Genomic DNA, 137,594 nt, shown 5'->3' with positions numbered 1-137,594 from the left:
ACGTCCCTATCTAACCTTAAAGAATTCCAAAGTTTGAGAGTTGAAAAGGAACTAAGTAGCCATGTTATCCAACCCATAGGAACCACACCACTCCACCCTGCTGCTAACTGACTTTCTTTTGATCCTGACTGACCAAGTCCACAGGACATCTTCTCCCTATACTTTTGCCTATCTGCCTCCAGTTACCCTGACTGGCAACCTAAAACTGTTGATTCCCTGGTCAGCCCAACTAGGGAGCCTAGCCCTGGACTCGTCATTACTTTTCCTGTTGAACACTGCAAGGAAAATAGAACAGCTTTCACATATCATTACAAGTGGCTTTGCTATTTGGAGAAAATAGTTACATCTTAAAATATGGAAATATGACTCCTTTAGAATTTGAAAACCTTGCTTTCAGTCAAATTTCACTGCTACAACAATAACTTCGTTGTGTCACCTTTGCTGTTTTATATTTTCTATTTTAAATGCTTGTCATTTTTAAGAGTTGGCCATGGTAAAAGGATGCTTTAATGAGTAAAATGGGACTGGCTTCCCACATGCCTCTTTCAATGCTGTTAGAAGCACTTCTGTAGAGTATTTCTTCTGACATACAATTAACAATTGTTCTGAAGAGGGGAAAAAATGTGTTCAGCTATTTCTGTTTCAGTCTCTTGAATTCTTGAACACTTATAAACTATATAAAATGAGGAGGCTGGACTAAATCTTTTAAGTTTGCTTCTAGCTCTAATTCCTGTGACCTCTGCAAGACTTGTTCTCTTTGTGATTCAGGTTCCATGTAAATAGTATCTATACACTAAAAACATACCCAAAGAAGTTGTTGGGGGAGAAAAAAGCTAATCTTCTCTATATTTACTTTAATGGACAGAAATAAGATTCAGTCTAACATTATCTGAATGGCATAAGGCAGTGAGGAAGAACTTTCTATCAAAGACTACTGAATCACAGTTTATATGTGACAGACCCAAAATAAGTAAATATTTATGTGTGTATATGTGTATGTATGTGTGTGTCTGTGTGTCTGTGTCCCTAGAGAGAGGTAGAAACTTGCCCTTGGAGCCAGCATTCTAGTTGGCTGTATGACTCTGGGAAGTATGTAATCCATATCTGTTGACTTAAAAAAAATTTTTTTTTGCCTTTTTTTTTTTTGGAGGGCAATTGGGGTTAAGATACTTGCCAAAGGTCACATGGCTAGTTTTGTGTGTGTTGTGTATGAGGTCACATTTGAACTCAGGTCCGCCAGATTCCAGGGCCGGTGCTCTATTCACTGTGCTACCTAGCCGCCCCATATGTTGACTTCTTACCTTGACTCAATGTTCTCAAATAAGCTGCAGAGTTGGGGCTTATCTAAATTAGTTCTAGATTTCTTTGTTTCCTCATCTGGAAGTTCCCTACACCAATGTGGTAACAGGTCCAGGTGTGTACGCACACATACATGTGCATGTATGTGTATCTGTATGTTTGTGCGTATATGATATCATATGTGTTGTACATATACATGTATATGTGGAGAGGGGGGGCACATGCAGGTTCAGGCCTATCTATACATGTGTATGTATATTTATACACACCACATGTTCCATGTGTACATGCACATATACATATTTACACATGATTGTATAATATATTATCTCTGGTATATCATATATTTCATGCATGTTGTATGTTGCTAGGAGTTAAGTATGTGGATAGGACCTGGACCTATTATTGCACTGCTATAGGGAAGTTCCAGATGAGGAAATCTGGAATCAATTCCCTCCATATCCATATATCTATATTTATTTGTGTGCCTATATAAATACATATATGCATATTTAAATTGGAGATATTTATATCTATATATAAACATGTGGATATAAATACATGTGTATATCCCAAAAGGTTGTAGTTTTATGTGTGTGTATGTGTTGGTGTAAGTATATATCACAGAGGCAAAAAAACTTAGCTATTTACATTACAGATAAATAACAGTTACTGTATGTATGTCTACATATGTTTGTGTGTACATATACACATATGTGTGTGTCTCAGAGCAATAACTAGCAAATGTAGTAGCAATTTGGCAACTGGGGCAAACAGCATGCCAGTGGCAAACACCCCCAGGGAGTCTAACCACTTATGTATTTCCTAATAATACATGATATGAAAATAATACAAGTGAAAATAATACAAGATATGAAGACAAATTCAATTGAAATAAAGGATTAGTTACTATAGTAACTATACTTCAAGCCCTATGCATTTTAGTTTCACCATTATAATTGCTGTTGGCTCCAGGGGCCCTCAAGTGTTTACCCTCTCCCTCTCCAGTAGGCAGCCCCATGCATTCGCAGGTAGGATCAATTCAGTCCTAGAGTCCTAGTCCTTAAAGAAACATCAGACTTCTTTTCCCACACCCTACAATCCAAAGCCCCAGGAAAAATTACTTAAAACTTACATTTGGCTAATATCTATGATCTTCCCAAAACTGGGGAGTAGAAATATGCTCAGTGTAATTCGGGTATAGGGTAACTATTTCTTACCTCTACACAAAAAATACTAAATATTAAAAACTCACAAGCACAACACAAGCACACATTGTTAAAATGCCTTCAGGAAGCAGCAGTGATTATTTATAAACCTTAAAACCATAGAAACACACAGCCATTTGTGGGGACTACTGAAATAGAACTTGACATTTCACCTCACCTCTGCATAATCCAAATCATTCCTATTAGGTCCCTACCTTTAGGCAAGCTAAATGCAGGGTTGGGCTCATTCTCATGCTACCTCTTCCAATGTGTACCATAATGGATGTAGAAAGGATACACGCTTCAGTGCAGCCATCACCAGATGAGGACCCAGGACTGCAGCCTCTCAGAGTCACAAAGCTGCCTTTAAGCCTGGACACATCCATTTTAGAATTACTGTTCAGTCAAGTCAAAAAAGTCACAAAAATGACTTGGAGTACTTTTGTTATCACTCTGAATCCTGGCCTGTCCAGGTCCCAGTGAAGACCCTGTCACAAAAATCTAGTGAGAAGAGAGTCAATAAGAAGAGGTCGATTGATTGTATAGTCAAGAGGAATGAGAATTGAGAAAAGGCCATTAGATTTGGCAATTAAAAGATCACTGTTAACTTTGAAGTTACCAATATCAGTTGAATGACAAAGTCAGAAGCCAGACTGCAAAAGGACTCCATTAATTAGGCAAAGAAACACAAAGGGGCATCCAAAGGCCCAGGCTTAAGTTTACCTTGGCTCCCCCTTCAAGCTACCTTGTAGAAGCAGTAGAGATGTTGTAAATGTGGAGAAGGCTACTTTTACAAGAATTACAATGACACTGAGGATGGGTTGTTCAGTCGTGTCTAACTCTTCATTACCCCATTTGGGATTTTCTTGGCAAAAACCACTAGAGTGATTTGCCATTTCCTTCTCCAGTTCAATTCACAGAGAAGAAACTGAGGCAGACAGGGTTGAGGGACTTGCCCAGATCACACAGCTAGTAAGTGTCTGAGGTCAGATTGGAACTTGTCTTCCCAACTGCAAGCCCACTGCTCTATCCACTGTGCCACCTAGCTAGGAATAGGTAGTCTAAGAAAAGACTAATGGAGGACATAGTAGCTTATTCACATATTTGAAGGGCTGTTCTTTGGGAGAGGAATTAAACTCATTCTTCTTAAATCCAGAATAAATAACTAGGAACAGTGGGTAGAAATAGCAGCGAGGTACTCCTCTCTCACTCAAAAGGGAAAAAATTGTAACAATTATAGCTGTCCAAGAATAGCATGGTCTTCCTCATGGAATATTGAGTTTCCTATTAAAGGAATCCTCAAATGGAATCTGGGATGTTGTAGGCAAGGATGTCATGGGCAGGATTCATATTATGAGTTCCTGCCTCACTGTTTTTCTGGAGACAGATCACACTTCTCAAAGAAAATTGTGGCCTTATTTGTAAGCTGGCCTATTCTACAGAGGTCTATTCCACTTTTTCCATTTGTTTGATCAGTGCTGAATGAATGTCACACAACTCACAGCAGCAGTAACTAATGAAGGGTTGGAGGAGATAAAATATATGAGATCCCTGACTCCTAGTTAGCTGAGTAGAGAGAAATGAGGTAAAAAAAAAAATAATAGTGCCTGAAGCAATCACCAGCACCAGAGGAAAGACCTTCTCACAGGGAAAAAGGATGTGGTCCAAGCCATGATTTAAGAGAGGATAAACAAAAGGACATATGAAATCACTGGAAATGCCTAATCTAATGGATAAGCCAAAAGGTAAGAAATAGGGCATAAAGCAATAGTCTAAAGCTGGGGGAGTTAATATGAAATCAATAGGTGTTGGTGAAATAATGCTTTGTCTGGTACAACCTCCTTCCCCAAGGCAGTGTCCTTTTAACAGGTTTGTGGCTGTAAGCCAGCATGCTTACCACACCCTTTCCTTGCTCTGCCACATGAGTAATGCTGTGAGATCAGACATGGTACTTTGGAAGAACTATCGTTCACCAAAGGGAGGTAAATGGAGAAGGGGAGCTATGAAGGGAATATGAGGAATATTATGTAAATTTCTGAGAGACCAGTCATCCTGCCTACATCTTCAGGAAGCTTGAGCATCTGATTTACTCTCTCCATCTGTCTGCTCACTTGTGGTTGGTACATTTTGGATAAATACATACATAGATATATACATACGTGTGTGTGTGTATATATATATATACAAATATGTATATGTATATACACATATATAGATGGATAGATCTCTATCTATCTATCTATCTATAAAATACCTATTCCAGAAGCACCAACTAAATGTGGGCTTTGATTGGAAAGGGTATCTTGTGAGGACCCATGCAAGCAAAAACCATATACAGCAATACATGTGCTGGGTCCTTTGGAGTTTCTGTATTGTGATAAATGGTGCCACTTTGGTGAAGAGATCACTGATTTAAGATCACTGGAGTGGTGAGAGATCCATAATGGAAATGAGTGAAATATTATCTCAGATGAATGGTCAGTGGTTGTAGTAAGGTTTGGAAACACTGATTCAAGACCTTCATTATTAAGGAAGTTTTGTAGTATGTCATACAGCTTTCAATGTCCCATTAGTTTGTGGTTCAACTGGAGGCTCAATGTATGAGCTCCAGAATTTTGTGGAGGCACTTGTCTGGTAGGAAGGAAAGAATGAATGAGCATTTATTAAGTGTTTATTCTGTACAAAGCATTGTGCTAAGTGCTGGACATACCGATAGAAAAGCAAGACAATTAATCCCTACGCTTAAGGAGTTCACATTCTAATAGGAGAAAACAACACATATAGAAGGTTTCAGCTACAAACCAGATGGAAAGGTGTCCTTAGCATGTAGCAGCAAAGCAGATCATAATGTGTCTTCTTTAGTATTACCTCCATTAATAAAACCATATTGGTTTCAGATATTAAAGCATTTGACAGTGCCACAGACTTTGGTGGTGAGAACTTTCTGGGTTGCGTGGACTTCTAACTGTTGAGAAGGAAAGCACAATAGAACATGAACAGGCATGCACCAAGTTATGTGTCTACAAGGGTTACAACCATTTATAATAGTTGTAGAAACTAGGCTGGAAGTAGGAATGGGGACTGATCTGGGGGACATTGCTAGTCCCGGGTTTCTTGGGTTTTGTATCCTGAGCTGTCTCAACAGGAGTCTGAGGGGATGGTTGTGGTCAAGGTGATGTAATATAATGCCAAGGAAAGACAACTTCCCAGGTTCAAAATACCAGCTTAGGTGCTCTCCATTTTATTCAGTGACCAACCAAGAACAGAGAAGATCAAAACATGACATTATTCCAAATACAGCATTTACTAAATGTGATTAAATAATCTCCAAGGACTACCCCACCCCAGGACCTTCCAATCATTCAATCAATTACAAAGTTCCTGGTCTAAATACTTCTCCACCCCTAGGCTATAACTTCATTTAGTCCACCACAAAGCCCCTCTTCTCAAATGGAGATTAGTTTCCAAACATAAGTAAAGTACCTTCATTTGTCAATCACAGAGCACCAAAAGGTCAAAAGTTCCCCACCCCTGGATCTCAATTGAATCTACCCCAGAGTTACATCAAGTTTAAACACAGCACTTAATACCCAAATGGAGGTCTTTTCTTCATCTTGACACGAGGCAAGTTCTCAGCAATCTTAGTTCCTGGGAAGACAAGGCTTAGCAAGGCCACAAGATACGTTGCCAGTCCCTTCATTAATTCATCCTCTGTCTGTAGAACAGTCCTAGAACCCCTGAAAACATTAGCAAAGCTCTCTCCCGGGATTTCTGTAAACATACAACAAGAAAATCCTTCTTCAGGGCTTCTTAACCAACAGAAAGGTTCCCAGACCCCTGCAACAACAGCACTGTCCTTCACCAGTGGACAGTATTCATTCTGTCTGCAGGACAGTCTCCAGACCCCTGCAACAACAGCACTGTCCTTCACCAGTGGACAGTATTCACTCTCTGTCTGCAGGACAGTCTCAGGGCTTCTTAGCCAACAGCCAGGTTCCAGGACTTCTTCAAAAGGACTGTCTTTCACCAGTGGACAAATCTGGCAAAACAACATCAAAACAGACAGACAAAGTACCAGCAAAACAGCCATGTCTCCTCAGTCCTTGGCAGCTCAGGGGGCAGGTCTCAAAAGTCCAGGGCAATTCAAAGCGGCCACCAGCAATTCTCTTAGTCTCTCTCTCTCCACGAGGTGCTGCTTCCAAAAAAAAGTTCTTCTGCCTCTCTCTGGTGTCTCCAAATCTACGTCACCAGCTCCTCCCAGTTCAGGACTCTCTCTTCACATCAACAAGTCCATCCCACAGGTGGGATTAACAAGCTCTGGGTTTTAACACAATCAATTTGAAAAACCAAGCCAATACAGGGGAATCTTTAAATGCCATTACTATCACAGGTGATGCCAGTGATTTTTACCTACCTGGTATATGCCTCCCTCTGTCTTTCCTTTAAGATGCCTTGCAGCTTCAGCTAAGATGGTTTGCCTACTCTATTGGCTGCAATTGGTCAGCAGTTTTCAGTGGTGGTGGTGGCAATGGTGAGGATGATGGGGACCCTTCTCAACCAATTTTGCTCCCTTGAAAGATGGTCATGGGGCCAGGATAGAAATAGAGCTAGTAGTCCAGAGGGTGCTACCATCTCCACATTTCTTTAGCTTACATGTCGATAAGTAGTAATTGGTTGGCAGTTGATAGTGTAGTAGATAGAACATTGAACTTAGAGTCAGGAAAACCTAGGTTCAGATCCTTCCTAAGGCACTCACTACTGTGTGACCCTGGACAAGTCACTTAGCCACTCTAAGTCTCAATCTCTTCATTTACACAAGAAAGGGATTAGAATAAAGGATCTCTAATATCCTTTTCTATGATCTAGACCCTGCTGGAGGACCTGCAATTAGAACAGTCCTGGATAAAAGGAAATTCTGGTGTTCACAATGGGATTCCTTTTTGTAGACATTATAGACATAGAGGAGATCTTGGTGGATCTAGGTGATATCAATACTCCAAGGCAGGGGTGGCAGGGAGCCCTAGAAGGATGTTGAATAGAGTCACAAATGGCATAAACACAGGGTGTGTAGTATCTACTGGGTCCCAAGCATTGTTTTAGAATGCATCCATCTTGCATTGTCCTGTGTCCTAGGGAAATGTTACCATAAAATGGGCAAAGAATAGAGCCAACCACATAAGTTACATATTAATAACAGGAACAAAGTCAACACTGTTTAGGCAGGGAAGCAAATACCACGCAAGTTTCACTTACCTGGTGGTCCTGTACCTGTCAGGAGAGGATCCAAGAAATAGGCTAGGGTATACTTGAGGATGGGACATAGGTGCTGCTGCTGCAGAGGAGACTGAGAAAAATCAGTGAGGCAGGTAAGAAGAGAACCATGACAAAACAGTGTCACAAAAACATTGGGACGAGAGAATGTAGAAGGAGGGGTTGGTCAGCAACATCAAACATTACAGAAGGGTTATGATGAGGACAGAGAAAAAGCCACTGGATTTAGCAAGATAGACATCAATGGGGACCTTGGAAAGGAAAGGGAGATTGTAAGGACCTGGGAAATGAATGGGAGGTGAGATAGTAAAAGCAACAATTGCAAATAGCTTTTTTTTTTCTCTTAGGAGTTTAGCCATGAAGGGAGGAAAGAGATGGAATGGTAGAACACAATGAATATTTTTTAAGGATGGGAAAAATCTGAAAATATTTGAAGGCAGCAGAGATGTCAGTAAACAGGAGGTTAAAAATGAGAGAAAGTAGGGGCGGCTAGTGCAGTGAGTAAAGTGCTGGCCCCAGAATCAGGAGGACCCGAGTTTGGTTCTGGCCTCAGACACTTAACACCCACACAAAAAACTAGCCATGTAACCTTGGGCAAGTTACTTAACCCCAATTGCCCTCCAAAAGGGAAAATAGATAAAATGAGAGAGAGAGAGAGAGAGAGAGAGAGAGAGAGAGAACAAAGGAGAGGAAAAGAGTTTGGAATGACTGCTATGGGGAGTGCAACAGAGAGCCAACCAGGGAAGAGTAAAAGGTGTGCCAGGCAATGAAGGTCCAGTTGAGATTGGATAAAATAAACTTGAAATTATCTCCCCCTTTCCCCAACTTCCTCTTCCTCCTTGTCCTCCTCCAAACTTTTCTATTTCTATTGAGGACATCATAACCTTCCCAACTACCCAGATTCCTAACCTTGGAGTCATCCCCCATTCTTCCATTTTCTTTATCACCCACATCAAATTGGTTACCAAATCTTGTTAATTCTATCTCCATATCTTTCATATTCCAATCTTTTACTGTAGTCATATAGCCACCATTCTAGCTTAGACTGATATCAACATTCACCTAACTATTGTAATAGATTCCTTGTTTGTCTCCCACACTGGAACAATCTTCTAGTTTCTTCCATTTCCAATCATCCATCTCAATTTGCTGCCAATATAATCTTCCTAAGTCATCCTCCTGATCACAAAACTTTATAAGTTCCTAATTTCCTCTAGTATATAAAATGCAAACATCCTAGTCCAGAATTTAAATCTCAGGCAAAAAGGAGATCTGAGTTTCTGGACTCCTCCAGGCAGTGGATCTTCCATTATTTGGTTCCCACTTACCTTTAGAGCTTTATTTCATAGTATTCCCCCTTCATGAACTCTAGATTCCAGCCAAACTGGCCTGCTTATTGTTCCTCAATTTCATTTCTTGTCTTTATGCATTCATAGAAGCCACACTTTGTGCCTAAAATGACTTTCTTTCTCATCTCTCTCCCAAAATCTGCTTTCCTTCAAGGCTTAGCTCAAGAACCACCTCCTCCATGATCCTCCCAGTTAGTATTTTCTCCCTCAACTTTTCTTTTCCTATGTAGCACAGACATACCTCATATGTAGCACAAACAGGAGGAAGGAGAGAAAAGAACCCAGGAGACAGTCTACATGACAAAACCTTTCTCCTCTCCCTCTTCATTATTAGCTTCTGGTTTTAAACAACAATGGTCTAGGCCACAAGGGTGGGAAACCTGAAGCCTTGAGGCCACATGTGGCCTCCTAGTTCCTTAGGTATAGCCTTTTGACTGAATCCAAACTTCACAGAATAAATCCCCTTAATAAAACGATTTGTTCTGTAAAAGTTGAATTCAGTCAAAAAGCTGCATCCAAGGACCTAGAAGGCCACATGTGGCCTTTAGACCACAGTTTTCCCATTCCTGGAGGGGAAATTTATGGCTTTAGATTATAAATCTCTTTCTCTGCTTTCATTTCTCCCACTTATCACCTTAGGTTGGCTTAGAAAACTGTTGCAAGAAAGCACTAGAGGCTGCCACCCAACTAGTACCAAACATACTAAATTTAGCACACTATTTGTTTTCTTTCTAATCTAGTTATGGGATAATCTATAGTTTAAAAAAAAGGGGGAGAGAAGGAGAAAGAAAGTGAATAAAATAGCAAAAGGATGGCCAGCACCATCCATTGGAAATATACCTACCAAGAAGTAAAAGGGATAATTTTTATTACATAAAATTAAAAAGATTTTGCACAAACAAAACCAATGCAGATAATATTAGAAGAAAAGCAAGTAAATAGGAGGGGGAAAATCTTTGAAGCAAAATTCTCTTATAAAAGTCTTATTTCTAAGATATGTAGGGAACAGATTTAAATTTATGACAATAAGAGCTATTTCCCAATGGATAAATGGTCAAAGGATATGAACAAGTGGTTTTTAGAGGAAGAAACCCAAGTTTTCAGTAGCAAATTGATGAAAAAATTCTCTAAATCATTATTAATTAGAGTAATTAAGATTAAAACAATTCTGAGGATTCATTTCACATCTATCATATGGGGAAAGCTGACAAAAAAATTATCTTACATTAATGCAACAATGGTGGAGCTATGAACTGGTCCAGTCATTCTAGAAAGCAATTTAGAACTATCCCTAAAAGCTGTAAAACTAAGCATCCCCTTTGACCCAGTGAGAGTAATACTAGGTCTGAAAGATGAAAGAAAGAGGGAAGTATAACTGCTCTTTTCATGGTGGCAAAGAACTGGAAACTGAGGGGATGACCATGAATTGGGGAATGGCTAAAAAAGTTATGGCATTTGAACATGATGTAAATACTATTATGCTGTGAAAAATAATAAAGGGGATGGTTTTAGAGGCATCTGGAAAAATCTGTATGAACTATATGAACCTGCTCTCCTAGATTTCAAGATCTCTAGAAATTCCTCATTTTTTAAGATTGAAATCAACAGCTCCTTAGCACTCTCTGTCCCTGGGGTCCCTCCCTCCTTCTGGTTGGAGAAGGCAGGTGTGGTGGCTATCTGCGAACTCCTCTCAGACTCTCTGTCTGAGGAGGGCAGTCAAGGAATCTGCCTCATTATTTCCCACCATGCTGACATGGATTTCATGATCTCTAGAAACTCATCATTCTGCAAAATGGCTTCTTTTTAATGTGTTTTCCTCCCCCAAGAGATTGTGAACTTGAGAGATAGATTTAAACCTGTCTTTCTATCCTCCGTGTTTAGCACAATGCCAGGCACATAGCAGGCACTTAATAAATATTTGGTGATTGTTAATGTTAATTGACTGACTGATGAAGAGTGAAGTGAGCTGAACTAGGAGAATATTTTTTATAATAACTTTATCATAAGGACAATCAATTTTGAGTCTTAGGAAATCCAGTCAATACAATAATCTACCATCTCCTGAGAGAGAAATAAAGGACTCAGCATACAGAATATGTATATGGAGTAGGAGGTAAGGGGAGGAAATAAGCATTTATATAGTACCTACTATGTGCAAGAAGAACTAGGTGGCTCAGTGGATAGAGCACTGGGCCTGGAATAAGGAAGACCTGAGTTCAAATCCTGCCTCAGACACTCACTAGCTGAATGACCCTGGACAAATCATTTAACTTCTGTTTGCCTTAGTCCACTGGAGAAAGAAATGGAAAGCCACTCCAATATCTTTGCCAAGAAAATCCCATGGACTCCCATGGACACTACAATCCACAGAGTGATGAAGAGTAAGATGTGACTGAACAACAACTCCTTTCTTTCTTTCTCTCTCTGTCTTTCTCTGTCTCAGTCCATATACATAATTGCTTTATAAATATTATCTCATTTGATCCACACAACCACTCTGTTAGGTGCTGTTATTATCCTTATTTTACAGTTGAGGAAACTCAAGCAAACAGAAGTTAGATGACATGCCCAAGTTCACACGGCTAGTCAGTGTTTGAAGTCTTATTTGAACTCATCTTCCTTACTCTAGTCTAGGCCCACCATCTGTCCACTGTACCACCAAGCAGCAAACATGGCTAAGGCAGGAGTATATTTTGCTTTGATTATATATGTTTATAGTGGAAGATTTTGTTTTTCCTTTTTTCTCAGTGAAGATGTAGAAGGGGGGGAAAAGGCATATATTCATTTGAAAAAAAATTATTAAAAAAAATACAGAAGTCAGAACTAAGCTTCTGACTAAATAGGAAGGAAATACATTTCCTGCTTAAAAGGGGACAGTTAAAGTAATGGCTTCCTCTATGGCTTAGAGTAATAGAAGGGGGGAAAATGTCTTTGCAGAGTTAGTCTCACCAAATTGGGTATGCCGACTGCTATAGCATTTCACCATCCTCACCCCAGGACCAGCCAGTCTGCAGGGGAAGTCAGCGCATTATCATAATTAGTTGAATGAAAGAACCGGGGCCATTAAGCCTGTTTGCCAACATCTTTCCACATATTCCCTTCTTCCTTGTCCCTCTCCTTCAGGCGCCTCTGTCACAGAACTCTCTAGGAAAAATTCCAAAAGCCTTCACAAAGTTTTTGGCCTTAGAAGCCCATGGAATCCTGAGGGAGCATCTCCTGCTTCATGGCCACCCTCAAATAGGACCAGATTTTGTCACAGGTTTACACTTGTACTTATTTGTAAACATCTATTCCTCCAGTAGAATTTAAGCTTCTTAAGAGCAGGGAATTTCTTTTTTGTTTGCTTTTTTATTCCTGGCATCTAACACAGGCTTATGCACAGTAACTGCTTGATAAATGTTTGTCAAATTGTATGAAATTAAGGAATTTCTTTCTGAACCCAAGGTTTCTACTTCAGTTTCCTCATCTGTAAAATAGGGATAATGACAGGATCTACCTGTCAGGATTTTGTGAGGATCAAATGAGATAATAATTAAGTGCTTAGTACAGTGCTGGCTATGTGGTAAGTGCCATATCAATATGATTATTGTTACTATTATAGTTATTTTCCTTTTCATTACCAAACAGAAAGAATAGAGAAAGATTATGTTATATAACTTTGCCTGGGTCTGTGTGAAGTCCAATCAGGAGAAGGTTACTCTGGCAACCATCCTTCTAAGTCAAATAGCTCATGTTTCATCAAAGCTTAATTTATAGTGAGAATAATTTCTTTAATAAGCTTTGCCATTTTATAAACTAGACCTTGCCAGAGATCTGCTTCTAATTTTAACGCTTATCACATGAACATAAAACCATAAAATTATAGGTAAAATGTACATTAGAAATAATTTAATCCAACCCCCTCATTTTATAGATATGGAAACTGAGGCCCATGCTTAAAAAAGATCTTGTCTTTGATTTCTCTCTGAACATTTTAAGTCTATTTGAACAGAATGGAGTTTTTGCAGAACACAGTTCTGAACAGACTTGAGCAGAAAAGAGACAGTTTTCTTCACAAGACTCATCACACTTTTTGATTACCTATAACTAATGGCTACTCAGTGAAATCTCTTACAACAGGCTCTTTATGATGGAATGTAATATGTTCTTCAAGGCAGCTAAGTGGCTCAATGGATAGAGTATTGAGCCTAGAGTCAGGAAGACCTGAGTTCAATCCCACCTCGGACACTTCCTAGCTGTGTTACCCTGGGCAAGTCACTTAACCCTGTTTGCCTCAGTTTCCTCATCTGTAAAATGAGCTGGAGAAGGAAATGGCAAACCACTCCAGTATCTTTGCCAAGAAAATCCCATGCACAACATGGTCTACGGGATCATGAAGAATTGGTCATGACTCAGCAACAAAAAATACGTCACTGATTGTAGCAATTGTTTCATTTTTGTCTTTGTCTTCCCTGTGCCTGGTACACAGTAAGTACAACAAATACTCATTGGTTGGTTGCTTTATTTATTCTACTAGGATAAGGAAACCTTGTAGTTGAATAAGGTCCATGGTACTTCCTAGGCTAGGGAATAGAGTTCTTTTGTTGTGGCTATGGCAGAAGCATGTAGTTAATACTTAAAAAAAAAAAAAACAGTTAAGACACAGAACTTGCCCTCAGCTCAAATTAACAAGCAATTAAGAGTCTGTTACATGCCAGGGACAATGCTAAGTGTTGAGGGTACAAAGAAAGGCAAAACACTCCCTGCTCTCAAGGAGCTCATAATCTAACAGAGGGAGAAGGCATTGATATGAAGGGGGACCGAGACAGGTTTCTTGAAGGAGGGATTTTAGCTAAAACTTGAAGGAAGTCAAGGAAACAAGGAGAAGATGAGGTGGAGAAAATTCTAGGCATGAGGGACAGCCAATGAAAATACAGGAAGTAAGGAGATTGGGGTGGCATGTGGGAGGGAACAGCAAGGACATCAGTATCATTGGATCATAGAGTATGTGGAGAGGAGTAAGGTAAGAGAAGACTAGAAGGGTAGGAAGAGGTCAGATTAGAAAGGGCTTTAAGAACCAAACAAAGGATTTTTAAATTGATATTTGAGGTTATAGGGGGGCTACTGGAGTTTATTGAATGGGTGACATGGCCAGACCTGTGCTTTAGGAAGATCATTTTGATAGATGAATGGAAGAGAGACTGTGGTGGAGAGAGACTTGAGGCAGGGAGAACAACCAAAAGGAAATTACTGTCTTGTTGAGGAGACAAGAATTATACAGATGAAACGATAATACTACAACATGAGATATACATATAATAAATTGCTAAACTGTGGTACAGATTATACATAATACTTTCTCTTATACAGTAAAGTAAAAAAGAATTTTGGTTCTGGAGTCAGAAAGCCTGGGTTCAAATTCTGTGACCTTCAGTTTCCTCATCTATAAAATTAGTGGGGGATGAACTAGAAGGAGTCTGAGATCCTTCCTAGCTCTAGAGCTATAATCCTTCCTTTTATTAACTTGTCAGAATGATTGTAGACCATTCTTTGTAAGAAAACAAAGAAACAATTTCACTACTAGTGGTGAAGATTTATGAGAATACAAACTATGTACAGGTGGGCAACAGATTTATGGATCAAATAGGAAATACCATTTTATACAGCTGAAAGAATGTTTTACTGTGAACCCTCAGGCTATGTTCTGTCTGACAACCCCAGTCCACTGCTCAAAGATCCATGATGACTTTCTATTACCTAGCAGATTAAGTCCAAACTCTTCTTCCTGACATTCTGGTCCTATTATTCCTCCATATAATCCTTTGTTCCTGTAGCAAATTTCCTCACCAACCACATTAATTTTTGTTCATGAAATACCTTCTATAAAAATCCTTACCTATAATCCAAGATATAATTTACTCCTCTTTAAGCTCTGCTCCTGACTCTGCGGACTTCCCCTCCACATCTGAACAGCTCTCACCTTGGAATATGCTTCTACTCTGTAAGCTCCTCCCTCTGGAAGATCCCTCCAATCCTGTGCTCTCCTTCTCTGGTGAGTTTCTCCCAGGAAGACCTCCATTTTGAGGAAATGCCCAAGTCAATCATGCTTATTCCACTCTTCTCCCAGTTCTAATGTTGACTCACTCCAGACTTCTCTATTCCTCCACAAGGTACCTTTGCTCCTACCATCACCACCCTTGCTTTTCAGCTCCCTTTTATGTGTTATCTTCATTAGAATGCAAGCTCCTATTTATAGGCAGGGATGATATATTTGCTTGTGTTTGTATCTTAGTACAGTGCCTAGCACATAGCACTTAATAAATCGTTGTTGACTCAAAGTCTAAATGAAATCCTTTCTCTTAAATTAAACCTTTTCTGACTACTCTGGCCTGCACCAATCACTTCTTTTTTTCTGAATTTTTTATAGAACACTTAATCAGAACCCTACAATTTAGTAACATATATACCATGTTGTATCTAATGGGTGATTCTTATCTCCTCAACAATGCAGAAAGAACTTTGTCTTGCTGTTCTTTTGTATTAATTACAGTACATAATACTATAAAAAAAAAAGGATCTGATTCATATAAAAAAGATCAAGAGTTTTTGGTTGATATGCCCAAAGGATTATAAAATGGGCTAGTACTATTGTACTAGCCTTTGATCCAGCAATACCACTTCTAGGTCTGTATCCCAAGGAGATCATAAAAAAGGAAAAGAACCCACAAGTACAAAAATATATTTAGAGCAGTTCTTTTTGTTGTGGCAAAGAATTAGAAATTGAGGGAATGCCCATTAATTGGGAATTGACTGAACAAGTTGTGGTATATGAACGTAAGGAAATACTATGGTGCTATAAGAAATGATGAGCAGGCAGATTTCAGAAAACCTGGAAAGACTTAAATGGACTGATGCTGAGTGAAGTAAGCAGAACCAAGAGAACATTGTACACAGTAACAGCAATATTGTGTGATGATCAACTATGAGAGACTTAACTCTTCTCAGCAATAGAATGATCCAAGACAATTCCAAAAGACTCATGATGGAAAATGCTGTCCACATCCAGAGAAAGAAAGAGTCAGAATGCATATCAAAGTATACTATTTTAGCTTTTATTTCTTTCTAATGACTTTTCCCTTTTATTCTGATTCTTCTTTCACAACATGACTAATGTGGAAATATGTTAACATGATTGTACACGTATAATCTATATCAGACTGCTTGCTGTCTTGGGGAAGGGAGAGGAGAAAAATCTGAAACTCAAAATCATAAAAAATGAATGTTGAAAACTATCTTTACATGTGATTGGAAAAAATGAAATACTATATAAAAAAGAGTTTTTGGTTGAATTTTATAAACTTCATATGAGTTAATTTTATGAATTACCTGCTTTAAAGGTTAACAAAATAGTGGAATACATATTGTCCAGATATCAAGAAAATTATAGTAGTCTCACTATATTCTGCATTGATCATACCATTTCTGGGGAATTGTGTTCAATTATATTTAATTTGGGGGAGCGACATTCTAAGAGAGACATTAATAAACTATAATGCAAACAAGTATGTAAAGGCAGTAAGGCGTCTAGAAACCATCATCTATGAAGAATGGTTGAAAGAATTGGAATTGTTTAGCCTGAAGGAGACTAAGGGAAAATGTGATATTTCTTCACATAGAAGAGGGGATAGGTTTGTTCTCAGTTGGTTCCAGTTATCCGAACAGTGCTTCTGAGTGAAAGTTACAAGGAAGATTTCAGCATAATGTAAGAAAGAATTTTCTAACTACAGCTATTCAACAATGGAAAGGGTTACTTCTTTAGAAAGCTCTCACTGAATAGAGTTACTTAAGCAGAGGTTAGTTAAACATTTGTGAGGGATACTACAGAAGGGATTTTTGTATTTGGTTTAAGGTTGGATTTGTTGTTGTTTAGTCATTTTCAGTCATGTCTGACTGAACTCCCATTTGGGTTTTCTTAGCAAAGATACTTGGAGTGGTTTGCCATTTCCTTTTCCAGCTCATTTTACAGATAAAGAAACTGAGGCAAACAGGGTTTAGTGAATTGCTTAGGGACACACAACTAGTAAGGGTCTAAGACCAGATTTGAGATGAGTCTTCCTAACTCTGGGTCCTATCTAGGTACGCTATGCATTGTACCTTAAGCTGCCCTTAAGTTGGATTAAATGACCTAGATGAATTCTTTCAACTTTAAGATACTGTAGTTCAGGGCAAAGTGGTAGGAAGTGGTTTAGTGAGCTCTCATACACAAACTTCTCCAAAGAGATCTAGAAAATATACCAGAACAAATCCTGATGAGGAAATCCAGAAAAAGTCACAGTAAGTCATTTATCTAGCCCAGTTTGTCATAAGGAAACAGAGAAGGAGGTCTGAAGGCAAAGTGGGCTAGGAGCATTCTGCAAGAGCACTCCAGCACCTAGAGTCTGTGCACCAAGACAAAGAGAGGTTTCAGACTTCTAGACCCATACTTAGCACTGAGATGGGGAAAGGTGCAAACTTGCAGTTTTATCACTCATTGCCCATTTCTGGGTTACTAAGAAACCCATAGTGGACCGAGAAGGGGACCTGCACAGGGGAATGGCATTTTTGGGTAAGGAGGCCTTTGTAGTGTACTGAGGAAGAAGAAAGTTCAGAAGCCAACAACAGCAACAGCAGGAGCATGGTAGGGTCCTCAGACTAAGAGTAGGGTCTGATTTCACTTTCAGCATCTAGTCCAGCCTGGGAAAGAATAACCAAGGCAGGAATCCCAGACCAAAGAGAAATCTACAATTTTGCCACTAGGAACCAACAAAAGTTTCCAGCTGGCTAATAAGGGCAGAGTTCAATAGCAATCTCCTTTTGCACAGACCCAAATCTCTCTCAGAACTTGCAGAGCTTAGACCAAGGAGAAAGGAAACAGTTTTTGTCCTGGATCAGACTACTTTGGGAGAACTGAAAACTTGCAGAGTCCCAACCTGTCCATGAGACCCTGGAAAAACACAATACTTAAGATCCCAAGAAAGCAGCCCAGACCATCTCTCCAGAAGTGGGGCATAGCCCTACCCTAATATCAACTCTGAAGTCGGGAAGTGGGTTGGAAGAATGTGCAAACAAACAAAAAACAAAAGAATTCCAACATAATGAATGAACTATTATGATGGCAGGGATGTTTGAGACACAAACATAGAAGAGAATGAATTCAAAGCATCTATAAGCAATGCCTCAGAGAAAAACACAACTTGGGCATAAACTCAACTAGAATTCCTGGAAGAGATGAAACAACAGTTTTTAAAAAATGCTTTTATAAATGGAATAAGAGCACTTGAGGGGGGAAAATTGGAGGGAAATGAGAGCTATAAAAGAAATGGAAAACTAATTAACATCTTGGCACAAGAGATTAAAAAAATTCTTACCCAAGCAACAAACTCCCCCCAAATTCAAATGGACCAAAAAGAAGCCCATGATTACATGAGGCAACAAGAAATCAGAAGACTAAAACAAAAGTTGAAACTAAAACAAAGTCAAAAGACTGAAAAAATAAAGAAAATATAAGGTAGCTCATAGCAAAAACCTGGAAAACAAATCCAGGAGAAAAAAATTAAGAATCATTGGATGATCTGAATGCTATTGACTGAAAAAAAAAAAAAAGAACCTAGATATCATGTTTCAGTAAATCTTAAAAGAAAACTACCCAGATCTCTTACACCAGAGGGCAAAGTAGAAATAGAAAGAATCTACCAGTTACCTCCTGAAACACCAAAATGAAAATTCCCAGGAATATGATAGCCCAAACCCAGAGCTTCCAGGTCAATGGAAAAAATATTTCAAACAACCAGAAAGAAAGTATTCAAGTTCTGAGGAGCCACAGTCAGGATGACACATAATTTATCAGCCACCACTATAAAGGAGTGGAGAACTTGAAATATGATATACCAGATGGCAAAGGATATGAACTTACAGTCAAAAATAACCTACCCAGCAAAACTGAGTATGATGCTACAGGGAGGAAAGAGGATTTTTAATGAAACAGAAGACTTCCAAGCATTTCTGAAGAAAAGAACAGAGCTGTGGAAAAACTTTGTAGTTCAAATATAGGAGTAAAGAGAAACATAAAAAGTTAAGTTTAATGAACAATGATAAGGGTTAAACAAGCGAAAAATGCTTACATTCAGATATGGGGAGATGATACATTTGTATTCTGCTCCCCATTATCATCAGGATTCATACATGGAGTCCAATTAGACATAGCCTGGAAGTGGTTATATTGCATCTTCTCAACACAAGAATAAAAAGAGAGGGGAAGAGAAATACACTGGGGTGGGGGAGAAGGGAAAGGAAAATTAGGGAAAATTATCTCACATAATCAAGGAGCACACATAGATATCTATATGAGCAAGTGGGGGAGGTGGCTGAGACTTGAACTTCACCCTTCATCTGAACTGATCAAAAGAAGGAAGAATATACACACACAGCACAGGGTTGGGGACAGAATGCATTTCACTAAACAAGAAAATAAGAGTGAGGGGCGGCCAGGTAGCACAGCGAGTAAGAGTACTGGCTCCAGTGTCGGGATGACCTGGGGATCGAATCCAGGCTCAGACACTTAGCACCCACCCAGAAACACCTGGACATGTTACCTTGAGCAAGTTATTTAACCCAGATTGCTTTAAAAAAGAAGAAGAAGAAAATAAGAGTAAAAGGGGAAAGGAAGGTAAGGAAATTAAAAGGAGAGTAAATTAAGGGAGAGCTTCATCCTAAGCAAAGTGAACTCTAGAGATATATGAAAATATATCTTTTTTGAGGTGGGAAAGAATGGAAATCTGAGAGGGTGTCCATAAATTGTGGAATGAATAAACAAGTTGTGTATTTAAATATAAAGGAATACTATTGTGCTAAACTCTTAGCAATCTAATAACCAATCAAGATTCCAGAGGCCTAATAAGAAACATGCTACTTGCCTCCCCATAGAGAGATGAAGGACTGAGAACATGAGAATTTTTTTTTTTACATAGCCAATGCGGAAACTTGTTTTGACTATACATATTTGTAATAACTTTTATTTTTCTTATGTTCTTAGTAGTAGAGGAGATGGGGTTAAGAGGATGAGAAGAGAGATCTTGGTTGATTAAAACAAATAAAATATTTTTTTTAAAGTTAACCTAAAAGAGACTATGGTTCTATAACTGACTGACCTAGTAGTTTAAAAATAATTTACTAAATAAAAATGCATTGTCCTCAATTTGACTGCTGCTTAGAATCTTGGGTCCTTGACGTGTCAGTAATAGCTAGAATTTATATAGCAATTTAAGGTTGCAAAATGTTTGCAAGTATTAGCTCACGTTAATCTTATAACCACTGTAAGAGGTAGGTACTATTATTATTCCAATTCTACATATGAGGAAGCTGAGATTGAAGAAGGTTAAGGGATTGCTCTGTGTCACAATGTCAGTAAGTGTCTGAGGCAATATTTGAACTCAGGTCTTCCTGACTCCAGGTCAAGTGCTCTATCCACAGTATCACCTCTCCGAGTGAATTTGCAATGGGGAACATTAGAAGTTAAACGGGACATATCCCTCCCTAAGTCACAGGGGTTCAGTCTAGGAAACTGACTCCTCTTTTCCAAGTCTGACCCTTTAGTAGCTAGGCAGATCAAAAATATCACAGAATCCTAGAAGAGACCCGAAAGATAGTTCTGTCAAACCCCTTTATAGTGAACACAGTTTGCGAAGGAATTATGCTAGCCTACAACAAGAAACGTTCCCCTTCCTTACTTCTTTCCTTCTCTCTCTCATTACCCCCCCCCCTTTCCTTACTATGCCCTTGGGTTCAAATATTTGTTAAATGAGTGAATCAATAACTTTTTAGCCCCTGGTTAGGGTGTGTTTAACAAAGGTATTTGAGAAACCGGAGGGTATGATTTCCCCAGGAATAAATTAAAAGGAACTATGTTGAAACGTGAACGGAGGCACTCTCGGAAACACCCAGAAAGACTATTACAGAAAATACTTTCCAGGTAAAGCTTAGCTCGGAGAGGTAAATGCTCTTCGATCTCCACGTTCTCTACCATTCAGGACCATCCCTACAGGGTTCTGCTCTCGCCAGGTCCACCTCTGGGGTTTACCTGGGACCTTGACATCCTGGGTGCGCGCAGCAGCCTCCAGGACCTTGGCGCAGGTGAGCCTGAGGCCACGCGGCTGCGGGAGGAGGAGGGTGTGGACCCGCTTCTCGCCTCTCTGGGGCGGCCCCCCGCAGTCCGCGCTCGGTGCCCCTCCCCCCCCAGCGGCGGGGGACGGGCCGCGCGAGCCAGGCGGGGGGCGGGGCAGGGGCGGAGCGCGGCGGGCGCAGGGGCTTTGGTGGCGCCGGGGGCGGCGGCGGCGGCGGTGTGACGGCTGGGGCTGCGGGTCGGGGAGTGCTGTGGGCCTGCTTCGCAGTCGCGGACCACCATGGCCACTTCTCCCGGCGGAGGCGGGGGCTTGGGGGTTTCCTCGCTAAACTTCCCGGGCTTGGGCTTTGACTCGGGACTGGAGATCAAAACTCGTTCGGTGGAGCAGACCCTTCTTCCGCTGGTGTCGCAGGTAAGATCGCGCCCTTCGCGAGCCCAGACTCCCTGACCCCCTGACCCACGCGCGGCCTCGGGGCCCCCTCCCCGCCACCCCGGGCCGGGGGCTGCGGGCCTGGGCGCCGGAGGCGGAGGAAGCGGGCCGGCGATGGCGGCCGGCCGCGGGAGCGCGGGGGCGCCTGATTCCTCCCCAAACTCCGGAGGAGCTGAGCCGAGTGGGAGGACGGCGTGACTTTTGTCCGTCCCGCCCCTGTCTCGGCTCCTTAACGGTCTCCGAGAACCCGACGCAGTGTGTGTGTGTGTGGGGGGGGGGGGGGAGGAATGGGGGGGCGTCCCTCCTGGGGCGAGGGGCCGCGGAGCGCTAAAGTTTCCTGCGGGTCTCCGGAGTGCGCGAGACTGGGAGGCAGGCAGCCCGGGAGCCGCGGCCGGCCCGGGGCCGCAGGCAGCGGCGGAAGGGAGGCAAGGTGGAGGCGGGGAGCCCGGGGGTACGGGATCTGCTGCGGAGACTTAGTGAAAGTGGTGAAATCTTCCTCTTAGTTCTGTCTTTCTCTTTGTGTGCCCAGAGGGCAGGCTGCAAACCGCCAGCCAGAGATGGTAATCACTCTGAAAGGTACCCTACCTCAGCGAGAAATAAATGTATATCCCTTGGAGGGGGTGTGTGTGCGTGCGTGCTTAAGGTGCCATCTTAAAGTGGAAATACATTTTGGGGGCACTGCGCAGGTTGACCAAATAAATGTGCAGCCCTTGGAGGTGTGTGTGTGTGTGTGTGTGTGTGTGTGTGTGTATGTGTGTATGTATGTATGTGTCCGAGAGCGTGTGTCTGTGTGTACGCGCGCGCGTGTGTGCTTAATTTGCTGTCTTAAAGTGGAAATACATTTTGGGGGCACCGCGCAAGTTGACCAAGTTTTGAAAAGGAAATCTAGATAATAGATAAAAGGGCACATAGAGTGTGGAGTGGCATGGGCTGGAAGCAAACGCACTTTGTGTACCTCTTTGGTATTTGGGTAAATATGTTTAAAAATTCAGATTTTAAAATTCTGACTGCACTTTATTGCTTATTACAAAAAATACCCTTCGGTATTGTCTTGGAGGTTATACTTACGGGTTCTGATTAATCAGAATAATTCAATTCTGTAGGAGTCCAAAAATATTTATCATACATGGTTTTAAAAGTTTTAGTACATTTTGTAAACATTACCAAAGAAGGTACTATCAACTCATTTCTCTTAGTCTCTAAACTTCTCAGACGAATAATCTACATTTTGTTTTCTACTTATTCGGTTTTTTTTCCTTTAAGTTTCTGAATTTGGCTACCATCCTCCCTATGTCTCTGAAACTTCTGCTTCTAGTCATTAATGACTTCTTTCTTCCTGGCTAGATCCCATACATAATCAGCTGTCTTGACCTCACTACTGCCTTTGCTAGTGTTAACATTCCTCGTTTTTACTGAAAATCTTTAGACTTTTAGCTTTCTAGCGGTTATACTGCTGTCTTCATTTTTCTCAGATTTCCCTAACCTCTTCCCCCGATCCCCGCCCCCACCCCCCACCCCCCATGTCTTTGAACTGCCGAGGCTTAAAGGTCTTGGGTCCCTTTCTCCTCTGCTCCCACACTCCGGGCCTTGGGGAATTTAACACAAATGTAGCTGTTTACTTAGTAGACACTAAATACTTTGCTCCTTAGTTTACATCTTCAGCCTAGCCCTATCTTTTTAGTCGACTCGGATGTCCCTTTGACATTTTAAGTTTACTGTAGGTGGTATCTATCCTCTTCCCTTGCTTACTTACTTGATACCAAATACCTTTGTTGCTCCTTAATTCACATCTTCAGCTCAGACCTTTCACACTTGTCTTTTCAGTCTACTTGGATGTCCCATTCACAGTTTTAAATGCTGTCCTTGGCATCCCCATCCTTTCACCATCTTTTAGCACTAACTCCAGTCTTGAAACCTTAACATTGCTGTTTGTTAGTTCTTACTCTTCTCTCTACTCTTCCTCCCGCCTCTCCCCACCCCCTTAAACCTTTTCTGTTCATAAACTATGACTTAACATTTGCCTTAGTTTGAAATGGAAAGGAGGGCTTGTTGGTTGAGAGTCTCGAAGACCAAGTTTAGGTGTTTGTATTTGAGAGAGTAATAGTAGCTACTGTAGTTTTATTAGTAGGGAGGTGATTTGATAAAAACAGTATCTGAAAAAAAAGTTTAATATAGCATCCCATATAAGAAAAATGATAGCCTGGAGGTGATAGAAGCAAGAGCGGCATTACTGTTAGAGAAACAAGACTTAGAACAAGTTGGTACAGGCACACCCCACCCAGTGACATGAATTGATTCCATGAAAATATGACCTAGGCAAAACATTACAGGATGCAGTTAGTGCTACAGCCACAGTGTTATAAAATGGAGATATGTTCCAGGGCAGCCAAAATTTAAACTTGAAATAAGTCTTTACAGAGACTTGAGACTAATGAGGAATTGAAACATTGATGCAGAACTAAGAGAAGTAGAGCTTGTAGGAGATGGATAATACTGGAGCTGACTAAACTTGGCAGGGAGAGAGAGGTAGCTGTGGCATGAAAAAAGAGGTAAAGATGAGAGCTGGTGCTATTGTGGCCAGAGTCATTGTAGGCCCAGCTCATCAGTGGAAAAAAAATGGAACTTCAAATTAGAAGGGTTTTTGTTCTCCCTTTTCCTTTGTCTTGGCAGAAAAATGAGCTCTGCAATGGCAGGGAACAGAATTGCAAGATCAGTAGAACCAAGCACCTTTGCAATATTCCCCTTTCCTTCCCTAACTCCTCACCCCTAAGTTGGAGCATTATTATTATTTGATGGAACTAGAGTGCCTCAGAGAAACCACACTACTAGGTATAGGAAGTAGTCAAGTAACCATGGCATATATGACTTAGGATGTTAGGACTTAGAACTGGAAATGGCATTAGAAATATAAGTTCAATCCCCTTATTTTACAAATAGCAGACAACTAGGAAGTGACAGTCAAATTTGAACCCAGGTCTTCTTATTCCAAATCTAGTACTCTTTTCCCTATACCATGTCGAATATTTTGGGAATGCTGAATGTATACAAAGTTTTGACATTGTCATGGTATGCCATCAGGTTCAAAATATAGTGAAATCTTTTTATTAATAGACTATTTTTTTTTTTTTGCTTTTTGGAGGGCAATTGGGGTTAAGTGACTTGCCCAAGGTCACATGGCTAGTTTTTGTGTTGTGTCTGAGATTGGATTTGAACTCAGGTCCTCCTGACTCCAGGGCCGGTGCTCTACTCACTGCGCCACCTAGCCACCCCTATTAATAAACTTTTCACTGTTTACAGGTGATTTATAAAGCAAGAAAGTAATGATCCAGTTTGAGTATTAAGTGCTCAGTCAAATATTTCAACTGGATTTTCTGACATTGCAGTGGATTTTGGTTAGCACATCTGCATGTATTATTGTTATCATTATTGTTATTATTTTGAGACTGAATCTTCCTATCTTACTTCTGCTAGAAGTGCAGCAGCCACTTACAAACCAATACTTAATGGTGCAGAAGCTTTAACTTGCTCCATTTTTCCAACTTGGTCTGGATTGCTTCTCCTTCAACAGCTTGGTAGCCCTTAGTTCCAAAGAATTCACCATATTAATGCCAGGCTTAACGTGGACATTAGTTGGTTTTTAGCACTGTTGCAGCTCAGAAGTCCTGAATTCAAGGTGTCCAGCACCCTCTCCACCCCTGCTTTCCTTATCAGGGATTATACACCTGGCTGGTTAGTATACGTTATTGTTTCTGTTATTATATATACTGTTATTATTGTTAGAAGTAACAGTATATAAGGTTTACAAATTTAACTGATTTTGGTTGGGTCAACATTTTGCAAGTGTATCCATAGAAGGCTTTGAAAGCATAGAAAATTTTAGAATGTAGACACTTAAAGCTGGAGGGTTCCACAGAGGTTATATGATCCAACACTCCTTCTAAAGTAGGAAACTGTTCTGTAACATTCCTAACAGTTGGTCATCCAGCATTTACTTCAGCATTTCCATCATTAGTAAGTTCACTAAGTATTTGTTGTTGTTCCTCAGTCATTCAATTGTGTCCAACTCTTTGTGACCCCATAGATCATACTGTTTATAAAGTTTTTTTTTTTCTTGGCAGAGATACTGTAGTGATTTACTGCTAATTATTTGGGAAGCTATTTTCATTATGGGGCAGCTCTAATTGTTAGAAAAGTCTTATCCTACCTTCCTGTAACTCTCCCCCTTGATACTAATTTTACCCTTTGGAGTTAACCCTGAATAAATCTTCCCTTCTCCATGACAGTCCTTCAGATATTTGAAGGTAGCTCTTCATTCAACAGGTACTTACTGAATATCTAGCATGTGAGAAGCAGTATGGCATAATGGATAGAGGGTCCATCAATGAATCAGGAAGACTTGGATTCAAATTCTTCTTCTGATAGTGGGCAAATAAATTACTTAACCCCAGAGCTTTAGTTTCCCTAACTGTAAATTATAGACAGAATTTTTGAGCCTCAAAGGCTCAAAAGAAATAATGTATGCAAAGTGCTTTGCAAACTTTAAAGATATATATAGATATGCATGCATGTATCGATATATGTGTGTGTGCATGTGCCAGTTGTTTTTGTTTTATTTTTATTTTTTGCACAGAATTGTGATTTCAAGAATTTCTGATATAGAAGCTGTCTTCATCTGTACAGATCATTAGCAACTTCTCTAGCTTATAATTACAGAGAATTGCATGTGGCACTGAGAGACTAAACTATTTGCTCATGATTACTAGTATATATCAGAGGAAGGAGCTGAATCTAAGTCTTCTCGGCTCCATGACCATGATATAAAACCATGCTGCTTTTCATAAGTGCCATTTCTCATAATAATCATAATATTACCTGTGCAGGAAGACACTATGCTAGGTGCTATAGTTATTGTCTCCCTTTTTTTTTTGGTGTTACTTCCTCAAGCCAAATATTCTTGTTCTTTCAACAGTTCCTTTCATATCACCCTTTCAGAATGAATTTTAGTTTGTCAGTTTTTCCTCTTAAAATGTAGTATCTACCACCAGAGAAAGAACTGATGAATTCTGAATGCAGATCAAAGCATACTATTTTTCACTTTCTATATTTTTTTCATGTTTTTTTCCCCCTTTGGGTCTGTGTCTTTTTTTGCAACATGACTAATATGGTAATATGTTTTACATGATTAAATATGTATAACTTATAACAAATTGCTTACTGTCTCCGGGAGAGAGAGATTTGGAACTCAAAATTTAAAAAAAAATGAGGGCAGCTAGGTGGTGAAGTGAATAGAGCACTGGGGCCTTGGAGTCAGGAGGACCTGAGTTCAAATCCAGCCTCAGACACTTAACACTGACTAGCCGTGTGACCTTGGGCAAGCCAATTAACCCCAATTGCCCTGTCTTGTCCCTCCAAAAAAAAGCAAAAAGAAAATTTAATGTTAAAAGTTATCTTTACATGTAACTGGGGAAAAATAAAAATATTTTTTAAAATGTAGTGTCCATAATTAAACATAGTATTTTACTTGTTGCTTGATCAGTGCAGAGTATGGTGAGTATATTTCTTCCTGTGCTCTGAACACTAAGATGACTTTAATTTTAAGTAGCAACATCTTACTGTTGGCTAATACTGAGCTTGTGGTCAACTAAATAGCCCAGATAAATTTAGCATGGACTACTGCCAAGCAGATATTCTCTTCTAGATACCCTGTATTTTTTCAAGTGATTTTTGAATCTCTTTTTTAGCCTCTGATACATTTAATCTTTTTAGTTTTGACTCAGTTTTGAACATTTTTGAAATCATTTTGAAGATACAGGATTTAAAGTCGGAGAACCTTGATTCTCTCAGTCTCTGCTGCTTAGTAATTGTTTGATTTGAGACCACTTACTTTACTTCTCTGGGTCTCAGTTTCCTCCTCTGCAAATAAGAGGGTTGTACTACATCAGGGGTTGGGTACTTTCTGTAGGGTCATAAAGCAAGAATGGTTTTTACAATTTTAAACAAGGTATTATTGTGTTTAAAAATGTAAAAACCGGGGTGGCTAGGTGGCACAGTGAATAGAGCACTGGCCCTGGAGTCAGGAGGACCTGAGTTCAAATCTGGCCTTGGACATTTGACACACTAGCCGTGTGACTTTGGGCAAGTCACTTAATCCCAATTGCTCTCAAAAAAAATTAAAAAAATAAAAATGTAAAAACCACTGGCAGGCTATACTGAATAGCCTATGGGCCAGATATCATCCTCAGGCCATAGTTTGCCAACCCTTAAACTAGATAATCTATAAGATCCCTTCCAACTCTATGTTCCTATGAATGCTGATTTTTGTCATCTGTTATATTAACAGCAATTCGTGTGAGAAAAGAGCCAAGGGTTTTTTTTTCTACTTTGTACAAGTTTAATATGAGTCAAAAGTTTGAGTAGTTACTATAACAATTACACAAGTAATTGCTTACTAAAAACTAATGCTATCTTGGGCTATATCAACTCAATTCAACATTTATTAGATGTTTACCAAGTGCGTAGTAAGATGTCTGTGATAAAAGTGGTAATAGTCCTGTAGTACTCTGTACTACTCAGGCTACATTCAAAATATTGCATCCATTTCTGGGTTTTCATACTTTCAGATGGGACATCAACAAACTAGACTGCATTTGGAATGCAACCAAGATAGTGAGGGATGTAGAAACTGTGTCATCAGGGAAAAGTTAAGAGAAGTGGACTAAATGTGAAGTGTCATGTAGAAGAAGGAATGGTCCTTTTTCCTATTTATTTCAGAAGACAAAACTAGGACCAGTATGTAGAAGTTGCAGAAAGGCAGAGAGAGAGAGAGTGGCAGAGAGAGAGACAGAGAGAGACAGAGACAGAGACAGAGAAGAGAGAAAACATATTTTTAACAATTGGAGCTGTCCAACAATGAATTGTGCTGCCTCATTCACTAGTGAGTTTTTCAGTATTGGAAATATTCAACCAGATACTGATTGACTATTGTGGGTTGTTCCTTCCTTGAAAGAGTACCCCCACATTGTTAAAGAAGCTGAACTAGATAATCTCTACATTTCCTTTTAATTTTATTTTCTATGATTCTGTGATAATCAGTTGAACAAAATTAACATGGTTTTTGAAAGGAAAAATAATACCACTTTAATTTTTAAAGTGCTTTGAAAATGATGAATAAATATGTGGACAAGAACTAATGACTTTATTCGGACTTTCAAAGATCTTTTGATAAGAATTCATGCTAAAAATGGTTTTAAAGAAAAACAATATTTTGATCAAAGGGTACGAACAGGCAGTTTTCAGGTGAAGAAATTAAAGCTATCTATAGTAATATAAGAATGTTACAAGTAACTGTTGATTAGAGAAATGCACATGAAACAACTTTGAGGTACCACATCACACCTATCAGACTGACTAACATGACAAAATAGAAAACTGATAAATGTTGGAGATGTGGGAAAATTGGAACACTAATGCATTGTTGGTGGAGTTGTGAACTGATCCACCCATTCTGGAGAGCAATTTGGAACTATGCCCAAAGGGCTATAAAACCATGCATACCCTTTGACCCAGCAATACCACTTCTAGGTCTGTATCCCAGAGAGATCATAAAAAATGGGAAAAGGATCCACATGTACAAAAATGTTTATAGCAGCTCTTTTTGTGGTAGTCAAGAGTTAGAAATTGAGGGGATGCCCATCAATTGGGGAATGGCTGAACATATGGTATATGAATGTAATGGAATACTATTGTTCCATAAGAAATGATGAGCAGGTAGACTTCAGAAAAAACCTGGAAAGACTTCCATGAGCTGTTGCTGAGTGAAGTGAGCAGAAGCAGGAAAACATTGTACACAGTAATGGTAACATTGTGTGATGACTAACTTTGATAGACTTAACTCTTCTCAGCAGTGCAGTGAACGAAGTTCCAAAAGACTCATGATGGAAAATGCTATCCACATCCAGAGAAAGAACTATGGGGTCTGAATGCAGATTGCAGCATACTGCTTTCTCTTTTTTTTTCCCTGGATTTTTTTCTTTCTCATGGTTTTTCCCTTTGGTTCTAATTTTTCTTTACAACTTGACCAATGTGGAAATATGTTTAATATGATTATACATGTATTGCCTATATCAAATTGCATGCTATCTTGCGGAAGCATAAGGGAAGGAGGGGGAGGAAATTTAAAACTCAAAAAAAATTTTTTGGAGGGGGGAAGGCAAGGCATTTGGGGTTAAGTGACTTGCCCAATGTCACACGACTAGTAAGTGTTAAGTGTCTGAGGCCATATTTGAACTCAGGTCCTCCTGACTCCAGTGCCAGTGCTCTATTCACTGTACCACCTAGCCGCCCCTAAAATTCAAAATCTTACAAAAGTGAATGTTGAAAACTAAAACTAAATAAATATTTTTTCAAAACCAGTTAAAAAACTGAATAACCATGGTTTGCCTTGAGTAAACAATATGCTAGTATACATAGTTGGGATGGAGAGAAAGAGACAGATGTGAGACACGTATCAAAAAAAGACTTAGCAGGACTTGGTGATTGGTGAATGGAGTCAAATATGAATCTATGATGCCAGATTAAAACATATCAAGTATTTATATTGCATTTTAGGTTTGCAACGAACTTAATATATGTTGTCTCATATGATCCATGTTTTAAGTCTGGAAACGACTAACAGAAAAAGGAAAGTTTACTGTGGGAACTAGTTTTGGTGGATCAGAGTTCATTCATCAGATATTTATTGTGTACCTTCTTTTGTACAAAAGGGGTGGGGGAGAGTGCTGCGGTGCAACTGCTGATCAAGGAAAATATGTTCATTTGTACTTCTGCATATGCCTTAAAATTAGCAATATACTAAAGGGAAGGAAGAGGGGGAGGAATTGCTGGTGGCTGGGGAGATATTAAATATGCTAGGGAGAAGGGGAGAAGACCCTAGAACAGGCAGAAAAGGCTGTTTCTCTACAATATCCCATATGTGCAGTAGGTGGTTAATAAAGTTTGAAAACTCAAATTGAGATTAAGAACTAGTTTGGGAAAGGAGAAGTCTAGATACTTTTTTTTCTCTGTAATAGGTGAAAAGATGAGAGAGCTTGAGCCTATTGGCCTCTCTCTTCTGTCTTATTTTCAGAATTTCATAACTACAAGTACCATTAGAAAAAGAAATTAATGGGCCTTTTATGTTTTCAGAGAGAAGCTTAGACCAGTAAAAGCAATTTCCCTAAGCAGTTCAACAGCCCTCTTTTTTCCTTCTTTTCATTTCTGGACCTGGTTCATTGCTCATTCACATATCCAAGATGTATATTATATACTGAAGGAACTCTGTGGGTTGACCATTCAGCTATGTATCACTGACTGGGAAATAAACATTCTTTATTCACTTGGTTTTTTCCTTTGTGGAAAATTAGAGTGAATGCTTTCAAATGATTATGGTTCTCATTTGGGAGATTCTGGAGGATTCCTGAGCTTGGTACTAGTTGATCCCTTTTCATTTTCAAGCCTTCTCATATTGCTATATGGCTATGAGACATGAGATACCACAGTGTCCAGGGAATTCAAATTGATGATTACCTATATGGCAGTAAAGGGATAAATGGTGGGCATTAACAGGCATTGCCAATTGCAAAGGGAAAGCAGCAAGAAGAATGTCATTAGAAATCTGTATAACCAGAAAAGAAGATGACCTGATCAGGTAGATAAAGTAAAGGATAACTAGTAGAAAATCTTTGTGCTCCATTGGTATCTACAGAATGTCAGAAAACCTTGAGGAAAGACTCTACCATGTTGGGTAAACGCACTGTCAATGGTTTAAAGGAACAAAAGGCACAAATATGAAGGACTTGTTGGGTTGATTGACATCTGTGTCCAGATAATGACAACAGGTCCATTGAAATACTTATTTAGGGGTGACTAAGTGGCGCAGTGAGTAGAGCACCAGCCCTGGAGTCAGAAGGACCTGAGTTCAAATTTGACCTCAGACATTTGATACACTTACTAGCCGTGTGACTTTGGGCAAGTCACTTAACCCCAATTGCCCTCCAAAAAGAAAAAAAAAAACAACTTATTTAGGCTTTGTATCCCACTTTCAAAAGGATTTGAAATTTGAATTTTATGAGATTAAATATAATGCAGAATGGGACAGTTAGAAATAAAGAATAACTTTATCTAAAAAGGACAACTGACTACTACTTCTGGACAATAAATGATGCTCTTGATTTTCTTGATAGCTAAGGCAAAGAGGAAACCTGCTAGATTATGTAGTTTTAATTTTCTGACTAAAGAGGGCACATAAAAACTGCTGAGATAGGGATTTCTATGGAACTACACTCAAGGAAAAAATTATCACGTGGATCCTGTATGAGGGACCTTGGGCAACACAGGCAATTTCCTCAGTTAGTTTTACTTCTTCCCTTCAAGATCTATTTAAATTCATAAACATTTTATTGACCCTGTGAAAGGTAAATGATATGACATTAACTTTATCTCAGTGAAGAGATATATAAAACATTTTCTGTGGCTAGTATATGAGATAATATGTCTGGGGTGCTTCACTCTCTGGGGATCTAATAGTACTAGGTTAGAATGAAAACATCTACATAAATGGATAGTTACCATGATTCTTAGACTAGTTTAAATATCAGAACCTTCGATTGCAGTCATTTCATGATTAAACTTCCTTAAGTTCCTATAAAGCAAATATTCTCTGTTGTTTGTTAAAGTGTAAGCTTTGTATCTTAGCTACCAGTCATGATGTTACTGTTGTCATTCCATGACTATTCACCTTTGTCATGTCACTTAAGTAGTTGATTAAAAAGGTTTTAAAAAATGAAATCACTGGTAAAAGTTTCAGAACTAAACTTGTATTCTCACACGTATGGGCCGACCTATTTTCAGCTGGGGTCATTTCCTGCAGCTCTGGAACTTTTATTTTTTCACAGAAGAAAAAACCTTGTATCTTTTCAAACATTTGTAATAAGTATACCCCCATAATGTTGCAATAACCAGGGTCATTTTTTTTTCCAGTGGCATCATCAGTACACTATAAATAAAGCCCATTCTAACATTGTAAAGCCTTGACTGTAACCTTGAGCCAGTTCTCAGAGATTCAGATCAGTTAGTGATGATGTAAGTTAGCACTCCATGGTATTAGCTTTTCTGCCAGTCTACTAATTGTCATACTACTTAGAGTTTGTTCATAAAACATTTTTTTCCTGTAGAAATAACTGTGGTGATTTCATGGTTTTATATAGAGATTCAGAATTTCATGTAGAGAGTATCCTAAAAGTCTTAGTGCAGTTTTAAACTATTAAAGGGAAAAACTATTAAAAAGTAAAACTGTACTGAGACTTTAGGGACAGCCTATATAATCTTTTTATTTTCTGCTGTGTATGTGAAAATGTTTTCTTCTTTTGTTTAAGATCGAAATTTAAAAATGAAACTGCTTATCACAGTGACATTGTCTTGCCTAATGTATTTTTTTAGAATCAATTAATCATGTCAGGTTGTACCTCTGCTTGGTTGGAACCCTGGAGTTCTGCACCATTAGCATAGAAGAACTCTCTTTAGCCTAAATAATTCTTAGGATAAGAGTTACCAGTTAACCATATTTACCCTTGAAAAACTATATATCTTCTAGAGAACATCTAATTTTAAGCAAAACTATAATATCATATCATCAAGGATGTTTGCTGTGAAATGCATTCACAAATAGTTAATGAGTTAACCTGATGGATAGAGTTAATTAAATGTTGGTGAATGCCTACAAAATACAATCAGCTTTACTTTGATGTAGTTGTTGTAATTCACTTTCTTTTTCTGGCAATAACCAAACTACAGTTCCACCTATCCTGTCCAGAATGGCGTAGGTCAAGTTTGAGGTTAGCTAATAGGACTAGTTGTTACTTAATAAGTGAGGTAGAGCCAAAGTGGGAAGAGACTAAACTGTGAGGTTTGGTAATACATGAAGGCCTGGCAAAACACCAGGAAGACTAGAACAGGGAGCAGAAGGCCAAATGTTGTAGCTCTGGTTCAGACTGAAAAAGCCGTTCAGGGCACTAAGTGATGTGCCTTTGGTGTCCCAATAGGAGGGCCCTTTTTACAAATGCAGGCAATGTCTCTCCCCTCCTAGGCCTTGAAGACCTAGCTGCCAACCATCACTGTACCTGAGCTTCAGGATGTGTTACGGGATGTGTACTGAATGTTGACATTTAGAGGTTTCGTTGGACTCTGAGGCATGGTCCTCCTATCTGTAGCTTACATTTAATCGAATTCTGGAATTCTGGAATCTCTCCTTCATCAACAACTTTCAAGCACAGTAGGATGATCAAGGAATTAATGAATGAAAATCAGATTGAGATGGACTAATGAAATGTGGGATGTGCTAGCAGCAAGCCAGGCTGTGGGACTATAGAGACACAGAGCTAATGGAGCAAGAAGAGAGAGAACATTGAGGAATAAGCAAATTGACTAGGTCTTGGTGGGAGAAATAACACAGTGGGCTGTTTTGGTTAACGAATGCAATACCACCAGCATAGTATCCTGGACAGGGGCAGGTTTGTGACAAGGTCTAGTGATGCTGAGTACTACAGTACCTAAGAACTGAGTAGGAACCATAGATATCCCATAGTTTTTCCTCCCAAGTCCCTCACTCAGGGCAGGTCTCATACTTGTGTATATAGAGTGATATGACATCAAATCCGTGGCTGCTAGAAATTTAAAATGACCAAATGAAATGTCCTGAATATCTTAACATATGTTGTCTAGAGTTCATCCTGGCATAAATAGAAGACCTCCCCATGGTTATGTATATGAGTTCTTCCATTTATAATCCTATGCTAAGTGTGGAAATGAGTTGGTTTTCAGAGTAAACAGTTGGATCTGAGTACAGGAATCCTGCAGTTGCAGTTGTCATACAAAGCCTGTTCTGTTTAACTGGGAAGATTTTGACATGCAGAGTAGTCTTGCTTGTGGCAAAGAATTTTCCTCTAGACTTGAAAATCCTAATTATTAACTCAGTCCATTGGCACATTAGGACTTATGTTTTGGGATACAAGAGATTCTGAAAAGGCTAGCTAAAAAGAAATAGAATTTACCAGAACTAACTCTAGTTTTCAGTGTTAGGCTTTCAAGATTCTGATCATCTCTTTGTGTGATGGTGGACTTTCCTGAAATAATGTTCTGGGAGAGGCAGTCACCGGTTGGGAGAGTGGGGTCCCAGAGCAGAAAGGCAGTTAGTGAGATGTCTGTTGAGTAGCATTTATTGAGTATCTGCTATATATCAAGCATTGTGAGAAGTACTGGGGCTTCAAAACAACCAAACAGGAAACATATACAAAGGTAACAAAATATGTATGTAGTAAATAGAAAGAAATTTTAGGGTAGGGGAAGAATACAGTTGCTAAGTGGAGGAGCCAAGGAAAACTGTGTAAGAGATGGTACCTACCTACCTACCTTTGTACACAGCTGTGCTTGAAAGGAAACGTAGAGATTCTCTTAGGTAGAGGTGAGGAAGGAGAGTGTTCTAGGCATTGGAGGCAGCTTGTACACAGTTATGGAAGTGGAAGATGGCACATCATGGGTAGAACATAGAGTGTGTGAGGGGAAATAATAGTCATAGCTAGCATTTACATAGTGCTTAAAGTTTTGCAAAAGTCCATAATGAATAATCTCATTGGATTCATTTGATTTTTATAACAACCCTGTAAGATAGTTACTACCATTATTCCATTTTGCAGATGAGACTGAGAGAGTGACTTGTCCAGTGTCATGCGGCTGTTAAATGTTTGAGGAAGAATTCAAACCCAGGTCTTCTTGACTCTTTCTAGAAAGATATAATGGAGTCAGATTGTGAAGGGCTTTCGATACCAAACAGAAGAGAATGTCCAGTTAAAGACAATAAAATCATGCCATCAGTATAAAGGAAAGTGTTTGCCTACCTGTTTAATGCAGGAAGATATGCATCATGTTTATATAATTTGGATCAAGCTTTTAGATATAGATGGAAGAGAAGTAATAATGCATGGTCCTGTTGCTGCCATTTAAGAGCAGGTTAGATCTGCTGTGAGACCATTCCTGCTTATTTTTATTTTAGCAGTTGTTTTTGATGTGGATTCCTAAAAAGTATCAGTTACTCAATGACTATTAAAACTGAACAATTTGGTTCACGGTCATTAAACCAAAGACTACAGCTAGTCTGCAAATATCTTGAAGTTGTTAACTCTTCAGTGAGGTCTAACAGAAAGAATTGAGTGTTGGACTTAGAGTCAGGAAGACCTTCAGTCTCTAGCTGTGTGACCATGGGCAAGTCACTTCACTTCTCTTAGGCTCTAAAATGGGGATGATAATAGAATCTACCTCACAAAGTTGTAGTGAGGATCAAATGAGTTAATGTTTATAATATGCTTTGTAAATCTAGAAGTCCTATATAAATTCCATCTTTATTGTTGAACAGCACTGGGAAGTGCTATTTCTGCTTTTTATTGAAGAGAAAAGCTGGCATGGGGCTTATTATTATTTCTTATTTAAGAATTATTGATACATTTCATTTTTATTACACATTATTTTCTGAATATACTTCCTGCTCCCTTATGCAGTGATCCATACCCATAATTTTCTACCTCTTCAAGGAAGGGAAGGAGGTGCATATCTCCTTTCTGGGGCCAGATTTGGTCATTACAATTCCATGATACTCAGTTTCATTATTTTTGGTTCTTTCCATTTACTTTGTTGCAGTTGTATATGTTGTTTTCTTAGTTCGTTCAATTCACGTAAGTCTTCCCATGCTTCTGTGAATTCTTCATATTTGTCATTTCTTACATTATATTAATATTTCGTTACATTTATGTCCCACAGTTTGTTTAACCGTTCCTCAGTTAATTAGCATCTACTTTGCTTCTAGTTCTTTGCTGCCACAAAAAAAGTGCTGCTATGAGTGTTTTGGTATTTGTGGGACACTTCTTTTTGTCCTTTACCTCCTTGGGGTATAAGGCATGGATTCTGAAAAGGATCAAAAAGGTGGTTAGTTGGTAATTTTGAGATAATGGAAGATTTTTCTTTTTGAAGATGGAATAGATAGTATTTTGTGTCTATCCTGAGGGAACTATATTAATACAATTCATTAAGATTAGTTGTTTGGAAACTCTAGTTTTTTGCACTTGGGACAGATTAAAAAGACTCTTATGGCAAAAAAAAAGTCTTCTTAGGACCTCTTTAGTTTGATTAGTCCACAAACATTTCAAGTTACTAAATATTTATTAAGCACCTGTGATGTGCAAGTTACTGCACAGTATCTGGAATTACTGACTTCCACCTATGTAGGTCCTACAGTCAGTTTTGTATCTTGTTTATCTTTTATGGTTTCCAGACAGAATACATTGCATTGCATATCTGGTGTTCATTGAATTACATCAAAGAAATAAATGGGGGCATCCATTATTAGCTCTCTTTTCTCTCCAATTCTACACCTCATATCCCATCAGAATTATCCTCTTTCTCTCTAATTTTGTGCCAGTCTTGGAGGAAATTGTAGTCCTTTTCTTTATTAGGTTCATCCTTCTTGTACCCTTGATTTCATCTCCTTTTCTCCTTCAAGAGCTTTCTCATAGGATGATAGAGTAAGACTGAAAGGGACTATAGATCCCCTCTCTTTATAATCTTCAATCTCTATTCATTGGCTCCTTCCCTAAAAACAGACATGCTCAGATTTCCCCCATCTTCTAAAAGCTCCACTTGACCCTCCTATCCCCTCAGGATATCATCATTTATCGTTCCTCTGTTTTATAGCCAAACTCCTAGGAAAAAGGTTTCTGTGTTTGTTGCCTTTACTTCAGTACATTCCTGTCTCCTTTTCAACACCTTATAGTCTGATTTTTAGCACTGCCATTGCACTGAAACTGATTATCTCCAAGGTTACTGATCTCTTAATTGCTAAATCCAGTCACCTTTTCTTAGCCCTTATCCTTCTTAGTTATGCTGAAGCATTTGACACTGATCTCCTCTTATTCCTGGATATTCTTTCCTGCCTACTTTTTTTGTGACATTGCTCTCTTGGTACTCTTTTCATTTGTCTAACGCTCTTAATCTCTTATTCTGTATCAGCATCCATGACCCAACTCCTGTGTGGGAATGTATGCCAGGATTCTGTCCAGAAACCTCTTCCCTCTCTACCTTCTCTTGGTACATCCTATGTGTTATAACTGGCGTTTACATAGTGCTTTGAAGTATGGAAACATTTTCTAGGAATTTTCTCAATTGATCCTAACAATAATTCTATGAAATTACTGCTGTTGTTGATCTCTTCTTATAAATAAGGAAACTGAGACTCAGGTTGAATCACTCAACTAGTCTATGGATGAGTCTGGATTCAAATGTAGGCTGTCCTGAGTCCAGGTCTAACAGTCTAGCCACTGTGCAGTATTCCCAGATCTATAATCCACATATCCAGCCCTAATTCCTTCCAAACTCCAGTTCCATATCACCAAATGCTTACTGGATATTTACACTTGAATATTCCATAGACATTTCAGATTTCAAAAGTGAGCTCATTATCATCCTCCTAAGCCTTCCATCTAACCTTCCTGTTTCTGTTGAGGGCAATAGTGTTCTTACAGTCACCCAGGCTGAAACCTTCAGTAGTATGTAAATTCCTTGAAAACAGGGGATGTTTTGATTTGTTTTTGTCTTTGTAATGTCTAGAAAATGCCTGGCACATTGTTGTTGCCTAATAATTACTGATCAAATTGAACAAAATACAAAGAGAAACTTGTAGGACTATATCACTCTCATTTTTTTGTGGAACAGTGTCCTAAAATATGTTCCCTGGAAGTTGAACCCCAAACCTTCCACTGTGATCTGTAGAAATCTAGTTTCTTCTTAGAAAGATATATTTAAGATTAGTCCAAATATAGGCTACCTGAAAGAATTACCATCATTCCTAAAGTGACGTTTCTTGGAAAGGGACAATGTATTTTCAAGTACATACTGAAACACATAGACCACACTTGTGTTTTATGCAAACCAAATTTATATAACCAGCATTAAACAAATAAAGATCAACATATATTTGGACCAATATAATTTCATTTTTTTCAATTTGTAGTGTTGTCTTGATGAAGAATAATATGGGCAAAGTTTTGTTTCCATTTTGCTTCCTGGCATTTGTTTTTCCAAAAAAACAGAATTGCTAGCTCTGTTTTCCCTTCCCCCCAGGCAATGGGCAAACACTGACTTTAAAAATTTTTGGTTTTTTCTTCTGGCAAATAGTTCTACATGAAGTTTCTTGCAAAAGAAAGTGTTAGTAAAGTGCTATCAGATTTTTAGGTCTTCTGACTTAGAAAATGAATTCTCATATCTTTTGTAGACAGATGATATTAAAGTCAGGCAAGAAGGTTAGATCAGGAATTTTATTAAAAGCCGTTTCCAAGTAGATAAGTGGTCAAAGGATATGAACAAACAGTTCTCAAAAGAAGAAATGCCAGCTATCAATAACCATCTAACAAGTGCTCAAAATTACTACTAATAAAAGAAGTATAAACTAAAATGACCCTGAGGTTGGCACCTGTGAAATGTGCAAAGATGAGAGGAACATTCTGTGTTGGTGGTATATATATGCACATTAAAATTCACTGGTAATGGCAAAGGAAATTGGCCCAACCAATTTGAAAAGCAAGCTATAATGTATGCAATTTTTAAAAAAATTTAAAAAACCAAGTACAATAGACTTTTTGGCAATTATCAAATAGCAATTATATAGAATATAGTAATTTTTAAAAGAAATAGGATACCATTACAAAATTCATCATATGTTGCATCAAAAGGTGCTCATAACTAAATGTAGAAAGACAGGACTATTAAATAAGTCTTTTACAGACTATGAAAGGCAGTATGACACAGTTGATGAAGAATCAGCCTTGAAGCCTGAAAGAATTATGTTCAAGTACTTCTCTTATTGCACTCAGCAACTCTAAAACTCTTAAGCTGCAGAGGAGCTTCCTCACACAGAAATTCCCACACTAATAAAATAACATGTCTTTTCCCTATCCTTTTATAGACCATAATACATGAAAACTGTAATAAAGAGGGGAAATAACATACAAAGAACTTAGACCTAAATGGAGACTAAATAATGCCATCCCAGCTAACAAGTGAAGATGAATAATGTTCAAAAGAATTGAAAACTATCAGTAACTATGTAAGATTGCCCCAAATCAGTAATAATAAGGGAAATGCAAATCAAAATAACTGAGGTTTCACCTCTCAATAAAAGGTAGAAATCAGGGGAGGCCAGGTAGCACAGCGCGTAAGAGCACCAGCTCTAGTGTTGGGATGACCTGGGGATCGAATCCGGACTCAGACACTTAGCACCCACCCAGAAACACCTGGCCATGTAACCTTAAGCAAGCTACTTAACCCTGATTGCTTTAGGAAAAAAAAGGTAGAAATCAGAAAGGACAGACATGGTTATTAATAGGTTATTATATTAGTGGAACTGGGAATTGAACCAGTCATTCTAAAGAGCAATTTAGCATTATACTTTTAAAAAATTATTAAAACGTTCTTACTCTTTGATCCAGAGATTTCAGTGCTAAACATATATGCCAAAGTTTTAAAAGACAGAAGGATCTTATGTATGCCAAAACATTTTTAGCAGCACCTTTTGTACTTGTAAAGAGCTGAAAGCAAAGTAATTTACCCATCAATTAGGGAATAGCTAAACAAACTGTGATACATGAATATAATATTGACTGGTCTGGAAGAAGCTGTGAATTAGAAGAATTCAGAAGAGCATGTGTAGATTTATGTTAGTTGATACAGAATGAAGTAAGAAGAACCAGGAAAATGGTATAGACAGAGATTACAACACTTTGAATGGAAAAGACCAAAAAAAAATGAAATAATGACCAAGTTTGTTCTTGGAGAAGAATTGAAAAATGTACCTTCTTTCTCTTTTTTGTAGAGGTAGGGGACTAAAAGTGTAGAGTATTCATATAGTAGCAGGCATGATTGATGTATTAGTTTTGTTGAACTGCCTTTACATTTGTTTTTAATTCTTTGCTATAAGTAATGGCTCACTGGGTAGTGATGGGGGGATGATATTAAAAAATAAATTAGATGTTAAAAAAAATCAGTCAAAATAAGTGAAATATAATAATAATTATAAATGGGACAAATGTGCTGATTTGTTTTTCTTGACTATATTTTTTTGTTACAAGGGTTTTATGGGGTGGAGAAAGTCAGTGAGAAATTATAGTATTATAAAAAAAGAAAGTATAATAAAACTTTTTTTTAAATGAGTCAAAGAAGGGCGGCTAGGTGGCGCAGTGAATAGAGCACTGGCCCTGGAGTCAAGAGGACCTGAGTTCAAATTTGGCTTCAGACACTTAACACACTTACTAGCCATGTGACTTTGGCCAAGTCACTTAATCCCAATTGACCTCCAAAAAAGCTAAATAAATAAATAAACGAGTCAAAGAACAAATCATAGAAGCAATAAACAAATTAATGAGACAACATATCAGAATGGAATATTTATATCTCCCAACACTTATGCTAACAAAATAGAAAAAGAAAATACAATGAATTGAGTATATGACTAAAATAAAAACCCTAGAAAATTAAGAAATTAGTAATCATTATATAAACGCAAAAATAAAAATTCTAAAATTAAAAAAGAGGCGAACAAAAAGACTGTGGATGAATAAAACTAAATTCTAACTTTTGGGGGAAAAAAACACCCAACATTCAAATAGATGAACTATTAGATAAAACAACTATTTGCATACCTCAAAATTTTGTTCCTCTCTTTAATGTATGTTTTTTTCAGTTAAAAACAGTATATACAGACTGATTATTTTTAATTTTCCACTTAACATTGTTTCATGTATACGTTTTTCTAAGACCTTTTCAACCAGTTATGTCTTTGAAGGAACTAAACTTTTGTTTGTTTTTATTTCCTTATTCCTTATAGGATCATAGATATAGAGCTGCAAGGAACCTCAGAGGCTATCTAGTCCAATTCCTTATTTTACAGATGAGGAAACTAAGGCTCAGGGAGGTTAAATGACTTGTCTCTTTGCTTCGGGTACAATAAAATGAAACATATAAATGGAGAAAATATAAAAGTATGCTTAAAACCATTAGCTCTGTCATAGAGCTGGAATTTGAGTTTCAAGGAAAACAGAAACTGGGAGTTAAGGACAGCATTTGGTGATGACAGTTGTGGGTTCTATGAAGGTAACAAGACAGATTTTCTCCACTGAGATCCACCTCCCACCTAACACTTGTTATTGCTGTTTGATAAAGCGGCAAGAGGGAGAATAGAACTCATTGTTCCAAACAGTTGTTGGAGGATGGGGATGATGTCTACAGAATAAACTTTAAGTTTGATTTTGGTAGTGTAGTAGTCCTGAAGTGTGATATGGGGTGATGTTACGGGTAATGACCCGATGCTTAACTTAATTCATTAAAAAAAAAAAACTTGTGCTACATAATAACCATAATTAGCCATTATTATAATTAGGTAAATAGCTTTAAGTTTTAAAAGTAATTGTTATATAATTCTAACATGGTTTTTCTCTTCTGTTTATAGATAACTACACTTATTAATCATAAAGATAAAACAAAACGGTCAGATAAGACTTTGCAAGCAATTCAACGAGTGGGGCAAGCAGTCAACTTGGCAGTTGGAAGATTTGTTACAGTAGGGGAAGCTATAGCCAATGAAAATTGGGATTTGAAAGAGGAAATAAATATTGCTTGCTTGGAAGCAAAACAAGCAGGTATGTGAATATTTACATTTTTAGATGTCTAATACTAATGTTATTGCCACACAGAAAATTCTTTGTTGTTAATATATATGTAGTACAAATATATATTTAACATATATGTATAAGTATTTTATACATATGTGTATATTACTTGTATGTCAGAGATGCTCCTGTCATGAAGTTTTGGATTACTTTTAAAGGATATTCTGTTGATTTAAGCCATACCTAGAAACCTAGGGGGAAAAAAAATCTCTTTACTGAGAAAATAAAAGCCATTCATCTCAAGCTTCTTCTTCTGTATTCACCATCCCTTATTCTCTCATCCTTTGCTCTAGTCTTTGACAAAAAAGTGATCCTTTAACTTGTCATTTGTTCCATTGAAACTATCCCCTCCTGTCTCCTTTGGGAAGTGGAACCTTCAATGATCTCTTTTTCCCTCTACTATCATCACTTTCAATCACACATCACACTCAACACTCTAATGCTTACAAATATGTTTTGTTAAACCTTTAAAAAAAATCTTCACTTCTCCCAGTTACCCCCTCAAGTTGTAATCCTATATCTTTCCCTTCTACAAACAAAATTCTAGTAAAAGCAATTAGTACTCATTTCCTGACCGTCCTAACAGCTTGGCTTCAACTTATCTCTCCAATGTTACCAATGAACTTTTGATTTCTAAATTCATTGGCCTTCTTTTAGTCTTCATCTTGATCTCTCTGCAACTTTTGACATTGTTGAACACTTTTTCCTCTTTGAAACCCATCTTCCCTTGACTTTCATGATACTGCTTTCTTTTGGTTCTCCTTTTACCTGTAAAATCATTCCTATTCAGTCTTTTTTTTCTAGATTATCATTCATCATCCCCTCTTAGTGTCACTGAAAGCTCTTTGGGCCCTCTTATCTTCTTGGTATATACTCTTTCTTTTGGTGAATTCTTCAGCTACTAAAGGTTTAGTGATACCTATGCAAAGAGTGTGTGCACATTATACACATGTATGCATTACACAGTACACATGAGAATCTGTAATGATCTCTCTGTAGATTACGTATGTGTACACACACATATCTATACATGTATGTATTGATACATATTATATCCATAATTTCTCTCCTGAGTTCCAATCTGTAATCATCAACTGAAAAACATCTTCACTTTGATGTCCTGTAGGCTTGTCACATTCAATATATCAAAAATGGAACTTATAAAAAAAATGGAACTCATGAATTTATTTCCATTCTGGCTCCTTTTGTACCCTTTCTATCCCAAGAAGCCATGAACCAGAGAAATAAGACCCAAAACACAATCTTCCTCTTTATTACCCCCTCCACATTATCTGCCATATCCTCATACAGCCAGAATGAGCAATCAGGTGATCCAGAAACACCATCTGTGGATACGCATAATATGCACTTCTGGTTAAGTTGGCAAGATGAAAAGTTGTAGAAATGCCCAGCTCTCCCACACACACTCCAACAAAACAAAGAGAAACAGAAAAAAGTTCTTCCATTCAGTCCAGAACAACGGGAAAAAAAGACAGCCAGCAGAGACTGGGAGAAGGATAACAAAAGGGTAGCCAGCTTAATCCTCTATAAAAAGGTCCTGAAGCCTATAAGTGTTTATAGAAGGGCCAAACTGGGGAAAATAAGACTTAATCAGAAGATAACACCAAACACAAGGAAAAAATACCTTAGGTTAAAAGAAGCCCAAGACAAAAAAGAATAACTTCAGGACAAATAAAAGCAACGTCTTAGGTTAAGAAGTGGCCTGGATACAAGAATTATAAGGATAGCTGGAGGAAGAGATGTAAATAATTGGAGAAATATTCATTGGTAATGGGTAGGCCAAGCCAATGTAATAAAAATGACAATGCTGCCTAAATTAATTTGCTTATTCAGTGCCATACCAAACAAACTATCAAAGGATTACTTTATAGAGCTAGAAAAATAATAAAATTCATCTCAAGGAATAAAAGGTTAGGAATCTTAAGGGAATTAATAGGAAAAAAAAGTGATAAGGAAGAAGGCAGTACCAGATCTCAAATTATGCTGCAAAATGGTAAGCATCAAAACAATTTGGTGCTGGTTAAGAAATAGGTTGGTCAGTGGAGGCAGATTAGGTACACCACATACAGAAGCAATGGAATACAGCTTTAGCCTGAATGTTTGATAAACCCCCAAATCCCAGTCTTTGGAGTAAGAACTCATTATTTGACAAAAACCGTTATGAAAATTAGAAAGTCGTCTGAGAAATTAGGTATAGACCAACATCTCATACTGTATACCAAGATAAGCTCCAAATAGATACATGACTTAGATAAAAAGGGTAATGCTATAAATAAATTAGACAAAGAATGAAGAAATTACTTGTCAGATCTATGGATAAGAGAAGAGTTCATGACCTAATAAGACATAGGGAGGACCACAGAAGGAGAAATCGACAATTTTCATTATATAAAATTGAAAAATTTTTGCAGAAGCAAAATCCAACTAAATTTAGAAAGGAAGCAGATAATGGGGGTGGGGAGAATCTTTGCAGCAAATCTCTCTGATAAAATTCTAATTTTTAAGCTATAAGGAACTGATTCAAATTTGTGAGAATTGATAGATAGCTAAAGGATATGCACAGACAATATTCAGATGAAAAAATCTAAGTTATTAATAACTTTAAAATGCTACAAATCACTACTAATAAGAGAAATATGGAGTAAAACAACTCTGAATATATACCTCATACCCATCAGACTGACATTTGATCAAAAAAAATGAAAATGACAAATGCTAGAAGGACTGGGGGAAAACAGGCATATTAATACACTGTTGATGGAGCTGCGAACTGGTCTAGCCATTAAACTGTTGCAAAGCCTTTGACCCAGCTTTACCCCTATTGAGTCTCCCTGAAAAATCAAACAAAGAGAAAAAGGACCCATATGTACAATCTATAGAACAAGAAAATGATCTATACAATTGCAACAATATTTTAAGAACAAAGAATTTTGAAAGATTTCAGAACTCTGATCAATACATTGAATAACCATGATTCCAGAAGATTCATGATAAAACATGCTACCTGCTTTCTGACAGAGAAGTAAGAATGCAAATTAAAACTTTTTGGGGGTGGGGGTGGGGCAGTTTCAGGGGAATGGCCAATTCAGGAATTTGCCTTAGAAATTTTATATTTCTTGTTTTCTTGGTTGGTGGGGGAACTGGAGGAGAGAGGCATATCTTTATTTGAAAAAAAAATTTATAGAATGGAAGAAATAAAGCATAAATGCTGTAAGGAAGATAATAGAGGTGTTGACCATATTTTCAGACTCAGAATTGGGACGTCAGAGGCCATCTGGTGATTCTCATTCAACCTACACCTGAAAAAGAATTCCCTTCCACATCCTCTCTGGCAAGTCATCATCTAGCCTCTGCTTTCAGACCCCCTCCTGATGCTCCCTCCTGAGGCAGCTTGTTCTATTTTTGCATATTTCTAATTCTTAGAAATTTGCCTCTTTGAAACACCTACCTATTTGCCCTCTGGAACCAGCAGCACAAGTGTAATTCCTTTTCTACATCTTAGCCTTTCCTATACATAAACTTTTCCTAGTTCTCCAGATCTCTTCTCCAGCATAGCATGGTAGAACTCTCACTACTAATGAGGAAACGAAGACACAGAATGATTTATCTAAAGTCATATAACTAATAAGAGGAACTAATGAGGAAATTAATAAGCCCTAAATGCTGAAGATTCTTCATACTGTGTTCTTTTATTGGCTTGAATCACTTCTATAAAGTCTGTAGCCCAGACAGACTTTAACAGCAAACTATAACAGGCATTTTTAAGAACATCTCTTATGTGAAGTAAATAGCATGCTAAGTACTAGAGAGGATACAAAGATTAAATCAGACATAGTTCTTGCTTTCATGGAGGTCACAATCATATTAATATGAGGGTTGTGGTGTTCAGTCACTCAGTTGTGTCCAGCTCTTCATGACCCCATGGACCATAGAATGCCAATGCTGTCCATTAGCTTTTCTTGCAAAGATATTAGAGTGATTTTACATTTCCTTCTCTGGTGCCATTTATTTCAATGAGGGTATAACACATATTAATATATATTATCAGTACTGTAATGCAAAACAATACATGACAATTCATAAGAATAGCGCAAAGCAGGGACTACTTAAGTTCCCCATGGGAAAGTAGTCTAGTTTGTCTGGAATGTGGAAGAAAGAGTAATTTGAAATAAAACTTCCAATTTAGAGTGAAATTATATTTTAGTGTGCCTTGAATGTCAGGAATTTGAACTTTATTCAGTAGTAGTCATTGAGAAGTTTTGAGTAAAGGAGTGATACAAGCAGATCTTTTGTCAAAAGAAGGATAGAAGGATTGAGAGACTGGAAATGGGAAGCTAAGTCAAATGAATATTTTAGTAGTCCTCATGGATAACAATGAGGGCATGTACTAGAAGGTTAGTAATGGGACTAGAAAGGAAAAAGTAGATACTAGGGATATTGAAGAGATAGAATCCACCACACTTGACAACTGATTAAATGTGAGAAGTTAGAGAGGGAAAAGAGACAAATTTACTACAAGCTTTTGAACATGGAAGATTGTAAATATTGGCACTACAGAAATATGGAAGTCAGAAATTAAGATGAATTTTAGGGAAAAGATAATTTTGGTTTTGAACATGTTAAGCCGGAGGTTCTGGTGGGATAATCTTATCAGTATTAGTTCTTATACTTTCCTGAATATGTAGGAGATACGATATTTGAGACTAAATAGTTAATGAAATTAGGAACTACCTGGAAACTTGCTTTCTTTAAGAAGTCTCTCTTAAAGGAAAATGATGAATATTAGAAGAGATTTGGGATAATTGGGACACTAATGCACTATTGGTGGAGTTGCGGACTGGTCCAAACATTCTTAAGAAATTTGGAACTGTGGCCAAAGGACTATAAAATTTTGCAGACTCTTTGATCTAGCAATATCATTACTAGGTCTGTATCTCAAAGAGATCCACAAAAAGAGAAAAGTACCCATTTGTACAAAAATATTTATAGCAGCTTTTTTTGTAGTAGCAAAGAATTGGAAATTGAGGGATGCCAATCAATTAGAGAAAGGCTGAACAAGTTGTGGTATATGATTTTTTTTTGGAGGGGGGGAGGCAGGGCAATTGGGATTAAGAGACTTGCCCAAGGTCACACAGCTGGTTAAGTATCAAGTGTCTGAGGTCATATTTGAACTCAGGTACTCCTGACTTCAGGGTCAGTAACTCTATTCACTGCACCACCTAGCTGCCCCTGTGGTATTGCATTGTGGCATTGCGGTAAGCACCAATATGGCAAAGTTCTAAATTGGCAGTGCCAAAGAAAATGAGTCCTGAACTGCTAGTGCTAGGTAAAGCAGTGCACACTGCACCTGATTGTGACACAATGCTGTCGTACTACAAGAGATGAGCAGGATGATTTCAGAAAAACCTGTAAAGACTTACATGAACTGATGAAAAGTGAAGTGAGCAGAACTAGGAAAACATTGTACATGGTAACAGCAATATTGTATGATGATATGAATGACTTAGCTATTCCCAGCAATACAATGGATGGACTAAGACAATTCCAAAGGACTCATGATAAAAAGTGCTATCCACCTCCAGAGAAAGAATTAATGGATTCTGAATGTAGATTGAAAAATACTATTTTGCATTTTATTTTTATCATGTTTTTTTTTGTTTTCCTTTGGGTCTGTGTCTTCTTTCACAGCATGATTAATATGGGAATATGTTTTGCATGATTGCACATGTATAACCTATATCAAATTGTTTGCCATCTCAAGGAGGGGCAAAGGGAGGCAGGAAGAAAATTTGGAACTCAACATTTTTTTAAAAAGTGAATATTAAAAATTGCCTTTACATCAAATAGGGAAAAAAATCAAATATTATTTTTAAAAATATTATTTTTAAAAGTCTCTTTTAAAAACATCTTTTGCTGCTTACTTTTTAATCATCTTCCTCATAAATGTAGATTAAAAGATGTACAGCTCCATGATGCCTAGGACAGTATAATATGACTGTAACTCTGATTTAAATATGTTAAATATATGCTTACCTTTTAAAAATAGTTTTCTTTTTATTTGGGTTTTCTTGACAGGAGAAACAATTGCAGAACTTACAGATGCAACCAGCTTGAATAATACAGAATCTGATGGGCAAATAACAATTTTTACAGACAAAACAGGAGTCATAAAAGCTGCAAGGTTACTTCTTTCTTCTGTGACAAAAGTACTGTTACTGGCAGACAGAATAGTCATTAAACAAATAATAACTTCAAGAAACAAGGTATTTGACTTTTCTACTCTTTTTTTTTTTACAAAAAGGTTTTTAAGGTTAGTGTATAGTATAGCATAATATATAGTAAATTAATTTTCTACTAGCTTAATATTTTCTTTGGCATGAATAATAACCAAGTGAAGTAGGTCAATCATAACAATGATTCAGTGTACCTTTCATTAAACAATAGTTACTCTCCTTCATTATATGTGTTTTCCTAAAAAAAATGTGTACTGGGATCAGGAGTGTGCTGGTAAATTAAAAATTTCATTGCATACTGGGCTATCATTAATATCTTTGGGATATTCTACTTGGTTGTATCAAATGGTGTGAATACATTTTCATTTCTTTTCAGGCTAGGTTTGCAAAGTTGTTCCACAGCTCCAAGAATGTTGCTGGCACAAATACATCTGTGCTGCTCTATGCTATTTGCAAACTGCCCCAGTAAAGATCAGCATCACATTATTTTCACATTATTAGTATCACTTTATTTTCTCTGCCACTTGTTATCAGATACTTTTGGAAGGTGGGTTTTTGAAGCCTTCAGGAGCAAGCCTTGATTCATAAACACAGCATACAAATGTGTGTGTGTGTGTGTGTGTGTATATGTGTGTGTGTGTGAGAGAGAGTGTTAAAATCACTCATTACCAACTCTGATTTTAAGCAGCTTTCCTTGAAAAACAAATCTCCACTTGACACGGACAACTGTAAGAGTTTGGTATAAAAGAAACACACACAGGGTGGCCATGTGGCTCAGTGAGTAAGAGTACCGGCTCCAGTGTTGGGATGACCTGGGGATTGAATCTGGACTCAAACACTTAGCACCCACGCAGAAACACCTGGCCATGTAACCTTGAGCAAGTTACGTAACCCCAATTGCTTAGGGGCGGCCAGGTGGCTCAGCGAGTAAGAGCACCGGCTCCAGTGTCAGGATGACCTGGGGATCAAATCTGGGCTCAGATACTTAGAAATAACACCAGAAATAACTGGCCGTGTAACCTTGAGCAAGTTACTTAACCCCGATTGCTTTAAAAAAGAAAAGAAACACACACACTCAAAGACAAAGTGCCATAGCTACATTGAGTATCCAGGCTGTGACCAGAACATTTCATTTCCCTATCAGTAAGATGAGGAGACTGGACTAGATGATCTCTAAGGTCCCCCCTAACTCTTACGCTTTGTGACGGAGTGAATGTAGGTATTTCCTATAATGCCAACAATGAACTCTTTTTAAAAAAAGTGTGCATGATACATTTTTTCATTTTAATCTGTATTACTAACATTTTTCTCTGTCACCTTAAGTCTAAACAACCTATAGTACTTGCTGATTTACAAAGTATAAGTATCCACAATAAAAATGTAGCAAGTATCAGTTCAGGCCTCAGATACTCAGCACCCACACAAAAATAACTGGCCATTTAACCTTGAGCAACTTAACCCCGATTGCTTTGAAAAAAAAAATTTAGCAAGTAGATCTCATTTGAACTAGTTTTAACATACCCCTTGATTGAAATAAAATTTTTGAACACACAAAAAATTTTCTTTTGAAGAAATAGTAATACCTTAGATGTTTATAATATAGTGTCTTACCTTTCATAAAGCCAGTTTGTTGAAATTATGAAGAATAAATGCAGAATGTGTAAAAAGTGTAAAAAGCTAAATGTGTAGTGAACACTTGCCCATTTTGACAACTGATGAAGACATTGAATGAAGAGTTCTGAACTATGTGAGCAAAAATATGGAAGACTAGATTCTGATTCCCACAACTTCCTGGACCTGTCCAAAAGAGAAATTATGTGCCAAAGATAAAGCAGTGTCAGCTGTTTTCATAGTCTAAGACACCTATGATCCAGAAGAAGGTTAAACAGATACCAGTAACTGATGCTCACTGACTCTGAGTTCACTCAGCACCCTCCTCTACCTCCCATGCTACAAGTAGTGAGACTGCACCAGCAGACCCTTGCAAGGACATGACACAAGCTTACATCAAAACCCACTCTTGCAACCCAGTCTCCTCCTCCTGTCTTTACAGTGCCACAGAGACTGCAGTGCTGCCTGTGGAGATTTGCTTCTGCCTTGACAGCCAGGTTGACCACAGCCCTTCAGGAGCAAAATTCTTTGGGAGCTGCAACCCAGAAGCACCAATGTAGCAAAGTTCTAAACTGGCAGTGCCAAAGAAAATGAACCCTGAACTGCTAGTGCTAGGTAAAGCAGCTTCTGCACTGCCAGTGCCAGCAGACTTGGAACTGCCTATGCCAGGCCAGAGGACTGAGGAACAGAGGGAATAGGACAGGTTATCAGGTCAGGATACTGTGGATAGAGGTAGATGGGCTGTGCAGCACTCTACCAAGCCTGAGGGAAAGAATACAACATCCAGGTTTAGCCAGTTCTCACCACCCGAACATCACTTGGGTCAGAGACATAGGCTAGTGAATAGTGAGGGAGTCAGGAAGTGAGTGATAAGAATAATAAGGAGGGGAGAGAAGACTGAAAGTACCAAAGATTTTAGGAATAAGAAAATTCAAAGACCTTGAACAAAAACAGATAAAGGATAAACAGTAACAGCAGAAGTAAATATAGCTTCTAGGTAAACAAGTTTGGCATCTATGAATAAAATACTTCAGAATAAAGGAAAATGATCTAATACTTGATGGGACCCTGTGGAAGTAGAAGAGAAAATGGGACCATAACACTGTTCCTGAGTGGTTTAAAAGAGAAATGATAATGAAAGCAGAATTTATGTCCTGCACAGCAAAAATAATGAGAACAGAAGAACTTGAATCTGCAATGGCAAGCCTCATGAAAGAAATAAAAGAATGTGAATCCACAGAAGTAGTGGAAAATCTAGAAGAGAAGCAAAAAAAAAGTTAAAGGAAATATGCTCACAATGCAAGCAAAACATACTGATCTTAAAGACAAGATATGCAGAGACAACCTAAACATCATAGGTCCCAGAAGAAAGAACTGCCCGGTACTTCTAAACATAGAAATGAAATTCCAGTTGAAAGAATTCATTGATCACCTCCAAAAATCAACCAGACAAACAAAAGTCTGGAAACTCCAAGTTTCCATAGTGGTTAAATTCAACAATTCAGTTCAGAAGTAAGTTCTGTAAGCCCTCAGGAGAAAGATCTTCAAATACAAAGGAATGAACATTCAAATAAGCCAGACTTTTCTGCACCCATTAGAAAAAGGAGGAGGAAATCGAATAATATGTTACAAAAAGCATTGATGCTTAGGATGCAGCCCAGGGTAGCCTATCCTGCAAATCCAACTTTAAATATAGGACAAAAATGGATGTTCAATAATAAAGAAGAGTTTGATACATTTTTTGAAAGAAAACCGGATGACCTAGTTTTACCAGATCTTAAATTGTATTATAAAGCAGCAGTTATGAAAACTGCTTGGTGCTGGTAAAGAAAGTGGTGGAAAATTATTTGCCTTTTGAATACCCTAAATGACAGAAACTCAGAAGGAATGAATAAATGCAGCAGGAATAGGTTAGGTACACAAGACAGAGTAGTCAGTGACTATAGTAATCTACTGTTTGATAAATCCCAAAGACTCCTGCTTATGGAATAAGAACTCATTATTTAACAAAAACTGCTGGGAAAATGAGAAAATATTATGGCAGAAACTAGGCATAGACCCACATCTTACACCATATACCAAGATAGTCAAAATGGGTATATGATTTAGGTATAAAGGCTGATACTATAAGCAAGCTAGGAAATTGAGGAATAGTTTACCTGTCAGATTTATGGAGAAGGGAAGAATTTATGACCAAATAAGAGATAAACAATATAAAATGCAAAATGGATAATTTTGATTACATTAAATTGAAAAGCTTTTGCACAAATAAAGCCATTGCAAACAAGATTAGAAGAGAAGCAGAAAGCTAGGAAACAATTTTTACAACCAGTGTCTCTGATAAAGTCCTAATTTCTAAATTCTCTAATAGAGAACTGAGTCAAATTATAAGAATCAATTGATAAATGGTCAAAGGATATGAATGGGCAGTTTTCAGATGAAGAAATTAAAGCTATGTCATATGAAAAAATGTTCTAACTCACTATTGATTAGAGAGATGAAAATCAAAACTACTCTGAGGTACCACATCACACCTGTGAGACTGGCTAACATGACGAAACAGGAAAATGATAAATGTTGGAGAAGATGTGGGAAAATTGGAGCACTAATACATTGTTGGTGGAGTTGTAAACTGATCCAGCCATTCTGGAGAGCAATTCTGAACTGTGCCTAAAGGGCTATAAAACTGCATACCCTTTGACCCAGCAATACCACTCTGGGTCTATATCCCAAAGAGACCATAGAAATGGGAAAAGGACCCAGCTCTTTTTGTGGTGGCCAAGAATCAGGAATTGAGGGGATATCCATCAATTGGGGAATGGCTGAACAAGTTGTGGTATATGAATGTAATGGAATACTATTGTTCCATAAGAAATGATTAGCAGGCAGATTTCAGGAAAACCTGGAAAAACTTACATGAACTGATGCTGAGTGAAGTAAACAGAACCAGGAGAATATTGTACAGAATAACAGACACATTGTGTGATGACTAACTTTGATAGACTTAGCTTTTCTCAGCATTGCAGGAATCTAAAACAACTCTAAAAGACTCATAATGAAAAATGCGATTCATATCCAGAAAAAAGAACCATGGAGCCTGAATGCAGATCAAAGCATACCATTTGCTCTCCGTTTTTTGTTGTTGTTTCTTCTTTCTCATGGTTTCTACCGTTGGTTCTGATTCATCTTTACAGCATGACTAATGTGAAAATATGTTTAGCATGAATGGATATGTAGGGCCTATATCAGATTGCATGCCGTCTTGGGGAGGGGGGAGTAGGAAAGGGAGAGAGAGGGAGAAAATTTAGAATTCAAAATCTTATAGAAGTGAATGTTGAAAACTAAAGTAAATGAATAAATTTTTTTTTAAATAAAACCAGAGCTAAAGAGATTGTTTGCCTCCTAAACACCCCAAACAACATAAAATTCATAAGGAATTAATAAATGCAGCAGGCAAGGACAGGAACAGCAACAGAGTGACAGCAGAGAGGCCAGTAAGTAGAGGTAGCAGTGAAGAAGCTGAGGATAAAATGTAGCGACACCCTGCCGAGAGGTGAATGATTCTTTTGAGGGACTACAATTACAACATAGGAGGTTTCATAGAAGTGGGGGGATGGGATTAGGGGATGGAGGGCTAAGAATGTGGGGAAGGTTACCTCTTTAGTCTCACAAAGAGAAGAGCCTGCAGGGGGGTGGGTAACGAGGAGGGGAGAAAGGTTAGAAGGAAGGAAGGAAGCCTTACTTTGGGTAAGGTTCCAATAATTAATGCTCCTATGGTTGGTGGTTGGTAAAGGGAGATGAGGACCTTATATTGGATGAGGCCTAGGGGATTTGGTGCTTGAAAAGTCTGTGTGTGTTGGGAGTGTGTTAAGTTAGAACCCTTGGGGGCATCTAGCATTTGGAGGAGTGGGAGAGCATGGCCACAGGGAGATTTCCAGGCAAATGAAGAAAAAAAGGCAAGAAGAGAAAGTATAGATCAGCAATGGGCTGCATAATCAAGGACTTGGTGGGAGAGATGCCCTGCCACATGGCACTGTCTTTTCTGACATCTGTAATAATTAATTGGCATTGTTCTGGGAGCCAGGCACAAGGGAGTGGCAGAAAGCACCTAAAGGGCAGAGCTTTGATTACATGAAGAATAGGGGGGAAAGAGAGAGAGAGATTAGATAATTATAGGCATCATGAATTAGAGAATGAGCATCTAAAATAGAAAGAGAATATGGATAATGAAGAGTGAGAAAAGAAAAAAGAACCACAAAATCATAAAGGGAAAGTGGTATTAAACGAGGAGAAGAGAACCAGTGGGAACAGGGCCCCCTTGAAAAAAAAGTAACTAAAGGAACACAATACTATTTTTACAGCAGAAGAGGGAACTTGAAACTGAAAAGCTTCTGCAGAAACAACATTAATGCATATAGGATAAGAAGAGAAGTGGTCAAATGGGGGAAAAAATCTTTGTGTTAAAGTTTTGTAACCTATCTACCCACCTATCTGTCTAATAGTTAATATTGGAATGGTTGTGGAAAGATGGGCGCACTAATACATTGTTGGTAGAGCTATGCAACATGACTATTTTGGAAAGCAGTTTGAAATTATGCAAATAAAATAGCTAAATTAAAGAAAAAAATGTCTCCATATACACCAAAATATTTATAGCAGCATTTTTTTTCTGATAGTTAAGAATTGGAAATAAAGTAGGTGTTCATAAATTGGGAAAGGGCTAAACAACTTATGGTATGTGAATGTAATGGAATATTGCTGTGCTACTATAAATGATGTGTGTGATGAGTACATAGAAGCATGGAAAGACATATACATATATGAACTGATGCAGAATGAAGTAAGTTGAACCAAGAAAACAATATACACTATACTACAACAATTTAAATGGAAAGAACAAACCATACTAAAAAAAAACCCAAAGTAAATGTAACAAAATTATTAAGATCAAGTAGGACTCAAATGAAGGGAAATAAGAAGATACCTCCAACCTAACCCTTTGTGGAGGTGAGAAGTCCAGATGTGTTACACATTAAACATGTTTGTGGACTTTTTCAGTATATCAAACAATTGTGCTGACTTTATTTTCCTGTCCAAAAAATACTGTTTGTCATATGGGATGACTCTTGGGGAAGGGCAGCAAGATAGATACATGGGGTACCACCATAATGTAAAAAATAGAAAATATCAATTATAATGTTAAGGGAATTTTAAAATCTTCCCGGCCCATTAATAGGCATGTAGAGCCCTGACCCAGAGCTAATGAAGCTCTGGGCTATAGGGAGTTTCCAATTAAGTGCTGGGGTAGGAGGATTTTCAAACTCCTCAGCACTCAGCCAATCAGATGCCATGTCTTTGTTATATATTCTGGGAGGTTAGTATTTTGCTTTGGAGGTTCATTCATGAGAAGGATCTTTTGATTTCCTGGTTGAGACTCTGAGTAGCCATTTGTTCAGAGCCCCCTGACTACTCAGATGTCTGTGCTTCCTCAATCCAGTGATGTATGTAAAATATATAGCAATATTGCTATGTTCAAACAGCTGGAGCCCTGTCTATTGATCTTTGTGCTAATTTCTCTGCTTGTATTTTCTATACTCACTTCTTTTTCTGTAATTAAAGTAGAATTGTTAACCCCTTTAAAGCTTTCTTTCCTTTATAAAGCATATCAAAAGAACTTGTGCTAGGGGCAGCCAGGTGGCTCAGCGAGTAAGAGCACCAGCTCCAGTGTCAGGATGACCTGGGGATCAAATCTGGGCTTAGACACTTAGCACCACACCCAGAAATAACTGGCCGTGTAACCTTGAGCAAGTTACTTAACCCCGAATGCTTTAAAAAAAAATGCAAAGAACTTGTGCTAGCAGGCTATCCTGGGTGTGCTAATACACAATTAAAAATTATTTTAAAAAAACCATTGAATGAATTGATGCTTTTATTCAAGAGAAAAGGAAAAATTGATCTTACTTGGAACTATACTTACAGTTTATTCATGATGATAAAATTTGTGCAGCTGGGTTCCCAAATATTAGTGGATAATCATAAAACTTGAAGAATAGCATGCAATCCTAGTTCATTCAATAGAATTGAGCTGAAGATTTGCCTTTCTTTGACCACATTGTGATAGATGATGAAACTGTAATCTATATGGCTGTCTATCCAATGGAACTTTGAACCACAAAGTTGGAAGTTGCCTCAGCTGGCAAGGTGGTGGCAATATCTTTTGGAGCTCAAAGTTTTTTGCTTGTTGAATTCATCTAAACAAAATTACATCTAGTGAGATTCAAATAATTGTCAAGAAAAGCATGTTGGGTGACTTACTGCAGACCTAATGTTCTTGTATGATAGTTTGTCACACTTGGACATGACTAATAATGGGACAAAACTGGAAAAAGGGTTTGGGATCCTGAAGGTCTAGCAGATTTCAGGTCAAAGGGAATATAATGAGGAACAATGAAATTGAGTTGAGTCTGAAAGATCAGACAGCCCAAAAGAACAGTTTGAACCAAGAGGGTTAAAATCTTAGCCTAGCATAGAAGTTGTTTAACTCCTTCCTCAAGAACTTGTTGGGTATGGGTAGTTTAGCACTTGGAGATGTTGACTATAGTCCGGAGCTCACAGGTGATTCTTGCCTCTGTATGAGTTGGGGATAAAAGTGCTAGAATCATTTCATAGTATCAACTCCCATCAGGAGTTGTGTTTAACTTTTTCTTTAGGTCCCTAGATTGTTGAAATGCCTCCCCAAATGAAGACAAGATTTTTGCAAGAATATGAATTTGTCCCATTTTCCCTAATATCTTTCTTTGGTAATTTATTCCTCCCATTTAGATAATAGAGACATCTCTAAATCCCCTTTCAATTTAGGGTACAGTGCACAAGATGAACAATCACCAAATGAAGGGGAGGACTGATCTGGCCAATGCAAGGATTATCCTAGTTGGGTTTGTAAAAGAAGACCTGGAACTCCAAGTATATCTTGAATCAGTCAGTTTGTATAAACTTGGTAATAAAGTCAAGGGAATCTGCTGCACAACAAAATGAATGTAGAGTTAAGGGTCAAGTTTGGCAGGGAGCACAATTAGTTGAATGGTATCCAACCAATTCTTGTTCCTTTTGGAAAATCTGAGTTCTGCTTAGTGTTGGCAGATTGCCTGGCATTTTTCATCTTGTTTGAACTTTCCAGTCTATTAGTTCAAGTAGATATTCATTGTGTGCAGGTGATCTCCCCAAAAGCAATAGCCAGAACTGGTGTGACATACTCACACAAAAGAGCAAAGGATGATAGAATTTAGTGCTGGAAAGTTAACTAGTCCAGCAGTCTTCATTTTATAGATGAGGAAAACAGGTATAGGAAAGTTACATGACCTGCTCAAAATCACACAAGTAGTTACTGAGAGAACCAGGATTTGAACCCAGGTCCTTTGATTCCAGACCCAGTATTCTTTCCACTAGACTACCCTAGAGAATCCCAGAATTGAAAGGGACTTTATCAGTTGAATTCAACTCCTTTCTGAACATTATTCTTCTATAACATTTCAAGTAATCCAGGTTGCTATATATCTCCAGTATAGATGGGAAAATATAGGTATTAGATTTGTTGCTAGTTAAATTCAACAAAGGTAGATTGAGGCATGTTTTTTTTACTCTTTATTGTCTTTATTAATTTTCATTTTTTAATTACTTTTAGTTTACAAGATTCATGACCACAATTCCTTGATTTTCAAATTTTTTGTCCCTCCCCCCTACCCCCCCCCCATGGTGGCATATAATCAAGTATAGTATCTGCAAATACTTTCACATTAGGCATTAGTCAGGTTATAAAGAAGGATTGTATCAGATGGAATGAAGAATGGGAAAAAGGAAACAAAACCAAACAAGAAAAAGAAAAAGAGCCGGTAGTTTGCTTCAATCTGGGCTCAAACTCAGTTCTTTCTCTGGATGGAAACATCTCTCTCCATCATGAGTCTTTTGGGGTTGACTTATGACTGGATTGCTGAGAAAAGTCCAGTTTATCAAATCACACATACGTTGTGTCTGTAATTGTGTACAAATTCTTCCTGGCTCTATTGAGGCATGTTTCTTGAAAAAGATAACATTTTATTAATGGACACTATCTGCTAATAGAATGAATGGGCCAATGGCTTACCTCAGTTTAGCCAGATACCAAGTATAGAAGAATATCTCCCTTTTTATAGTTTTGGGGGAGTAATTAACAAACAACAGACTTCAAAGATGGGGAATGAATACAATTGGTTATAGGGTTGGCAGCATCATGAAAGTTGAGGGCAACATGACTGGTTTCAGAGTTGAGGCGTGGGGAATGATATGATTAGTTGGAAGTTGGGAATGAGGGCTTAGCAACAACCCCTTCCTTTCCTCCTGTGACTGAGAAATGCTTATTATTTGAGTCCACCTGCAAGGTCAGAGATAGTGAACCAGAATCCTTCAGAATTCTGTCTAGCAAACTAGACGTCCATAAATCTGACAGATAAACTAGTCCATGCTCTCTTAATTTGTTTATGGTATCACCCTTTATGTATATATTATGTACCCATTTTCACTATCATGGTATATGGTGTGAGATATTGGTTTATACATAGTTTCTACAATACTATGTTCTAGTTTCCCAGCATTTTTTGTCAAATAATGAGTTTTTGTTCTAAAAGTTTAGATCTTTGGGTTTATCATATACTAAATAACTATGGTCATTTACTATAATGCAATTTGTACCTAATCTATTCCACTGATCCAGCACTATTTCTTTTTTTTTTTCCTTTTTGGAGTGGGGGGAGGCAGGGCAATTGGGGTGACTTGCCCAAGGTCACATGGCTAGTAAGCATTAAGTGTCTGAGGCCAGATTTGAGCTCAGGTCCTCCTGACTCCAGGGCCCATGCTCTATTCACTGTGCCACCTAGCCGCCCCCCAGCACTCTATTTCTTAACCAGCATGAGATTGTTTTGATAATTATTGCTTTATAATACAGTTTGAAATCTGGTGCAGCTAAACCACCTTCTTTCATATATTTTTCCACTAATTCCCTTGATATCCTTGATATTTTGATCTTCCAGATGAATTTTGTTATTTTTTTCTAGCTCCATAAAATAAATTTCTTTTTTTTTTTTTTAAGCAATCGGGGTTAAGTAACTTGCTCAAGGTTACACAGCCAGTTATTTCTGGGTGTGGTGCTAAGTATCTGAGCCCGGATGCGATCCCCAGGTCATCCCAACACTGGGGCCAGTGCTCTTACTCACTGAGCCACCTGGCCACCCCTAAGCAATTGGGGTTAAGTAACTTGCTCAAGGTTACACGGCCAGGTGTTTCTGGGTGGATGCTAAGTGTCTGAGCCCGAATTCGATCTCCAGGTCATCCCGACACTGGAGCTGGTGCTCTTACTTGCTGTGCTAACTGGCTGCCCCAAATAAATTTCTGATAGTTTGATTAGTATGATGCTGAATAAATAGATCAATTTAGGTAGAATTGTCAGTTTTATTATATTGGCTTAACCTACCCATGAGTAATTTATATTTTTTCCAGTTGTTTTGATCTGTTTTTGTGTGGAAAATGTTTTATTTTTATGTTCCTATAGTTCCTGAGTTTGTCTTGGCAGGTAGACTCACAAGTATTATATATTGTCTACAGTTAGACCATAGCTATTTCAAATGTAAAGTGCAACATATTTTCTCCTCCACTTTGAAACTTCACTGATAACACTTTCAGATCAGTTTCTTTCTAAAAGCAAAATGACCTCTTAGCTGCAAAACAATACATCTGTCTATAGCATTGAAAGTTAGGTTCTTAACTTCCTTAAAACAAATTTCAAAAAATATTAAATGAAAATCCACTCGAATATTTCAGCATTTTTAATAACATTCAAACTACAACTTAGAGATTCATGGTGAAGAACATTAAAATTTAGTCACAAGCCAATTATGTCCAAATTTATAAGCTGTAACCTTTTAATACAAAAATAAACATATAACAAATGCAAAACAGAACACACAAAATTATCCCCAACAGGGGACACCATACTTACTCTCTTTCCTGGAGAAGATCTGACTGGTTAGTGTTTAGGTAAAGAGCAACAGATTCTCTAATAGAAAACTCTCCCTTGTGGAAAAAAAAATTTCACCCGGGCCCAGAAGAGGGGAGAGATTCTGATAATAGTCTGGGGGGAAGCTCTTTCTCCCTGATCCCACCCTATCCACCAAACTGTCATGAGTGAAATTCAATAAAAATAGATTGGGGCACATATTTATTTTACTTTTTTTTTTTTAATTTTTCAAATTTTTTTTTAAAGCAATCGGGGTTAAGTAACTTGCTCAAGGTTACACGGCCAGGTGTTTCTGGGTGGATGCTAAGTGTCTGAGCCCGGATTCGATCCCCAGGTCATCCCAACACTGGAGCCGATGCTCTTACTCGCTGTGCTACCTGGCTGCCCCTATTTTACTTTTTATTAATAGGGCTTCTGCCTACCAAAAGAATGGGGAAAGGTTTTACCTTATTTAGCCAAAGACCATGAGCAGAAGGACAGCTCCCCTTTTAGAGTTTTTAAGGAGTAAAGGACAAAAAACAGGACTTGGAAGATGGAGAAAAAATACAATTGGTTACAGAGTTGGCACCATCATGGGGGTTACACCACATGAGTGGGTACAGAGTTGAGGTGTGGGGAACTACATTTTGCTTTAGTCCTCAGCTTTGTGGAACTTAAGCTCCTTTAGGGGCTTATGTTATGTCCAGATGCTTGTTAAATGGTCTGCATCTGCAGACAGGCAGGATTTCTTAGGACCAAAAGCTTTAGAGCTAAGCAAGACCCGAAAGATCTGCTCTTCTTACCTTGCCAAGTGGTTGGGAGTATCTGGTGAGATATGTGAAAGTTCTTTTTTATGCTCTTGGACCACGCACAAGTCTGAGGTTTATTATCATCATCATTTTAGGGTGGGAAAGGACCTTAAGGAGCAACCTAGCCCATTAGAAGAAGGCTCCATTCCCAGGAGCGCCGCCACTTGTCCTGCACTTTACACGTATTCAGTTTTTCCTTCCCCACCCCCAGTCCACACCCCTGCTCTTCCTGTTCGGATCATCCGCTTGAGGAAGTAAGTTGGGGGGAGGGGCAGGGCAAGGCTCTTATTTGTGAGGACCTAGAGGACTTTGTGTCTGTGTAATGAATTTTAGGGACTAACTTTTCCTATAGCTTTTGGAAAATTGGCACTGACTCTAGCAATGCCTGTTGCTGCTACTACAGAACTCTAATCTGTGCATAATTGTTTCAGAATGCTTTTTAATCCTGTGTGTTCTGACAAGTAGAGGGTTATGAGATGTTCCTGTAGGCTAGCTATAGTGTTTTGCACAAACCCCAGTTCCTTGTCATTGTACTGTTGTGATAAAGCTGACAAGTATTGAAATCCTGGTAATCTTGGACCAATATATGCCTTTGTCTGATTTAAGGGCAGCTTCCCAGGAAGTCAGAAATTGGTATGCACCTGGTTTTTTCCATTAACTATTCTGTAGCAAATGGATACTGTGGCAAGACTGTGGGATTTGTGCAGAAAATGTTGGCTCCCTGCTGAAGGTCGAGAGAGGTAGATACTGTATCCTTGTGTGTGTGGGAGGTATTGTTTTTCCCATTCACAGTGCACTTTTTCATTTTTGATTCCAAAAACATAAGTAAGAATAATGTTAAACAGTTCAAAATAGACAGGGCCCACCATTCTTGGCAGGTATTTCGTTAGGGGGTGATTTGGAGGTATACTTGATTTCAGTAGTGTGTTAGGATAACGTGGCCATCCTTTAAAGGTAACTTTTATTTCCAAAAATTCCCCGACCCCAGTAGTTATGTTTCTACTCTACAATAGTCATTTGATAGGGTATAAAGTGAGTTTTGTAAAGGATAATTGTGTAATTAGAGCCCATTTAAAAGACATGCCTTTTTTTAGTTAAATCATATCAGGAGCCATAATTTGGGGAAAAGTTGATTTAAGCATAGTGAGGATTCATTGTTTCAGAGAAATTAATTCACTATATGTAAATGGGTTCATATTGGATATCTTGGGACACAAAGTCTCTGAGAATTCTCACAGAGGCAAAAGCTCTAAGTGTATACTACAACCAAGCACTGACGAACACTGGTTATTGGAGCAGCATCTGGAAGACCAAGGTCAGAGGGAAGACGTTAGTGCCTTGAAACATCCCTTCCTTGCACATGCAATATATGTGCCTCTCCCCACAAACACCTTGGCCACCGCGATCCCTACATATATGTCCCTCTATTTGTGACTCCCTAATAATGCTGAGTGTGTTTTGGGGATATGCCCCAGGTTTATGGGGGAGATGTTTTGTTACTACTTTCTTACTGTGCCATTTAAATGCCATTACTTTGAGCTAATTGCAGCCTTTGACTGTTAAAAGGTAAACACATCATTGGGAGCTCATGGGCTATAGTTTTAGTAAGGCACACCTACATAGTGCCATGAACCCAGGATAGTTCTCTGAGACACCTGACTGGTGATTGCTGGTTGGGGGTAGTGGTGGAGGTGTCCCTGGGGTGCTGCATTGTGGGGGTGACTCAAGTTGACTGTCTCAAAATGAGACTACCTTCTTTTTAAGGATTCCACAGATAGAGTTGACCTTAAGTCAGCCAGTCTCTGGAAGGGTCCTGTTTATTGTCAGTTGCCTTTGTCCAGAGGCCAGAACCCTAATGTTGTTTAGGAAATTTTCAGTTTGATCAAGAATTACACTGATTTGCTTCCTTTACAAACATTAAAAAAAAATTAATCCTAGAGTTTTGTAAGTAAATCTGACTACTATTAAGACTGTAAAATTATGGAAGGGGGGGAGGCAGAACCAAGATGGTGGAGTAAAAGCAGGTATTCACCAGAGCTTTCAAAAACCTATAAAAAATGACTCTAAAATTCTAGAGCAGCAGAACCCACAAAAAGATAGAGTGAAATAAATATCTAGCCCAAGACAACCTGGAAGGTCTACAGGAAAGGTCTACTGCACCAGGCTGAGAGAGGAATCCAGTTCAGCATGGACCAGGCCCCAGTGAACCTGGAGCAGGCCTCAGGGGACTGAATCACAGGCAGCTGTGACAGTTTCCAGACTTCTTAACCCACAAATGCCAAAGACAACTTGGAAGGTCATTAGGAAAGGGATGTCCTACCTGGGTGAGAGAGGAGTGAAGTTCACCCCCGCCCCAGCACAGCCCCCACCCCAACAAACCAGGAGTAGGCCTGGGGAGTGACTAAATCAGTAGTGGTGGCAGCAGCTGTTTCCAGAGCTCTCCGCCCACAGATAGTACGGGGATTGAACAACTGGTCAGAAAGATTACAGGGGTCTCTTTGTTGGCAATGAGACAGGACTCTGTTGCTTTACCCATACTTAGATCTGGATGGTAGTCCTGGGGCGAGAAGGAGCAGGGCATAGGCGAGCTTGTGGCAGCAGTGGAGAGGGATCGCTCCTCACAATTCCCAGGCAGAAAAGAGTGCTTGTGGTCACTCACAGACCAGAGCACAGGCTAAATACTTCTCTTTAGATCATACAAACTTGGGAGAACTGAAAACTTAGAGTTCCCTAGAATTATCTCTGAAAAAAGCTGCACAAAACCCTTGAAGCTTGGGACAGTATGCCCTCCATACTGGAAGCAGAGCCCTGCCTTAACAAAGAGATAAAAAAGTCAAGAAATATGCTGGAGAAATGAGCAAACAATGGGAAAAAAACTCAGACTATAGATTCTTGCTTTGATCATAAGGAAGATCAAAACACACACTCAGAAGAAAACAACAAAGTCAAAGTTCCTACATCCAGAGCTTCAAAGAAAAATATGAATTGGTCTCAGACCATGAAAGAGTTAAAAAAGAATTTTGTAAATCAAGTAAGAGAAGTAGAGTAATAATTAGAAAGAAATGAGAGTGATGCAAGAAAATCATAAAAAACAAGTCAATAGCTTGATAAAGGACCCCCCCCCCAAATACTGAAGAAAATTACACCTTAAAAAATAGACTAGACCAAATGGAAAAGAAGTTCAAAAGGCCAATGAGAAAAATGCCTCAAAAAGCAGAATTGGCTAAAAGGAAAAGGAGATCTAAAAACTCACTGAAGAAGATGATTCCTTAAAAGGTAGAATGGAGCAAATGGAAGCTAATGACTCAATGAGAAATGAAGAAATTATAAAACAAAACCAAAAGAATGAAAAATTAGAAGACAATGTGAAACATCTCATTGGAAAAACAACTGATCTGGAAAATAGATCCAGGAGAAAGAATTTAAAAATTATTGGACTACCTGAAGACCATGATCAAAAAAAGAACCTAGACATCATCTTTCAAGAAATTATCAAGGAAAACTTACTGGAAAAAAAAATATTCTAGAACCAGAGGAGAAAATAGAAATGGAAAGAATCTACTTATCACCTCCTGAAAGAGATCCCCAAAGGAAAGCTGCCAGGAATATTATAGCCAAATTCCAGACTTCCCAGGTAAAGGAGAAAATGTTGCAAGGAGCCAGAAAGAAACAATTCAAATATTGTGGAATCACAATTGGGATAATACAAAATTTAGCAGCTTCTACATTAAGGGATCAGAGGGCTTGGAATATGATATTCCAGAGGTCAAAGGAGCTAGGATTAAAACCAAGAATTGCCTACCCAGCAAAACTGAGTGTAATCAATGATGGGAAAAATGATATTCAATGATGTAGAGGAACTTAATGCATTCTTGAGAAAAAAAGATAAATAGAAAATTTGACTTTCAAATACAAGACTTAAGAGAAGCATGAAAAGGTAAACAGGAAAGAGAAATCATAAGGGACTTATTAAGGTTGAACTGTTTATATTCCTACATGGAAAGATGATATTTCTAAGTCATGAGACCTTTCTTATTATTAGGGTTGTTGGAGGGAATATATATAGACAGAGGGCACAGGGTGGGTTGAATATGAAGGGATTATCTAAAAAATAAAATTAAGGGATGAGAGAGGGATGTACTTGGAAAAGGAGAAAGAGAGAGGTAAAGGAAAAAAAGAGACAAGATAAAGCTTTTACAGTAGAGGGGAAGATGGGGGAGGTGAGAGGAAATGAGTGAACCTTACTCTCATCAGAACTGGCTTAAGGAGGGAATAACGTACACACTCAACCGGGGATGGAAATCTATCTTACCGCACAAGAAAGCAGGGGGGAAGGGGATAAGAGAAGTGGGGAGAGGGTGATAGAAGAGATGGGAGATTGGGGGAGGGGGTAATCAGAAGCAAACCCTTTTGAGGAGGGGCAGGGTGAAAGGAAGCAACATGACTATTATGGTAGTGTTTTGCATGACTACACATGTATAACCTATATGAATTGCTTGCCTTCTCAATGACAGTAGGGAGGGAGGGGGGAAGGGTGAGAATTTGGAACTCAGTTATAAAAGCGAATGTTAAAAATTGTTTTTACATGTTACTGGGAAATAAGATACACAGGCAATGAGGTATAGAAATTATCTTACCCTGCAGGAAAATAGAAGGAGAAGGGGATAAGAGAAGGTGGGGGGGGAAATTTGATAGAAGGGAGAACAAAATATGGGAAGGGGTAATCAGAAGCAGAACACTTTTGAGGAGGAACAGGGTCAAAGAAGAGAGAGAATAGAATAAACAGGGGGAGGGGGAATAGGATGGAGGGGAATACAATTAGCCATAATAACTGTGGGAAAAAAAGGTTTTTTGAAGCAACTTTCTCTGATAAAGGCCTCACTTCTTTAGCATATAGAAAACTGTGTCAAATGTATAAAAATAAGAGCCAACTGATTGTTGGAAAAAATTCCCCAACTGATAAATGATCAGAAGATATAATCAGTTTTCAGATGAAGTAATTACAGCAATTTATAGCCATATGAAAAAAATATCCCAAAACTGTTGGAGACATGCAAGTAAAAACAATTCTGAGGTACTACCTCGTACCTATTAGATTAGGTAATAGGACAGAAAAGGTAAATGACAAATGTTGGCGGGGATGTGGGAAAAATAAGACACTAATATACTGTCGTTGAACTTGTGAATTGATTAAACCATTCTGTAGAGCAATTTGGAACTATGCGTGAAGGGCTATAAAACTGTGCATACCCTTTCACATAGCAATACCACTACTAAGTCTATATCCCAAAAGGAATAAAAAAACAAAAAGGAAAAGGACCTATATGTACAAAAAAATATTTATAGCCACTCTTTTCAGGGGATAAGGAATTGGAAATTGAGGGGATGCACATCAGTTGGGGAATGGCTGAATAAGTTTTGGTATGTAATTGTGATGAAGTACTATTGTGTTATAAGAAATGATGAGCAGGTCGTTCTCAGAAAAACCTAGAAAGACTTACATGGGTTGATGCAGAGTGAAATGTAATGCATACAAAGTAACAGCAATATCATAGGATAATTAGCTGCGAATGACTTAGCTGTTCTCAGCAATACAACAATCCATGACAAATCTGAAGGATTTAGGATGAAAAATGCTATACGTCCCCAGAGAAGGAACTGATGCCATCTGAATATAGATTGAAGCAACTTTTTTTTTACTTTATTTTTCTCGACTTTTTTTTAATCTTTGTTTTCTTTCATAACGTGACTGTTATGGATATGTTTTGCACGACTACACATTTATATGGAATTGCTTGCCTTCTCAATGAGGTGGGTTGGGGAGAGAGGAAGGGAGAGAACTTGGAACTCAAATTTTTTAAAATAAATGTTAAAAATTATTGTTTACATGTAAATGGGGAAAATAGATACTAAATAAATATTTTAAAATACACAAAAATTTTTTGCTAACAGTATTTCAGCATAAAAAAGATTACAAAATTATGTTTTGTTTTATAGGTCCTTGCAACTATGGAACAGCTGGAGAGCGTGAGGAGTTTTCAGGAGTTTGTGCAAATATTCAGTCAGTTTGGTAATGAAATGGTAGAGTTTGCACACCTAACTGGAGACAGACAAAATGTATGTATTTTCTAGGTCTTAGAAATTTATAGTAAAAATGCAAAATTTACTTTTATTTTCACACGAAAGTATGTTCTTTTCTAAGTGAATTGTGCCCAAACTTTATATAAGCCTTTATGTATGTTTTTGAGAAGTGAATCAGGATGAGGCAAATAAATAGCTGTGCTTCGTTTTTCCCACAAGAATGTATAACAATTAGGGGCAGCTAGGTGGGGCACCACCAATAGAGCACCAGTCCTGGAGTCAGGAGGACCTGGGTTCAAATTTGACCACAGACACTTAACACTTACTAGCTCTGTGCTCTTGAGAAAGTCACTTAACCCCAATTGCCCTACCTTCCCCCTCCAAAAATAAAAAAAGACCCAAAAAATTGTATAACAATTGCATGTATTTTGTGTGTGTATTAAAAAAACAAACAAACACTTTTTAATAAAGAGTTGTTAGGTTCCCAGGCCAGTCCACAGAAGCCTGAAGAATGTTATCCAAAATACCATACAGTTTAAATTTTTCATTCCCCTGGTATTTATTGAATAGAAGATTCATATTTCAATAGAGATTGGATCACATCAGTCAAAATCAAGATTTGATGATACTGTGAATGCTTTTTAATATCATTAATAATAATAATAGCTAGCATTTATATGATGTTTAACTTATTTAAACCTTATAATAACTCTGGGAGGTAGATGTTTTTATTATTCTCATTTTATAGATGAGGAAACTAAAGCTGAGGTGAAGTAAGTGTTTGAGGCTTCAGGTCTTTTAGACTCCAGATCTGGCATTCTATCTGCTGGACTACCTAGCCACCTGGCAGATACTTTAGTTTTCAGTGAAAAGATGAATAGACAGGAAAACAGCAAAAATTGAATGAGAAATAGTTTTTATTGATGTCAACTACTCATGCTTGAGGAAAAGCAGCTTTAATTAGAAGTTTATGAACTAGGTAATGGGAATGGTGCAGGACTAGAGATGTGAAATGAGGTATACATTATCAAGTCAATATGTTGAATTGTTTTGCTTATTTATACTTATCTTTTTTATACTTATTTTTATTTATTTTTATAATATTTTTATTTTATATTTTATATATTTTATAATATTTTTATTTATTTTTATTTTATACTTATCCAAAGAGTCAGACAAGACTAAAACAACTGTTCCCCCAGACCTGGAAAGTTGTCCCTCTTTACCTCAGCTTCTTAGAATTCCTGGCTTTCTTCATATTCAACTAAAATACCACCTTTTGTAGAAAGACTTTTCCCAATCTGTCTCACCCCAACCCCAGCTGCTAATGCTTTCTCTTTTAAATTTACCTTCTAGCTATTCTATGTATCTTGTGTACATATATACTTACATATATATGTGGGGGTACACACACATATATGTACATATTATTTCCCTAATTAGAATGTAAACTCCTTGAGAGCAGAGAATTTCTGCTATTTCTTTGCATTCTCAGTGCTTAACACAGTACTTGGCATATGCTAAGTGTTTAGTAAATGCTTGTTGATGGGATTGATACACTTAGAACTTGTTGACTGACTGGGCCCAAATAAAAGTTGATAGTGTTTTGATATCAACTTGGAGGAAGTGACAAGAAATAGCCTTGGATCCTGGGGTCTTCAGTATTTTTACCAGTGATTTTTTTGAAAGCATAGATGATATGGTTGCCACATTTGCACATGATGTGGAGCTTTGAGGAATAGGTAGGTACCGTAATGGATGATGGATGGGATCAGGAGGTGCAAGCTAGATCCATGAGCCAATTTGAATAAGGTGATAGATGGGATTGAGTTTTGGAATGAACCTTAGATTTCATTGGTATATGAGATTCCCGTTGAGGACACTCCCTCTACCACTGCAGATCAGCTTCTTCTCCACAACTTAGAACTTGAGAGAGTTGCTTGGGTTAAGATCACACAGCTGGTTTTTGTCTCAAGCAAGATTTGAACACAGTTATTCACTGTGTCATACTACCTCTATGGGTGAAAGTTAAGGCCAGGAATATCTGGTCTGTATCCAAAAGAGTTAAAAGGAAAAGATTCATATGCACAAAAATATTTATAGAGCTGCTTTTTGTGGTGGCAAAGAATCAGAAATTGAGGGGATGCACATCAGTTAGGGAACGACTGAACAAGATGTGGTATATGATTATGATACAATACTATTGTGCTATAAAAAATTGTGAGCAGGATTTTTTTTTCAGAAAGACCTAAAAAGACTCATATGAACCAATGCAGAGTGAAGTGAACAGAACCAGGAGAACATAGTAACAATAATATTGTACAATGATCAACTGTGAATGACTTAGCTATTCTCAGCAATACAATGATCCAAGACAATTCTAAAGGATTTATGATGAAAAATACCAACCACCTCCAGAGGAAGAACTGATAGAGTCTGAATGAAGATCAAAGCATACTTTTTAAAATTTCTTTTTTGTCTGTGTTTTCTTTTGTAACACGATTAGTATGGAAATATGTTTTGCATGTCTGCACATGTTTAACCTATTTTATATAAAATTGATTTCTGAAGGAGTGGAGAGGCAAGAGAGGGAAAGATTTTGGAACTTAAATTTTTTTAAAATGAATGTTAATTTTTCTTACATGTAATTGAGAAAAAAATAAAATTTTTTTAAAAAAGAAAAAAAGAAAGTTAAGGGCAGGGAGAGAGAAGGTACCTGTGGTATAGGATTGAGCAAACTTTATACTCCTTCAGGGCAGCAGCTTCTGTGTATCATATAGTCATAGAGTGTTACCTGGGGCACAGAGGTTAAGTTATTTGCCCAGAGTTCAAATACCCAGCGTGTCAGAGGCTGCACTTGAACCTATGTCTTTCTGGTTGCAGAGCTAGTTAACTGTACAGTACACCAAGACGCAAAACTGCTGATTAGACATTTCACATTTTATCCCCTTCCTGTCCTGTCTCCTTCAGAACCAGTGCGCTGTAGCAATCCAGGCTGGCTGTCTGGGCTCTTCTTGTTAGTGGTTATCTTTTCTGATACAGAAGTGGAATAAATATAAAGAAGTTCATAGGAAATCAGCTTCACAGATAAAGAATGGGCAAGCATGGCTGGGTGACAGTTTTGTGAAGAAGATCAGAAGGTTTCAGTGGACTGAAGATTCAGTATGAGTCAGCAGTACTGCCTTTTATTTATATGCCACAATTATTTCCCTTTAAAACGTTTCTCTCCACTAAACCTTCCTTTATAAAATAACAAAAACATTTAAGGAAATCCATCTGAAGTTACTGTTGCTGGCAGTGTTTTACCAGAGTCTTCATTCCTTGGGCTTACTTCTCTCTTTAAAGGAGAAGGGTATGTGTCCTTATGAGTTCTCCAGGACTCCAGGTGAGATTGTTCACCATAGTTCATCCTAATTTGAGTTCTTTAATGGCGGCTAGGTGGCACAAAGGGGAGGCTAGGTGGCCCAGTGAATAGAGCACCGGCTCTGGAGTCAGGAGGACCAGAGTTCAAATACAGCCTCAGACACTTAACACTTCCTAGCCATGTGATCTTGGGCAAATCACTTAACCCCAGTTGCCCTGCCCTCCCCCCTCCAAAAAAAAGCAAAAATAAAATAAAATAAAGTAATGTTGTAATTAAATAGACCCTTGGAGCCTGGCCTAATAGTATTGTAACATTATTTCTATTTGGAAAATACATTCAAGATTTCAGTCAAACAACTTAAAAATAAGGTTTTTGGAACACAACCTGGTGATAATTTTCAAAAATGCATATTTCCATGTTTAATATAATTATACATGTATAGCCTATATCAGATTGCTTGTTGTCTTGGGGAGGGGGGCAGGGATGAGAAGGAAAAAAAGGATTGGGACTCAAATTCTTATAAAAGTGAATGTTGAAAACTATCTTTTCATGTAATTAGAAAAAATAAAATACTATTAAGTTGGAAAAGTAAAATAAAAAATTTTTATTTCCTTTGATTATAGCATCTTTAAGTCCTTTTTCTTAAGTGAAGAAGTTATTCAGGTGTTGAATTTGTTTCTGTAGTCATTCAGAAATGTTTGTAATTTCATTTTCATTCCATTTTAGGATTTGAAAGATGAAAAGAAAAAGGCAGAAATGGCAGCAGCTCGGGCAGTTCTTGAGAAGTGTACTATGATGCTTCTCACAGCTTCAAAGGTAATATGAAAGTTAGTGGTTTTAATGTTTTAGTATTGAGAACTTAGAACACTGGTAGTTTGCATCATTTTTCTTTTTATATCATTTTTTAAAACTTGAAATTTTAAAAATTGTACTCTTAAGAGGAGAACTTTATTCTAAGAAATCTAAGACATGAAATATGTAGGAAAGTTCTCATTCTCCAGGACAATCCTTTGGGTTATATGGTGCAATTATGATTATCCCTATTTTATGGAAGTATCTTAGGGGTGGATTTGTATCCAAAACTCCTAACTCTAAGCCCTGTCTACTATACATGCTTACTCCTTATATACATATCTATGGAGCACCTGATATGTACTAAATAAATTAATTGCTTACATTGATGCATTAGTATTACTCCTTTAATTCCTCATATCACTATAGAGAGATTCCTCAGTTACAAAATTCATATATTCTTCTGAATATTATGTAAGCATTCACCTAAAAGAAGTTCACATGTTTTTTTTAAAGACATGTCTTAGGCATCCTAACTGTGAATCAGCTCGTAAAAATAAAGGGGGAGTATTTCATCGAATGAAACTGGCTTTAGAACAAGTAATTGAAATTGTAACAGACTGTAGACCAAATGGAGAGAATGAAACATCATCTATCAGTATATATGCTGGCATAAAAGAACTTAAGGTAAGAATAAGAAAGAAATATAATTTTTTTCCATTCCCTTTTTCTCTTATTAACAATGTCCATGGGTTCATGTTTTAGGATAGAAGCTTTACAGAGATAAGTAATATCTATGTTTTTAATAATTGACTGCATTTTCACCTCTGGGTTCTCAGTAACATTTGAATTTTTCTCTTTGACCAAAATGTTATACTCTTTCTATTTCTCTAATGAAGTTCATATATAGGTATGTATATGGCTGCTGTTAGAGAAGTCATTTCCTGCTTGAAACCATTATGTACCAATAGATAGAACTTTTAGATTAGGCAAAGCAGTTCATTAATTGTGCTGAGATAGAGGACCAGATCCAGCTCTAGAACACTGTTGTATACTTTGAGGCTATTGGTTTAAAAACTTGAAGGTAACTCAGTCCAACTAGTGGTGATTACAACATACTAAATTAAGACTTTTTTAAAATTGGTTTATCATAGAAGACTAATTCATATATGAGCTCTAAGCATTTATTTCCATAAATTTGTGATCTTACTCATATGAAAGCTACTCTCTCCAGTACATCTCAAATCCAGTGCAGCCAACTCTTGTCCTTCAAAAGTTCTTGGCTTTATACGAATGCCATTGAAGCATAAAACCTATCTTTTGATTATCCTTCTCTCATGATAAGCACACCTTTTCTGTTCCTATATTTCTCTGATACCATTCTTTATGCTATTACTGTTACACAATTCTTTAGTATAAAAGGTGTTACAGCCTCATTGTGCATACATTGCACAGTCTTCTACATGAGATAAACTCAAGAGTTTAACTATTGATGTGGGAAAAGCCAAGTATATGATGAATTTCTAATATCTATGCCAGTGATTCTTAAACTTCTACACAGTGGTAAAAAACCCTTAAGTTTACTTAAATTATAATGTTTTATTCTTTTCAGTCAGCAAAAACTCACCTTCCCTTTCTCTCTCTCTCTCTCTCTCTCTCATCCCGTGCATTGGGAACTAAAGAAAAATGAAAGCCTCTGTTATAAACACATGTAGTCAAGCAAAACAGATTTTTGCATTGACCATCTCCAGAATGCACACACATACACACACATATAAGTGATACATATGTCTCATTCATTATTCTGAGTCCTTTACCTCTCTGCCAGGAGGTATATAGCATGTTTCATTATTAGTCCTCTGGAATCATGGTGGCTCATTATCTTGATCAGAGTTAGTTATTCTGTGAAAGTTGTCTTCACTATATTATTGTCATTATATAAATTGTTCTAGTTTTATTCATTTCACTCTATATTAGTTCATATCAGTATTCCCAGATTTCTTTGAAATCACCCCCTTCATCAGTTCTTACAATACCATAGTATTCTATTACATTCATATACCATACCTTGTTTAACCTTTCCCCAATTTATCCCCTCAGATTAAAAGAGGGAAGAATTATATATACACATTCAGTTGGGTATAGAAATCTATCTTACCCAACAAGGAGGTATGAGGGAAAGGGTATAGGGGATGTTAAAAGGGAGAACAGATTAAGAAACAAAGTGATTAGAAGCAGAACAGACTTTTGAGGAGGGACAAGGTGAAAAACGAGAGAAGGATAAACAGAAGAAAATAGAATGAAGGGAAATACACAATTAGTAATCATAACTGTGAATGTGAGTGGGATAAACTTATCATAAAACAGAAGTGGATAGCAGAATGGATTAGAAACTGGAATCCAACAATATGTTGTTTACAAGAAACATACTTGAGCCAGAAAGACACACACACACACACACACACACACACACACACACACACACACACTTAAAATAAGGGGTTGGAGCAGAATCTATTATGCTTCTGCAATGGTAAAAAAAATAACAAAAAAACAAACCCCAAAATATAGGTAGAAATCATGATATCAGACAAAGCTAAAGCAAAAATAGACCTAATTAAAAGAAATAATCAGGAAAAGTATATTTTGCTAAAAGCTACCCTAGACAATGAAATAATATAAAAAATGTTTATAGCAAGTTCCCTGATAAAGGCTTCATTTTGCAAATGCATATGGAACTGAGTCAAATTTATAGAAATAAAAGCCATTCCCCGGTTGATAAATGGTCAAAGGACATAAGCAGGCAGTTTTCAGAAGAAGAAATCAAACCTATCTATAGCCCATCAAAAAAAATGCTCGAAATCACTACTGATTAGAGAAATGCAAATTAAAGCAACTCTGAAGTAATACCTCACAACTATCAGATTGGCTAACATGACAGAAAAGGAAAATGACAAATTCTGGAAGGAGTGTAGAAAATAGGAACATCCATGCATTGTTGGAGTCGTAAACTGGTCCAACCATTCTGGAGAGCAATTAACTGTGCCCCAAGGGCTATAAAACTGTGCCTGCTCTTTGACTCAACAATGCCTCTACTAGGTCTGTATCCCAAAGAGATCAAAGGAAAAGGACCTATATGCACAAAAATATTTGTAGCAGCTCTTTTTTGTGGTGGCAAAGAACTAGAAATTGAAGGGATACCTATCAATTGGGGAATGGCTGAACACGTTGTGGTATATGATTGTTATGGAATACTATTGTGCTATAAAAATGATGAGGGGGAGGATTTCATAAAAACCTGGAAAGACCTATATGAATTGATGGCAGAGTGAAGTGAGCAGAACCAGGAGATCATTGTATACTGTAGAAGCAGTGTTGTTATAGGGATCAACTGTGAAAGACTTAAACACTCTGATTAATACACTGATCCAAGATAATTGCAAAGGACTTGTGAAGAAAAATGCTATCTTTCTCCAGAGAGAAAAGTCTCTGAGTGAAAGTTGAAGTATAATTTTTTCACTTAAAAAAAAATAAAAATGTAAATATCTCAATAGCAAAAAAAAAAAAAAATACCAGTTAATTGCTTTGGTGGTGAGCATGGTCTTAGGAAGGGAATTTGTATTTTCTCAAAGAGCGTTAAATTAAAACCCAATCACCATCTACCATCACAAAGGATATAAATATGTGTGTATGCATTTGTATACATCTAAATAACCAGAATTACAATTGGATATATTACCCTATAGGGAAAAAAAGTGGGTAGGGGATAAGCAGGGGGATGATAGAAGGGAGGGCAGATTGGGGGAGAGGCTAGTTAGAAGCAAACATTTTTGAAAAGGAATAGGGTCAAAGGAGAAAATAGAATAAGTGGGGGGCGGGATAGGATGGAGGGAAATATAGTCTTTCACAATATAACTTCTATGGAAATAATTTGGATAACTACACATGTACAACCTATGTTGAATTGCTTGTCTTCCCAGTGGGGGCGGGTGAGGAGGGAAGAAAGGAAAAAATCTGGAACTCAAAGTTTTAAAAACAAATGTTTAAAAAAATTGTCTTTTACATACAGCTGGAAAATAAGATATACAAGCACTGGGGTATAGAAATTCATCTTGCCCTACTAGAAAGTTAGGGGAGTGATGGGGGAGGATATAAAAGATAACAGAATGGAGGAAGGGGTATTCAGTAGGCTTGCTATTTTGGGGTGGGGTGTAGGGGAAAGATGGGGAGAAAAAATTGTAACTCAAAATCTTGTGGAAATGAATGTTGAAAACTAAAAATAAATAAATAATTTTTTCAAATAATTTAGATAAATAAATAACCAGAGTTAGGTCCAAATTAGGAAATACTCTCTTGGACTTTACTGAAAGAGTATTGACCACAACAAGACTGTCTTCAAACTCTCCAGCTTTGGTATTGGCACAGCCTTTTCTTTGTGGTACTAATAAATCAAGATTCCAACTTCACAGATGGGCATATGACCATACATTTTCTCCTGTTAGCTGTTTTTGCTGTTGGTCACAAAGTCACAACAATCATGAAATCAGTCTCTTCCACTCAAAAAATAATTCCATTCGAAGCATAGGCCATAGTATTGCTGGGTCATAAAAATAGATGATACACACTTATTAAAATAAGCACATTAACTTCACGCTGAAAAACATTCATAATGGTTTTTTCCTTTAATTTATATGATTTCCAAACTCTATTCTTATTTTTAATTCATATTATGGAGTTTAATTTGAGGTAGACCTAAGCAGGTTTTCTTTTTTCTTTTCAATTATTTATTTATTTTTAGTTTTCACCATTCACTTCCATAACATTTTGAGTTTCAAATTTTTTCCCCATCCATCAACCCCAAGATGGCATGTAATTTGATACAAGTTCTACATATACATTCATATTAAACATATTTTCACATTAGTCCTGTGTAGCAGCAAGCACCCCAGTGTCCCCAGGGTGCCTGCTCACACAGGTTCTTGGATCTGCTTTGTTAAAGGAAAGCAACTCAAAATGGGTTAACAAGCTTACTTTAATCAGTCAGACATATATCGTTTACCTTGTTCAGGAGAAAAGGTCAGCACCCTGAACCTCAAAGTATACAGGCATAATTATCAAGACAGAAACATCAAGTAGACAGATTTCCAAACTGTCCAACCATTACATCCATACCCAGTCAACATCTGGGTTTCCACATTCTGGGTTTTTCAAAGCCGGGGGACTCTCAACAACGGCTTCCCAGAATTCAGATCAAATCACAGAACACTTCTCAAAGTGAGTCCCAAAACAAAGCTACACATCAGGGCTTATATAGCCTTCTCCTGGCTCAGAGAATGTAACAACCTTATTGACTCACTGGCCAATCAAGAAGTATCTACTGAAAAACAAGCCTCCCTCCCCAGGCTTCTGGTGCACTTTAGCCTAGGGGCAGGGAAGATCTTCCAAATTTGCATTCCCATTACATCCTGTAAAGAAGAATTAGAACCAATGAGAGAAACCATGGGAAAGAAGAAACGAAAGAGAAAGACACACACACAGAGAGAGAGAGAGAGAGAGAGAGAGAGAGAGAGAGAGAGAGCAAATAGTCTGCTTTGATCTGCATTCAGACTCTATGGTTCTTTTTCTGGAGGTGGATAACATTTGCCATCATGAGTCATTTAGAGCTGTCTTAGGTCTTTACATTGTAAGTAGAGATAAGCACAATGTGGTATTACTATGTAAAGTGTTCTAGTTCTGCTCACTTAACTCAGCATCAGTTCATGAAAGTCCAGGTTTTTCTGAAGTTTGCCTGCTCATCATTTCTTTTTTTCCCCCCCAAGTTATTTATTTTTAGTTTTCAGCATTAAATTCCATATTTTTTACATTTTCTCCCACTCCTGTCTGTCCTCCCTCCCCAAGACAGCATTCAATCCAATATAAGCTCTACACATACATTTCCATTAAACATACTTTCACATTAATCATGTTGTATAGAAGAACCAGAACGAATAGGAAAAACCACAAGAAAGAAAAAGCAAAGCAAAACGAAAAAAGAAAATAGTCTGCTACACTCTGCATTCAGACTCCATAGCTCTTTCTCTGGATGTGGATGACATTTTCCATTATTAGTCCTTTGTAAATGTTTTAGGTTCTTGCATTGCTGAGAAGGGCTAAGTCTATCAAAGTCAGTCATTGTACACTGTGGCTGTTACTGTGTACAGTGTTCTCCTGGTTCTGCTCAGCACCAGTTGATATAAGTCTTCCCAGGTTTTTCTGTTTTGGGGGGAGGGGGGTTTGGAGGGCAATTGGGGTTAAGTGACTTGCCCAAGGTCACACAGCTAGTTTTTGTGTTAAGTGTCTGAGGCCGGATTTGAACTCAGGTCCTACTGATTCCAGGGCCAGTGCTCTACTCACTGTGCCACCTAGCCGCCCCCCAGACTTTTTCTGAAGTCTGCCTGTTCATCATTTCTTATAGCACAGTAATATTCCATTACATTCATATACCACAACTTGTTCAGCTATCCCCCAATTGATGGGCATCCCCTCAATTTCCAACTCTTGGCCACCACAAAAAGGGCTACTATAAGTATTTTTGTACATGTGGATCTTTTTCCCATTTTTATAATCTCTTTTATGTTACATACCTAGAAGTGGTATTGCTGGATCAAAGGGTATGCACAGTTTTATAGCCCTTTGGGCATAGTTCCAAATTGCTCTTCAGAATGGTTGAATCAGTTCACAACTCTACCAGCAATGCATCAGTTCCAATTTTCCCACATCTCCAACGTTTATAATTTTCCTGTTTTGTCATGTTAGCCAATTTGATAGGTTTGATGTGGTACCTCAGAATTGTTTTGATTTGCATTATCTCTAATCAATAGTGATTTAGAGCACTTTTTCACATGAGCACAGATAGCTTTAATTTCTTCATCTGAAGACTTCCTGTTCATATCCTTTGACCATTTATTAATTTGGGAGTGACTTATATTCTTATAAATTTGACTCAGTTCTCTATATTTTAGAAATGAGACCCTTATCAGAGGCATGGTTTATAAATATTGTTTCCCAGTTTTCTGCTTCCCTACTAATCTTGATTGCATTGACTTTGTACAAAAACTTTTTAGGCACTTTTTCTTTTTGTTAAAATTATGTATATCACTTTATTTCTTGACTATTCCAAATAACTTACTTCCAGTATTCTGGTAATATATTATGTTTAACAGAGACATTCTGGGTAAGTAAATATCCTGGATATTGCCTTCCATTGAAGGTTAACTATTCAAAAGTCTACAGTGACTTCCCATATCTCTCTAGGTATATCACACCCAGACTCTTCCATCTGGCTATAATAATAGGGCTTTACTCCAGTTTTTCTCTGCATGTCTTAATGTATAATTTCAGATAGTTTTCCTCTCTATCCTTCACATGTATAATATTCTCATTTCAACTTCTGTTGTGCCTCGTACATTTCCCTTGCCTGTATTATCTTTCCATAACACCTCCTAGTTTATCCTACAAATCCTTCAATGCCCAGGTCAGGTTCCATCTCTTCTATGGAACTTTCTCCACTAACCCATATTGATCTCTCCTCTCTCTGAACTCATATTGTATGCAGTCATAAAATTCTAGAGTTGGAAGGGACTTTAGAGATCAAGTTGTCTAACCTACAATACAATCTGTCCCCATCAGATAGTCAGCCAGTTACTGCTTAAAACCTCCAGTGATGTGGAATTAATCACTCTCATTATTTTCAAGGCAGCCTCTTCTGCTATTGGATAACTCTAATCTTTATGAACTTCTTCCTTGTGATAAGCCAAAATCTTCTCCCCAAAACTTCTACTAGTTGATCCTCATTTTATTCACTGGAATAAAACAGGATAATAGCTTTGATTATGATTATAATAATAGCTTACATTTATATAAAACTTCACAGTGACAAAATAATTTATATATTATCACATTGGATCCTTGCAGTAATCCTATGTGGAGAGTCATTTAAATATTGTTGTTACTGTTTTACAGATAGCAAAACTGAATTTCAGCAAAAGTTGAGGTATTCTGCACAGCAGAAGTGAGACTGAAACCTTGATTTTCTAATTCTAAAGTCTATGTTCTTTCCACTATTCTGTACTACCTCTTGTTACAGTTATGGTTATTTCATTCATTCTTATTGACCTTACTAGATTGTAAACTCTCTGAGAGCAAAGACTTTACCTTTTCTGTATCTCCTACTATGCAAAACAGAGCAAATAACACAATAAATAGGATAAGAACTGGATTTGTGATTTCATTGATACAGAGGACTCCCAGTTAAGGAAATTCCTTGAGATCAATGCAAGTCAGCCTCTTTTCTTTAAGAAGACTTACACTCTTAAAGAATTGCCCGGGGCACTGAGTTAGAGGTCCAGTCACTTGTTTAGGGTCATAGAGCCAGTACATATGGTGGGACTTAAATCTAGGTCTTTCTGATTCCAAGGCCAGGTCTCTGGCTACTTCCACAATATCTTTCACATAATAAATATCTGGGTTATTTGCTAAATTCAAACAACACTTACTAAGGATATCTGATAGCACTATATTAGGTCCCAAGGAAGATTAAAAACTTGGATTGCCCTTATGAAGTTTAAAGTCTATTAAGGAGATATAACACATTGGCTATGATAACATAAAATGATTCATATGCATTAGAAATGTGCAAGATAAAGAGCTATGTGATGTAGGAGAAGGAAAAAGGAAAAAGTTGACTGAAAGTGGTATCAAGGTAGCCTCCTGGCCAAGGTGGTATTAAGGTGGGCTATGAGAGTTATGGATAATGATTCAACAAGTAATGAGAAGGAAGAAGAAAATTACAGGCATAGTTCCCTAGGAGAACATTTTGGTTAGAGACGTCTGTGCTTGCAGGGGAGTAATATAAAATAAAAATGGAGAAGTAGGAAAGTACCAGTTTCTGGTGGGTTCTTGATCATTAGAAAAGGAGAATGTGCTTTACTTAGTAAACAGTTGAAAGATAGTGGGATTATTGAGCAGAGGAGAGGTATGCATAGAGAAGATTTTGCTTCCAGTAGTATGAGGGATGAACTAGAAAGCAGAGAGGTACAGAGAGGTTAAATTATAGGTAAGGTTCACATAAATAGCAAGTATTTGAGGTGAGATTAGAATTAGAAAAACCAATACCCTGTGTGACTGACTGCCATAGGATGACTGATGCAGCAAGGTACCAGCAGATATGATAGATGTCCTGAGGATGACATGAAGGCTAGATATGTTAGCTTTAGTTAGAAAAAGTAATATTTTTTTCTTCTGAGACTAGAAGGAAAGAAGGAATACTGTACATATAAAGAATTCAGAGTAATGGAGATGGGAAGCTAGGAAAGTTCAAGTAGGAGATGAGTTCATCTGCTGAGTATTTAGGGCCTTGAGTAGCAAAAAAAGTTTGGAACACTCATTGGAGGATGTGATAGCTGATAAAGGGTTTTCTGTATTGCAGTGATGGCCCAGTGGAAGTTAGATAGAAAAAAATTTTAACGGACTAGTCAGTATAATTTGGTAATTTTTTCAAGAGATATTTGATCTTATGAAAATTAAAATGAACCCATTTTATTTTGTGCCTGTAATTTATTTATGTAAGTATAAATTTCCATAAGATTTATATAAGTATAAATTCTATTTTTCAGATGACTATTGAAGCTCTTCGAGAGAATCTTTATTTTCAGTCTAAGGAAAATCTTTCAACAATGTTGAAACTTATCTTGGAACATACAGAGGATTTTACTGATTCTGCCTACACCAGCCATGAGCACAGAGAACGCATCTTGGAGCTCTCAAACCAAATTAAAATTGAATTGCAGCACCTGGTTTCAGTGTGGATGCAAGCAGTAAGAACTTTTTGTATTAAAATAAAGTCTATGTAAACAGTTCCCCTGCCTCCCCAAGTATTATGGTATGTGGAAGTTAAACTTCATTAACAGGACTGAGTTTTGAGTAAGACCAGAGAGTATCAGGGATGGGGAACCTGTGGTCTCAAGACCACATGTATCCTTCTAGGTACAACATTTTGACTGAGTCTAAATTTTACAGAACAAATCTTTTTATTAAGGGGATTTGTTCTGTGACATTTGGATTCAGTCAGAGGGCTGTACTTGAGGACCTAGAAGGCCACATGTAGCCTTGAGGCCACAGGTTCCCACCCCTGGATCCTCAGGAATAACCCTTAGTGGTCTAGAAAATTAGGTTAATTTGGCATAACCTATATTTGATGAAGTCATGACAGGTTTTTAATAAACACTGTTTCCTTTTCTAACTGCTCGTAATTATCCTTAGTAACATTCTAGGATGTTGCCAGGAATAAAAGTAAAGGTAACAGGTATTGTAATTAGAAGATTACAATCTCTTCCCTTTTTTAAAATTTGGGACCTTTTTCTTCCTCTGGTCCTGGGACACTTCTTTTCTCTAAGATCTTTCAAAGTAGCTCAGGATTTAAATCTGTGATTTCTTTCAGTACCATAACGTATAGTTCATCTGATCTTTGTGACTTTAACACAAGAAAGGCAGTAGCTAGGTAGTGTTTTAATTTCTCTTCTTATCTTAGATTTCTACTTTCTTCCTTTTTTTTTCTTCTGAGTCCTTGCAAGAAAAAGTGTAAGTTGAATACTTTATTCTTCTTATCACTCTCCATTGCTATCATTCCATGTACTTCAAGAACAGTCCTATCTCTTCTTTGATTCTTCTCTTGCCCCTACAATCAATATAAAAAATCCAAAATTGCTATATTGTTGCTTAGCATGCACTGGCAGCCTTAGATCATTCTGGACTTTAAACTCCCAACCTCTCTTTATTCTTGCATCCATCTTTATTTCCCCTTGATTCCATCTTCTATACTTGTCTTTTTAAAATCTGAGTTGGTTAATGAGCTCTCCATGTAAGCACATTAAATTCTTTAAATAGTTCCTCACCATTCATACTTGTCCATGTCTTCACCATCTTATTCATGAAAGCTACTCATCCTTCTTATACTGACTTATCCTACAAAATGTTGGACTATTATCGCCTACCAGTCCTATTACTGATCCCTTTGAAAAACCTCCTTTCCCAAAATCCTGCTTGGCTTCCTTACCTCCTCTATCATGAACTAGGATAGAGTGGTCCCTTTCACCCTAGTTTTCTGTCATTTCTGTTTCAGCTATTATCTCTTTGTTTTATCTCTTTGGTTTAATATCAGGTCCAGAATAGCATTTCTTCCAGCTATTCCTTCTGTCTTTTGAAAGATAAAATTGTCATTAAACAAGTCAAGAATTTGTCAATTTTTCTGCTTTTATCAAATAGTAGATGACTGTACTAATATTTCTCCCTTTGCTAGTTTTATATTTGCATGCCAGATTTGTAATCTGTTTACTAAAATCCTCATAGTATTCCCTCTTCTGTCCAAGTGGTTTATAATATAACTTAAAACATCATCATTTCTTTCTTCCTCCATCAATCTTCAATCAGTTGTTCTGTACCATGTTTTTTTTTTCTTTTTGGCTTCCTGAATTTCTTTATAGTTAGTCTGTCTTTTTAAATATACCGTGTACCGTAATCTCTCCCCCTTTCTCTCTTCTATTCCTTTTGAATGAAATATACATTTAAAAAGTTATAGTCTAGTCCTGAGTCCTATCCCAAGTTTCCTTAATACCTCTGAGGCTGTATTTTCTTCCCTGTGTTAGGATCTCTAGTTCATTCTCTTTATTATCCATAATTTGTGCATTTCTATGTAGATATTTGATGTTGTAGGGTTGTTAAGGTTTTTTTTTTACTGGATTTTTCTGTTTCCCCCTCTTCCTTTCCACTTGAAATCTCCCTTGATTAGATTTGCAAGACTCTAAGCAGACATTTTATCCAGCTCTCTATAAACTCCACACCTCATCAGGAGCCCATTATTCCTATATTTTAGCCATCAGGCCAGACATTTAAATCGTGTCCTCAAACACCATTTGTGTTCTTTTCCTAATTTGCCTTTATCTTCTGAAGTCCCTACCTGCCCTCATTTACAATGATGAAAACACCAGTTCTGTCAGTCAGTGAATTTACAAACATTTATTAAGTGATTACTATATGCCAGACACTGTGCTAAGCACTGAGAGCACAAATAAAGGAAAAAGAAAGCCAGTCTCTGATCAAGAAACTTATATTATAATGGGAAGCTTATATTATAATAGGGAAGACATTGCATAAAAGGAAACTAAAAAGGTTGTGTGGAAGAAAGGAGTGAAAAGAATGATGGAGAAATCTATAGAGTACAGCCTGGTGGGAAATGAAGATATGGCTGGCCTGGACACTCTCCTTAAATGGAGGTTCTGAGAAGAGCCCTACACCCTCCAAGCTGAATGAGGGAACCCAAGGGCAGAGAATACTTTCAAGGTGTGAATTCCATGGCTGAAGTGATCTGTCAGCCTTGGAGAGGTTTCCAGGGCATGATGGAGAAGTCCAGAAGAGGGCAGCCTGGTAGGAAAACCAGTTTATTTAAGTCTTAAGTCCATTATCCTTAGCACTACTTTATCAGATTCTTAGAGTGATATCATTTATACTTGCATGAATCACCACAGGTACATAGGATTCTCTATCCCGACCTTCCCATATGCTGTGGGAAAATAGTCAAACTGTATGTTATGTCACTTCAATAAATAGCTGCCTTATACCCTTCAGCAAGGAAGGTCAACCACTATACTTAACCTTTTTGTCCTCTGATAAGTTACCTTTCTCCTAATGGTACCTATGGATCCATATTCTTCCATAGAGCACAAAAAGCTACTTTTCCCAAAGATAGTTCAGTCCCTACCTCTGTTACAAAGATTCTTAATATTTTTTGCTATGTCATGGACCTCTTTGGCAGTTTGGTTAAGCCTATGGACGCCTTCTCAAAATGATGTTTCTAAATGCATTAAATAATGCAATAAATAAAATATATAAGATTATAAAGGAATCCAATTATACTGAAATGCAGTTATGGAAAAAAATTTTAATGTTCAGAGATGCCACGTTAAGAGTCCCTGTCTTATTACATAACTCCACATTTCAGTGGTTTTTCTTGCATTATACAAAATGTGAAAATTCCACTGTCATTTCATATCCTTTTTTTTTTTTTATTTCCTCTACAAATCCCTTCTTCCATTTTTTTCAAGGAATATTTCAGTCTTAGAAATGTGTTCCTCTAGCCCTTTTATTTTTTTTCCTGTAGGTTAAAGGCAAATATTCATAAAAAGACAGATTTTTCTTGTTACTTGTAGAAACACAAACAGCAGACTCTGTGCACATCACTATAAAATTCTTCTGGCCTTTAGTACAGGGTGCTCAAAAAATCTAGCACAGTGTTAACCTTCAAAATCTTTACAGATGAAACTGGATGGAATATACTAAGGATTTTCCTGATTATGCCCTCCACCAGCCATGGGCACAAGAAGTGCATCTTGGAGTTATTAAACCAAATTATAATTGAATTGCAGCAACTGGTTTCAGTGTGGATGCAAACAAGAAGAACTTTTTGTATTAAAATAAAGTCTATATCAGGTTTTTTTCCCCCTAAAATATTATGGTATGTGGAAGTTAAACTTCATTGCCCGTTTTGGACCCCATAGTGAGACTAGAGGATTTATATCCTCAGGAATGACCTTGAGTGGTCTACAAAATGTGGTTAATTTGGCATATCCTTTACTTGATGAAATCATAGAAAGTCTTTAGTAAGTACTGTTTCCTTTTTTTTCTTCACTATTCTCCTTTTTTTGCTTGTCTGGCATTACCTTGTATTTATCACAGTTTCTGTTGAGCATGTTTTTTCCTTGTTGTTTGTTTTCAAGTATTTGGGGAGAGGGGGTTTGCTTGCCATCTTCCTTCTTATTCTTCTGTGCTCACCTATCCCAGAACAGATCATTCTGTGTGCTGTAACTCTAGAAGAAACGGGAGGGGGGGGGGTTGTTTTTTCTCCTTTAGCAATAGGAATTGGTATTTTCAACTTTGGGAGAACTAAAACCTTAAAATTGCACTAAGACTTTTGGAACACCCTATTCTTGTTTGAAGCCATTACTTGATCCCAGGTCTCTTAACTCCTAAGTCAGTGCTCTTTTCACTATATTGTAATGTTTAGGTAAGGAGTTTGGATTTAAGTTAATAGACAAAGGGTTGATAATGTAAGTAGGAGAATAATAGCAGAGGTGTGCTTTAAGAAGATTAATATGGTGGCAGTGGATTGAATGGATTACTGCAGTTGGGGAGACAATAAGCAGGGATATCAGTCATGAGAGTATTACATTAATGCAGGTAAAAGAAGAGGGCCTAAGTTATGGTGATGATAGCAGAAATAGAAAGGAAGAAATATATGTAAGAGACTTTGCAGAGGTAAAATTGGCAGGATTTGGTAAATGAGTAAATTTGCAGAATCATGAAGTAGAAAAAGTCAGATTACTTTGAGGTTTTGAGCCTGGGTAACTGGAATAATGGTGTATGGTGATGCCATTAATACAAATAGGGAAGTCATGTGGAAAAACTAATTTCAGAGGGCAGATGAGTTTGGCTTTGTACATATTAAGCTTTCACATTGGAAATTTGAAGAATGATAGGCTTTAAAAAAAATTTAAAGCCTCATAGCAACTTTGTAACATAACTCAGTAAATTCTAATATTTAAAAATTCCAACCTAAAATTGTATTTCACAGAATCAGAATTATTATTGGTTTAAACGGATAATGGGAATAAGAATTTTTTTTCATTTTAGCAAAGCAAGAAGACAAAGAATGTCATGGAAGATCTGGAAATAGCTATATTAAAAATAAGCCAGAGCATGAATGAATTTAAAAGAGAGGTAAGTACAGTTTGACATTTAACCTCTTTAAATTCTTCATTCGTGTAGCTATATGCTAAATACCAGTATGTACTACAAATTTAAGTAAGTCATCTTAACACAAAAGAACAATAAAACCATAGAATTTCAGTTAGAAAGGACCTCTGTGGTCATCTAAGCCTATGTAGGCTAACTCAAATAGAAATAGATCCCTGCAGCATTCATGGTGACTTAGAAACCACAAATGAACATTATCTATGTTGCATTTATTTTTATTTAGATTGCAAAAAAGTGCCCAATCACATTTTAATCTGGTCCTTGACTCTGGAGTTTTGCTCTGGCAAGTTTGACACCTCTGAATTCTAGAATAACTCATATCTGAACAAGAATCTACTGTACCAATCCTCAGGTTCATTTTCTATAAAATGGGAACAATATAGCATCTTCTTCATAGGTTGTTGTATGGATCAGTGAAACGATGATTTGTACAAAATTATTTGCAAACCTCAGTGGACTACATATGTATTATTACTTTTTACTGTGGGTTTCAGCTTCTAATCTAAAGATTCTTGTTCTTAGAGAAAACAGAAGCCAATTGTGGATATTTTCTCATTTGTTTCTCACAGCCTTCCTTTGGGATAAGTACTTTTGTTCTTCCCATTTTATAGATGAGGAGTTCAAAGCTCCAAAGAATTTAAGTCACCAAGTTCAGTTGAACTACATCTAGGCTGCTGAAAGAAGTGTCATATGATCTCTGAGCCACTGTCAGTTTTCTTGGAAAGGTTATGAGAAAGGTGCCATAGGACTGATGAAGGGTGAATGTCTTAAGTAAGGGGGGGAGAAAGAAGAGACCGAAACCCACAAACTACAAACCAGTAAACTTGAACCCTATTCCTATCAAAATTCTAGAATATATTATTAAAAGGACAGTTTTATTGAGAAATAGTTATCAAAATATTCGAAGTCCTGAGTTCACAGCCCCCCTGAAATCTATCATGGACCCTAGGTTAAAAACCCCTGTGTAACTCACATGTTGGTTCATAGATTCAGGTTCCAAAATGTTCTTTATAAGCTAGAATGATGAGCAGTATTTGATACTGTCCACAAAAAAGGGGCCTCGGGATCATGTCATATTGAGGATTGGCTGACCAAGGAATTAGGGATGTGTAAGCATTTGGGAAAAGGACTAGATTTGTTCTGCTTGGTTCCATAGTGCAGAGCGAGGAACAATGAGTGGAAATTGCAGGGTAAATTGTAAGGCAAAATCAGGAGAAGCTTCCCAGCAATTAGAACACTGACCTTTCTTGGAGTTTAGCTTGGTGGTGGAGGTCTTTTATTAGAGAAAATATGGCATTATATAGAAAGTGACTACATGAAGTCAGAAAGAGTTCAGCTTGAATCCCACCTCTAATCTTTATTTGTCTCATGATTCTGGGCAAGTCACTTATCCTCTCTGAGCCTCAGTTTTTTTATCTGTAAAATGGGGATAATTACTATAGTAATACTTCATGAAATTGTTGTGAGGATCAAATGAGATGTGTAAAAGTTAAGGCATTATAGCAATTTATTACTAATATTCAAATGGTAACCATGTGTTGGAAATGTTGTAGAGGGGAAATATTGTTCAGGTATAGTTTGAACTAGGTGTCCTATATTTGTATCTCTAGTATCTGGCAACCATGGCTGGTGCATAGTTGTACCTTAATAAATAAATGTTCAGTTGATGGTCTTTCAGAATCCTTCTACCTCTAAGATTCCATATTAAAGTATAAATAATTGATATTTTCTGAAATTAAAAACTTACACAGAATATCTATATCATATTAAAAATAAACCATTTGGATTTGTCTTTCAGTTTATTGGGGGAAAGTCAGGAAAGGCCCAACCTTATTAAATGAATATATTCTAGCCTACAGTGTGGCTGAGTTAATGGTTTACAAGCAATCTCAAAGGACACAAACAAGCTGCATTTACTTTCCTGAAAAAATCTGCAGCAGAGCATCGGAGAGGCAATAGAGGGGAGTGGCAAGTGTTAGAGGAAAGGGGTTCATAACAATACTTTAGGCAGCTACCACCTTCATGACCTCAGGCAAATCAGGTAATGTTCTAAGGTCTCAGTTTTCTCATCTTTTAGATGGAAGGGTGATATTAGATGACCTCTAAGGCCCCTTCCAGTTCTAAAACTTATAGCAAGTAACTTTTATCTCAATTTAACGTGTATCAGATGGCTAGGTTTAAAAAATAAGACTCTGATGAAGCTAGCACAGTACAGTGGGGCAAGCGTTGTCTAGCTACCTTTACCAAATGTTAAATCCTTTACAGGTCTCAATTAATTTACTACAGACTTGAACTGAGACTTTTGACTCAAATGAGATTTTTACTGGGCTAACTGGTACTCAGCTTTACCTGATTCTTTTGTCCCTCTATCTCAGTTACACAAAAGAAAAAAAAATGCTTTCTGGTGCACATGGGTTGAAGTAATCTAGAAGAAAAATTAGAGCCATACTGTGCATGAATATCAGGAGTGAGTCCCCCATGATATTTTTTTAAATCAATAGAGAATAATTTTCCCCCCTCAAAGGAAAAATTCTTCTCTTTCAAATAAGTATTCGACCTAGTACCACTACCTTTGGACACTAGAGGTGTCCATTTTTTAAAAAAACGAACAAATAATTTTAAGGTTTATTTCCAACTAAAGGACAGGCTGATGAGTCAGGAAGAACAAATTTCAAATCCTTCTCTTTACATAGAATGGCTCTGTGAATTTGGACAAATCCTTTAGCCCCTCAATGTCCTCATTAAACTAAGATTATAGATCACAAAACAGCTGCAGATTTAGGCAGTTTATATATATATATACTTCCTGGGAGTTCCTTACAACAATGAAATCATAGGTCCATTCCCTGAAAAAAATCTCAACTCAAGGTCTAAATCAAAATCTCTCATTAGCTTTCTTTAAGGAAAGTTTCAGGGCAGCTAGGTGAATAGAGCACCAGCCCTGGAGTCAGGAGATCGATTTCAAATTTGACACTTACTAGTTGTGTGACCTTGGGCAAGTCAAACCCAATTGCCTTGCCTTTTCCCCTCCAAAAAACAAAAGGAAAGTTTCATTGATGCCTTATGTTTTTTATATCATAGTCATTTCCCAATATATCCTCCCTTCTTCCATGCCCATCCTTGACTGTTCCCTAAGTGAACCATCCCTTGTGGTTCACCCTTTTCACTGAGAAAAGTAGAAGTGAATAGTCCTCTATCACTGGTAAAATGTCCCTTTGAGTCTTACGGACAATCATCAGTTCTTCCAAGAGAAACAAAAGAGCTTGTTAACTCTCTTGTCCTATTAGCTCTCCTTAGGTTGTGAAAAGGCTCCTAGATGACCTCTGGCCGCCATCCTAGTTGGATTCTTGTCTGTACTTAACAAGTGCACCCTCCAGGATAGTTGATGCATTCCTCATGTACTCTGACAGGTGTGGCAGTGTGTTGGCTGGAAGATGAACCATGTAAGAAAGGGCTTAATGAAAAATGAAAAAAAATTAAAGCTTTGTGAACTACCACACTACGTGTAGTTATACACACTTAGTTTTACCGCAAGATGCCACTTTACCAGTTTTCCTCCACAGCTTCTCTGAAACCTAGGGGTGAAATGGAATACAAATATATTTGGTTTTTAAAATATTGATAAGTGGTTAGTGAGCCTTACTTGTCTGTTTCTCACCATTATTACAACAAATGAAGCTCCACAGTGCAGCAACATTGCTTGCAACAGATCTTCTAAAGCACCATGCGGATCACGCAATTTTGAAAGCATTAAAAATTACTGGAGTAGAAGGAAACTTAGAAGGTTTGGCAGAATACACCTGTAAGCTGTCTGAACAGAAAGAACAACTTATTGAGGTGAGTTCCAGTGTTGTTATTTAATAAACTTTTATTATTTGTTAATATTACCTTCTGCCAAAATGTCCTCAGGAAACAGGAAAAAATGTTAAAATTCAGTATCATGCATTATTGTAGCATCTCTGGGTTTTTTGTGGTCAGAATTCCAACAACCTCAATTGTCTGGAACACAGTCATGAACTTATTTTTATAATGTTTTGTAAGTTTCATATATGTGATCTTTTAAAAATTTTTACTTACACTTAATTGAACCAAATTCTCACAGTTCTAGCTGCTGTAGTGTGAATTTGTAAATTAAATTGTAAAAATTAATTAAACTGTAAAAATGTTGTTTTCTAGGCTTGTCGATTGTTAAGACATATATCGGGAACAGAACCCCTTGAAATTACTTGTATGCATGCAGAAGAGACATTTCAGGTTACGGGTCAGCAGGTATGATTGCCATTAGATTTTTTTCTTCTAAATAATATTTTTCTAGGAATCAGAAGTTTAGTCTTGAATTTTCCTGCCAAGTAAGTTAAGGATATTTGCCGTAAGGAGAGAAATTTCAGGTGCTATCTCTACAAGTTCAAAGTAACAGGGAAATATTTTATTTTCAAAATACAAAAACCATGAGATCTTTCTATAGCAGTTTGCGTGGGTGAGTTTGACATCCATTTGACATTGGTGTTTTTAAATGAGGCCTTAATTTAAAGATGCTTTTTGGTTTTGTCAAATTAGCTTAGAAGCCCCTCCCCACACAGGCTGTAAAACAAAGTTATCTTGTCATAGAATCTCATCTTATAATTTTCATGGTCAGTCAAAGAGTAAACATTTACTAAGGACTTTCTATATAGGTCAGGCACAGTGCTAGGCCTTGGGAATAGAAGAAAAAGAAAAAACCAGCAACTCATAAAAAGATTCTTGAGTCACTGAGAGAAACTGAATGACTTACCCATCCTCGGATGCTGAAATAGCTTTGTAATTGTTAAACTTTAATTGTTATGGGCAGTATGTTTTAAAACAGCAAGAAGTGCCCACTATAGGGTGCTAGTCACATAATATAGTTTTACACCTGATCAAATGATTTTCAAATTTTAGAGCTCAGAAATAGAATGCTGTTTTTCCAAGGTTTTTGATCATTATGATTGCCATATTATTCCAACTAAAAAGTTATTTTAACTAGATTCTACCTTGAAGACAACCAGCTGAGGTGTAGCTCTAAATGTTGATTAGGCTAGAGTAGAGAAAGTAGGTGTTTCAACAAGGCAAAGAATATAATTTAGCCCAAGTATTCTACCACCTCTCACTAGATTCACAGTAACATAAAAAGTCCCTGTATTTTCTCCCCTGGCCATGATCCAAGGGAGGCTTTTTTTTTTTTAATCATATATTACAACATATTAGCATAAGTTGCCTTCATCTTGTCTGTAAAACCACTTCTTACAGGCTGTGTGTAGAGTTGGGATGAGGTGTCATCTCTTCTTGACATACACCCTTAGACCCCAGGATCACTCTCAGGCAAAGTTATTTTCCACTTTTTAAACAGCCTATTCAGACATTAACCTTTTTTTAAAAAAATCCGTTATTATTTTAAGTAGCAGTATTTCAGGGTTGATGGCATTTCCAGGGAGGTATGGTTTGGACATGAACTAGTTCTAATCATACCTACCTCAGTTGCTTCAGACATTCCAGTGAGTTTAAATCTCAGGTTACTGTAACATTTGAGTACCATGAAAAACAGTTTAGTTCCACAAATTTTTATTCAATCTTTTTACGAAGCACTGTGCTAGGTGCTAGATAGATATAAAAAAAGTTCCTGCCCTTAAAAAGTAGGTTATGCCAAAAAGGACATACCACACACACACAGATACGTCAATACAACATGGTTTGAGAAGGGAGAGAACACTGACAACTGAGGGGACTCAGGGAAGGTTTCAAAGAGAAGGTGCCCATGGACTGAGTTGACATTTGAAGGATGGTAAGGATTCTGAGAAGTAGAGATGAGGAAGAAGTGCATTCCCAACGTGGGGAACAGCTTATACAAAGACACAGAGGGGGGAGGTAGAATTTTAAATTCAGAGAAGTCCAGTTTGGCTAGAACATGGAGTGCATGAACCAAGAGTACTGTGAAATAAGGCCGAAAATGTAGATTGGAGCCAGATTGTGGAAGACCTTAAATCCAAGGCTAGGGAATTTGTATTTTATCCTAAAGGTAATAATAAACCACTGAAAGACTTTGAGGAGGAAGGTCATATATTCAAACCTGTACTTTAGGAAGATTATTTTGGCAGACTGGAGAGGGGAAAGACTGGATCTCAGGAAGGCTCACTGGGAGGTTATCTTGGTGAGGAGGGATTAGGGCTTGAACTACAATGGATGATGTATTGTGGAGGTAAAATTGAAGCCATGGAAGTTAATGAGATCAACAAGGAAAAGAGTATAAAATAAGAAAAGAAAAGAGCCCAGAATAGAATCTTGAGAAATATCTAAGGGAAAAAGACAGAAGATAGCCAGCAAAGAAGGAACAGGTATACTGGTAGGAGAACCAAAAGAAATCATTATTATGGAAACCAAGAGAGAAAATAGTCTTCTGGAATTGGGGCTGGTTAACAATGTCAAGAGTTACATTGAAGGTCAAGAAGAGTGAGGACTGAGGGAAGGCCATTGGCAGTCTTTGAGATAGAGGTTTCCATGTAGTGGTAGAGTGAAGAAGTTTGAGGCAGTATTTAAAGGAATGAGTCGGGAGTTTTGGCAGTGAAAAGGAAAAAAAAATTAGGATTATAGTTTGAGGGGATGGCAAGTAAGAGTTTTGTGAATTTGAGGGTAGAACTAACCATGTTTGTAGTTACTTAAGGAGAGATTGAAGATGAGAAAGTGAGAGGAAACTTTTTGAAATTCATTTACAAATAGTATATATTCTTCAGATAATTTCAGCTGCTGAAACTTTAACATTGCATCCATCCAGCAAGATTGCTAAAGAAAATCTAGATGTGTTTTGTGAAGCTTGGGAATCTCAGATTAGTGACATGTCAACATTACTCAGAGAAATAAATGATGTATTTGAAGGAAAACGAGGTAAGTCAGAATGCTGGTCACATGTTTAAATTTTGAACTGTCAAGTTTATAATTTTTGTTTCAAGCTCCATCAGATATAAAATTAATTATCTTTTGTCACTCAGGTTAGCTATTAACCTAAAATATGTAAATTTTCAGAAATTATAGATTAGAATTATCTTTTATCTTTACTAAATCAAACATATTGTGATTGATGAGAAATGATGAAGTTATCTGTAATTTTTATTCACCTTAGTCATTATTTATCCTACTATTTAAGCAGCTGAAATCTTCCTAAGTATAATTAAGTAGAAATTTTATTTTATTATTTGATTAGTATTATAGGACTTGTTGAATTTGATATTTCACTTTTATCATCAAGATTCAACCTTACCAGTTTTCTCTTATAACTAACCTTTATTCTTGGAACCAATTCCATACTTTATTTAGTACTATTAGCTTGGATTATAGACACTGCATAATGTAGTGAATGTAGCTATTTGATTTTTGAACTGCTGTCCTTCCTCTTGGATGGAATCTCTTTACCTGATGACTACACAACCTTGGAATATTTCCTGTGGTTGGTAAGTTTATTGGTATTTTTACAACATATAGTCTGGCACCATAAGATATAAAGTAAGAAATTATTTTTATTCTTCATTTTAATTTCACCTGAAAGTTTATTTTTCATTACATGAGTCTAACCTTACTATCAAAAAAATATCATTGTAGTTTTAGTCATGTTATTTCTTAGAGAAAAGCCTGTTTAGTTATAGCTCACTTACCAGGAGCATATTATTATAAAATGCCATTTAAAACTGTGATCTCATTGAATTAATATTTATTCATTATCTGCAACAATTAGATATTTTTGAATGATCACAACATAAATACTGTGTTGTTGTTATTCAGTCATATCTGACTTTTCATAACCCTATAGTAATTGGCCAATTCCTTCTACAGCTCATTTTACAGATGAGGAACTGAGGAAAAACAGTTAAGTGACTTGCCCAGGGTCACACAACTAGTAAGTGTCTAAGGCCAGATTCAAACTCAGGAAGATCAGTCTTCTTCACTTCAAGGCCAGCATTCTATTCCCTAAGCTACCTAGCTGCCCATATGATGTGTATGTTTGCTTAAAAAAATCAAAACCACCTCTTTTTTTTTTTTAAGCAATTGAGGTTAAGTAACTTGCTCAAGGTTACACGGCAAGTTATTTCTGGGTGTGGTGCTAAGTATCTGAGCCAGGATTTGATCCCAGGTCATCCTGACTCTGGGGCCGGTGCTCTTACTCACTAAGCCACCTGGCCGCCCCTAACCTTTTTTTTTTTTTAAGGCATATCATTTGTGAAACATTCAGTTCAACAAACATTCAGGAAATACCTACTATTGTCACAATTGAAATTTAACAGAAGGGGGGTGGCTAGGTGGCACAGTGAATAGAGCACCGGCCCTGGAGTCAGGAGGTCCTGAGTTCAAATCCGGCCTTAGACACTTAACACAAAAACTAGCCATGTGACCTTGGGCAAGTCACTTAACCCCAATTGCCTTCCAAAAAACAAAAAAATAATAAAGAAATTTAACAAAAGGGTAAATGGAGACAATTTTCTGAGTAAGATAACATCTATTAACAGAGGCATGCTGCTTATCAATAAATGGGTCAATGGATTGCTTCATTTATGCCAAAGATCCCAAGAAATAGGAAAATTACTCTTCTTTAGGTTTTGGGGAGTACTGAACAAAGATCAGAACAGGGTAGGTGATATCATGGGATTGAGGACAACATGACTGGTTGCAAAGCTGAGGCACGGAGAACAACATAATTAATTGTTTGGAAGTTTGGTAATAGGGACTAGGAAAAAAACCCCACCTCCTTCACTCCTGAGAGTCCAGGTGCAAGATAACAAATTAGACATCTTAGATAACAAACTAAGACATCCTTGAAGGACAGTTTTGTGGTATAAAGATATTTAACCTGACTTCCTTGGTCAGCTAAATTCCTTGAGGTACGAATATATCAATGGTTAGCAGGAGAGCTGAATTTTTTAACTTAACACATTACAGGACAACTAATTTCTGAAATAAGTTTAGAGACAAAAGAACTATGACTTTAACAGTTAGGGGACAAAATCAATGAATTGTAAATAGGATCAATAATAAAATGATACAGGATCAGTCTTTTTGGAGTGGGGAAGGCAGGGCAATTGGGGTTAAATGACTTGCCCAAGATCACATGGCTAGTGTTAAGTGTCTGAGGCTGGATTTGAACTCAGGTCCTCCTGACTCCATGGCTGGTGCTCTATTCACCGCACCACCTATTGGCCCCCCCGGGATCAGTCTTAATCATCTCACCATATATATATACATGCAAGGTTCTGGGAGGAGATACAAAAATGATTGGCAGTATTTCTACCCTCAAGGAGCATACAATCCAATAGGAAATACAAGACATACCCAAATATATAATATAAATAAAACATGATGAATGCATTAAAGAAATAAAGAATTCTGTATAGTTCAGAAGAGGGGGAGATAACTTTCAGTTGGTAAGAATAATGGAGAACTTCATGGAAAAGATAGTTGTTTCAATGTGACTTCAAAAAAAAACAATGGAAAACAATTGGGGAGTGAATGAGCTTGCAAAGAAATTGGTATGAGATCCAACTTGGCCAGACCATTTTGGAATATTTGGAGGTTAAATTAGAATTAGGTCTTGAAGGAAGAAAGCAATTTTAATAGGCAGTGTGCAGAGGGACACAAATCTACATATCCAGTCCTAATCTGTCTTCTGAACTCCAGTCCTGCTTCTTCAACTGTATGATTAAAATCTCCATCTGGATGTCTCACCAACAACTCAAACTCAGCATGTACAAGATTGAACTCATCATCTTCCCCTAAACCTGTCATTTTACTTCGCTATTTCAGTTAAAGGTACCACCATCCTTGTAGCCACCCAAGTTTAAAACCTTCAATTATCTGTGCTTCTTTCCTCCCTCACAAGCCTATATGCTATGTATTGACAAATCCTATCAATTCTACTCCATGACATTTTCTACAAAATAGACCCTTCTATATATTCATATTATCACCTTCATCTGGACTTTTTATTGTAATAGTCTCCTAATTGGTATCTCTGTTGCTAATCTCCCTGATCCAGCCTTCACACAACTGACAAAATAATTTTCTTAAGGTATTGTCCTGTCCAAAAAACCTTGAGTAGCTTCCTTTGTCTCTAGAACAAAATTCAGTTAGTCAGTCAACAAGAATTTATGGTATACAGGGGCAGCTAGGTGGCTCAGTGAATAGAGCACTGGCCCTGGAGTCAGGAGGATCTGAGTTCAAATCTGGCCTCAGACACTTAACACTTACCAGCCATGTGACCTTGGGCAAGTCACTGAACCCCAACTGCCCTACCTTCCCCCCTCCAAAAAGCAAAAGAAAAAAGAATATTACTTCAACAGTCATGTGGAGAATGGATAGTGTGGGGAACAACTTGAAACAAGGAGGCCAATTAGGGAGCCATTGCAATAATCCAGGCAAGAGACGATGAGGGCCTCAACTAAGGTGAGTGCTTAGTGGAAAGGAGGAGAAAAAAATCAAAAAATGCTGTGAAGGGAGAAATGCAAACTGCTTAGCTGGCACTTAAGGCCCTTCTTAATCTGGTACTAACCTACTTTTCCATGCATATTTCATGTCATTTCCAGCCAAACTGCTTCTAGCTATCCCTCCAGATCAATATATTACCTCCTACCTCTGTGTATCTATCACCCATACCTGGAATGCTCTTCCTCCTGATTTCAGCCTTTCAGAATCCCTTTTTTTCTTCAGGGCTCAACTCAAGTACCAGCTCTTCCATGTAGCCTGACCCAATCTCCATAGCAGCCCCTGCCCATCTACTTGAAATCTTCGCATCTTCCCATTGCTCATTCTTCAGATTTAATTCTCTTTCACTTTCTACCTTGTATTGTGCTTACTAGAATAACCATCATATCTCTACCTCATCCCTTCACCCCAAGTTTCTTGAAGTCAAGGACTGTTTCTTTTTTAATCTTTGTATCCCCAATCCCTAATAGAAGTCTTTGTACAGGCACTTAATAGTTTTTTTTTTTTAATGAGTCTATTCCATAATGGAAAAAAGCTTAAGCAAAAACACAGAGATGAGAAGGGGCAAGTCAAGAAGGAGGGACAATGAGTAGTTTTTATATAGCATAGAAAACACAAAAGGGACTACTAGTGTGAAATGAGATTGGAGGGGTAGAATGAACATGAATCATAATGGATCTTAGAATGTCTAGATAAAGAGTTTATTTTGTAAAAAATGAAAAAGTAGTAAAGGCTTTTGAATAGAGACATGACATGATCATAGTGTATTAGGAGTGGGAAGAAGGGGACAGATTCAGGAAGGTGGAGGGGTTCTTTTGGTTGTTGTGAATGATTTGGTTTGGTTTGGTTTTTTGTCCAGACCTCTCTTTTAATTAACATAGGGAAATCCCGCAATAGAAGCTCCCTCCACCAATGCAGAATAGCAATTCATCTGTAAGTTACAGTCTTAGAGAGTTGCCGGACCATTGAGAGTCTAAGTGATTTTCTCATGGTCACACAACTGGTATGTGTCAGAGGCAAGACTTATGACCAGGTCCTCCTGACTCTAAGGCCAGCTCTCTATTCAGTTCCCAATAATGCCAGACTAAGGAGTATGTATTACTGCTTGACTTCCCCATCAGAAAAAAAAAAGTTAAGTGCACCAAAAAACCCAGAACCCTATGCAGGGTCACTTTATGGGAGATCCAATCACAAATAATCACTATACACAATCTACCAAGATGCTGTAATAGCCTGCCTCATGCTTACCATGAAAGAGAGTCAGTAAACATTTATTAGTTATCTACTGTGTGCCGGGCACTGTGATAAACACCACGGATATAAGAAGAGGCAAAGGACAGTCCCTGCTTTCAAAGAGCTCTCTATCTAATGGGGGAGACAATAAGCAAACAAATATGGACAGACTAGCTATGTACAGGAAAAACAGGAGATAATTAAGAAAAGGAAGGCATTTGAATTAAGAGGGATTGGGAAGGGCTTCCTATAGAAGATGGGATTTTAGTTGGGACCTAAAGGAAGCAATAGGCAAAGATGAAATGTGGAAAAGAGCGTCATAGGGGATAGAAGGCTAGACTTAGGAAAAAGAGCTAGATTCAAATCTCACCTCTGACACTATGTGACTCCAAGCAAGCTACTTAACATCTGCAGGTCTCAATTTGCTGCTCTATAAAATGAGTTGGTTGGACTAGATGGCCTCTAAGTTCCCTTCCACTACCCTGCATTGCCTTCTTTTTCCTATTGTTAACCCATAGCAGAGGATATCACTGACAGGATTCTAGTCCCTTAATTTTAATTAAGTAAAGAGCTGTCTCTAAATTCCTAGTGTTCTGTGACTAGACACATATCAGGCATACTTTAGTGAATTCTGCAGTGTTTTCATACCGCGTACTTCAGATCTCTGACTTTTTCCTCTGGTGGTAATTATACACTTAAGGATCCAAGTTTTCCTACACTTGGGTCATATAAAAGAGAACAAATGGGAACTAATCTCTTTCTTGTGATCATAATTCACTTCATGCCTCTTCTATGTCTAGAGACATTTCATGTCTCTTTTCGGAGACTAACAGCAACTATTTTGTTTTACCTAAAGGAATATTTATCATTGATGGGGTCAAAGTGATACTACATTGTCAGCACAAGAGCTAAGATGGTTGTAGGGAAAACCAGATTTTATAAGGTCAAGACTAGGAATCCAAGCAAACCCATGTCCGATTAAGGAGGTTCAGGATTCGCATGAACGGAACACTTGGCACTTCAAAAGATCCAATATAGTTTATGTAGAATAAAGGCGAATGGGAAGGAAACCAGAGACAACAGAGTAAAAGGCTTAGGAATAGTAATATAAGAGCAACTATGATTTTTATACACACACACACACACACACACACACACACACACACACACACAATTTACAATCATCACTGATGCGGGGAGGCACCAACACCTGACCACACAAGCTGGGGAATCCCGGGTATAGCCATCAGGGTCTTGCTCGAGAGGGTCCCAGGTAAGATGTCTCCTCCATGGGTGAGATTCCAATTTGGGGGTCTGAATCTTACAGTTTAAGTAGTATTGAGAACAAAGAAGGCATACTGTCAGGTGTTTTTTAGCAAACATCATATATTGTGTGAAGCCTGGGACGGAGGCCAATCCTTCCAAGGTCCCCCCAAGAACGATATTTCCTTGGAATGGCTAGTTACAGGAGTTGGGCAGTTATCATATCTCTTCTCAAGGATGTGGTCGGGGTCTCAGTAGAGGAACAGCTCACGTTCTCAGGATCCTCTGTGCCCAAACAGCACAGGGTAATAGAAAAGGTCATATTGAGATGGGGCCTTGGTTTGTATAATCTTATTCCTCTCAGAGGGGCTTACCTTGCCCGTTCAGCCCACATGGGTAAATAGAGTCTGGTGGGGGAGTGGGGTATAGAAAGAGGGTAATTTATTCTAGGGACAGACGCTTAACAAAAATGTGAGTTTTTAGGTGAGTGTTTCCACAAGGGTAAAGAGGAGTGGGATATGGGTGCTGTTACCAAGATCGGAATACTGAAACATTGCCTGGATGATGCTGAACTAGTGACCTAATTCCACTTTCCTCATACATATTTCTTTATGTATGTCCTCTTCCTAGGACAAATATTAGTCCTCAAGTCTGAGGAGAGGGTGAACCTAGAGCTGGTAGTTAAGTTCATCTGCTACGATTGAGAGGATATGAAGTCAGGCAGACTATTAAAATAACTTTCAGTCTAGCCAGTAGAAGACTGTAACTGAAAATACTTGGAGTTTGATGTCTCATCCACATTTGCCTCTTTTAAGGGGAATCATCTATTTTAGTTTTAGCCAAATTTTATTTAAGAAATGTAAGCTGGTTATAGGTTAAAATGAATATACTTGAAATATTTTATTTCCTCCCTTATAATATATCTTAAGTAATTGGATAATATAAGTGTAATATGAAAATTATGTAACTTTTCAATTTCTAGATTTGTAAATCAAAGAACTTTGTTTCTAAATGCATGTGATTGATAAGATTGATAGAATATATATAGCATTACTACCTTAGCATTCCTTAGTAGTTTATGTAATAACATTTAACACAGTGAAAAGCATAACAGTGAGAAATATTACATTTATGAAATAATTTTGTTGACTAACACATGTATTGGTTGTAGGAGAGAAGCGTGCCTACCTTTCACTTCCAAAGCCAGTGGTAAGTGTTGGGAAAGTGGTTTTGCATATTTGAGCTCTTTTGCTATAGTGTCTTAGGCAATTTATGGCCTTTTTATATCTCTATATACAGAGTAAACCTTGAAGCCAGGAAGACCTGGTTTCAGCCCTCCCCACTCCCCTTCCCCTCCCCCCCCCCCCCCCCCCCCCGGCACCACATACACATATTGGATATCCACACCTGCCTATGTCACTGCTGCAAGCCATTCTTTCTCAAAGTCACATCCTTTTTGCCCACTGCCAAATGGTAGAATGATGCATAGTCTTGCCTTCCTTAAAATAGAATCTTACGGGGCGGCCTGGTAGCACAGTGAGTAAGAGCACTGGCCCCCAGTGTCGGGATGACCTGGGGATTGGATCTGGGCTCAGACACTTAGCATCCACCCAGAAACACCTGGCCATGTAATCTTGAGCAAGTTACTTAACCCCAGTTGCTTAGGGGAAGCCAGGTGGCTCAGCAAGTAAGAGCACCGGGCCCCCACTGTCAGGATAACGTAGGGGATCAAATCCGGGCTCAGATACTTAGTACCACACCCAGAAATAGCTGGCCGTGTAACCGTGAGCAAGTTACTTAACCCCAATTGCTTAAAAAAAAAATAGAATCTTAGACATATAAAATGTTACAGCTGGAAGTTACCATAAAGATCATCTAGCCCTTTTCATTTTATAGAGACTGAGACCCAGAGAGGTTGTATTACTCAAAGATGTAACCATGAAGTCAACCTGAGATCAAAAAGTGTTTCTGAGGGTCCATACTAACAGTTCTCCATCCCCTGAAGACCTAGGGCCTCTCCAGCTCTCACCCTTTCTGGAACTCTCGTCCCAGATCATAGATAGCCACCAGTGGCTTGGAGCTAAGTGAATCCTTGTTCCCAGTACCTAGAAGATAGGGTCCTTTGGGGAGAAGTTAGTGAATTCCTGGTATTCCAAGCTGGAACTCTTCATTTTCTCCTAGAAATATTTTACTATATAGTAATTAATTTCTACAAATCTATATGCTTCAATACTTCAATGTTTCAAAAATCTTTAATTTTAATGGTGTAGGACCTTGCTTTACTGACTCTTGTGGGCTGTCCTGGAATCTTCAAAATTCTAAATAACTTACTTAGAGATGAGTTTTTGGAAAACTTTCATAAATTTGCACATTACCTTAATTTTTGTTAATTCGTTATTAGAAAATCAGAGTTCTGTAATACAAGTATAATCCTCTACATAACTTAAGAAAATAAGATTAGGAAGGGCATCCCATTGAAATCTACCTTACTAAATAAAGGTAAGCTCTTAGATTTAGAGAAAGATTTAATAAACTGAATTCCGAATTCATAAAAGTGAGGAAAACATGATTGCATATAAAATGTTATAGGTCTGACTTATTTCATAGTATTAGTTCAAATATTAAAATCCTTATTGCAAATAGTTTTTTAAAGAATGAATTTAGTTTGTTTTTATTAACTATTACATTTATGATCAAATGTGCAATTTTTAAAATTACCTTAAACTTTTTTTTTAATTACAACAGAAGAATAATGCAAACCTGAAACCATTTAAGCCAACCAAACTTGATTCTGAGGTGAGACCATTTGCTATTGAATCATGTTGTATTTTCTACTTCTTAAAAGGTTTTTTAAAAGTCACTAATGACCAAAAAGTTAAAATTCTTAATTTTTAGGAACAAGCAAAGATAGCAAAACTTGGACTTAAGCTTCGTTTACTTACATCAGATATAGACTGTGAAATAGAAAAATGGAAGAACCAGGAGAATGAAATTGTTCGACATGGGCAAAATATGTCCAGTATGGCCTATTCCATATACTTATTTACTAGGTAAATATCATTTTGATGTTCTCAATCCAACCAATATCTTCCATGTCAAGAAAATGTGAATATTAAATTGCTGATGATTATTTATTATCTATTATATGAAAATCACTATCAAGACCTGGTAATTAAAATTTACTTAAGTGAAAGAGAAAACTTTTAAGTGTTATATGTATACAGCTAAACATTAAGCAGGAGTTTATAAGGGCTGGTAAAGTGAATGTTATTAAGTATTCATTGTTATCCAATGAATCCAATGAATATTACCCAATATTCATATCCCAATATTATCTAACTGTGGTGAAATAAGATTATTATATACATGTAAGTACAAGTTTTATACTTCTGGGGTTTTATATTTCTTATAGCATAATGATTACTATATCTACCTTATATTTCCCTTCTGCATACCTACTTTTGTATGTGCTGTTTAAACTTAGGGCATTCTAGAATTTCCCTTGGGACCTGTATTTCCTTCTTACACATTCAGGAAAAATTAATTTATCTTTAGTCATCTGGTGCCTCCTTATGATTTTTCAAAAATTAGCCACAGTGGTTCTTAGATCATATCTGCAAGTCTTTATAGTACCCTAAGATGTAATTAACCTGGGTCTAAAGACCTGAATTCATTTTAATAAACAGGCATTCTCTTACCATCTCTCCGCCACCTTAGGTTTCAAGCCCTTCTTTATGTTTTTTACAGTGTTCTTTCTTCTGTCATAAGAATATAAGCTCATTTCAAGTAGGGATTTCATTCTTTGTATTCCCAGGGCCTAGTAGCACAACAGATGCTTAATAAATATTTGTTGATTGATTGTTAAAATCATACCATATCCCCTATGTAGTCTCCACTCCCCTGCCCATTATTTTCTTCTTATTCTGGATACCATTTTTTAAAAAGACTTGTCTTTATCTTTTATAACAAGACTTTCTGACAAGTTCCTCCCACTCTTTTGCATTTGTCTTTGGTTATGTCTTCTCAGTTCACATATATTTTTAAAATCTAATTTCATCAGAGATCTTCTTGTGCAACTACATTGGTTTCTTTAGCTGCATCTTTTATTTTTATAATGTTTATTCACAATTATGTAAACAGAATTTTGTCCTTAAGAATTCTGCCCCCATCTTGAGTATTCCCTTTAGAGTTCTTGGTCATGGAGTTATACCTGTCTTTTCATCCTGAAGCAGCTTTCTTAAATTCTAGTGTGCAAGTTGGACTGTGCCTAAGTTCCTTTCCTTTGCATTACAAACTCCAGTGTGACATGATCATTCTCTCCTATTATTTTTCACATTTCACGTAATCAGTGTTTCATTTTGGTTTTATAATTAAAAAAACAAGTAGCTTCCCTAGTAGCTTCCTCTCTCTCCTAAAAAATGAAATCAGCAGAGTAAATCTATTGTTCTCCTTTAGAGCAGTTGTAATTTTCCATTACCACTTTTTTGCCTGTTTCAATTTCATAATTTTGGGGAAAGCATCTTCCCTATTCTCCATCCAGATGGATTGTCTAAGGTATATTCCCACAAAGATATAATTTTGCTTTCTCCCTCTACTTTAGCTCTTCAGATTTATTTGTTTTCATGACCAAGCCATCAATAAGTCAGATTGTCCATAAACTCCTGTTCTGTGTTAGGCTCCTGACATGAAAATACAAAATTGAAAGTTTCGACTTTTATTAAGCTTACATTTGATTGGGGGAGATGGCCAGTACATATATAAGTGTATACAAAATAAACACTAGGTAATTTGAAGTGGCAGGAAGCACTAGTAACTGAGAGGATCAGTAGGAGGTGACATTTGAAACAAAGGAGCTTTGAAACAAACTAGGAAATTTTTGAGGAAGAAATGAGGATTGAGTGCAGTTGGGCATCAAGGACAGGCTGTACACAAGCAAAGAGAGAAAATGGAATATCCTGTGTGAGGAACAATAAGAACAGTCTGACTAGACTGAAGAATATGTGAAGGGGTGTAGACTAATAAGGCTGAAAAGGGTAGAGCCATATGTTCAAGGACTTTGTATCCTAATGTCCATTATAGTACCTTTATATATATATAAGGTATATACCTATATATACCTTTATAAGATATAATGCTATTTCCCTTCCCTATTAGATACATTTATTTTGAAATAGAAAGGTACATATTTGCTCAAAATAATTTATTTCATATTGAAGTAGAATCTCCCAAGTGTCAGTGATTCTTCTATCAGGTCTTAGTTACCTCCTTGTGTTAAATTCAAGTTTGTTTGGTATCCTTTAGATATAGCAGTGTATAAGTATCTAATGTCATGGTATTTGGTATTTTCCCCAACTCACTTTCCTCTTACATGAACCTCACCTTATAAAGTGTTCCTTTCTGTGTCATACTTGTGGGCCTTTAATTATTGTTTTTCAATTTTATCTTGGCATTTTTCTTCTTGAAATTAGAGTCCTTTTTTTTTTTACTAGGGAGGGAGACTCCCATAAAACACATTATTCCTAGTCTTTGTGGGGCTCTACTCTTTCCCAGAAGACCGTCATTCCAGCATTTAATCCAGAAAGATAAAATTCTATTCAATACTGTTTTTGTAACCATTTATTCACTTACCATATTTTTTTCCTCTCTCAAAGGCATGACTTTGAAATACTAGACCAAGTAAACATACAACATGCTCTCAAGTTTTACTTAGATTTCAAAGGCATTTGAGATATATTACAGGGTTTGTTTGGTTTCTGGAGGTGTCATTCATTCCCATGTAAATCAATAGAACTGAATAGCAATTAGTGAGTCTGATGAGTCTTAAAAGGCTCTCTTTTATGCCTTAGATTCATATGCCAGGAAGACATCTTCCAATTTGCTGTGTCACCCAACATGCCTGTGTCACTAGTAGCTGAGAGGATCAGGTAGGAAGTTGTATTTGTGTTGCCTAACGTGCCTTAATGGAAAGTTGTCAGCCATCATTAAGACCTTTCCTCTTGGGAACAGGGTTCTTTTCACCTGACACCGCTCATGCATTAGTGTTATAAGGAATATGGGACATTTTCTATAACTCTCTGTAAGAGAAATTTCAAATTTGTTTCATATTTCTATTGGTGTAGAACTTCTTTTTTCATCAGTTAGTTCCCTACATTCTTCTGCTTAGCAACTTTTTGATATTGAATTTGATTCTCATTTACCCCCTCAGAACCTCTCTCTAGCTTCCTGTCTAGATTATTTCTTCTATTCTTCCTAGGAACCCTTCCTTCTTCCTAATAAATGAGAGTAAAGGTGAGCATCTACTTTATTTCTAGTTCTTTATGACCACAGAAAGTGCCGATAGAGATATTTTGGTGTAAATGGAGCTTTTATTTTTGTTAATGACCTATTTGGAATCTCTAGGTCAAAGAATATGTACATTTTAGCTAGTAAAGATTTGGGGTGCAGTGAGGTACGGCACAGCAAGTCCCAGGACCATAGTACAGTTAACAGACATTTCTTAAGTGCTTTCTATGTACAGGAGACTGGCTAGGGATGAGGAGAAGGAAATAGGGAAATAAGCATTTATATAATGCCTACTATGTGCCAAGCACTGTGCTAAATGCTTTACATCACAATAACCCTGCAAAGTAGATGTTACTGTTATTCCCATTTTACATGTGAGGAAACTGAGGCAAACAGATTGTGATTTGCCATATATTATCAGTACGTGTGGCCTTAATGTCACACAGGTAGTAAGTAGGTATGGTGGGATTTGAATTCAGGTCTTTCTGACTCTGAGGCCCAGTACTCTATTCACTGTGTCGCCTAGTTGCCTAAGGTTACCCATGCATAAAAATACACATTAAAAAAAACATATTATCCGACCCTTAATGATAATAAAATTTATGTCCAGGACTATGGCACAAACCCAATAAGTATGATAGAAGATAGAATGTGTTAAGGATAAGGGAAAAGAAGAGATTAGTACAAAATACTATGTGAAAATTTGAAAAGGGATAGATACTTTCATCTGAGGGATAAGGAAAGGCTTAAGATATAGCACTAACTTTTGTAGAAAGAAAAGCAAAGAACTGGAGGGATTATATTCCAGGCATTGGCAATAGCCTTCATGAATATATGGTGGCAGGATAAGATTTGAGAATAGCTTAACTGTACAGATTGATTATAATAGATAGTTCTAAATGAAATAATGTGGAGGAGTCCCTTAAATACAAAACTAATGAGTTTATATTTATGAGATTAGGAACAAATGCTAAAGTTTTTTGAAGAGAGGAGTCAGATTTGTGCCTTTGGAAGATTATTTTGGCAGTTGTGTGCAGGATAAATTGAGAAGGGAAGATGCTGGGAGATGATTGTAATAATCTTGGTAAAAGGTAAATGAGAGTTTGTACTAGTGTAGTGAGGAGCAGATAGGTGTGAAAAGAGAGACTCAACAACTTATCAAATGTTGTAGCAGCAAGCACCCTAGCATACCCAGGATGGCTGCTAGCATAGGTTCTTAGATCTGCTTTTCTAAAGGAAAGCAACTCAGAAAGTGTTAACAATCTTACTGTAATCAAATATATATCATTTACCTGGTTCAGGGGAAAAAGTCAGCACCCTGAACTTCAGAGAATACAAACAGAAGTTATAAGCAGACCAAAGATACAGAGGAAATAACATAGTTCAACAGACAGGGTGTCTAGCCATCTGACCATGACACACATAGTTAGTTACCAGAGAGAGAAGCACCAACTTCTGGGTTTTCAAAGCCAGGGGGCTCAACGACTGCCCAGAGTCTCATCTTACCAAATCACACAATTCTTCCCAAAGTAAGCCCCAAAGCAAAACCTCACCTCAGGGTATATATAGCCTTCTCCAGGGTCAGAGAACATCACAACCCTCATGACCCACTTGACTACAAAGTAACAAAAGTTGTTCCTGAAGAACAACCTTCCCACCACAGGCTCCATGTGACTACATTCAGTCTACTGGGGGCAGAGTATATTTTCAAATCAGGGAAGATCCTCAAATTAATTTAGGCCTATAAAGGGCCAGGGAAGATCTTCAAATTACCATTACCATTACAGATGTAGGGTATAGGAGCAGAGGAGAATCAAAGATGATTGAGATTTTGATCTGTATAACAAAAGAGTATGCTGCCATCAACAGAAATAGGGATGCTGAGAGAAAGACCAAATTTTGGCAGGTTACAATTAAATGGTTGGAAAGGATGAAGACTAAGAAATGGTCTTTGGATTTGGGAATTATAAAGTAATCTTCAAGAGATCTGATTTAGTAAACAGAGGGGGCAAGAGACAATTTACAGAAGATTAGGATAGACCTAGTGATGAGGAAGAAGACACAGTAATTATAGATTATTTCCTAGAAGTTTAATAGTGAGGGACAAAAAGAAACACAATAGGACAATCACACTCATACAATAGATTAATAAGAAAAGCCTGAAACTGTAGGTAGAAAATTCCCTGCATCTCCATGTTCTTGCTCAGACTTTTTTGCCTGCAAAATCCCACAACTTCCAAGTTTCAGTTCCTTGTCTTAGTTAAGGCTGAGATAGAGAGTGAGATTATGTCACTAGTGCCCAAATATTTCTTCCATTGACTGTTAAGCCTTTCATCAAAAATACCAGCTGGTAAAGGGACGCCTTGCCTCTGTAATTATAGGTAAGTACCTACAGATTCATGTTCTCATATTGCTCTTTAACCACTTGACCAGTACTCTGCTTCCCCTGAATTTCTTAACATGAATATATATGTCCTTAATGTACACTATGATTCCCCTGTCCTTTTAATCTGTTCTTTTCCTTTTGAATAAAGTTTACTTCTCACGTAGCCATTTTTAGCCATGAATCTCATCTCACTGAGGTTCAATGATAACCTCTGAGGTCAAATTTGCTTCCTGTGATTAGGCCCTCTAATATACCCTTTTTGCAACCCATTATCTATATGCTTATATATAGTCATCTGAAGTCATGAGTTTTATTGCTAGTTCTCTTTTTAGATAAAGCTTAACTATGAATTACTGGTCCTCTCTTCTGCCATTACTCTTGTATTACACCTAAGATTTTCTATGGTATCTGACAGCACATATATATGGACAGTTTTCTCCCTCCACTGTATTTTCAGTTGTACTTGATCACTTAATCAGATTTGCAAGACTGGGAAAATATATTTTTACTGGCTTTTATTAGGTGCACTCCATCCCTGGTCAGGAGCACATTCTGCATTTTAAGTGATGGTCTAAAACTGACACTCTTTCTCACACCAACTTTTTAATCTGCATTTCACTTCCCAATACTGCCTTTCTCTTTTGAACCTGTACCTTCAATTATTAGTAGTGCTAAAAACAACACCTATGCCTTCAAAACCTTCGTTTTTACCCAGAATTTAAAAATCCTTAGAAATGCTTTTTTCTTTTAAGAGTGCTCCTGGTGGTACCACTTGCCACCACAGAGTGGGTAGTGATCAACAGGTCTGACAGATTTCAAGAGGCTCTCTGACAGATGCTAGACATGTTTCCTGGGAAAACAACAAATTTCTCTATTGTTCATCAGCTTTCCTTAGTAGGAAGTTAGTGGCCACTATCACTCATCTCCTCTTCTCATCCTTCTGACCACTTCATTCCTTGAAGCACAAAAAGTCATTTAGCATTTAGCTTCCTCTTCCAAGGGAAGAGTTTTATGTCTTATATTTATTTATTCCAAATCAAAGGTCTTTCCTTCTCTTTGTGTGTCATATTCTTTATCCCTCCCACAACTTAACATGAATCAGGATTCTTTTTTTTCGTTTCCATCTCAAAGTTTTTTCACTTTTTAAAGGAAGATTTGATCTTCCCTGATAACTTAAAGTGTACAGTTACATTCATCCAGCTTCAACTCTAGGAAAAAGACCAATCTGTACTTTATGTATGCATAGGTGTTATTTAGTACTAAAAGAAAATAAAACCTTTCATGGCCTTAGTTTCCTCAAATGTAAAATTATGTCATAGTACCAGATGACCAAAGTAAAGTCCCATCTAAATCCTAAATCTTTGAGCACATTCACTGCAAAATTTCCTGTGTTCTCTGTAGTTGCTTGAAACAAGAGCTTTAGCCCTATTCTTTGGAAATTTTCATGGCTAACTACTTTGATAAATTGTCTGGACACTATCTACACCTGTTTAACTGATTAGGGACTCCATAACAGGGCAACTAAACAAGTATTATTTAAGGTAGGCTTTCTATGACTTTTGCAATTAACCTGCCAGGCTCTAAAAGAAACAGAATTTGTTTTCTAGGTTATTCTCTGGATAAGTTTCTTAAACAGAAGTTTAATTATCAGAAAGGTGCTAATTCCTTGCTTCATTTCTTTTCTCCCTTTCTTGCTTCTCTGGCTATATCTCATTTTTCTTCCTTGAGGCTGGTTTCATTTATGATTGGCTTTCTACCTTTCCTTGCCACCTGACATTCACCTGCCTTTGACAATTAGCCCCTTACTACCAATACTCCCAAGCCCCAAGGAAAGGAGAAGCTGCCCTGAGTTTGAATCTGTTTGGAGTACTCAAGCAGGAATTCAGTTATATGAAAGTACTAATTACATTTCTTCAGAGTTCAGAAATCTTGCCACTTGTCTAGTACTCTATATACTATAGTCTTTTTAAAATAAAGGCATAAAAGTTTTTGAAAGGTATAGATATGACATGTAAAACTCAGGTATAATTTAGTTTACACTGATTGACTTTCATGTAAAATCTACACTTACTATATGGTTAATAGTTAAATGGAATAATTAACCACAAGAATTCTGTTGCTTGATTCATTAAGATTTTAATAAATGAGGTTTCAATTGATGCATAATAATTGAGAGCATTAATAATGTACAAAATAGATCAATCTTCACATAGTGATTTTTCTTTTTTAAAAAAAAACTAATGTTGTTTATTTCAGGGGGGAAGGGCTGTTGAAGAGTACTCAGGATTTAATTTATCAAGTAGAGGTATGCTATATTCTAGTTTCCATTACTACATAATATTTTATGCTAATAATATATACTATCTGTGTTCTCACCAATGACTTCCTGTTCTCTTGTCACTTCAAGGGAGAATATAGAATCAGGATATTGTAGTGGTCTTCTGTGAAGCATTTTTTAAAAAGTTAATTTATTTACTTTTAGTTTACAACATTCAGTTCCACAATCCCTTCAGTTCCAAATTTCTGTGAAGCATTTTTTGAGCAACATATTTGATGAAAATTCCTAGGAATAGGACTAAAACTTAATAGGTTTTGCTTTAATATAAGAGTATCTGAAGTTTCTAGATTTTCCAAAAATGGATAAAAATCCTCCCATCAGGTACCTACTCACTCTGTCCTGAATTTCAGAAAGAGTTTGGTCTCTACTACATTCTAAGGGCAACATTAGTCACAGTGAAGAAATGTTAATACTGTATTTCCTTTTTTTCTTCCTCTTTTTTCAATTCCCTAGGGCCAGAGTTAAACTTGAGCTACCTACCTTCCCACAGGGTCCCTCCTAGCCCTAATATTCAATTAGGAAACTTCAAAATTGTCAGAAATATTAATGTGCATAGAACCAGTGGACCACTCTGTTCTCCACTCCAAAGCACCCATAATCTAAAATTGGAATTATCTTCCAACTTGGAAATCCTCTTCAGTCGATAAGTGTGTAGTCATTGCTTCACTGCCAAATCCCATTGGAAAAGACATTCTTAGTTAGGATGATATGAGGGACAGCTACTGACAAAGTCAGAAGAATGAAAGGAAACCTCCTTTTAGATTTTTTAAAAAATAAGCCATTTAGGAGTTGTTTCCCTTAAACTAGACCAAACTCTCTATTAGTCCTGAAGTTTTGAATTGGGGTACAGGCACTGTCATTCCACAAAGCATCGCCTATCTGCTCCTCATACTAAATGAATAATTGTGATATGCCAGTTACTCATATGGCATTTGCCAGTTAGCTTCTTGCATCTGTGACAAATGATACCCTGCCCATTTCTAAAGTCTATTTTTTATACTAACCTCATGACAAGAGGACTTTCTAGAAAGCCTGTTAATAGTAAATTTTCTAAGCCCTTTAATCCTTGCTCTAAGATTAATTCTCCTAACACCTTGACTTTCATAGTAGAGATTTTATCAGAAAAAATCAAACATTTAGAGCTCAAGTTTTATCATATACTTGATTTAGTACCAGATATACATGTTTCTTGAAGCAAACTGTAAGATCCCAGATATCCCAGCAGATACTCTTGATGAAAGGTAAAGAACCCCCACTAGATCCGACTGTAGTCGAATTTTATCTGGATTTCCATGAAGAATTGTAAAAACTTCATCACTTTTGCTTGATACCCATGGCAAAGTAATTGCTCCATAAGCCTGGCTGCCCTACCATCTGACTTTGTTTTATCTGCCCTAACAAGACTTGAGTTCTTCCCCTTTCTCTAATGGCCAACATTCTGACCAAAGATCAGAGAAAAGGAGTTAATTCTGCCCAGATGAGCAGTTTCTCACAGTTTTGGCCTTACTTTTCATGAACTCGTAATTTTAGAGATGGAGACCTTCATTTATTTCAGAGATACAGAGTGGCTTTCCCATGGACACACAGCTTATTAGAGGCAGAATAATTTTGTGAAGAACACTGAACTTGAAGTCAGAAGACCTTACTTTGAGTCCCAGCTTGGAGTTTTCATACCTGTGTGACCTTTAGCAAGTCATTTTGACTGAGTCCCAGGTTCTACTTCTTCAAAATGGGGATCATATTGAACTATTTATTTCAGTATTATCAATATGTATTTTGAGCAGAGCTCAGAAAAGAACTCCAACTCTCCATAATTCCACGTTGTCTTCTAGGATGCTCTTCTCTTCAATTTGATCAACCCTCATGTCTTCACATAAGTAAACTGTTTCAACTATCTCCTCTACACCAATGACCCTAAAATCTCTAGTTCTGTCAGGGTTGGGTTTTTGTTTTTTGACAAATTCCAATACTATAAATCCAACATTCCTACCTAAAAAGTCCTTCAAATTCAACATATCCAAAACCAGATTTAATTTTCTTCTATCTACCCTTCAAAAAAAAGTCCCCTTCCATTTTTCTATATCCTAGATTTGAACATCTCTTATTCTCCCAGGCAGTCCATCTCTCATTTTGTTCCCCATGACAAATTTGTTTTCAGGTCCTATCCATTCTTTCTTTGTAATATATTTATACTGCTATAACCTTAGTTCACTTCATGCCTAGACTATAGCAAGTCTCTTTCCTTTAGCCTTTTACTTTTAATGTGTTCATTATATCACTGCCAATTTATTCAATAAAACGTGGCTCTAACCCACCTTATCCCACTTTATTTCTGACTATAGTACTTCTCAGTTTGAATTCTCTGCTGAAGTGCCTCCTCCTACATGAACCTAATATGTTGGTTCTTTTGCCTCACTCGCTGTATTTGTTTTGTGTTTACTTGTTCACATACATATCCCCTATTATAATGCAAAAAGTCTTTGTGAACTGGGACTGTTTCCTAGCTGTATGCAGCTTGGAGCAGGCACTTAATAAATGCTAACTGAATTGACTGAAATTGCTCTAATTGGGCTAATCTACCCGCTGTTTCCCAAACACATTGCTTATTCTACACACTTTTGTTTAACAGTAGTATAAATCCCCTTAATAAAAGGATGTTTCATGAAGTTTGGATTTAGTAAAAGGGCCACACTTGAGAACCTAGAGGGCCACATATGGCCTTGAGGCTGCAGATTCCCCATTCCTAGTTTATACCTTTCCCCCCTCTAGAATACCTTCTCCTCTTTACCTGTCCAAATCCTGCCCATGCTTCAGAGCCTGCTTCAAGGCTTTCATGGCACTACACCATTTGTCCCACAGTTTATCTTTCCTTCCAATGATATACTAAAGCACTTACCTGTGTTCCTTGTCATTTAGAATCAGGTTTTTATAAAGGCAAACCCCCTAATTTACAAATGTGTTCCAAGAGCTTGTTTTTAAGTCAGAGTTCTGGAACTTGGGGCATATTTTTCAATAGAAACTATGTTCTTTGTTGTAGAATATGTCAGGGTATGGATATCTGTTTTACATAGAATGTATCTAACCTACAATGCTAATGCTACCCTAAATTCTAAGTCAGGGGCCTTTAGTTACCTTCCAGAGGCTTATTTTTTCATACAAAAGGATACTTTTAAACATACTGGAAGATACTCAGGTAGCATAACAACGTGAAAAAAGGAGCAATGGGAAGATATTTGTGGGAAGAGAGAATGGAGAAAACCAAGTCTGCCATGTAAGCAGGCCAGGACTAACCAGGACTTCTACACATTCCCATGCCTGCCAGGGCCCATTCTTCTGAGCCCGGCAGTTCGTGAATTTTGATGGGGGAAAACATTACATCTTAATTTCAATCCAATTGGTTTCCCCTGTAATCCAATTTTTTCTTAAGCACTTAAAAACATTGTTCTGAGAAGGGGTCCTTAAGCTCATGGCACACACACACACAGACACACACACACGCAGGCACACACACGCACGCAGACACACACGCACGCGCGCACGCACACACACACGCAGGCACACGCACACACACGCACACACCCCTAAGTGTGCCGCTGTTCCAGGCTGTTTTGCCTTTCACCGCTTTCTCTTTCTTTACTTCTGAATTCATAAGTTCCCTAAAAGCGCTAAATTTTTCAATTCTGACCCATCACTATGGTGCAGTGCAAAGACTGTTGGATTTGGAACCAAAGATCCCTGGTTCAAATCTCAGCTCCGATGCTTACCTGCCTATGTTACTTTGGGCAAGTTACGTCAATCCCTAGGCCTTAGTCTTATTTATAAAATGAAAGTTGAACTAGATGATTTCTGAGGTCCCTTTCAACTCTCAATCTATGATAACCCTAAGTGGAAGCAGCTATTTATATGTCTTGGTTATTTCTGCCCCTTGAACTACCCATATTGCTATATTGTTATCTGTATTTGTCAGGCCAGTGAGCTTTTCATAAGCTTTTTCAAGAGCAAGGCTTTTACATCCTTCTTTGTACATCCCACACCACATTTCTCATTAAACATTTTATAGACTCATCTATCTCAAAGTGCAGATCCTGAGGTTGTAGAGGTTTCCAAGTAGTCAGTAGGATCTTTAAAAAACAAACAAAAAAAATCAGCAACAGAAATATCTACCAGGAAGACTTCACCAAATATAATGTAATGTCTGCTGCATTAATCAGTTGGGTATTTTCTATGCTCCCATCAGCATGCAAAAAAATACAAAACCTTTATATTGGAGTTCAGAGATAAAGTCTGTGGGTTAGAGTAGTTGGGGCAGTCCCTTCTTGGGAGAGGTGAGAATGCAGATAAACCTTGTAGAACAGGTTAAGGAATAAATAGTAAGAAAGGCTTAAAGGAGGGTTGGAACAAAACAAAAAAAGGTGGAGGAGCGTGCGTAAGTTTGGATAGGTATATATTGTTCTAAGACTGTCCTAGCAGCAGCAGGTAAAATGGATCAGAATGGCGAGAGAGCCAGATCAGCCTTTTGAAGTCATCTAGGTGTCAAGGTCTTGACTGAAGTAGTAGCAGCAAGAAAGGAGAGAATAGGCAAAAAGGAACGATTTGAGAGGACTGAATGACAGATTAGACATTAACCTCTTCTAAAATCCTTCATGGTCCTCTAGACTACCCATGCCTTAAGGTCTAATAAATGAAGCTAGTTGATTGCCATTTCAAATTCCTACTTCTCAACTGACTAAAAAATTGGTAATAGAGATGGAGAGTTGAATTCTTAAGAGAACTTCAACAGTCTTCTTTCTCCCTTCTCCCTGCACACCAGATTTCCACCTCAGTTATAGACCTCACCTAGCTGGACTATCCTTCCTTAAAACTTACGTAGCTATACTCCCTGCAGTGCTTTACCTGGAATGGGTTCTGCTCATCAAAAGGGCTAGCAAATTTCACATGGGCGTTGCCTTTTAGAGTTCCAAATAAGATCTTCATCTTTTCATTCTCCTTTAGAAATTCTTTCCCTCCTGTGGACGTTGTCCTCTATTCTCAATTGAGATCACAGTGGCCATAGCCATAGTTCATAAGGATATCCCTTATCCAAAATGAAGTAGCCTTTGGGCCAAATTCTTCCAAATTCAAAAATTATTTGAACTTTTGCTTCCCATTGAGAATATCAACTTAACCACTTGATCATCAAATATTTATTAAACTGCTCTTGGCAAATGTATGTTACTAAGACACAGCCACTATTATCAAAGAGCTTACAGTCTAGGATAACATCCAACTTAGATGATCAGGAAGGACTTTATAGAGCTGGCTTATGAACTATACCTTAGGGAATTAGTAAGATTTTAATAGGTTGAGACATTCCAAGAGAAGGAACAATCTTAGCAAAGGCACAGAAACAGGAGAAGCACATTGTATACTTGGGAGTAACAAGCCCATTTTGGCTAGAGAATAAGGTTCATACAGGGGAATAGGGAGAAATAAGACTAGAAAGTGAAACTGAAGAAGCAAAATTATGAAGGATCTTAAGTACTAAAGAGTCCTTAATGATTAACTGTTAAAGGGTTCTTAATAAGCAAATGACATCAATGTAGTCCTTTGGGAAAATTAATCTGATAGCAATGAATAGGATTAACAAAATACAGGCAGAAAGAAAAGGAGGTAAGTGAAAAGACTACAGATATTCAGTCAACAGCCTCAGTGACACAGACATGAATGAGAATGAAAAAATACCCCACCAGTAATTAGTTTTTTTGGTTATTTTATAGTCCTGTAGTTAGCAGATTATCCTTAGGTTGTCTTGTCACCATACAGAGTTATAGTCAACATATTTTAACATCTGGCAGGGATTATTCACCTACATTTGGGATTACCCTATTTAAACAAGTGAGCTTGCTTCTCCAAACAAGCATATTATTACCTCTGACAGAAGGTAGAGATTCCCTTCTGTTCCAAGGTCACCAGATCCTCAGTTAGTCTCCCCTCCCCTGATCCCTGAGTTGGTAACAGGAACTGATGTGTGGTCCTTAGACAGTCACTTCAGTGAAGCAGGGAAAGTAATGCTCCTCCCTGAAGAAAATACTTCTTTTGAAGAACTGAAAAGGCAAAATCATTTTAGAATTCTACATGATGATAAAAGAAAAAACATACCGTACCTGTTAGTATGAATGTTTTTCTTGCTAGCCACTTAAGATTTCCTACAACCTATAGACTTAATGTTGGTCAAAATTCATCGTTGTTCTGGGTGGGCCAAGACTAACTCAGGCTAGTGAAGTGGTTCAGACTGTAGTTTGTAAGGCAATGAAACATGGACCTTACAATTAATAAAAAATCTTGTGGATAATAGATCCAGTAAGGATATAGCACTGAGTTGGATACAACTACCCCCTGCAATTACACTTTATCATAGAAACAACCCTCAAAAGATGTGTTCACTGCAGCAATAGGGATTCTGATGAGACTAAAAAGATTCTTTATTATAAGTTAGGCCTTTTGTGACTCAGGTAATTAGGAAACCTCATCAACCACTTTTACCTCATTTCCCTTCACCAATTAAATGTTAAGAACAATTTCCCTACTCCTTAAAGATGACACTAGCCTGGCGTAGGTAAAACAAATGTTGCTCTTACCAAAAACATTAAATTTCATACTAGTCCAAAGACAACAATGTGCATAGTTTTTAAAAAACATTACAAGTATGTTGTAAATGAGGCTGTGAGCCTCTTCTCCATATGGTTCAGGTAGCTTTACTCTATTCCCTGCCCGTGCATTGGTAAGCTTTTTTTTATAACTGGCCACAGGAATGTGGAAGGGCAATGCATACCTAACTATTATAACAAATATACTCAAACTATATGCCCTCCTTACAAATAAATAGCATCTTTTTTTTATTCACGTGGCAATACACAGGATTACCTTATCATTAACAGTGAGTCTATGAATATATCAGGCAAAATAATGTTATTGGAGATCAGTTAACTTAATAAGGATCATTTTACAAATAGTAAGCAAACACACACCAGAAGTTTAGTGCTTCTGGGACTCAAACATCATTTGCTAATCATGGTTTTTTTGTGTTGATCAGAAAATTTGTATTTTTTAAAAAATTATCCCGGGACTTTGTGACATTATGGTGGAGTTTGGTTATACTACATGATGTACAATTAATATATAATAATGCATAATGATACATGTTATTTTGAAACCAGGTTTTGTGAAATATATGCCTGTACTATTATGAATTTTGAATATACAATTATTGATAACCCATACTAATATTGTGTTATGTGTATAAGTTGTTAGAAAAATAATAGATGTTCAAATTTTAAGTTCACCAAGTTCACCTTTCTTTGTTCCTTATTATTTTAATAGGAAAAATATTAGTGCCCAGTTACTTACAACTTTTAGTCTTTTTTGAAACTGTACAAAAATTAAAATACTGTAATACATTTACTATGAAATATTCTTAAATAGATTTTGAGATCTAAAATAAATCCTCTTTCTCCCTTCTATCAGGTTTTTGCTACAGAGGGCTTAAAGCTTGCCTCAGTTCTCCAAGGTTTCTCAAAACAGGTAATATATGTCTGCTGAAGATTAAACTTATGCTTCACCTTTTGAAGGCATAGCATTGGGTATAAAAACTGAAGCAATTATTTATTGGAATTATTATAATTTCCTAATTTGCATTTCAGCTGAAAGATGATGACAAGCTTTTACTTCTACTGGAAATAAACAAGCTGATGCCTCTGTGCCAGCAACTCCAACTTACAGCTAAGACCCCCATTCAGAATAAAATATATACAAAGGTAAAAGAGATGTCTTATTCAGCTAGAAAAATAAAATGCTTTATTCTTCTTACTATATTAGTATAGATTTCACAGTCCTGTATTATCACACAGCAGGGCAATTCCTCTCTCTTCCCCAAGGCTCAGCTTCCAGAGTAACTTTTTTTTGGTTATAACTGATGACAAAAAAACTACAGCAGATTGATTCAGATTAATAAGGAATTAATCTAATTTAACAAAAAGATGATTAAGCCATTTTATAGACTGTCCTCATATTGTCATTTGCCCAACCAAAGCTAGGCCCGAGACCTTGAAGAGCTTTCAAGAGATCTTTTCCTAGAGTGTCTTAATACCACAGTGAAGAGACAGCTTTGCTCTTATTACAGAACTGTCTTATTCATCTTCTAGGCAGTGGAACTGCCCAAAGGCTCTTCTGAATCTAGAACTCGGAAATAAATTGCTTGGGATCTTTAAATTATTTTTCTAGTCAAGTACCCACACCCATTGTCTTTACCTGCTTTAGATGTTTCCTGATTTCCTTAATGTAAAAGAGTCTAACAAATTTGGAGCTTAAATTGACCGTCTTTCTGTAATACAGGTTGACAAATGTATTCTAAAAACAAGATTTGTCCTGGCTACACTGGCCCAACTTCTCCCAGTTTGCTATAAACTGATGCATAAGGTGAGTTATTCTTCTATAACAAACCTTTATCTTTGTACACAGAGAAAGAATACAGTCAATTCTTCTGTAAAGTGACATATATGTCCCTAAAAATCACCATACTATGCAAAATCATGAAATAAGAGTAACAGGGCATTCAGAAAAAATGGAAACAATATCCAAAAACCTCATCAGTGACACATTAAAAAAAAAAAAAGGCAGGAGCCTAGAAAAAATATCTCTGTTTTATACATATTAAAAAGTTAAGTATGTAAATACTACAATACTGCTTAGCCTGCACTCTGGATTCACATAGGGGCCTGGACTGGCAAAAGCTGACATCTGTGGGTTAGAGGGTGACCTTGTTGGGCCCTTGATCCAAGACCTAGGGCTGGGTCCATGGAGGAGGCAGAGAAGGGAATAGGGTGTGACTGGTGTTCCCACTGCACCAGTACCATATATAATGTGGGACCTGAAGTTTGCTTATGAAAGTGGGTGTTGGAAGGGCTGAAGCTTGTGAACTATTGTGAGTATTGCAGTTTTTTGAGTTCTCACCATTTCTCAAAGATGAAATTGTATATAAGCAAACTTGAAATTTGGATTGTGCTCAAATTTATCAATTGCATTGGAACAAATGTGAATTTTTAAAAGAAGTATGATGGCATAACTGTATAAAAAAAGCCACATTTAACTTTTTTAAACATTACTTTTACAGTGCAAATCAGAAAATGATTGTATAAATTCTCTTCAACCCTGGATGGAAAGCAGATGGCAAACAGTTACAACTAAAGATGGCATGGATGAAAAAACCGTAGAAGCTTTTGCAGTCAAATCTCTGGAACATAACATAGCAAACCTGACATTTTTAGAAAGCAAATAATCCTCAGATTCTTCAGTGCTATGAGAAAATTAAGCGCTTTCTACTTGGTTTTTTTTTCCTTCCCATCAAGATTTCAGATTATCAAACTTGTGACAATTCTTAGCATCTAATAAATACCATGGTAGTTTTCAAAACTTTAACTACAGTGTGATTTTGTAATGGGCATGTGTATCATTGCTAACATTAATTTAAGAATCAAAGACATTTATCCAGAATGTCTTAATGAAACTTCAATCCAAAGAAACAGCTATGAAGATGTTTTCAAGAACCTCTAACATACCATGTTAGTTATGTTCTGCTTACCTGTCTGCAGTTTTTCATACTATACTTAAAGAAATGTTTTTGAAGTGGTTTCATTTCTGTGAAATCCTCCTTGCTTTGCAATACTTTAATCTCTAGAAATCATTTATTTTCGAATATGCCTTATATGATTATTAAATCACTGTTTACAGGTATTACTTAATGGAATAAATATGTTCCAACTGAACTTGTTGTAAAGTGATGTTTTCCCATAGCCAGAGCTCTCCATTTTGCAGCTGGAGATACATCTCCATGGAGAAAATCCATTAATAAAACAATCTATTTGGCAACCCATAAGAATAGAAATGGGGGTCAGATCTATAGGATTCTGGATATTGTAGTACTGTGAATATTTTTGCAACACTTTACAAACTACACTTCACCCATATGTACCTTTGTTCAGACCCCAGATGATTCTCCCATGCCTCTGCATAACAAAGTCCCCAAACTCAATTCCCAGTGCTCACCATTTACTTGCTCTTTGGGTTTTTCTAAAATGTGTAGAGATTTCAACATCAAACCTTATCTATATACTATGATATAGTATTAAGAGTAATATGGACAGCAAAGTGATCTGGGTTCTAATATTAGATGTGACAACTGTATTATCTTGGGCATGTCATTTCCCCCATCTGAACCTTGGGTTCTTTATCTGTAAAATAAGAGGATTAGACTAAATGACCTCTTATTTTACAAATGAAGAAAGACCTCTGTGAAGATGACTTTTAAGACTTTTTTTTTTTTTAAGCAATCGGGGTTAAGTAACTTGCTCAAGGTTACAGTTATCTCTGGGTGTGGTGCTAAGTATCTGAGCCCAGAATTTATCCCCAGGTCATCTCGACATTGGAGCTGGTGCTCTTACTCGCTGAGCCACATGGCCACCCCTAAGCAATTGGGGCCAAGTAACTTGCTCAAGGTTACACGGCCAGGTGTTTCTGGGTGAGTGCTAAGTGTCTGAGCCCAGATTAGATCCCCAGGTCATCCCGACACTGGAGCCGGTGCTCCCATGCGCTGTGCTACCTGGCCGTCCCTGAAGATGGCTTTTTACAATAACCTCTAATGGCCTCAAAGTTCTAGCTATAACAAATATAGGCTTTATAACCCTGGGCAAGTCACTTAACCTCTCAGGGCCTTTAGCAACTTTTAATACTCTAAGCTGCAAAACAGCTGCCACATCTGTCTTGAAAAGGGAATTTCTTCAACCAACAGCATCAGTCAAGACCCAAAAAAAGAATGACCTGGATAGCATTTTATACTTTTTGTAATACTTTCATATGCACTAAAACTATTTTGGAGGGATGGAGATACAAAAAGCTTTACTGAAGATCAGTTGACAAGGGAAATAGCATAGTGGATAGAAAGAGTTGAGCTTAGAGGAAGAAAGACCTAGATTCAAGTCCTGCCTCTGACAGACAATTTTACCCTGGTAAAGTCTCTAATCTCTTAGGACTTCAAGCAGCTTTCTTAGGCTCTTTAAGCTAAAGAGTATGTGGCCATCTGCAATGGGAGTAAGAAATCCTCACCAAAAACTCCTCACACTGATAATAGGTCTGGTCAAAAATATAAGTAAAGAGAACGCAGTCTAGTTTCTACCTCCTCTCATTCCTAATCTCTTCCAGTTCAGGCAATGAAGAAGTGTCCTTGGGCAAAGTATATCACCTTGTCTAAATGTTCTGGAGAACTGGTAAAGGAGGAGACAAGGGGTAGGGGGGAGCAGGGGAGAAGGTGTCTTGTTTCAGCAAAGTAATACACAAAATAAAAACAAAATATTTAGGAAATAGTATTTGCAGCTTCCCAGCTGTTTATGTGGTGTTTGAGTAAGTGAGAAGAGCTAGGGAGAAATGAGGCATACTTGGACAGAGCCAATCTAAGAGGGAAGGAAAGATGACCTAATAAATCAAGATGGATTGGCAAAGATCACCAATACTGAAGTGGCCAGGAACTGAAGCAGAGCCATCCCACAATTTGGAGAGGCCTGTTCCTACCACCACTTTCTTGTCCAGTCGTGCTCTACAGCAGTTGGTCCTTTAACATGTGTAGATTTGTGTTTCTTTGGATTTCATTTGTCTTCATGATGTTTCTGATCTGTTATTAATTCGTTTCACCACGATCTCTTCATATTCTTTTTGTGTCAATAATCCCTCAGTAACACTCTTGCTTTCTTCAAATTTGGGTAGCACAACAGCAATATATCCCTCAGTGGATGGCTAGAAAATAAATCCAAAATCTGACATAGCCAAAATGACAAAAACCCAATAAAAATGTATGAATGAGGTTTTTTTTTTTTACCTTTTCCTGCAATATGGATGGTTTATCGAGAATATTTTCATTTACCTCCATCAACCGTCCTCTCACACAGCTGTTAAAAAAATTTTTTTAAGATCATTTAAAAAAGAAAATGCTTCCCTCTTCCTTCTCCCCCAAGTTCTGTTTCAAAAGCAACTGACCTTGACACAGTATATTCTTCTCCATCTGAACAGGATATCCTACAAAGAGGTGCAAGTTCTGTTAGAAATTGTGCCCCCTGGATACAAAAGAAAGAACATAAATTCATTTATATTTTAATCTTTCTTAACATATAAACAGTCCTTATATTTAAAGCTAAGAATTTAGTATATCTTAAAAGTATTATATAAATGTGAATTTTTTTTAGTATTACAAAAATGTATATTATTTATTTTATAACTAGTTATATTCCTATAAAAATTTACTAACAATGAGTGAAAATCATTCAATTTAATAAACATTTATTGATCATATTCTATGTGCAAGGTACTGTACAAGGCACTAGAAATACATAAAGATGAATTTTTAAAGAGTCCTTGCCCTCAAGGAGTTGACAATCTAGAAAGGGAAAGATAACATATTTATACACAATTGTAGAATGGATAATTTGCTTTTCATTGTGCCCCATTAAGTTCACAAATATGTCAAAATAAAAGTTTGATAAATGCTTTAAAAATGTAGAAGAAAAATCTGGAAACAAAGAAATTTACTTCAGATTATAAAATACTCCCAACAAAAGTTGCCTAAATCTTGCAAATATTGAAAGAATTGGTTTTCCTGGTATGAGAGGTCACTCACATAGACTTTAAGCTTTTTAAATAAGCAAAGCAATTACAATCTATCTAACCCTGAAAGACTTGAAGGTATTGGTTAGCACTTTGTAAGTAATAACACTCTACCCAAAATGTAACAATACTAATAGCATTCATTCCCAATCACAAAAGATTATATGGGAAAACAAGGAACACTAAGCCTAGCCATGACTAGGGTTCTGCTTTCCAATCCCAAAACCTCCCCCTCTACCCCCGTTATTCACTTCCAAAGTCAAAAGCCATACCACTTAATTTATTAATCACAGGGCAACAGATACCAAAAATCTTTTGTGTTTCTACCTTTATAAAAATAATTTTGTGCTAGCTATGAACAATAAATACTCTTAAGAATTTGACACTAGAACAGAGAACAAATATTTTCCTTATATTATTTGAAAAGATTTGTGATTTCAATTAACCACCATCCACTCTCAAAGCTTACTTTTATATTACTATTAGTGGTGAGGATATGAATAGATAATAAGAACAAATATCCATACCCGTTTAAACTTCCCAGAAACCTTGTTCTGAAGTCTGCTACAGTTGGCACTGATTTGGTAATTAATACTCTTAATTGTTTTTCCATTTTGAAGAAGTGGATGAGATTCTGCCAATGTGATTACACATATTCTATAAAAAGAAACATTATTCATTATTTAATTTTTTAATCTCATTCATGACCCAGTATTGTCTCAGGTACAGTTTCTCGGAGTTTACATTGTACTACTCAATACTCAGTCCAGAAGCAATGATTTTTATTCCCTTGTGGTTGTTGCTGGGCAAAGGAAAAGAACTAAGGATTAATATGCAGGATATGAAGGATTAATAATTAAGACAAAATTGAAAACTGCTGCTCCTAAGACAATACAAAAACATTAGAAAACAGATTAATTCTCACTAGCTAATAGAATAAGACCAGAGATGATAGGATTACTAAGAGATGGAAAGGAGAAAGCAAAATAATAATAACAGTTGATATATGTTAAGAAGCTTTACAAATTACTTCATATACAGTATTTCATCTGTTCCTCACAAAACTAGGTACAACTATTATCTACTTATTACAAATGAGGATGATATACACACATACATATACTGATCTATAACAACAGAAATATACATGTATTTTTTTACCTTGAGTAACTTTTTTTTTTTGCTTTTTGGAGTGGGGAAAGCAGGGCAATTGGGGTTAAGTGACTTGCCCAAGGTCACACAGCTAGTACGTGTTAAGTGCCTGAGGCCAGATTTAAACTCAGGTCCCCCTGACTCCAGGGCTGATGCTCTGAGCCACCTAGCCGCCCCTCTCATCTTCATTTTCACAAAAACTGAAGAGATTAGAATGACATTTGTTAATTTTGGTAACAGTTCTCTATAGGGTACTCCCAACTGAAAGGGACAAACCACTGGAGAACAAAAAAAAAATTATGAACACAATTAAAGCAAGGGGAGTTGGATATTTTTAGGGGCTCCTCATACGGTACCCTGATGAACTAACTACATTTCTCTTCTAAACCCTCTGAAATCCTGCTTCCAGAATCATCATTCAACTGCAAATGCTGTCCAAAATTTCCAGTGAGTTCTTAATTGCTAAATCTAATGGCTTTTTCTCAGTTCTGATCCCTCTTGACCTCTCTAGCATCTAACAATGTCAATCACCATTTCCTTCTCAATAATCACTCCTAAATTTTCAGGAAAATACATGAAACGGGTGTATATTATGTAAAGCTTGTTTTTCTTTCAAAGTATACAATGTAGCTCTCAAAGCCATCTCTTTTGCCTGGCCTTCTTTTTCTTTCCAACGTTTTTTATTTATTTTTTAAAGCAATCGGGGTTAAGTAACTTGCTCAAGGTTACACGGCCAGGTGCTTCTGGGTGGGTGCTAAGTGTCTGAGCCCGGGATTCGATCTCCAGATCATCCCGACGGTGCTCTTACTCGCGGTGCTACCTGGCCACCCCGCAACCTTTTTTATTAAAAACAAAAAAAAGATACCTCAATGGCTCTCCTTTTTCCCCCCTCGTACTTCTATTCCTCACCCTCCAAAACAAATTCCCATATTGGCTGTGTCTAAAAATGTATGGAAACTAGGTGGCAAGTTTCATCAACTGTCTTCTGAATCATGGTTGTTCATTGCATTGATTAGAGTTCTCAAGTCTTTCAATGTTGTTTGTCATTACAATACTGTCACTATATTTACTGTTCCTCTGTTACTACTCACTCTACTCTGCATCAGTTCATCACAGTCTCCCTGGATTCTCTGAAACTATCCCCCTAATTTCTTAGAGCTCAATAATATTCCATTATATTCATATGCCATAGTTTGTTTAGCCATTCTACAATAGATAAGCATCTCCTCAGTTTCCAGTTCTTTGCTACTACAAAAAGAGCTGCTATAAATATTTTTGAATGTATGGTTCCTTTTCCTCTTTCTTCCATCTGTGATAAATGCTAAATAGTAGTATTGCTGAGTTAAAAGGGTATGCAGAGTTTAGTGACTCTGGGCATAGTTCCAAACTGTTTTCCTGAATGGCTGTACCAATTCATAGCACTACCAAAAGTGCATTAATATGCCTATTTCCTCACAGCTCCTTCAACAACTATCATTTTCCTTTTTTGTAATCTTTGCCAATCCAATGGGTGTGAAGTAGAACCACAGATGTGCTTTAAATTTGCAGTTCTCTAATTCTTAGGGATTCTGAATATTTTTTAAGTTTGCTGATAACTTGAATTTCTTCCTTTTAAAACTACCTGTGGGGCAGCTAGGTGGCACAGTGAATAGAGCACTGGTCCTGGAGTCAGGAGGACCTTCATTCAAATCCGGCCTTGGACACTTAGCACAAAACTAGCCGTGTGACCTTGGGCAAGTCACTTAAGCCCAAATTGCCCTGCATTCCCTCTCCAAAAAAAAACCCCCAAAACGAAAAATACCTGTTCATATCTTTTGACCATAAACTTATATAGTGGGGAATGACTCTTAGCCTTAAAAACTTCAATCAGTTCTTTATACATGCTATGTATATCTTAATATGACAGCTTTTTCAGAGAAACCTACTGAAAAGATTTTTTCGCCTAGTTTGTTTCCCTTCTAATTAACTGCACTGTGGTTGGTTTTGTTTGTGCATATACTTGTTAAATTTATATAATAAAAAACTGCCCACTTTATCTTTAGTGATCTTTTCTATCTCTTGTTGGTCACTGTCCCCTATCCACAGATCTGAAAGGTAATTTCTTTTTCCTCTAATTAGTTTATCGTGTCACCCTTAATGTTTTATGTCATATATATACTTGAAGTGAGTTTATACCTAATTTCTGCCAGATTGCTTTCTAGTTTTAGCAGGTTTTTTTTTTCAAATTGTGAGTCCTTATCTGGTATCCTTGGGTTTTTCTGAACACTAGGTTGCTGGCTTCATTTGCTTCTGTATGTTGTGTACCAAATCTGTTTCACTGACTGACCTCTCTATTTTTTAACCAGGATTAAGTAATTTTGATGAACGCCACTTTGTAGGATAGTATGAAATCTGCTGCTGCTAAGCTCCCTTCCTTCCTACTTTGTAAAATTTCTCTTCAGGTTCTTGACAAGGTAGGTCTGATCATATCACCTTCCCTCCTTAATGAGCTCCAGTACCTTGCTTATTACCTGCAGGATCAAATATAAACTTGTTTATCATTTAAAGCTCCTCAAAACCTGAATCTTCCGACGTTTCCAGGTTTCTTGCACCTTACTTCCCACCATGAACTCCCTGATGTGTCTCCACTTGCCAACTTGAAGTTCCTCCCCCTTCCCCTCCACCTCTTAGTTCCCCTTTCATCATTCAAGACTGAGCTCAAAGTCCAAACTCAGAAGCCATTTCTGCCCTAGCTGCTAGTGCCTCCCCTTTCGGGTTGCCTTCGCCTGTTCTGTATATCTATCGTATGCACCCAGCTGTTTGCATACTTCCCCATCAGAACATCTGCTTCTTGACAGCGAGGACAATCTTTGTTTTTCTTTGCATCCTCAGAACTTAGTGCAGTGTCTGGCACATAAGAGCGTAATAGATATTTTTTGACCGACTCCCCCATTTTCAAGATACTTCTGTTTGAATAACCAGCTTAGTCATCCAGAATCAGACACCTCTCACCCCTGGGACGATGCTGGGAGAAAAGCGAAATATTCTTGTTCTCCAGGTCTCCCTTTCCTAGTCTCAAAGCCTACTTTTCTGTTCATATTGGTCATTATATCTCCTGCCCTACTTTAAATATAGCCTATGACATGTTACAATTTCCATCTAGAAATACAAAGACCAAAAAAAAAAAAAAAGAAACAGTTGCTGCCCTTAAGAAACTTACATTCAATTGGGGTACCAACGCATATATATCTATAACAGAAAATACATAGGATATAATTTGGTAGGGCAGACAATACTTAATAGCAAGGTATCAGGAAAGGATGTATGTAGGCACTTGAACTGAGTTAAATTCTTCTCCTGAAGTGCCTCAGAAAGCAAAATCTAAATGCCAGCTATAGCAGATATGTTGTCAATGCCTGAGGAGCCTGCCAGCAGGCCCTTATGCTACTCTCATCACTGCCATCTCAAAATGGCTTCAAAATTCTTTTCAAGTTATAACAGCAAAATGTAGGTGCTGCATATCACCAAGAAGAATAATCTCTAATCCTATAAAACAAAGTAAGGTTATGCCAAAAATACAAGTGGCCAAGGAACCCTAGACTAGATTACCTTCTAAGGTCCATTCTAACCTCCTAATTTATTCCTTGACTTATATTTCATTTGGATAAAGAAAAATCACTAAAAATAAAGAATTCTAGGGATCTGCAATAAGGAGTATCTGTAACCAAAAGACATTTGGAAGTGAACAGAACAAGGAGAACACTGTACATATAAACAGCAATATTGTACAATGATCAATTGTGAATGACTTGGCTATTCTCAGCAATACAATGATCCAAGACAATTCCAAAGGACTTACGATGAAAAATGCTATCCACCTCCAGAGAAAGAACTGATGGAGTCTGAACAGACTGAAGGACACTTTTTTAAACTTTTTTTTTTAATTTTTTAAAAATTTTAAAGGGAGTTGGTAAGTGCATTATTGTGAACTGAAGAAAGGTATATAGGAAATATTACACACTTAATGGAGCCACTTCACGAAAAAGTTGCAAAAATAAACATATTAATGATAAAAATGCTCTGTAGAGAATAATTAAGAGTGCTACAGTAGGGCCAATGGAATATGAAGATCTTTCCTGTCCATTAAGAGGCATATGTGACTACATGTTCCCAGGTCTAAAGGTACACACGTATTTCAATCACAGATATCTTGCTGCTTTGAGCTCCAGTCCAGTTCACATCTGTGACATCCCGAGTGACACCAAGTCCATATATTGCCTTGGAGAAGGAGCTTGCTTAAGGGGAGACTTTGCAAGAAGGCTTTCACACCTTTTGGTACTGAGCCAATTAGGTACTGAGTCACATGGGTTGTGATGCCTTCTGGCTTTGAGCTTATTAGCTGGGAGGTTGGTATTTACTTTGGGGCTCACTAAGGGGAAGAATGTTCGCCTGAGGTCTTTGTGATTTGGCAGGACAAGACTCTGAGTACCCGTTGTTAAGGGGGGCCCCCAGCATTGTGAACCTAGATGTTGGAGCTCCCTGTTCTGGTGATTATGTATTTATTACTTTGTTTAGACAGCTGGAGCCCTGTCTATTGGATTCTTTACTGGATACTCACTTCTTTTTACTAATTTACCTGCATTGTTTACGTAAGACTGTTAACCCCTTTAAAGCTGTCTTTCCTTTAGAAAAGCTGACCAAAGAACCTGTGCTAGCAGCCCTTCTGTGTGCTAGTGTTATTGGTCTTACACCTCCACAATAGCCGCAGGTAGCATTAAGATACAGCTACTCACGCTATGAGCTGCAGACAGAGATGGTGAGTATCTGCTCACCACAGAATAGAGAGTATCTGATACTGCAGACAACCCTCCGCCTCCTGGATGGTCTTTCTTTTTGAGTGTTCCTGACGGTGCTCTTTTCTGGCTTTCCTCCTGTGAGACCATGCCTAGGCCCCTCTCACTGACTCATCATCTGGGTCACACCCAATAATTCTGGGTGTAGCCCAAAGATCTATCCTGGGTCCTCTTCTCTTTTGTCTCTATGTACTCTCTTGTGGTGACTATACCAGTTCCCGTGGGTTCAATGATCATTTTTATTGAGATAATTCCCAGATCTACAGATCTAGCTCCAATTTCTCTCCTGAGCTCCAGTAACACATGACTCACTGCCTATTGGCCATTTCAAATGGATGACCCATAGGCATCTCAAATTTAACATGTCTAATACAGAATTCTTTTATCTTTCTCTTTAAACTCACTTCTCTGTGAACCTTCCCTATACCTACCAAGAACACCATCATCCTTTCAGTCACCCAGGTTCAAAGACTCAGTGTCACTCTCAACTCCTCACTCTCACTCACCCTACCTATCCAATCAGTTGTCATTCCTTTCTTCTCTATGTTCATGTTTCCTCCTGTCCTTTCACACAGTCACTACCTTATTTCAAGCCTTCATCGCTTCTCCCTCAAACTACTAGAACAGTCTCCTAATTTGTCTCAGTGCTTCAAGTCTCTTCCCCACTCCAATATATTCCCCCACAGCTGTCAAAGTGATTTTCCTTTATCACTCTGCGTTGGCAAGGGCTGTCCCCCATCCTTCCTCACATTCTCTTAGAATCTACTTTCCTTTAAGACTTAGCTCAATCATCACTTTCTACATAAGTCTTTTATGATCCCCCATATCAAGTGCAGTCGGTTTCCAAACTATATGCTTATATATGTGTATATCTCCTATATTAAGATGTAAATTCTTTGAGGGAGTTCCTGCTTTACCTAGTTCTTACTTAGCATAATGCCTGGTAAAAGTAGTATAATAAATGCTTGTTGATTAACTGAATTTTGGATGAACTAGTTTTCACCATTTCCCAAGAAAGTGAATTTAGTATACCCAAAGTGAATTGCTTGAAGGCTTTTAATGACAATTTAGGGATTTAAGGTGCAATTATTTACTCAAAAGCTTCAAGTTGGATGAGGCATCATTAATGAATGATGCTACATGTAAATAAAATTATCACAATCATAATATCAGGGCTCCCACAGCTTTAACTACATAATCCTGAACATGACACTTGACCTTTCTCAGCTATAAAATGGAAATTCTGTAATTGTACTATTTGCCTCATAAGATTTTTTGAGAAAAACTTAGTAAATCTTAAAAAAAATACAAATACCTGCTATTATTATTTTCAAGTAGTAGAATTTTTTCAATAATTAAGATAATTCAGATTCACTTGCCTGTTAGAGTGTTGCAATATACAGTGATCCTCACATGGCTTTCCTTTCACATCTAGGAAATACAGAAGAATTAAATAATTATATCATAGCTGCTAAATTAATACTTGCTATAATATTATAGTCTACTTAAACCACTTATTTCAAAGACAAGTGATCGTTTTAACAGGCAATTTTAGAGCATTGATAACAGGATGGCAGGTTTCACTGTACAATGAAATTTTCCATACTGCATATATAGTTTCTCATGATGTACCTACCTCCCAAAACACAATTTAAAAAATCAGATTTGAATATCAAAAACTAAACATTTTTTTCTAATAAAGTATTTTAAGGGCCCAGGGTGGAAGCATTGTCCTATCTGTGTGGCAGGCTGGGAGCAGTACGTAGGCCTCGTGTTTACACCTGACCTCACACAGGAGGGTGCCTCGTGTCTCCGATCGCCCCATTCTCCCACCAGGACTGGGAGAGAGCCGAGAGAGGAGGCTGCGGCCCCAGGAGGCTCTTCCCAGCATTCCCCGGGGCAGACCCAAAGGCACGAGAACTGGCCACCTGGACCCATCTACAATCGCAGTAACTTCCCCAGGGGTGATTTTTGTCACTTGGGTCTATCTTTGATGAATAAGAAAACGCCTCTTGGTGCCTTTCTTTCACCCGAAACCCCGGGTCCGGGATGACACCCACCTCCTCCAGGGCGGGACTCGGCCCTCACCTTTCTAGGTATCTGCGCGCTTAGCACCGCGCCTGGCACACACTGGGCGCTTAATGCATGCTTGCTGACCCACATGGTCGGCGCCCTGGCCCTGCCTTCTGCCCGAGGGCCGGAGCAACCATTCCCGCACCAGACCCGCCGCCTCCTACCTACCGGCCTTGTACCAGCGGGTGAAGTAGCGATCCACTAGCGACGGGGCGGCAGGAGAAATGCCTCCGGTACTGGCCGCCATGGAGAGCTCGGCCTCGATCCAGGGATTGCAGACCCAGGAGCTCTTAGCCCCACCAAGTCACCGCGCACTTCCGCCTTCCCACGCGGGAGCGGCGGCCGGCGCGCGCACCTGGCCTCGCGTGCACGCGAGTGCCCCCCTCCGGCAGCCGAAGGTGGGCGCAGCTGCACCGCACCGTAATAGCTTCCAATGCGGTAGTTCGTTCAGCTATTCTGCAATCCAGGGATGAATAGAGAGACTGTGGGGATGAGGCGGGAGGTTGAGGAGTTCCTATTAAAAATAAGGGAGGAGCGGCTAGGTGGCCCAGTGCATAGATCACCGGCCCTGGAGTCAGGAGGACCTGAGTTCAAATGCGACCTCAGACATTTGACACACTTACTGGCCGTGTGACTTTGGGCAAGTCACTTAACCCCAATTGCCCTCCAAAGAGCAAAAAATAAAGGAGGTTCATTCCATTGGTTATAATTCTTCTTTGCAACATGACCAATTTGAAAATATGTTTAATGTGAATGTATATGTAAAGCCTTATTTGATTGCATGCCAGTCTGAGGGGGAGGAGTGTAGAGAGGGAGAAAATTTGTAACTCAAAAGGTTGTGGAACTGAATGTTGTAAATTAAAAATAAATTTTTTTTTTAAAAAAAAGGAGGCCCAGAGCATATGACCAGCTCCTTTAAAGATACCAGGTGAGATTCTCCATCACTCCTGCTGTTATATTCATATAGTTTCAAGGATCCCCACCTTCCTTTTTTTATATTAGTATATCCCAAAGCACAAGTTCCACTCCTGCTTGAAAAAAATTTCAGTGGTACTCTACTGTCTTCTAGGATAAAACATTTGTTCCTCAGCCTGGCATTTAAGGGCCTAACAATATAGCTTCTACCAGACTTAATTCACACAGCTACTCCCCTTGACAAACTCTTACCTTCCTTCCAGTCAAACCATACTACTAGCTGTTCCCAGAACTCAACACACCATCACATCAACCCATACCAGGAATTTGTTCCCTCATCCCCGCCTCTCAGGTGCCACCTCTTGCAAGAAGGCCTCAGTTTTTAAGTCACTTGCCTGGGATCATACAACTGGTAAGTCCCTTGGGGGTGAATTCAAACCTAGATATTTCTAACTCCAAATTGAATTCTTTCTCCCCACTAAAAGATACTGAATAAAGTACTAGCAACATAATCACTGAATAAAAAAATGTGGTTAGTTTCTACAATATATTTTTCCACCTAACAGGTGAAGTCAATGCAAGTTTCAATGTAACTTTAAAATATTAAATAAAATTCATCTTTCAACAAAGAGAAAGCAATCATACAGTTCTATAATAGTAAAGGAGACTTACAGAAGTACCTAGAAAACTGACATCTCTAAGATTCAAAAATATATATTTTTTTACAAACATGCAAAACCTTTAGAATTCCACAAGGAAGGCTTGACTTCAAAAATAAAAGTAAAAAAGCTCATTACCAGTTCAGAAGAGCTACAGAACTGGTTAGTTTTGAAGGTCAGTGGAACAAAGAATAACTGATTCATTCCCACATCTGTTATGGGAATGGGAATCTAAGATCTTCCCTGCCCCTAGGCCTTTGATAGGCTTACAGGACTCTGAGAATCTTCCTTGATTTGAAAATAGACTCTGCCCCCTAATAGGCTAAATGTGGTCACCTGGAGCCTGTGGCTGGAGGCTTGTTTTTCAGGAACATACTTTGTGATTGGGCAGTGGGTCAAGAGGGTGGTTACATCCTCTGAGCCAGGAGAAGGCTATGTATATATATATACCCTTATGTGAGGTTTTGTTTTGGGGCTCATTTTGAGAAGAGTTGTATGATTTGGCCAGATGAGCAGCCTTGAGCCTCCTGGCTTTGAAAACCCAAATGTTGGTGCTTCCCTCTCTGGTAACTGACTAGGTATGGATACAATGGTCAGACAGCTGGAAGCCTGTCTGCTTGTAACTTTTGCTTATAACTTGTTTGTATTCTCTGAAGTTCGGGGTGTTGACCTTTTCCCCCTGAACTAGGTAAATGACATACATTTGATTAAAGCAAGATTGTTAACCCATTTTGAGTTGCTTTCCTTTAGAAAATCAGATCTAAGAACCTGTGTTGGCAGCCATCCTGGGGATGCTAGGGTGCTTGCTGCTACAACATCCTAAGCAAAAAACAGAATACAATCTATCAATCTTCTTAGATTTTATTGAACGAAACAAGTTACAATATATGTTACAAGTTACAAGAATGTCCTCAACTCTTCTTCATTAGGACAAACATCCTGAATTCCTTCAACTGATCCTTGTGTGACAGTTTCTATTCCTCTCCCTTTTCTGATCACTTGCCTCAGGATACCAGAAGAATAACTAAGGCAGAATGACTGGCATTTTGTCTGGAAGCACCCAAATTTAGAGTGTTCTAAGAGTAGTGGTATTCTTCAATAGGCAGAAGCAACTGAGCTTACCATTAATTAACAAACAGGAACCCACCAAATGACTAACAAATTCCCAAAGGAACTCCTTCAGGAATAAGAACTCAACCCTTCTCTCTCTCTCACCTAGAAGGTAGCCTCTGATGGTCTCCCTGTAGACAGAGATGGAAATTATCCTGAAATCTCTTCCTCTCTCCTCCCTCTAAGCTAATGACCAAAAAAGATGTGTCCAAAGGTCTAAGGTCTGTCACTATTGTCTCTCCTCACTCCCATGTTTGAATTTGTCTTACCATTGACACCAGGTACACTTAATGGTGCTCTCTTGGGTACACTCCTGTGATAGTAATGGCAATTAAAGATTCCCCTGTATTGGCTTGGTTTTCAAACTGATTGTGTTAAAACCCAGAGTTTGTTAATCCCACCTGTGGGATGGACTTTTTGATGTGAAAAGAAAGTCCTGAACTGGGAGGAGCTGGTGACGTAGATTTGGAGAGACAAGAGAGAGGCGGAAGATCTTTTTGGAAGCAGCACCTCGTGGAGAGAGAAAGACTAAGAGAATTGCTGGTGGCCGCTTTGAATTGCCCTGGACTTTTGAGACCTGCCCCCTGAGCTGCCAAGGACTGAGGAGACATGGCTGTTTTGCTGGTACTTTGTCTGTTTTGATGTTCTTTTGCCAGATTTGTCCACTGGTGAAAGACAGTCCTTTTGTTGAAGAAGTCCTGGAACCTGGCTGTTCACTAAGAAGCCCTGAGACTGTCCTGCAGACAGAGAGTGAATACTGTCCACTGGTGAAGGACAGTGCTGTTGTTGCAGGGGTCTGGAGACTGTCCTGCAGACAGAATGAATACTGTCCACTGGTGAAGGACAGTGCTGTTGTTGCAGGGGTCTGGGAGCCTTTCTGTTGGTTCAGAAGCCCTGAAGAAGGATTTTCTTGTTGTATGTTTACAGAAATCCTGGGAGAGGGCTTTGCTAATGTGTTCAGGGGTTCTAGGACTGTTCTACAGACAGAGGATAAATTCATGAAGGGACTGGCAATGTATCTTGTGGCTTTGCTAAGCCTTGTCTCCCCAGGAACTAAGATTGCTGAGAACTTGTCTCCTGTCAAGATGAAGAAAAGACCTCCATTTGGGTATTAAGTGCTGTGTTTAAACTTGATGTAACTCTGGGGTAGATTCAATTGTGATCCAGGGGTGGGGAACTTTTGACCTTATGTTTGGAAACTAATCTCCATTTGAGAAGAGGGGCTTTGTGGTGGACTTAATTAAGGTATAGCCTAGGGGTGGAGAAGTATTTAGAACAGGGACTTTGTAATTGATTGAATGATTGGAAGGTCCTGGGGTGGGGTAGTACTTGGAGATTATTTAATCACACTTAGTAAATGCTGTATTTTGAATGATGTCATGTTTTGATCTTCTCTGTTCTTGGTTGGTCACTGAATAAAATGGAGAGCACCTATGCTGGTATTCTGAACCTTGGGAAGTTGCCTTTCTTTTGGCATTACATTACAACTCCAAACTTGTCAATGCCCAGTGCCCAGAACTGAATTCAGTGCTGCACCTGTGGTTTGACAGCACATAATGAAGGAGTATTTAAAAAATTCTACTTACAAAAATCTTTTACAAAGTAAAGGGCACTTTCTTCATCCTGAACTTTATACTTGAAAATGTCAGCTATTACTACAACCTAAGATCAAATTAGTTTTTCTGGCTGCCTAGTCACACTGTTGACTCACATTATACTAATAGTCAACTAAACCCCTAAGGCTTTTCACATGAATGTCTACCTGGCTGTGACTTCTTCATCCTGTGTTATGCAGTTCTTTACATATTAAATCTAGTTGAAGACTTCACATTAATGTTGTTAAAATTCTATCATTTGGCATTTCTTCAATATATCAATATATTATGTTCTCTTGGAAGCCTAATTCTGCTACCCATGCATGTTATCTGTCTCTCTTTGATTTGTCTCTCTTCCTGAGAGACAGCATGATGTAGTAGAAATAGAGATGGGTCTGGAAAAGTCAGAGAAGCTGGGCTCAAATCCAGCTTCTGCTATTTCCTTATCTGTGTGACCTTGGACAAATAACAATGTCTCTAGGCCTCAGTGTTATGCTGGCCTATGCAGATATATAGCACCCAGTACAGATACTCCAAGTCACAGGAACAGATTTTTTAAAAATTGTTTCCTTTGTACTAGGACAAATGAGAAAATAGAAGCCCAAGGGAGGTCACACATACTGTAGGAACACAGATCTAGAGTTAAAAGGGCCCTTGGAAACCATACAGTCCAACTTCCTCGTTCTAAAGATGAAGAATTTGAGGTTGAAGGAAAGAAAGTGACTTGTCCATGGCTCAGAGATAGGAAATGGCAAAACCAGAATTTGAACCCAGGTCCTCTGGATGAAAAATCCAATGGTCTTTCTGCTGTACTACTTGTGCCCTCTACATCTCTCACCTTTGTCCTTTCAGTCACTTGCAAGTTTGATTCCTCAGATTGTGATGTTCCAAGATTTGCAACTATACAGTATCACCAGGAGAATGATTACTTTGAAAACATGACACTTTATTGCAGAAAACAATTTGATATATATATAGAAACACTGTATAATCTTCAAAACGCAATCCAGTCCACTCTCTTCCTTCCATTCATTTCTGCTCTCAGTTCATTGTCCACCTGCAGTTTGTCCCAAATATATGCTATATATATATACACCAACTCAATGCCTGGCCAGCCAGTCTCATCTTGATGGTATGGCATCACCTCAAAAGTGATCTGGGATTTCCTTTGCAGGGGGTACTCGCTCCAGCACCACAGGACTTGTATGAACTGATACAAAGTGAAGTGATAAGAACCATGAGATCATTGTGCCCAGTAAGAGCAATGTTGTAATGATGATCAAATGTGAAAGACTTGGCTACTTTGATCAATAGAGTGATACAAGACAATTCCAAAGGATTCATGCTGAAAATGCTATCCACCTCTGGAGGGATAACTGAAGTATAATTTTCTCACTTACCATTTTTTTAATACAGAAATGTTTTGCATAATTTCACATGTATAATTTGATATCATATTGTTTGCCTTCTCAGTGGGTGAGGGAGGGGCAGAAAGGAGGGAGAGAATTTGGAACTTAAAATCTGAATAGAATATTTAAATAAATAATTAAAAAATTACATAAAAAAGTCAAATTGATCTTCCTACAATGCAGGTTCTCACCATATCATCCCCTTCCTCATTCAATACACTCCAGTGGTTCTTCAGTCTCCAGGATCAAATGTAAAATCTTGGGTTTGGCATTCAAAACCTTCTTAACTTGCGCCCCTTTCCCTTCCCAGTCTTCTTATATCTTCCTTCCTTCTGTATATACTGTGATCTAGTGGGAAAGGTCTCCTGGCTGTTCCTTACAAGCTCAATCTCCTGACTCCATCCATTCTCATGAGCTGTTCCCCCTGCCTGGAATGCTCTCTTTCCCCAATTCTACCTTCTGGCTTCTTTCAAGTCTTGGCTAAAGTCCCACTTTCTGCAAGAAGTCTTCTCTCTGAAACTACTCCCAGTTTATTTTAGATAAAATGGTTATATAAATTTATTTTACTATATATTTTTATTTATATAGTTACATAAATTTATGTATAGCACTTCAGAGCAGCACTGTTCTTTGCATCCCTTTAGTACTCAGTATCCCTGTTTAGTAGGAAAGGTAAGATGTGTCCACTAACTGCTGACCAATTGCCACTAATGGGCATAAGGACCACCCCACCAATACCACCAGCATTCCTCCTTACAGCCCAGACCCTGCAGCCATCATGCAAGGAAGCAACCCAAGTGGAGGTATGTCAGACACATCATTAACTATGGCAACTGTAAGGTGGGAGAGCTTCTAGCACTACCAGGGTCACTCTTGATCTGAGCAGACAGGAAGACAGGATCAGAGACATAATAAGG

At 37.7% G+C, this 137,594-nt stretch overlaps 2 protein-coding genes and 1 long non-coding RNA gene across 8 annotated transcripts; 2 read left to right on the top strand and 1 right to left on the bottom strand.

The window, feature by feature from the left end:
• The first annotated feature begins 21,426 nt into the window (after nucleotides 1-21,426).
• On the top strand, nucleotides 21,427-120,048 carry CTNNAL1 (catenin alpha like 1). Of its 2 annotated transcripts, XM_069105955.1 has the most exons (20): nucleotides 21,427-21,675; nucleotides 42,272-42,461; nucleotides 48,588-48,775; nucleotides 67,187-67,306; nucleotides 71,361-71,450; nucleotides 71,943-72,113; nucleotides 81,080-81,280; nucleotides 86,148-86,234; nucleotides 89,949-90,107; nucleotides 90,447-90,539; nucleotides 93,014-93,164; nucleotides 100,414-100,451; nucleotides 101,988-102,038; nucleotides 102,138-102,292; nucleotides 105,089-105,166; nucleotides 110,167-110,215; nucleotides 117,752-117,808; nucleotides 117,928-118,041; nucleotides 118,619-118,702; nucleotides 119,397-120,048. In XM_069105955.1, the coding sequence occupies exons 1-20, from the start codon at nucleotides 21,544-21,546 to the stop codon at nucleotides 119,559-119,561; spliced, it is 2,373 nt and encodes a 790-aa protein (XP_068962056.1). In that variant the 5' UTR covers nucleotides 21,427-21,543; the 3' UTR covers nucleotides 119,562-120,048. The 2 variants fall into 2 exon arrangements, with proteins under 2 accessions (XP_068962056.1, XP_068962065.1); XM_069105964.1 differs by lacking the exon at nucleotides 105,089-105,166.
• ABITRAM (actin binding transcription modulator) lies at nucleotides 110,022-131,370 on the bottom strand. Of its 5 annotated transcripts, XR_011172018.1 has the most exons (8): nucleotides 131,158-131,370; nucleotides 130,296-130,347; nucleotides 123,460-123,589; nucleotides 122,309-122,385; nucleotides 122,151-122,220; nucleotides 116,157-116,331; nucleotides 110,643-114,369; nucleotides 110,022-110,610 (listed from the first exon to the last, which is right to left on the bottom strand). XR_011172018.1 is itself a non-coding variant. In XM_069105987.1 (6 exons), exons 1-6 carry the CDS (start codon nucleotides 131,234-131,236, stop codon nucleotides 116,263-116,265), a joined length of 477 nt encoding a protein of 158 aa, XP_068962088.1. In that variant the 5' UTR covers nucleotides 131,237-131,370; the 3' UTR covers nucleotides 114,410-116,262. The 5 variants fall into 5 exon arrangements, 3 of the variants coding, with proteins under 3 accessions (XP_068962088.1, XP_068962082.1, XP_068962074.1); XR_011172017.1 differs by having other exon boundaries at nucleotides 110,022-114,369; XM_069105987.1 differs by lacking the exons at nucleotides 110,022-110,610; nucleotides 110,643-114,369 and having other exon boundaries at nucleotides 114,410-116,331.
• On the top strand, nucleotides 120,491-121,095 carry LOC138175521 (uncharacterized). The gene is made up of 2 exons (XR_011172020.1): nucleotides 120,491-120,622; nucleotides 120,999-121,095. It is a non-coding gene; the product is annotated as an uncharacterized lncRNA (long non-coding RNA).
• Nucleotides 131,371-137,594: the final 6,224 nt, after the last annotated feature.

This window comes from Petaurus breviceps, unplaced genomic scaffold (genome assembly GCF_028583685.1).
Source record: "Petaurus breviceps papuanus isolate PSGF00001 unplaced genomic scaffold, PetGlider_PUasm1.0 138, whole genome shotgun sequence".
Classification (NCBI taxonomy): Eukaryota; Metazoa; Chordata; class Mammalia; order Diprotodontia; family Petauridae; genus Petaurus; species Petaurus breviceps.
This window is presented reverse-complemented; position numbering and strand designations above follow the sequence as displayed.

What these genes read in the sequence shown, in the direction of transcription:
- ABITRAM (XM_069105973.1), bottom strand. Translation starts at nt 131,236, where the DNA reads ATGGCGGCCAGTACCGGAGGCATTTCTCCTGCCGCCCCGTCGCTAGTG. An exon ending in TTTCTGGGAAGTTTAAACGG is followed by an intron (nt 122,386 to 123,459) that starts GTATGGATATTT and finishes TTTTGTATCCAG; the next exon opens with GGGGCACAATTTCTAACAGA. An exon ending in CATCCATATTGCAGGAAAAG is followed by an intron (nt 122,069 to 122,150) that starts GTAAAAAAAAAA and finishes TTTATTTTCTAG; the next exon opens with CCATCCACTGAGGGATATAT.
- CTNNAL1 (XM_069105955.1), top strand. Translation starts at nt 21,544, where the DNA reads ATGGCCACTTCTCCCGGCGGAGGCGGGGGCTTGGGGGTTTCCTCGCTA. An exon ending in AGAAAGAACAACTTATTGAG is followed by an intron (nt 90,108 to 90,446) that starts GTGAGTTCCAGT and finishes GTTGTTTTCTAG; the next exon opens with GCTTGTCGATTGTTAAGACA. An exon ending in CTAGTAGCTGAGAGGATCAG is followed by an intron (nt 105,167 to 110,166) that starts GTAGGAAGTTGT and finishes TGTTTATTTCAG; the next exon opens with GGGGGAAGGGCTGTTGAAGA.